At 39.3% G+C, this 139,285-nt stretch overlaps 1 protein-coding gene, 1 long non-coding RNA gene, 1 other non-coding gene and 1 pseudogene across 8 annotated transcripts; 1 reads left to right on the top strand and 3 right to left on the bottom strand.

The window, feature by feature from the left end:
* Window positions 1-20,239: 20,239 nt before the first annotated feature.
* Window positions 20,240-70,260, top strand: LOC105499828 (uncharacterized). 2 transcript variants are annotated; one of them, XR_011607485.1, is made up of 5 exons: window positions 20,240-20,351; window positions 21,926-22,025; window positions 23,983-24,127; window positions 38,107-38,223; window positions 45,541-46,994. It is a non-coding gene; the product is annotated as an uncharacterized lncRNA (long non-coding RNA). The 2 variants fall into 2 exon arrangements; XR_011607486.1 differs by lacking the exons at window positions 38,107-38,223; window positions 45,541-46,994 and adding an exon at window positions 70,089-70,260.
* Window positions 51,680-52,774, bottom strand: LOC105499829 (enolase-phosphatase E1 pseudogene; annotated as a pseudogene). Its single transcript, XR_011608042.1, has one exon. The product of XR_011608042.1 is annotated as an enolase-phosphatase E1 pseudogene (transcript).
* Window positions 70,261-80,646: 10,386 nt separating the features above from the next.
* LOC105499826 (ankyrin repeat domain 30B like) lies at window positions 80,647-95,844 on the bottom strand. 4 transcript variants are annotated; one of them, XM_011772630.3, is made up of 7 exons: window positions 95,433-95,844; window positions 91,216-91,330; window positions 90,880-91,053; window positions 87,150-87,256; window positions 86,041-86,178; window positions 83,405-83,469; window positions 80,647-80,782 (listed from the first exon to the last, which is right to left on the bottom strand). In XM_011772630.3, the coding sequence occupies exons 1-7, from the start codon at window positions 95,648-95,650 to the stop codon at window positions 80,685-80,687; spliced, it is 915 nt and encodes a 304-aa protein (XP_011770932.2). In that variant the 5' UTR covers window positions 95,651-95,844; the 3' UTR covers window positions 80,647-80,684. The 4 variants fall into 4 exon arrangements, with proteins under 4 accessions (XP_011770932.2, XP_011770931.2, XP_011770935.2 ...); XM_011772629.3 differs by having other exon boundaries at window positions 80,649-80,785; window positions 95,433-95,843; XM_071070126.1 differs by having other exon boundaries at window positions 80,685-80,796; window positions 95,433-95,842.
* On the bottom strand, window positions 84,739-84,845 carry LOC112423330 (U6 spliceosomal RNA). Its single transcript, XR_003013781.1, has one exon. It is a non-coding gene; the product is annotated as a U6 spliceosomal RNA (small nuclear RNA).
* Window positions 95,845-139,285: the final 43,441 nt, after the last annotated feature.

Raw genomic sequence — 139,285 nt, 5'->3', positions numbered from 1 at the left:
GCTTTCCATAGTGGTTGTACTAAATTATGTTCTCACCAGCAGTGTAAAGTGTTTCCTTTTTATCACATCCATGCCAATATTTATTATTTTTTTAACTTTTTAATTATGGCCATTCATGCAGGAGTAAGGTGGTATCTTACTGTGATTCTAATTTGCATTTCCCTGATAACTAGTGATGTTCAGCATTTTTTCTTATGTTCGTTGGCTGTTTGTATATCTTCTTTTAAAAATTGTCTGTTCATGTCCTTTCCCTACATTTGATGGGATTATTTGTTTTTGTCTGGCCAATTTGTCTGAGTTTCTTGTAGTTTTTGGATATTAGTCTTCTCATATGCATAGTTCTATCCATGGTTGTCCCTTTAATTATTATTATTATTGTTATTATTATTGTTATTGATTTTCTATCTGTGGGTTGTCCCTTTACTCTGATTATTATTATTGTTGTTGTTGTTGTTTGCTGTGAAACTTTTAAATTAGGTTCCATTTATTTATTTTTTATTTGCTTATGAGATCTAAGTCATAAATTCTTTTTCTAAGCCAACGTCTGGAAGAGGTTTTCTGATGTTATCTTCTAGAATTTATATGGTTTCTGGTCTTAGATTTCAGACTTTGATCCATCAGAAGTTGATTTTTGTATGAGGTGAGAGATGAAGATTTAGCTTCATTCTTCTATGTGTGGTTTGCTGGTTTTCAAGCACTATTTGTTGAATATGGTGTCCTTTTTTCAATTTATGTTCTTATATGCTGTGTCAAAGACCAGTTGGTTGTATTTGTCTTTATTTTAGGATTCTCTATTCTGTTCTATGGGTCTGCATGCCTATTTTTATACCAGTACCATGCTGCTTTGGTAACTATAGCCTTGTATTATAATTTGAAATCAGGTAATGTGATGACCCCGGATTTGTTCTTTTTGCTTAGTATGGCTTTGGCTCCGCAGGTTCTTAATGAGTTCCACATGAATTTTAGAATACTTTTTTTTTCCAGTTCTGAGAAGAAGAGTTATGGTATTTTGATAAAAATTACATTGAATCTATAGATTGCTTTGCACAGTATGGTCATTTTCTCAATAATTTTTTTTATATCTGTATTAGCCTGTTTTCATATTGCTATAAAGAAGTGCCCATGACTGGGTAATTTATCATGGAAAGAGGTTTAATTGACTCACAGATCAACAGGACTTGGGAGGCCTCAAGAAACTTACAATTACAGTGGAAGTTAAACGGGAAGCAAAACAAACAAGGCGCCTTCTTCACTTGGCAGAAGGAGGGAGAATGAACACAAAAGGAGCTACCAAGCACTTATAAAACCATCAGATTCATGAGAATTTACTATCACAAAAACAGCATGGGGGACATCACCCCCATGATCTAATTACCTCCACCTGGTCTCTTTCTTGACAAATGGGGATTATGGGAATTATAATTAAAAATGAGATTTGGGTGAGGACACAAACCTAACCATGTCACCATCTATGTACATGACATGTGTTTCCATTTGTTAGTGTCATTTATTATTTCGTTCAACAGTGTTTTGTAATTTTCCTTGTAGAGTTCTTTTATTTTAATTTTTTAAAGATGGAGTCTCACTGTGTCGCCCAGGCTGGAGTGTAGTGGCACGATCTCTACTCACTGCAAGCTCCACCTCCCGGGTTCACACCATTCTCCTGCCTCAGCCTCCCGAGTAGCTGGGACTACAGGTACCCACCACCACACTCAGCTAATTTTTTGTATTTTAAGTAGAGACAGAGTTTCACCATGTTAGCCAGGATGGTTTCGATCTCCTGACATCTTGATCTGCCCACATCGGCCTCCCAAAGTGCTGGGATTACAGGCATGAGCCACCATGCCAGGCCTCTAAGTATTTTATTTTTAAAATTATTTTTGCAGCTATTGTAAAACAGATTGAGTTCTTAATTCTTAATTTGATTCTCAGCTTCATTGTTTTTGGTGTATAGCAATGCTACTAATTTGTGTACATGGATTTTGTATCCTGAGACTTTCCTGAATTTGCTTATAAAATCTGGAAGCTTTTTAGATGAGTCTTTCAAGTTTTCTAGGTATAAGATCATACCATCAGTGAACAGAAACAGTTTGACTTCCTCTTTTCTAAGTTGGATGCCCTTTATGTATTTCTTTTGTATGATTGCTCTGGCCAGGACTTCCAGTACTATGCTGAATAGAAGTGATGAAAGTGGGCATCCTTGTCTTGTTTCAGTTCTCAGTGGGAATGCTTTCAAATTTTCTTATTTAGTATGATGTGGGTTGTGAGTTTGTCATAAATGGCTTTTATTTGTTTGAAGTATATCATAAAATAATCCTGAATTTCATCACATGCTTTTTCTGAATTTTTTGAGATGATCATACTTTAAAAAAAAATTCTGTTTATGTGATGTATCACATCTATTGACTTGCATATTTTGTTTGTTTCTTTTTTTTTTTTTTTTTTTTTTTTGAGACAAAGTTTTGCTTTTGTTACCCAGGCTGGAGTGCAATGGCACGATCTTGGCTCACTGCAACCTCCACCTCCCAGGTTCAAGTGATTCTCCTGCCTCAGCCTCCCAAGTAGCTGGGACTACAGGCACTCACCAACACACCCAGCTTAGTTTTGTATTTTTAGTGGATATGGGGTTTCACCACGTTGCCCGGGATGGTCTCAATCTCTTGACTTCGTGATCTACCCACTTCGGCCTCCCAAAGTACTGAGATTACAGGCATGAAACACCGTGCCTGGCAGACTTACATATGTTAAACCATCCCTGCATCCCTAGGATAAAACCTACTTTGTCATGATGTATTATCTTTTTGAGGTGTGTTGAATTCAGTTAGCTGTATATTGCTGAGAAGTTTTGCATCTGTGTTCATTAGGGACATTGTTCTGTAGTTGTCTGTTTTTGTTATAGCCTTTCCTGATTTTACTATTAGGATGATACTGGCTACACAGAATAATTTAGGGAGGATTTCCTCTTTCTCTGTCTTTTGGAATAGTTTTAGTAGAAATAGTAGCGATTCCTCTTTGGATGTCTAATCAAATTCGGCTGTGAATCCCTTCGGTTTTATCCTTTTTCATTATTGGCAACTTTCTTTTTATTACTGATTCCATCTCGCTGCTTGTTATTGGGCTTTTCAGGGTTCCTATTTCTTACTGATTTAAAAGAGTTGTATATTTCCAGGATTCTGTCAATTTTCTGTAGATTTTCTAGTTTGTACATGTAAAGGTGTTCATGGTAGCCTTAAATAATTTTTTAAAATTTTTGTGATATTGGTTGTAATATCTCCAGTTTTATTTCTAACTGAGCTTATTTAGATTTTCTCTTTTCTTTTCATGACAAATCTTGCAAATGGTCTATCAATTTTGTTTATCTTTTCAAAAAACAGCTTTTTGTTTCATTTATCTTTTGTATTTTTTTGTTTCTATTTAATTCACTTCTGTTCTTATTTCTTGTTTTCTGCTTTGTTTGGGTTTAGTTCTTGTTTCTCTAGTTTCTTGAACTGTGATCTTAGTTGTCTATTTGTGCTCTTTCAGACTTTTTGATGTAGGGATTTAATGCTATAAAGTTTCCTCTTAGCACCACTTTTGCTGTATTCCAGATGTTTAGACAAGTTGTGTCACTATTATCATTCATTTTAAAGAACTGTTAAATTTCCATCTTGATTTCATTTTTAACTCAAACATCACTCAGGAGAAGATTATTTAATTTCCATTTATTTTTATAATTTTGAGGGTTCCTTTTTGAAGTTAATTTCCAGTTTTATTTCATTGTGATTTTTCTACTTTTTTTTTCTTTTTTTTTTTTTTTGAGATGGAGTCTCACCCTGTTGCCCAGGCTGGAGTGCAGTGGCATGATCTAGGCTCACTGCAACCTCTGCCACACAGGTTCAAGCAATTCTCCTGCCTCAGCCTCCCAAGCAGCTGGGATTACAGGTGCCTGCCACTGCGCCTGGCTAATATTTGTAGTTTTAGTACAGATGGGGTTTCACCTTGCTGGCTGTGCTGTTCTCGAACTCCTGACCTTGTGATCTGCCCACCTTGGCTGAGCCACCGCACCTGGCTGACTTTTCTAAATTTATTCAGACTTGTTTTTTTTGTGGCCTATTACATGGTATATCTTAAAGAATTCTCCATGTCCTGATGAGATTAATGTATATTCTGCAGTTTTGAGGAAGAATGTTTTGTAAATGTCTGTTAAGTTTATTTGTTTTAGAGTGTAATTTAAGTTCATTGCTTCTTCTTTACTTTCTGTCTTGATGACTTGTCTAGCACTGTCAGTAAAGTATTGAAGTCCCCCATTGTTACTGTGTTGCTGTTTATCTCAGTTCTTAGGTATAGTAGGAATTGTTTTATAAATCAGGGAACTCCAGTGTTAGATGCCTATAAATTAGGATTGTAATCTCTTCTTGTTGGACTAATCCTTTTATCATTGTATAGTATCCTTCTTTGTCTTTTTTTAAAACAAAAAAAGATACTGAACCTCCTGTTGGATTAATCCTTTTATTATTATATAGTATTCTTCTTTGTCTTTTTTTTAAATATAAAAAAGAATACAGACCTTAAAGCAGCAGACTTTTGTTCCTTTAAGGTTTGTTTTGTTTGATATAAGAATAGCTACCTCTGCTTGCTTTTGGTTTTTGTTTTTGTGGAAAATCTTTTTCCACCTTTTTACCTTAAGTTTCATGAGTCCTTATGTGTTAGGTGACTCTCTTGAAGACAGCAGATATGTGGTTGATGGGTTTTTATATATTCTGTCATTCTATATTTATTTTAGATGGAGCATTTAGGCCATTTACATTCAATGTTAATGTTAAGATGTGAGGTACTGTTCAATTAATCCTGTTAGTGTTACCTAGACACTTTGTTTTTTTCATTGTGTTATTGTTTTATAGGCCCTGTTGTTGCAGGAAATCAGGGACCCTGAACGGAGGGACTGGCTGAAGCCATGGCAGAAGAACATAAATTGTGAAGATTTCATGGACATTTATTAGTTCCCCAAATTAATACTTTTATAATTTCTTACACCTGTCTTTATTGCAGTCTCTGAACATAAATTGTGAAGATGTCATGGACATTTATCACTTCCCCAATCAATACTCTTGTGATTTCCTATACCTGTCTTTAATCTCTTAATCCTGTCATCTTCATAAGTGGATGTATGTCACCTCAGGACCTTGTGATGATTGCGTTAACTGCACTAATTGTTTAAACAATATGAAATCTGGGCACCTTGAAAAAAGAACAGGATAACAGTGATGTTCAGGGAACAAGGGAGACAGCCATTAGGTCTGGCTGCCTGAGAGCCAGGAGGAACAGAGCCATATTTCTCTTCTTTCAAAAGCCAATGGGAGAAATATTGCTGAATTCTTTCTCTCAGCAAGGAACAGCCCTGAGAAAGAGAATGCGTTCCTAGGGGGAGGTCACTGAAATGGCCGCTGTGTGAATATCTGTCTTTTATGGTTGTAGAGAAGGGATGAAATAAGCCCTGGTCTCCCGTAGTGCTCCCAGGCTTATTAGGATGAGGAAATTCCCGCCTAATAAATTTTGGTCAGACTGGTTGTCTGCTCTCAAACTCTTTGTCTCCTGATAACATGTTATCAATGACAATGCATGCCTGAAACTTCATTAGCAATTTTAATTTTGCTCCAGTCCTGTGATCTCGCCCTGCCTCCATTTGCCTTGTGATATTTTATTACCTTTTGAAGCATGTGATCTCTGTGACCCACACCCTATTCGTACACTCCCTCCCCTTTGAAAATCACCAATAAATACTTACTGGTTTTGCAGCTTGGGGGGCATCATGGAACCTGCTGACATGTGATGTCTTCCCTGGACACCCAGCTTTAAAATTTCTCTCTTTTGTACTCTTTTCCTTTATTTCTCAGACCGGCTGACACTAAGGGAAGTAGAAAAGAACCTATGTGAAATAACGTTGAATTATTGGGGGCGAGTTCCCCCAGTACCCTGTGAGATTTATGCTTTAAGGAAGTTGTATTCTGGTGTATATCAAGCTTTTGTTTTAAAATTTAGAACTCCCTTTAGAATTTCTTGTAGTGCTGGTTCGTTAGTGGCAAATTACCTCAGCACTTGTTTGTCTGAAAAAAGTCAATGTGAAGGAAAGAATTTTAAGAGCTGTGAGACAGAGTATCAGGTAGCCTATAAAAGAAATCTGTCAGACTAATAGCAGATTTCTCAGCAAAAACCTTACAAACCAGAGGGACTGGGGTCCTCCTGCTTTTAGCCTGAAACAAAATAAATCTCAGCCAATAATTCTTTTTTTTTTTTTTTTTTTTTTTTTGAGACAGAATCTCACTCTGTCACCCAGGCTGGAGTGCAGTGGTGTGATCTCAGCTCACTGCAAGCTCTACCTCCTGGGTTCATGCTATTCTTCTGCCTCAGCCTCCTGAGTAGCTGGGACTACAGGCACCTGCCACCATGCCAGGCTAATTTTTTGTATTTTTAGTAGAGATAGTGTTTCACTGTGTTAGCCAGGGTGGTCTCAATCTCCTGACCTCATGATCCACCCGCCTTGGCCTCCCAAAGTGCTGGGATTACTGGCATGAACCACTGCACCTGGCCAACCAAGAATTCTATATCTATCAAAACTAAACTTCATAAATGAAAAAGAGATAAAGTGTTTTTTAAGCCTTTTAGTGCCTAGTTTCTGGTTTTGTTTTCCTCTATATAATTGCCTATACCAATTATAGAATTTTCAATTCTTTTTATTTTTAACATGCACATTTTTCTATTTGATTATAAAATTATTTTAAATATCTTAACATCATTTAATTGACTGCATCAGTAAAATTTTTCATAATTAACTTTATTTTACAGTATTCTATCACATGTGCCTTTTATGCCTAGGTAAAATAATAGATGCAAAAATATTCCAAAATCTAAATAGATGTCACCCGGGTGTGGTGGTTCACACCTGTAATCCCACGACTTTGGGAGGCTGAGGCAGGCAGATTGGAGATCAAGACCATCCTGACTAACATGGTGAAACCCCATCTCTACTAAATATACAAAAAATTAGCCATTCACGGTGGTGGGCACTTGTAGTCCCGGCTACTTGGGAGGCTGAGTCAGGAGAATGGCATGAACCCAGGAAGCGGAGCTTGCAGTGAGCCAAGATCATGCCACTGCACTCCAGCCTGGGGGAAAGAGCGAGACTCATCTCAGAAAAAAAAAAAAAAAAAAAAAAAAAAAAAAAAAACTAAATAGATGTTATTCTTGCATTTATGAAACTTAAAGTGAAGGAAATAGAGATCAAATAATCATACACATATTAATATTATGATGAAAAGTAAAATGTGCTTTGACAGAATTTTAAAATGTACCACTGAGATTAACAGTCTAGAGCAGGCATCTCTGAAAAAGTAACACATCAACTAATAAGTAATCCTTAGAAACAATTTCTGTTGTTTTCACTTACTCAGAATTCCTTTCATGTCTTTCCTAAATAGCAATTTTTTTCTATCAGTGAATTGTACCTCCAACATTTCATACCCTCTTGTCCCATGGGTGAACATGTGACCCATGCCAAGACACTAATAGTTTCTTTTAGTTGTTTCAATCTTAAACGTGTACTCAAAAGAGCAGAAAATGGTCATATCTATGTTAGTCCAATGGTAGTAAAATGAAGGCTATTGGCTAATTCTTGTTCATCTAACTCTTAAAACCAGGCTTATTTCTGTCTTTCCAGAATTATGAGACAGACTTTTTTTTTCTCAACAATAAACATAAATAGGCAATAAATTCCCCCTTTTTGGTTAAATTGCACAGAATTCATTTCTGTGACTTATGTAACAATAAACTCTAGCTGACACAGTCATTATGGTATAGTAAGAAAAGAAATAAGATGCTCACAGATGAAGTTAGGAGTCAACTGGTGTAGGCTTTCAGGCCATAAAGGACTTTTAAATTTCATTCTAATGGAAAGCCATTTAAAACATTTAAAGACAGAACTGCATAATCAGAAGTATGCTTTCATAATAAAACAGCTTCATTGTCTGGAGTAACACTGGAGGTTCATTGTCTCACAGCTATGGAAAACTAGGACATGGACATAGAACAAAGAGTGAGGGTGAGAGCAGAAGTTTAATAGGCAAAAGAAAGAAAATAGCTCTCTGCTTCAGAGGTCCAGAGGACTCTGCATTTCACCACAGACTGCTGGTCCAGTGTCCAGAAGGAAGTCCAGCCTCCCTCCTTCAAGTTCCAGTATCACCAGGGCTCCTGAGCAATAATGGCAGTTTTAGCCACTGGAGCTGGGGGTCTGAGCCCTGGGACCCATCAGTCCTGTTGGACTTTTGATGAAACCAGTTTTAGACCTGGTGAACTCCATCTCTGGGGGCAGTTAGATTTCCAGTGGCTGCTGCCACAGGCTGGACAGGGTCAAGGTGGCTTCTTCTTGCTGCCTGGGCAATTCTTCTTAAAATGCCCCTGACTTGCCACATTGGTATCAACTAGCAGATGCACCTTGGGGATCCTGGATTTTGCAAGCCTGTAAAGCAGCTACTACAGCCTTTGTCCTTCTCTGTGTTTTTCCTCTTTCTCCTGGGCCTCCTCCTGGTCCCTATTATAAAATACCAAGGTGGCCATCCTCAAGAGGTTTTCCAAGGTGGTATCTGGTCCTATACCTGCTTCTACAGTTTCTTTCTAATATCAGAAGCTTCCTGTGTAATAAATTTGTCCTTTAAAATTAGCTGCCCCTCGACTGATTCAGGAAATAAGGAGGTGAGTTTTATTAGTGCCTCTTTCAGCCTTGCCATAAAGGTTGTGGGATTCTCATCTGGGTTTTTGTCTATCATGGACATTTTAGAGTAACTAAGAGGTTTGGCACTAATTTTTTCATAGGCCCTCCAATATGCACATTAAAGAGTGTTTTCTTTTCCATTCATCTGTGGAGTTACTGGGGTTCTAATCAAGGTTGTCAAGAGGTACTTCCTCTCTTTCTATTGGGAATGGTGTTTCTTTCTTTCTTTCTTTCTTTCTTTTTTTTTTTGAGACAGAGTCTCACTCTGTCTCCAGACTGGAGTGCAATGGCACAATCTTGGCTCACTACAATCTCCTCCAACTCCCAGGCTCAAGTGATTCTCCTGCCTCAGCCTCCTGAGTAGCTGGGACTACAGGCACCCACTACCATACCTGGCTAACTTTTTGTATTTTTAGTAGAGACAGGGTTTCACCAGTTGGCCAGGATGGTCTCAATCTCTTGACCTCATCATCCACCCTCCTTGGCCTCCCAAAATGCTGGGATTACAGGTGTGAGCCACCATGCCTAGCCTTAGCGTTTCCCTTTTTTTTTTTTTTTTTTTTGGTCTTACCTATTTTCTCTTCTGCTTTTTGGCCTACTGTAGGAGACATAGTGCTCATCTTTGAATTTCTCTGGTGCCTGCAGAGCTGCCTGTTTTTCAGCAGCAGTTAGAGCTTGGCTTAGGAGCAGCATAACATCCCTCCATGAGAAGTCAAACACCTGAATTAAAATTTGGAAGGCTTCTATATACCTATTAGGGTCATCAGAAAATTGGCCTAAGTCTCCCTTTATTTGCCTACGGTCCTGAAATGAGGAGGGAACTTGAACCCTAGTGATATCACCTTCATTGGCCATTTCCTATATGAGCAAGAGCAAAGCTGGAGGAGTGGGGAGTTTTGAAGATGGTGGAAGTGGAGGAGCCTATGATGTGGTTGGAGGGGGTCCTGAGTAAGGGGGACAGGAAGGGCTGGGACACTCGATAGCTTTCTCAGGTGGTTCTCCTAGTAGTTGCATTTCTAGTTTTGGAGAGTTATTCCCTTTGGGCCTGCCTGATATGATTGCTAAACCAGCTGGGTCAATTGTCCAATAATTGCAAAAATCTGGGTTGTCTCATGGAGCAAAGAAAACCTGTGAATAGAAAACCTGGAACCATTTGCTCTCTCATCTGCCGAAATGATATAATTTTTGGATAGTATTAAAATTGAGGCTTCCCTTCAAAGCCAAGTAGTTCAAGATGGTAAGAAGGCCACACCCTTGTGCAATAGAAAATGAGCCACTTTTTCTTCAAAGTCTTGGGGTCATACGAATCCCAGTGCTTCAGAATGAACTCCAGAGGAATGCAGGCTGAAGATAGTCTGGTACCCATCTAGAAAGATAAGTGAGAAAAAGGCATTCCATTTTAGTCTCCTTCCTTTCTTTTGGAATGACCCAAGCTGAAGGGGACAACAATGGGGGCATCCCTTCAACTGTTTCCTTCCTTGGTTCCCTGAGCCCCAGCGTCCATGAAAGGTGAATGCCACCATCACCCTCAGCCATGGATCCGGAGGAGTTAAGCAATGGGATTAGTCACACTCACCAATAAAACTTTAGTCCTCTCTTGGTGATTTCCCTTTGACTTTCTAGACTTCTGTGATCTGCATGACTTCCCAATAGATGGCTCTCAGGACAGATTATGTAACAGTTTTATGTGGGCAAGGCCTCTTAATGGAAGGAGATTACTGGGTTGCATTCTATATTTTGTTATTATACACCAGATTAAAGTATTTATTCTTATGCATTGGTTCTGGTTAACATCCATGCTACATAAAATTCCCTTATTAGTTAAGTATCTTTCTAATTGGAGGTAGAATAGGTGCCTTAAAAACCACAGGAACTGAATGTCAGTGCAGTTTTTCTGCTGGTGGGAAATTATTGACACAAAATTTGGTTTTGGGAGAGATCTTCCTTCTCATTATTGAGTTTTCCCAGTCACAGATGGGGCCCAATACTTGGTTTATAGTTGAGGGGTGCATAACGGGAGTAGAATTGGGAAAGTACAGTATTTCAGCAAAGGCCTGACAAGGTACCTCTTGGAGAAGATTCCTATTACACTAGGTGATGCTGTAGTAGGTCTTGAAATACCATGTGCTTTCCAGACAAAAGGCATAGAGAAAAAGATGTTCACTGGTTGGGGGAGGGAAGACCCTCTGTTCCTAGAAAAATCACAAAAATGGCAATCCCTTAAGCTATATTCCCAGTTACTATGGCATTTGCTGATCTTGCCTAACAGGATTATTTCCCTTAACTGTAAAAATTATTGCAGCATTACATATAGAGAGTGAACAGGAGACATGGTGGTCATGGAGAGGAAAGAAAAAATATTTGATGCAAAAAATTGGAGATTCTGTTGCTGATGCCCAGTGGGCAGTAAGATGCAGGAAGAGTAACAGTCCAGAAGCCTTCAGGTAACCTTGGGATGTAGCCGTGGCCAGAAACTGTCAATTACCTCTGGATCTCTTTCAGCCCCACATGACAGCTAGGCTCTTTGTGAAAGTCACCCAGTTCAAAACAGAGCCAACATTCCCAGCACCCTTGAAGGCACTGGGGGATTTGCTCAGTAGTCCCCAGCAAGTCTGTCACCTGAGTCTTGAGAGTGGTGACAATCATAATGGTCTCTTAACTGGCCATCAAATGCCCCAGTTTTAAGTCTGATTTTACAATTTAAAATTGAGGACAGAAGGCCTCAAAATACAAGAAGAGAGTTGGGTCCACTCCTATACTTAACTCTTCTGATGAATCTACCTTGGATTCTGGATGAGCCCCACAATGAAACAGCCACATCTGGAGTAACACCCAAGATTCCTTGTCTTATGGCCATGGAAAACTAGGATGCAGACACACAAAGAGGGAGGGTAAGAGTGGAAGTTTAATAGGCAAATAAAGAGAATAGCTCTCTGCTGCAGAGAGTTGTCCTGGAAAAATGGGTTGCCTGTCCATGGCAAAATACACAGGGTTTTAAAGATCAGCTGGTGAGAAGGCAGTGTCTGATTTACATGGATGGAGCCTCCATGCTGAACATGCATGTCCCCCAGGTAGCCCTTTTCTCTTGGCATAGCTGCCACAATTCCCACATGCAAGCTTCCAGCTTGCTTATCTATGTCTGCAGCTCAATTTCTCAGGCTGCTCTTTGTTAGAAAAGAAAATAATTTTCTGGGCTGCTTTCTGTTAGAAGGGAAGTTCTGTCAAGGACTCTTTAACCCTCATTATTTGCCTTTATAATTTCTTTCTACCTCATGTATCCATAAGATCACTTTGGGCCAGGCATGGTGGTTCATGTCTGTAATCCCAGCACTTTGGGAGGCTGAGGCAGGTGGATCACCTGAGATCAGGAGTTCAAGACCAACCTGGCCAACATGGTGAAATGCTGTATCTACTGAAAATACAAAAATTAGCTGGAAATGGTGTTGGGCACCTGTAATCTCAGCTACTCAGGAGGCTGAGGCAGGAAAATCACTTGAACCCCAGAGGTGGAAGTTGCAGTGAACTGAGATTGTGCTACTATACTCCAGTCTGGGTTACAAGAGTGAAACTCTGCTTCAAAAAATAATCACTTTGTCTGCAGTGTGGACAGTGCCTTGAAAGACAACAGAGGAGCAGAGTCAGGGAGATCACTTCAGTAGCTATTGTCATATTGGATACAAAATAATAATCAAAAAGTAATCACTTTGACTGCAGCGTGGACAATGCCTTTAAAGACAACAGAAGAGTAGAGTCAGGGAGATCACTTCAGTAGTTATTGTCATATTGGATACCAAATATTTTAAATACTGAAATCTGGTAAAAATTGTGGATTGAGAAAGGCAAATGCTCAAGGAATTTTTATACAATTTAAGATACAATAAAGCTATGGGAAAACTAAAAATTGTCAGAATATTAAGACCATGGAATACTATGCAGACATAAAGAAGAATGAAATTATGTCCTTTGCAGAAACAGGAATGGAGCTGGAGATTGTATTACTTAGCAAACAAATGCAGAAACAGAAAGCCAAATACCACATCTTCTCAAATATAAGCGGGAGCTAAATGTTAACAGAGAGACACATAAAGGGGAACAAGAAGCACTTGGACTTATCAGAGGGTGGAGAGTGGGATGAGAGGGAGGATCAGGAAAAAAGAGGGTACTAGGCTTAATACATGAGGTGATACAATAATCTGTGCAACAAATCACCATGACACTAGTTTACCTATATAACAGACCTGCACATGTAGTCCTGAAAAAATAAAAGTTAAATAAAGGAAGAAAGAATAGGACAGCCAAACTAAGCACACTGTTACAAAATTTAAAAAAATTAAAATATTAGAATATGTTTCCAACCAGAATGTCTCAATGAAAACAATTTTGATGAAATGTTGCCTAAGATGAAGACAAAATATTTACTGTCTTGGCAATGTGAAAGTCATTCCTGACTTGAGTGGAGTTGTAGTTGTAGAGGTCACTAAGAAGTTGTTTGAAAAATAAATCACTGAAAGAATTTCTGTTTCCAGCAATAAGGCAAACTAGACAACCTAAAAACTATCCTAATTAAAATTACCTAAAATGAATACCTGAGTCCACAAGACAGTGAGGAAAATCTTTAGGAGTCAGAAATATAATGGAAACCTTAAAACGTAAAGCTCAAACAGGCTGCCTTGGAGAAGTTAGCCTGTCTCAATAATGCATGAACTTTGGTTTTAATGTTCAAAATAAAAAGACTTCATGCTTCTAATGAATGGAAGGTTGAAACTGATCAGACAGTGTTCATATGACTGAGACTTTCAAAGGGGTACACTTTTAGTGGAAGGGTAGAACATTTAATAACAACAACAAAAACACAAACGCACATGCACACAAATCACAAAACCCAAAACCACAGCATTGGGAGACAATAATAAAGTGTGTCCAATTTGTTCTATACTATGGAAAGGAGGGAAAAAGTATACTATTAAAATGTATAGCCAAACAGACTTGCATTCAAATAGATTGAGGGTTTGAATTTACACTATGTGCCTGGTTTGATAAATTCCAAACATTAAATTAACGTAAGGAGTCAATAAATCAACATAGGTGGTAGAGTAAACACAAAACCTCTCTTAAAGGGACATATCCTCAACCCAGGCTGAAACATAAATTTACAATCCAAAATAAGAAAACATGAAAGGAACCAATCCCTATGATGACAAATTAACAGATAAAAACATTTAGACAGCCCTACAAGGGTCTTAGAAAACAGAAATGCAAACAAAGAGTATGAGATAAGTATTTTCAATGATTAAGGACCTAAAAGGAGGAATTTTAAAATATGAGAAAGAAACAACACTCTATATAAAAGAGAGGAACCCAGAATATCTTCTTGTAGTAGGCAGAATTCTCAAGAAACCCCCAGTTCCCTATCCCCAGGTAATTCAATGAAACACGAATGTAGGTTCTGCTGTGAAGGGACTTTGCAGATTGAATTAAGGTTACTTGTCAGCTGACTTTAAAATAAGTAAATTATCCTGCATTATCTGATTATCTGGGCAGATCCAATGTAATCACATGAGCCTTCAAAAGCAGAAGGGGAAGATAGAAAGCCAGTGGAAGATGTGGCAAAAGAGAAAATAAGAGACATGCATCAGAAGGGGAAGTCAGATAAATTCTAAGTATGAGATGGATTAAACTCATCTTTGGTAGCTTGAAGATGTAGGGATACATGCAAAGTCCTTATAAAAGCCTCTAGGAACTAAAAGTGTCCCCTGTCCTACAGCTGAGAGCTAGTAAGGAATGGTTACCTCAGTTCTATAAATGCAAGAAAGGCAATGGATTCTGCTAACAGCATAAATGTACTTGGAAGACGTTACTTTCCAGAGTCTTCTGATAAGAACCCAGCTGACCAACACCTGATTTCAGACTTATGTAATGTTTTCTTGTAGAATGTTTTCAAGGAGTTTTAGAACTTTGCTCTGAAATTCTCATTTTACTTAGAAATTACTTATGCTTGCTCAGCAAACATTGTGTATACTTGAGAACTCTTGAGATAAAAGAAAGCCTATAAGTTGTTTCTAAATATGATAAACTTATCGTGCTTCCTAAGCTTAACAGTTATTACAAATGATACTCATTTTACAATGTTTTAAGTATTTCTTTATTTCATTATGCAGAGGTTTCCTGCTGCCCAATTTTTGGAGCCTATAAATATATTTTCTTCAGGTCTCAAATAATGTTGTAGGCCCTTAAAACTCTAGTAGGTTCTGAGCCCGGTGCTTAAACCATGTGAAAGATAGAACATTCCTGTGGCTGCCTTAGTCACATATAGTGGTTGTATATACACCTGCAGTAAAATCAGCCTGCTATCCCCACATATTCACAATTTTAAGCTTATTGTATACAGTGCTTTTTGTGTTGTTGACTGATGATATTTTAGTGGCTAGCATAGGGGCTATAAAATGAATGCTTAATAAACCTACTTACTTAAAATAATCAAAAACCCACAACTTCAACTATATGTCATAGTCTTCTTCCTAAACTATCCATTGAAATTATATTTGTAAAGCCTCTCAAAATTTTTGGATTCTCTTTAACAACAAAAAAATTGCTTTATCTTTATTGTGTTAAAAGATGGTACAAATAAACAAAATATAAAACCATACACAAGGTGATAATCTCTATAAGTGTTTGACTTCTACATATTTGTTTCATTAGAAGTTAGTTACGAATTTCTTTCTAAGCCTTTATAGAATCATACTCAGAATATTCTAGACGTTCCATATCCTTAATACAGTAATGGCTTTCTAGTACTCTGAAAATTGCTCTCAGGCCCAGGGAAATTTTCTGTGGTGGTATAGAGATTTTAACAAAGTGCACTCTAACAGCATCTTAACATATGTGATGAAACAAAAACTATGCACAAGTTTAGCTGTTATATGCAGGAAAGGGCAGGCAGACTGATGTTCATGAGCAATTAGCAACGTAAGCAGCAATATTTGTTCCAAAAGTTCACACGATCCTTCTCAACCCCAGCAGAAAATATTAATTAATTAAAAGCAACCCCTAGATATGCTCAAGTGGGATTAAGAAGATTTAAATGAATAATAACATGAATTATTTCACATGCAAACCTTCATGTGAGATACTCATTCTTGGGAACAATAATTGGATCTGAAATCCAAAGGCCTAGCTTTAACTCCTCTGTGGAATCCTGCTAAACCTGGACCTTTCCACCTTAAGATAATAATGCTATGACATTGATTTTGTGCACATGGGTAGTTTTGCTCACTTCTAAACCCAATAAAACCCACAGTCTTACCCAGGGACAGACCCAGTGACCCAGAAAAATCAGATTTCATGCGGCCACTGAAAGAGTGCAACTTAAATCTGACAATAACCAAAATGCTTAAAACTCAGCATGTTGTGCTCCCATCGAAAAGCAAGATGGGGGAAAAATGTATAAATAGAAAGAAAAACAGGGAAAGGGACAAGGAGAATTTGTGTTCTGTAAGTATCGGGATGAAGCTCCCTACCTCTTTCCATTGCTGTTCCACAGCACTGCTTTTGCCAGGACTGGAGACTTGATTTCCAGCTCTTGAACCTCCTCCAGCAATGCCGTTTTGCAGATGTGCTTGGCCTTGTATTATGAGGAAAAAACAAAAAGAACATGACATAAGAACTTGACACAGCTGAAAAGAGAGTTTACTCCCATCTCAGGCCATACCGAAATGCCCTTTGATAGAGGTCGAGGCTTCAGAAGTGGTGTAGCATGTACAGTCTCCATGCATGACTTGTAATCCATCTCCAGAGGCTGGAGGCATCCCAAGTGCTGCAGACCAGACCCAGACAATAAACATCAAGAGTCACCACCACCCCAAAAAGAACTAGAAGTCTGTAGATCTACTGAAGTCTGTAGATATACTGAGGAACCCAGTCATTCAAAGACAGGTTGGGGTTCACAAAGACCCAGCGTCTTCCTCTAAAGCTTTTCTTTGCAGAATCTGAAAACCCAGAAGATGCTTTAAATCTTCACCCTAGGGAAGAGACACTGGTTCCCTGGTCCCTGGTCTGATGGCAGTAAGAGAGTCTAGGAGTTAGCCAGTTTTCTCCCTCCCTTTTTCGTGTGAAAAGAGCCATTGCCACAGCAGCCATGGACTTAGGATGCTAGAGTGCATGGTCTGGATGCAAAGCCTTTGACCTGAAATGTGGTGTCAACACAAATACAGAACACAGATTTTTCATCTTCCTCTGGTGATGACTCATCATTCGGGATCACACATATAGGCTCTGATGGCATACTACAACTTATGAAATAACCCTCAGCCTGGGAAGTTCACTGTTCTGGAACCGTAGGAAGTGTTCCTGTACCTTTTCTTTTCTGATTAAACTGATCAATACCTTACAATATTCAAATAATTGGCTAATCTCATGGTTTTTCCAAAATTGAGAATGAACAACGCTAAAATTGATCTACTATTGAAAACAATCTAGGAGAAGAAGAGACATTTAACAAGATATAGATTATATAGGAGGAAAAAACTATAAAGAGAATAGGTTCATGATTTAGTAACACCTCAAGGTAAAAGCCTTTGCATTGGTTTAATTTCAACATAAACACATGTGAGAATCCTGCTGGGTAACAGAACTCAAAGATAGAATGAGAACAAAAACTGAGCACCTTTGCCTCAAAATAAAAAGTGTCAGGAGGACGGGGCGCCAGTGGCTTATGCCTGTAATCCCAGCACTTTGGGGAGGCCAAGGTGGGCAGATTGCGAGGTCAAGAGATCAAGACCATCCTGGCCAACACTGTGAAATCCCATCTCTACTAAAAATATAAAACTTAGCTGGGTGTGGTGGTGCACGCCTATAGTCCCAGCTACTTGGGAGGCCGAGGCATGAGAATCACTTGAACCTGGGAGGCGGAGGTTGTAGTCAGCCGAGATTGTGCCACTGCACTCCAGCATGGGTGACAGTGGGAGACTCTATCTCAAAAAAAAAAAAAAAAAAAAAAAGTGTCAGGAGAACATTCTGAAGACACGGGCCACTTCTGCAGAATCTCATCCTACCCCTACCCACCCTCCACTTTCAATAAAAGAAAGCATGTTAAGATAATATGAGTCATCTCCCGACATTGTGAGTTAATCCATCATGGAGTATTAGCACTGAGACACTGTATATGTGCCTGGAATCCTTTCCCCCAAAGTAAACAAGAGAAGGCCACACAGGCTTTAACACATAATACCTTAATTCCATCAAATAGTATTCTGTGACTCAGGATAGATTAAATACTGCAGGTCAAAGCAGAGCCTGTGGAATTTTAATTTAAACAATAAATGAGAAAATGTCTTTTGTTGGAAAAGAGACAGCCAAAAAGGATGTTCAAATATACCCTGTTTATTACGAAATATTTGGGAACTCAAACACTGCCTTTTATCTTATGGACTTCTGGAGCTAAACTGACAAGGCTACTGAGTGCGTTCCCCACCTGCTATGAGCCACCAGCTTGCACAGGTACCAGGAGAACATTCTGGCTACTCCTTAATAACTAGCATTTGTCTTTCTTCCAGGATACCTCTTCCTACCATCATCCTTCCTCTCCTTACCTCTGTACCCTTTCCCCTGCACAGGGGAAGAAAAGCACCCATTGTTGTCTCCTAATCTGGGAAAAGAGGAGGTTTCTGAGGAAGCTGAAATAGGAAGTCTGGGCCCTGAAAATCTACAGCGTGGCTACAGACCAAGAAAAAAAGAGAACCCGACCCACCATAGAAGCTGCCAGTTTCCACTTATTCAATACAAGGCCTCAGAGGGCAATGGTCTGAGCATCTCTATGCTCCCAGGCATTGTGCATGGTCTCAGTGGATGAAACTGCATTCATATCTTAGAGTTACTCAGCAATTTATTAATATTTCCACTAGGCTAGCCCCTGTGAGCTAGCCTGGAGACTTTGCTGCTATTAGGGATCACTGCATTGCAATGCTGGGGATGATTCACCTTCTTTCTGCATGTAGCACTTGAGTAGAAGAGGTGCTGATGATTTAAAACAGTGTTCTCAAGCATTTTTTATCTCATAAGACCTGAATTAGGAAAAAAAAAATGATTCTAAAATCTTTCTTGTTTAAAGTCTACATGAGAGTGGCCTAAAATTAATATTAATATTTATAGGTTATAAAGTGAGTTGTTAAGGATTAGCCACTGCCATGTCACTTAAGTCTCACCAGGAGTCAGGATTTTGTGTGTTCTGCATCACAACTTTGTAAGCCCCATTATCTGTAACTGGCTTATCCCCCAGTGGTCCAGGGCTTGCTTCCTCTAACCCCCACGTCAAGAGGACAGATGATCACAGAATGGACAAAGTGGGCTTGTTGGCTACTGACACATGAGTATGAGACTTGTGACTTTTCAGATATACCTAAGAGGGTCTCCAGGTTGTTAGGGACTTTTAAAAGAAATAGATTGATTTGGGATTTTTACCTTCCATCTTTTTGTTTCGGAAACTTTTTTCCTGGACTCTTTTTGCATGCAAATATAGCCAGTCAAAGTGTTTAATTCTAAATGTGGATGAAAATGTGAATGTACTTCAAAATAAATTAGTTTAGTTAGAAAGTTAAAAAAAATCAAGGCCTATGTATATATAGAAATAGCTCATTACCTCTTATTTCCATTTAACTGCCTATCTGGGATTATAAGAAGAAAATAAAGGCCAGGTGCAGTGGCTCACGCCTGTAATCCCTCCCCCCTCCCCCCGCCCCCAAGTACTCTGGGAGGCAGGAGTTCGAGACCAGCCTGGCCAATGTGGTGAAACCTCTTCTCTACTAAAGAATACAAAAATTAGCCAGATGTGGTGTCACATGCCCATAATCCCAGCTGCTCAAAAGGCTGAGGCAGGAGAATCACTGGAACCTGGGAGGCGGAGGTTGCAATGAACTGAGATTGTGCCACTATATTCAAGCCTGGGTGACAGAGTGAGACTCCATCAAAAAAATAAAATAAAATAAAATAAAAAAAGGAAGGAAGGAAAAGAAAGTCATTCTAGAATTGGGGACTGTATTGTTTGAAGCATGGTAAAATACAGGAGATACAGTTGGATAAATGAAAATAGGGTTCTCTGTATTCAGTGGTCTGGAGTTTATATTATTTTTATAAAGGAATACTAACAAATTTCTCCTAAATGAGAACTGGTACATGGTAGCTTACCTAAGAATGCTGTCATAGACAAACATTTTCTGTGAACATAAAGTAAAGGATTTTAAAACAGTCCTGAGTAATTTAAACTTCATACTTCTAAGACAAATATTCATTAGCTAGGTATCACATATAATCAATCAATTATTTTCATAAAAGATAGGTTAGTTTGGTTCCTCATGAAAATTCTGGTTAAAAGGATAATAGTGTAGGCATTTTATGGAGTTCCAAATCTGGACTTAATTAGTGTAATAATAATGGATCTGCATCCAGAAAGTTGACTTGATGAAAAAAGTGACTGAATTACCTCATTCTGGTTCTCTTTCTTTCAGGATTCCAGGTCCTGAAATGCAAGTGAGAAACTGGGCAAAAAAAATAGAGAAGGTGCAGAAAGATGGAGCAGCTCAGTTTCTTAAGTGCTCACAAAAATATATATGAAAAGGTAGGCCTGCCTTGCACTGGAATTTAAAGCTCTTTCAAAAGAGTGATGGCCATGAAAATTTAAAACAAAACAAAATATCCGTAAGATTGACCAAAGGTGGCTGGGTGTGGTGGCTCACACCTGTAAAACCAGCAGTTTGGGAGGCTGAGGTGGGCGGATCACAAGGTCAGGAATTTGAGACCAATCTAGTCAACATAGTGAAACCCATCTCTACTAAAAATACAAAAAATTAGCAAGGTATGGTGATGTGTGCCTGGAATCCCAGCTACTCCAGAGATTGAGGCAGGAGAATTGCATGAACCCAAGAGGTGGAAGTGGCAGTGAACTGAGTTCGTGCCATTGTACTCCAGCCTTGATGACAGTGAGAGACTCTATCTCAAAAAAAAAAAAAAAAAAAAAAAGGAAAGAAAGACTGGCAGAAGGCAAGATGAAAGAATAGCAGCATCACCTTGGAAGCTCCCTAATATCACCGTGTGTTGCCATCACAAAATAAGACCTTCAGCTGCTCCTCAAATGAAAGCCTGCTCCTCAAAATGAAGCTGCTCCCCAGTTCCCTCTCACTACTGTAAACCTATTCTGGGAACTTTAAGGTGCATATCATAGCATACTGCACCTCAGCAGATATTTGACAACTTATATCCAATGATGGGTGGTTGGGGACAGTCAGGATTAATATTTTTCTTCAGTGTATGGGAAGAAAAAATCAACATGTTTTCTAAAGCTGCAATTCAGAAAGATAAATCACAGTGAAGCACCGTAGCCTTCTCAGAGGAAAACAATTTACAACATGCCTTTTCTCCTTGGGAGAAGCATTTTAATTTACTTGCCTCAACAAATATTTTTGGCTTGGAGTATAATATGAGACATAATATGGGCCTCATGATCAAAGAAAAAATGCCCAAATAAACTCACCAAATTCTTGTTTTTGAGCAGAGGGGTGAGTGTAGTTTAAATATTAAATAGATATTACATATTGAGCATATATGTACTTTAGGCAAATATTGCAGGTGACAGTCAATATAAACTCTCTTCCCCTCTCCCCTCAATGAAACAAGACAAAAATGCCTTTCAGAATGTGCCTCTGGACTTCAGTAGGTGTCTTTCTGACTGAGTCCAGAGATGAGATGCTGTGGACTCCTGGAAATAGCTGAGTTTGGGGGCTGTGATGCCAGGCGGTGGGCAGAAGCTTGTTTCTGTGGGCAAGACTAATCCATGTTTATTTAAAACTAATTTATCTCTGCAAAACTGAACAAATTCAGGAAGGGAATATGTTGTGTCACAATTGGGCATATCAGCTGAAAGAGAAAATAACAGAACTAATATTTCATACAGTATATCCATTAGATTAAGAAAATAGTTTTTCTGTCTATAACTTTTTTATTTCCAAAGGATTCTGACTCTGCTATTTTCAGAACATGGTTTTACCAAAGAGAATGGAAGTAGTGGTCAATCAAAACATTTAAGAAATTAAAATGATTTAATTTTTATGAGCAGTTAAAAAACTTAGTGAATGGGTGAAAAAAAACAAGAAAATGTGGCTGTAATATTCTTTCTCCCCTCTCTCTTTACATTAGATATCATTGGCTGTCAAAATAATGCCAAAATGAAGACTTTCACAAAAGACATCCTTGACTGTCAGACAAGAAAAATTCTTAATGAGTGTAGGAAAAAATGGTGAGATAAAAATGAAATCTGATGTCTTTTCCTGGAATGATTGAATTAAAGTCTCAATTATCAACCTTGGGAACCCAAAATAATTGTGTTTGCCCAAAGTAAGGCTAAGCTCAGAGTCTCAAATTTTTTTTTTGTTTGTTTGAGATGGAGTCTTGCTCAGCCGCCCAGGCTGGAGTGCAGTGGTATGATCTCAGCTCACTACAACCACCATCTCCTGGGTTCAAGCAATTCTCCCTTCTCAGCCTCCAGAGTAGCTGGGATTACAGGGACCAGACATTACACCTGGCTAAATTTTGTATTTTACTAGAGACAGGGTTTCACCATGTTGGCCTGGCTGGTCTTGAACTCCTGACCTCAGGTGATCCACCCACCTGAGCCTCCCAAAGTGCTAGGATTACAGATGCCACCGTGCCCAGCCCAGAGTCTCAATTTTCAAGGAAGTTGCCACCTATTTGCAGGAGAAATTGGGACCACCCAAAACAACAATCATTATTATGTTTTTCAAGCAGCCCCTCCTTTTGCTCATGGATAAAATTAAAATTTACATGATCTTGGAAATTAGCCACTGCATTTACTTTGTACACGAAATATCTTGGAAATAACATGTTTTAGAACATAAAAGCAAAAATTGAGTAGTATTTTCTATTTTACCTACATAAATAATGCCATCTTTGTGACTGATTTGCTCATAGATATGTGAGCTACCTCTCTAGAAGAATTTATTGTAAGTATTTCTATTTTGGGATATTTGGAAAAATGAAGAATACTTCACTCTTCTAATTTGAAATGCCTTAACCTATACACAGTTTTTCTCAAGCATGGGATGTGAAGCCAGGCCATATTTGTGACCTGTTATTAAGAATAAGGCTGCTATGAACAAGCTTCTACAAGTCTTTTTTTGTGGACATGTTTCCAATTTTTTTAAATGTAAACAACTGGAAGTGGGATTGCCCTGTTATTTGGAAAGACTATGATTAGCTTTATAAGAAACAGCCAAAGAGTTCTCCCAAGTGGCTGAGGACAAAGTAAATGCACATGCATTCCAGTTGCTTCAGGTCCTGGCCAGCATTTGGTATGGCATCTTTCTGATGTGAGCCACTCTAGTGGCTCACGAGGAAATGGGTTTTTGCATGAGATGGAACTACTCTGATGAACTTTCCCACCACCTATGAGCTATTTAAGACTAAACCTACATGACAGGGGTTGCTCTCTAATGACTCGCAGGACAGCCCAAGGTTACAAGCTTCAAAAAGAAGGCTGATCTGGAGGCAGTGAATTATCTCAACTGATTGTTCACAGTCAATTACAGATTCAACTCCTCCTTCTATTCTTTCCTTACTTCTCAATACTGCACCTGAGTAGTCTTTAAACACAATGTTTTTACTTAAAAAAAGAAGTTCCAGAAAGGAAATTTTGGAGCAAAAAAAGGTCTCCCTCTCCCTCCAGAACACAAATAATGAGGTGTGTTTTGTTTGAGTTGGTGGCAACATTTAAACTCTTATTTTTCCCCCAGGAGGTAAGGAGAAGACATTTTCCAATTTTCCCAAACAGGGTATTTGGAAGTAAAGTTCTGTGAGAGAAAGGCAAGACCCTTAAACCTGTCAAATGATTAACTAATTTTTCTTCTACAGATAGTGATTATTTGAATTTTCTATCTTTCTCTTTAGCATCCAAATTTAGAGACCAAATGGTTGGTCTAACCAAATAGTTATTCGGGGTCATCCAGAATGACCCCTTGCATTTCACTCTTCAGTAACTTCCTGAAGCTCTTATCTGGATGTAAAAACAGGGCATTTTCTACACCATTCTCCACAGGATGTGATGTAAGAAATTGAGGCAGGGAAACAGCATATTGCTGCTGAAACATGTGACTCTATTTCAAGGTGAGAATAAAACAGGTTAAAATTGGTACTGTGTGGTTTAAAGATAAGCAGCTTGTACTGTCTTTTATTTTTAGAAACAACATAATTAAATACTGAAGACAATGTGAAGTCTCTATCTTCTCTGTTTTGGGGACAATTGTCTGGCAGGAGCCAGAGGAAGGGTTGCAAAGGCACCCAGATGCCACCCAGAGTTCCCATCGTGACTCTCCTCTGGCAGAGGTAAGACCACAGCTTCCAGAAACTATGCTCGGGGCCTGTGTGTCTGTGGCATATTGTTTATATTGTGTGTTTATAGGCAATTTTTACAATCACTATTTCTGGATTGCAATCCTCCAGATTTCTAGATTGCAACCCTCCTGAAACACTGTGCTGACACAGAAGTTATTCCTCTTCCCGAAAAGAAAAATTAGAGGTCTAACCACCACAAAACCCCTGATAATTCAGAATATTAGCATCAATGTCAGAGCACAGTATTTAGGACAGATACTGATAAAGATAGGACAGATGACTACCTTGCCTTGTCACCACCTGAGTGAGGAGCCCATAAAAGATGAATTCCCTCCCCATGGTTATGGCCTGTTGGCCTCTGCATTTGGAAGGTGCAAGGACCCAGGACTGGGTTGAGGCACAGATAGAGCTGTTTTCTTGGCCCTGCAGAGCAAAGCCCTGGAATGGATAAATACCATTTCATTTCATTCATTCGCTGTTGGCTGTAGTACCTGAACACATGCCCTGTGGCATCATCTGTGAGTTACCCACACTTCCCATGACAGATGCATAGGGAGGAGGTACTTTACTTACCCCTCCTGTGACAGAAAAGGATGAAGTCAAGGGTCTGGTGGAGGCACCACTAAGAAAGGGCATCTGAAAGGACCAGAGTGACCAGCAAGTATTTTTTTGCAAGGCTGAGGAGCTGAGAGCTTCCATAAAAGGCTGGACCACACAGTGGTGAAAAGCATCATTTGGGTTACCATATGGGCTGCCATAAAACATACCAGAGACTTGGTGACTTAAACCACAGATAGTCATATTTTCACAGTCCTGGAGGCTGGAAGTCTGCAATTAGGGTGCCAGCATGGTCAGGTTCTGGTGAGGGCCTCTTTCCATCTCACTGTGTGCTCTTTCTTGTGCATGGAGAGAGAGAGCATGTGTGAGCCCTCTACTATCCTTTCTTAGAAGGGCACTAATCCCATAATAAGGGCTCCACCCTCCTGAACTCAGCATTCAATCCAAATCAAGCATGTTTACACTGTTGGGACTCCAATCCCACCTTTGCCATTGAGTCATTTCTTAACCACTGTGCCTCAGTTTTGTCCTCTGTAAAAAGGAAAATAAACCTTATAGGGATACTGTGAGACTTAAATTAATTACTAAATGTAACAAACTATACAAGTTCTTGGTACATGGTAAATGCCATACGTATTACCTATAACTAACTGACTTTTTACACTATGAACCATAACCACAATTCTTATTTAAACATCTTGGGTGAGGCCAACGTGTGAAATGTGATGATTTCTGAATGAGTTTTGAGAAGAAACTGACTCTCAAAGAGTGCAAATTTCTCTTGCTGTCAGAAGGCCTACACACCACTCTTCTCAGAGAGGTAGAAGGGTTGAGCTGTGCTATGGAACTCTAAGATTACACTGGGAACAGATTGCTGATCGGTGACAGACAGCAAGTGTTAATAGTGATGTTGGTGCTAAGAGAAAGCTGACATCTCTTCATCATGCTCCAATACAACCATCATTCCCTTGTGCCCAATGCCCATTGACTGCCTTCTATTTTAATTAATTGATGCAGATAAACTTTCTCTTACAATGAGGTGGCAAGCCATGCTTCTTATCTCCACAGAACATCACTCAGGACACACTCAGATATTGCTCTTTGATCATGAAGGATGTTCACCAGCAATTTAGTGCCCAAATAGACAAGAGAAAAGGGGTGATGATCGCTCATGAAAAGTGTTGTTCACATAGCTGCATATCAAACTGCTGAACTGGGTGCCTGCCTGAGTCAGGGCCCCAGGAAGAAGCGGGTGATTCTCAGCCTAAGTTGTGCTTCAGAGCCTCAGCTCTTTCTGCAGGGCTGGGGAGGGAATGAGGCCACCTCTATCACACAGAGTGGAACTGTCCAGGCCATTTGCTTATCTTATCCTTATCACTGAGAAAAGAAATTTCAGAGCTGGCAGTCCTGAGAACATCTTGGCACTCAGGCTTTTCTGTAGCCTCCCAGATGGCGGGAATCATAAACTGGAGACATCCAGTCATTGTTGCTGCTGCTGATAAAGACTCCTCCCACCCCAATGGTGAGCCCTACAGGTGCTAAAGACAAGTGGTCACCCACAGGGCCTAACGGCAGTGACTCTGGGAGGGACAGGGTCCCCAGCCTCTACTTTTCTACATGGAATTAATGAAAATGTACAGAATAGAAGTCACAGAATGTGTATACACACGAACATATCCTGAATATGAGCTATTTTATCTCACTGAAAAGTTCCTATCTAGCACTTATTGGGGCATTCAGAATACTTTTAAAAATGGTAGTATGACCTGAAGATTCATGGATCCTAAATTAGAGTACTACCTTTGGGTAGTTGCTTTAAGCCAAATGATCAAGAAGATCAAGATACATCTTCCTGGATCTTCAATCTCACCCAAAGATTTGGAGAACATATTTTATATTAAAACCAATAACATTTTCAGAATACATTTGAATAATTTATTTTACCTAAAAGCAGAGTCTTTAAATAAATATCATTGTTGAGATGTAATGCCATAGGATACATACTGGGGCGTCTTCTCTTTCTCTTACCCTATTAGAGGCATTTCAGGGCAAGTTTGTGGAGCATGGAATTAACAGTCATCAGTGCACTGCTGGGTTTAAAAATGATTTACATCAATCAGCGGAGGACCTCCACTGGTGATGTCAGCAGGAGCTGAGGATGTTCAGGTAGACATGGAAGGCTTTGAATCACCAACCTTGAATAACATTATGACTGTGCTTATAGCCAGGCTTCCCTTGCTTGTGGTCATTGCTGTGGATCAAGGTTGTTTTGCCTTCCATGCAGTGGATTTGCTGAGGTGCTTTTCAAGCTGTATCTCAGAATTGAGATGTATGAGAATGGCTCACAGGAGGGAAGAGATGTCCTCTTGGGGACATGGCCATTGGCTTTCTTGGCCTCACTGAATAGCAGTGCAAATAGACTGGGGGAGGAGAGTGGCAGGACTCACAGGGATGGTCTCAGCAGTGGAGCATGGTGGCAAAGAGGGAGGACTTAAGATTCAGATGGACCTTGCTTGGAACTGTGCTTCTGTGCCTTAGACTGCAACACTTAAAAGGTTAATTAACCCCTCTGTGCCTCGCTTTCCCCCTCTGTAAAACCAAGACAGCAGTAGAACCTGCCTCACAGGGCTGCCCTGCCTAGCATAGTTAGCTGTGCTCCTACTTCCACACGTTCCATTTCACCAGAAACCCAAGAAGCCATGGAACGAAACCTTCAAAACTGAGCATTTGCTTCTTCCTTCCTCAAATTCTACTTCTCCACCCATAAATATCTGTACAGTGCCTTGCACTGATCTTAAAACAGTTCTGGCTGTAAAATCACTTAGCTGGAGCCAATAAGATAAGAGGCTAGAACACTGTACCAGGAATCTGACCCCTGCAGGCTGGCCATGATCCATCCCTCAGGCAGCCTTCCCAGGGCAGAAAAATCCAGGGAGCTGCTTAATGAGACATTTCCCCTAATGTTTTCTTCAACTCTGACAACTGCAACTAAAATTTAGCAGCAGCTTGTAGCCCCCCAAAATTCATTCTCTTTCTCCTTCTCTCCTTCCGTCCCTCCCTCCCTCTTGCTGTTACTCTTTTTACTGCCTTTACACACCAAACATCAGTTTTTTTTTTTTTTAATAGAATGATGTTCTTGGGGGAGAAAAGATTTAATAAATATATCATTGTAATCCCAATGAAAACCGTAATGAAAATGGAAAAAATGTCCACATTTAAAAGTTAAAATAATTCTATCTACTTTTAACATTGATTGATTTCTTTTTTTTTTATTATTATACTTTAAGTTCTAGGGTACATGTGCATAACATGCAGGTTTGTTACATATGTATACCTGTGCCATGTTGGCATGCTGCACCCATCAACTCGTCAGCACCCATCAACTCGTCAGCACCCATCAACTCGTCATTTACATCAGGTAAAACACCCAATGCAATCCCTCCCCCCTACCCCCTCCCCATGATAGGCCCCGGTGTGTGATGTTCCCCTTCCCGAGTCCAAGTGATCTCATTGTTCAGTTCCCACCTATGAGTGAGAACATGCGGTGTTTGGTTTTCTGTTCTTGCGATAGTTTGCTGAGAATGATGGTTTCCAGCTGCATCCATGTCCCTACAAAGGACACGAACTCATCCTTTTTTGTGGCTGCATAGTATTTCATGGTGTATATGTGCCACATTTTCTTAATCCAGTCTGTCACTGATGGACATTTGGGTTGATTCCAAGTCTTTGCTATTGTGAATATGCCGCAATAAACACACGTGTGCATGTGTCTTTATAGCAACATGATTTATAATCCTTTGGGTATATACCCAGCAATGGGATGGCTGGGTCATATGGTACTTCTAGTTCTAGATCCTTGAGGAATCGCCACACTGTTTTCCACAATGGTTGAACTAGTTTACAGTCCCACCAACAGTGTAAAAGTGTTCCTATTTCTCCACATCCTCTCCAGCACCTGTTGTTTCCTGACTTTTTAATGATTGCCATTCTAACTGGTGTGAGATGGTATCTCATTGTGGTTTTTATTTGCATTTCTCTGATAGCCAGTGATGATGAGCATTTTTTCATGTGTCTGTTGGCTGTATGAATGTCTTCTTTAGAGAAATGTCTATTCATATCCTTTGCCCACTTTTCAATGGGGTTGTTTGTTTTTTTCTTGTAAATTTGTTTGAGTTCTTTGTAGGTTCTGGATATTAGCCCTTTGTCAGATGAGTAGATTGCAAAGATTTTCTCCCATTCTGTAGGTTACCTGTTCACTCTGATGGTAGTTTCTTTTGCTGTGCAGAAGCTCTTTAGTTTAATTAGGTCCCATTTGTCAATTTTGGCTTTTGTTGCTGTTGCTTTTGGTGTTTTAGACATGAAGTCCTTGCCCATGCCTATGTCCTGAATGGTATTACCTAGCTTTTCTTCTAGGGTTTTTATGGTATTAGGTCTAACATTTAAGTCTCTAATCTATCTTGAATTAATTTTCGTATAAGGAGTAAGGAAAGGATCCAGTTTCAGCTTTCTACTTGTGGCTAGCCAATTTTCCCAGCACCATTTATTAAATAGGGAATCCTTTCCCCATTTCTTGTTTTTCTGAGGTTTGTCAAAGATCAGATGGCTGTAGATGTGTGGTATTATTTCTGAGGACTCTGTTCTGTTCCATTGGTCTATATCTCTGTTTTGGTACCAGTACCATGCTGTTTTGGTTATTGTAGCCTTGTAGTATAGTTTGAAGTCAGGTAGCGTGATGCCTCCAGCTTTGTTCTTTTGACTTAGGATTGTCTTGGCAATGCAGGCTCTTTTTTGGTTCCATATGAACTTTAAAGCAGTTTTTTCCAATTCTGTGAAGAAACTCATTGGTAGCTTGATGGGGATGGCATTGAATCTGTAAATTACCTTGGGCAGTATGGCCATTTTCACGATATTGATTCTTCCTATCCATGAGCATGGTATGTTCTTCCATTTGTTTGTGTCCTCTTTTATTTCACTGAGCAGTGGTTTGTAGTTCTCCTTGAAGAGGTCCTTTACATTCCCTAGTAAGTTGGATTCCTAGGTATTTCATTCTCTTTGAAGCAATTGTGAATGGAAGTTCATTCATGATTTGGTTCTGTTTGTCTGTTACTGGTGTATAAGAATGCTTGTGATTTTTGCACATTAATTTTGTATCCTGAGACTTTGCTGAAGTTTCTTATCAGTGATTTATTTCTTTTATAAAATGAATAATGTTACAACCACTACTACCATGCCTTCCTTCCACCAGCAGTCTTTGAACAGTTTTTGCACATCAACCTCTTGGTTATTTCTCAGAGACACAAATATGAAGAAAGCACATTCCCCAAAGCTTGCTGATAGGCACAGGTTCTACATGTTTGCCAGAATGGGATGTGTATCCTAGGGTAGTGATTCATTTATACACACACACTTCTGAGTGCACAAGAGGATTCACCAGCACACCCTGCAATCACTCCAAACTTCCAAAAAAAGTTTTCCAAATCATAAACACATACAAATTTAGTCTAAAATCAAACCTCACTTTCTCCTCCTTTTCCCTAGTACTTCCTACTTTCATCAATGACGCACTGCCCCCAGGCGTAAGTGAGACGTGGGTCTTTGTTTCAGTTTCTACTCTCTTCTATCCACACCTCTTCCTGGGTACTCCCACATAGATTATTTCAAAACCCTTCTGATAGAGATACTAATTATTCCCATTTCACAGATGAAGAAAATAAGGCTCAGGGGTTCAACCCTATGTCATATAGTAAAGGGCCCAGGCAAGATTTGAATCCAGGTCTCTCCAATGCTAGAGTCAGTGACTGTTTCATGGATATCGTATTTTTATTTTTAAATACAATTTTTATGAAAGACAGAGTCTGGCTATATTGCCCAAGCTGGAGGGAAGTGGCTATTCACAGGTGTGATTCAACTACCAATCAGCATGGGAGTTTTGATCGGATCTGTTTCTGACCTGAGCTTGTTCACCCCTCCTTAAGCAACCTGGTGGTTCCCTGTTCCCAGGAGTTCATCATATTGATGTCGAGCTTAGTGGAGATACCCTTTCAGTGTGACATTCTACAGCCCAGAACTGGGCTCAAACAATCCTCCTGCAGACATATATGCTTAGCAGACAATGGCTTTACTTTCTACTTCATAATTTGCTAATATTATGATTTGCTCTCATTTTAATAATTTTTATTTTAATGAATTGCAAGCCCTACATTTTGTATAAAATGGCTTCAATTTTTAGCCCAGCAATCCTAGTCTGGCTTTACCTCATATACATTAATTATTTTACCATATTCCTGACCATTTTTCTATTTTGCTTAAAATGTAACAGTTTAAAATGATAAATGTAATAATTGGACTGTTTGCAAAGAATGTTGTTGCTATTCCTCCAGCACACTGCAGCTGTGCTATGTGAGCAACCAGTCATGTATCCTTACTCAATAAAGCAAAAGCTGCTGTATCCTGGTGCTCAGTTAATAAGCAACACAGAGCTCATTCATAAATAGAAGATTGGGAATCTAAACTGTCCATCACATTTTATTGGATTTCATGGGCCCTCGCTATTCCTTAGTAGGACAAGTCCTTTTAAGGTTGCTACCTTGAAGTAAAGATAAAATTAGTCTTCAAATCATGCCAGAGGGGATAAACAGTTTACAAAATACACAGGCATATCACTTAACAGTGGAGATGCATTTTGAGAAAAAGCATCCTTAGGGGATTTTATTCTTGTGGGAACATCCTGGAGTGTACTTACACAAACTTATCCAGGTGCTTCGCCTCTTCCACCTGTTTCCCTTCAGCCCTTCCTTCCTCACTGGAGCAATGAAGCCACCCCACAGTTCAGCACTAATTTCAGCACTAATTATACCAACCAACCCCTGGTATAATTTCAGCAATAATTATACCACCCCCTGGCTTCTGAGATGAGGCATGCCTTAGACATTCTCTTATACTAAACACATAGTCTTTTTACCCATCATGATCCAAACTCCATGAAGACACTCATGGGTGCTCTGTTGTTTCTCTGTGTCACCTACATTAGCAACTGATATGGCTGGAATGGAGGTGTGGTTTCCCTACAAACCCCCTCCTTTCTAAGTGATTTCCATCTTGGCCAACAGCTCTACTACCTCCCCAACTTCCTGCTTAGGCAAAACTCTAGCAGGTGGCTTTGATTCTTCTTTTTCCCTAATCTTTGAGAAATACAAATAAAATCTTAAGCCCCTAGTCAACTGAAAAGACCCCTCTCTTGGCCAAGAGGATTCCAGATAAACCTTAAAAGCTCAGTTATCGGCCATGTCAGATCGGAGGTCAAGCATGCCTCAGTATGCCCCTTCTTTATCAACCTTTAGCCAAAACTCTTTCCTAAGGAGTAAACAGAGACCAGCTCTGGAAAACAAGAAATAGATGACTCATTTCTTTTTCATCTTTAGGTAATCATCTGAGGCTGCTAGCAGACTCCCCTTCCTCTTCACTGCTTACAAGTGACAGCTCACCAGTCACACAATGCATTTCTTTCTAAACAGTGACCAATATCACTGGGTGTGTTTTGGCGGACTCTCAAAGGATGCAGTGGGGGTTTTGGTGTCCTTCACTTTACCTTTTGACGTCAGAGGGTTGAAAACTCCACCTCAGATTACACTAACGCTGCCATTTTTAAAAACATGCAATCCATGAAGAGGCATTAAGAATTGTTCATGAACAGATTTCCCCTCTCAGAAATATTTGTAACTCCTCCTATAGCTCATTATAGCTCATTAAATATGTATATTTGGCCACCCCACTCAGCGTGAATTTCTGACTTGCCTTCCATTCCCTCCAAGTGTTTCCTCTCAGCTATGCCTCCCAGCCAGCAGGATGGCCAACCTTCAGTTTGTAACCCTTTATGGGAAATCAAGCTCTTCCCAAATTTTGAACCTCGTGATTCTTCAGTTGACGGCTTCTACTCCAATCCCTGCACAGGTGCTATCATCCTAAAGACAGCCGTGTTCCTTGTGTCCATCTGACCCTCAACTGCAAGTCATCACTGAACTGGCCTCCCTGCCTCCACTCCTTCCCCTGTACCATCTATTTCCTAGACAGTCAGGGTCAGCTTTTAAAGTGAACATTGAACATCAGAGGATGTCATTTTCCTGCTAAAGCTCCCCATAGGCTCTCCATCCCATCTCCAGGAAAAGTCAAGTCTCTTGCTCTTTTACAAAGATCCCCATGGTCCAGCTGCTGTGCACCCCTCTTCTCTCCTTTCTGCCACTCTCCCTGCCACCTGCTTTTTCCTGCCTGCCTGGCTGGCTGTGACCTTGTCCTCAAAACATACCACATTCTGTGTCCTTGGCTCAGCTTGGCGTCTCCTGGCATGGGCAGCACCAGGTCTGCTCCTCACTCAGATCTCTGCCAAGATGGTGCCTCCTGTGGGAGGCTTCCATTACCATGTGATCTACAGGAAGTACCCAGTCCCTCACTATGGTAATTCTCAACATAACCATAGTATATATTCAGGGGAGTATACAAGACACCTTTATGTGTTCAACCTGGCAAAACTCTAAACAAATTAGGCCCTATATCCTCAATTTGTCAGACATACCCAGGCTCAGGGCGTTACATGTGTTGTGGTATGTCACAACACAAGGAGCAGAAAGAACAGCTCCTGTATTACAGAATTGCCAGGACACACTGACAGGACGTCTTAAGCTGTCCTGACTCTATGGAGCTCCAGCATTCAGACTGGGAACCAATGCATGCATGCAGCCATAGTTGTCAGTAATAAACTCCTCCAGATTTATGCTAAAACCAAATTTTATTGATAAGTCCAATATGTTTTATGAAAACAGTCCCAAACTTGGGTTTATCTAATATTACCATCCCCTTAACACTTGTGCTAACTTTTTATGCTTTCAGCCCTGGATATTCTTTGAAGAATATTTTCTATCAGTAGTTCTAAAATCATTCGGTCCTCATATTGATGCAAAAAATAAACATATGAACAGAATCTCTGTGCTTCACACAAAGGTAAGATCCAACCTGTGACCCCAGACAGTCACCAATGTCATCAACTAGGCCACTACAGAGGAGGGGGATACAGGGGGCAGCTCCAAGGCATGGATGAGAGAGCATTGCACTCTGTATGCACAGTGTCCTAGAATACCTGTGTGACACAGGCAGAAGAAAAAAAGATGACTAACCTGTGTGTGTGTGTGTGTGTGTGTGTGTGTGTGTGTGTGTGTGTGGTGACAGAGAGAGAGAATGGGAGAGTGAGAGAGAAAGAGAGTGGTAAAAGTTTCCACTTGTTGTTGCCATTGTCTTTTAACTTATTTTTCATAGGCATCAAGAAAATTCCACCCCAAAGCCAAATTAAATGTCTCATAATCAAAGAGATTAGTAGGTGGTATGCAAGATAGGCTCTGCATGGAAAGTACTCAAGCTGAAAACACTACTAATAAAAATGAGAAAAAGGCTCTGAAGGTCACACACCTCCATCTTTTTAAAAGACTATGAAGTCTCAAAATCAGGCAAACTATACACACACAAAAAAACAATTCAGTACAACAAATCTGTTAAATATATTACGTTGGAATTTTTAAAATTATCAGACAAAAGAAAACCTTGTTTGGCCTGTTTTCTCTTCTTTTCTCAGAGTGGGACACATTGGCCATCCCTGTAAAACACTTATACACTTAAATGCAGAGGCAGGAACTGTAGCATAAACCTTCCAACATCAGTCCAAACCCACCTCACAGAGTCTCCTAATGATATTTATATACTGTAAGTTAATAGGGATGAAAGCAGGAATCAAATGGCTCAGATCTAAGAAGCAACTTGATTTCTACCACATTCAGAATATAATGAACTTTCAACCCTATCATTTTTGACTGACAGAACATCGCCCTAAAGAAACATCAAATACCTGTTGAGGAAAACCACAGATCACTCTAAAAATGAGTGAAACGAATGAACAACATGTATTAAAACACGCTTCTATTAAACAAAGTAAACCTCAGGGACCATCTTTGGCTTTGCTAAATCCACTCAGGAAGAGACACAGCATGTTTCTAGGGCAATGTGAGGTTTATTTCCTCATCCACAGCTCGATAGAGCACTTATGGCCCATCACAGAACATGACACTCTTTTATCATCATAGTCTCTCAATTCAGAGCTTTGCTGATTTGTAAAAGTGTATTTTAGCTTGTAACTTGGCACACATAACTTAACCTGGGAGTAATGCTCTAAAACAAATTTCATGACATCTGCCATGTCATTTTAAACCAATATCTTCTATTGCCACAGAACTTAAATGCAGCTCTGTTTTTAAATGCTAAAAACATAGATCTTTCCTAAGCTCTATGGAATATTCACTTTTAGCAATAAAAGGCTCCAACTAAGAAAAAGAAAGTTTCCAAATATTTTCTCATTTCTACTCCACAGACTTATGCTCAAAATCAGTATGTCCCACAAGAATAAAGAAAACAATTATTGTGTAATATGACATCTAAATTCCTAACATGCATTTCTGTCTCTTAGACGCTTGAGTTAAAAGTGAATCAATTGTGAGGGTAGTCTGTTGGTCATTAGGACGTAAGTACAAATACACATCTGGGGAAAAATATCTACAGCATTCATTTTTTTTTCCAGTGAATCACTGGAAAAATATTTCATTACAATACAATCCTAAAGTTGATATAGAAATTATTTTAAAAATTTAATTGATGTACAGTTTTTTTCTACCTAGTATTTGTGTGCCAAGTATTCTATTAGGTATTTAAAGAAATACAAAATATAAAAGAGATGTATCTCCACTTTCAAAGTAAATTGAGTTGTAGGCAACTATAAAGTGTTGTGCTAGTGACATATATTTGGAAGTTATTAGCTTTTTGCATTCTCCACGAATACTTAAATTTTATTTGCATGCTACCTTCAGACAGTAATTTGTTTTACTATTTTTGTTGTTGTTGCTTCAGCCCTGATCTTTTTCTCCACATCCTAATACAGATTAATGTCTTTTAGTTGCTGTTAAATTTGTTTGCTCATCCTTTGTCATATGTATAATTTAAATGATTTATTAAAATTAATGAAAAACTAAATCTTTATATTGAAAGGATGAAAAATCCTCTAGATGAAAGCTTGCGTGGAAAATCCCCTAGTGTTTTTCTAAATCACTTAATTTTCTCTATTTTGTGGCTATAGCAATCTTTAAGCAATAATTGCCCTGTTCTTTATTTTTTCCTTTTTTTTGTTTTTATTTATTTATTTATTATTATTATTATTATTATTATACTTTAAGTTCTAGGGTACATGTGCATAACGTGCAGGTTTGTTACATATGTATACTTTTGCCATGTTGGTGTGCTGCACCCATCAACTCGTCAGCACCCATCAACTCATCATTTACATGCCTTGTTCTTAGAAAAAAATTTTGAGATGTGCTTTCATCGTAACCCTGTTCACACTTGCTTGAGGTCAACTGGTGGATTGGTGCTTTTCTTTAAAAGGACAATTATCTGAGCCTTGGTGTAGGTTTTTGTGCACCTTAGCTCTTTTCTTGCAGCATGTTGTCATTGTCACTTTGGCATCCTCCTTCCCAAATGCGTGACTTCTCCTTAACCTTCACATTGGTCACTCTCCTGGCAGCACTTACTTCTGCCCATTCATTTCTTCTAGAAATTCTTTGTCTTTTGCTCCAGAAGCATAATTCTTTTCTAGATTTCCTTACTGATATTTCATTAGTTTTTCTCCTCTATCACTCATCACTTAAACTGGTCTGAAGAATTTTGTCCTTAATTTTTTTATTTAAAAAAATTTTAAAATATCACCCAAATGGCAGTAATATCCAAGTCAGTATGTTGAAATAAATTTCTAGATTATTTATTGCATAAGCAGCCCACTGAAAAATGTATTCAACAGTATTCCATTGAGAGTCAAAAACATATTGATTTAATTATTATTGATCTGTTAAAGAAAACAATCTAAAAAAACCAAACTGGGAATTTTCAATAAACAAATCAAAACTTAGATGTGATTATAACCTAAAGGACTCACAGGGTGAATGTGAAATAAGCTGCTGTCTCAGGGCCTTCATATGGAAGACATGTAATACTTAGATTTGTTGTCTTGCCTTCCTCCTGTCTGAACTTAGTATTAATAAAAGTTAGGCTGAGAAATTTTTTTTTTTACAATCTTATGGGTTATTTTTAGTGAAAACCTTTTAGAAGTAGAATACCCATAAAGTGCACAGATCAAATGTGTGCATCTCAAGTGGTGTTCCATTTTCAAAAAATGAATACATGTGGACAGCACTTCTATTTTTAAAAAGTCAGAAACTGCCTCCTCATGCCCTTTCCATTTCTTATTCATTATTCCTCAACCCAGGCATAACCACTCTCCTGACCTCCAACACTATAAATTAGCTATGCAAGCTTTGGAACTTAACCAAATGAGTCATACAGGATGGATGTTCACAGAGCCTACTTAGATATTATGGATCCTTGCCAGGAATATAAAAAAGTGTTGCAGATAAGGCCAACAAATACTTGGGCTGGTGGTGCAGGGGCAAAAGAATTTACCAAGTCAGTTGTAGATAAAGAAAGGCAGATTTATTAGAGAAAGTATGAAAATATATTGTAAGAAAGCAATGATCACATCAGCATGAGAGAAAGAAACTGCAATAAAGCAAGGGCTTGCTGGAGATTTTATAGGATAGTGTTTCTGCTGTGTGCTGAAGAGGGCTTTGTGCGGTACTGATAATACCAAGGTTGCAAGTGAGCTAACTTGCAAGTACCTGGTGATAAGTTGGGTGCACGAGGGTTACATGTTCTGGACCATGACGTAAAGCAGACTTACAGCTTATTTGCTTTCTTTTTTTGCTTTTCCTTGGTCCCCCAGCCTGACTCCTTTTTCCAAATAGGACTCCATAAAAAGTGCTCTGGGTCAGCTAGCTGGTCAGCTGTTGTCAATGTACCTGAGCTGGCTACCCTTTTCTTTGTAAATTTGACCCTACAATGACCAACCAGCAAAGCCATGTAAAGCCTATGGAAAAACCTGGTTGACTAGTGTTGGGCCACAGATCCAGACCCCAGAGGTGGCATAGAGGTGGAACCAGCACCATTTGAATGTATGTTCAAAAAAGGGCAAGGGATCACATCCTTAAGGGATTAAGGATGTGCCCAGAAGAAAGGGAAATGAATGCAGAGCAAGCAGAAGATGACAAGATGCCACTGCACCCTGCACAAGAGATGTCTTCACTACTGCTGAGCAAAGTGATAGGGTTTATCATCTGAGGACACTGAAAAATATTTGCACGTTTAAATATGACCTTGTTTCAGTTTCCATCTTTCAATGAAATCAGGCCACAATCATTACAGAAGTATTGTGACTCTAAGAACACATAGGAGCACAGACAAAAGCAACCTAGATTTCTCTTTTTTGCCTTTAGCCAAAGAAATGCCAAACACTTATGACGGCTGGTAACTCAAAGTTCAAATATGGGCTGGCAAGATGGCCGAATAGAAACATCTTAGGTCTGCAGCTCCCAGCAAGATCAACTCAGAAGGTGGGTGATTTCTGCATTTCCAACTGAGGTACCCTGTTATCTCATTGTAACTGGTTAGGCAGTAGGTGCAGCCTACAGAGGGTGAGCAGGAGCAGGTTGGGGTATCACCTCACCCAGGAAGTACAAGAAGTGGGTGGAGGGGTGCGCCCTTTCCCAGCCAAGGGAAGCCATGATGGACTGTGCTGTCTGGCCCAGACACTACATTTTTCCCACAATTTTTGCAATTTGCAGACCAGGAGATTCCCTAGTGTGCCTACACCACCAGGACCCTGGGTTTCAAGCACAACACTGGGCAGCTGTTCAGGCAGACACTGAGCTAACTGCAGGAGTTTTTTTTTTTTTTTTTTTTTTTTTTTTCTTACCCCAGTGGCGCCTGGAATCTCACTGAGACAGAACCGTTCACTCCCCTGGAAAGGGGGCTGACGCCAGAGAGAAAAGTGGTCTCCCTCAGCAGGTCCCACTCCCACAGAACCCAGCAAGCTAAGAACTACTGGCCTGAAATTCTGGCTGCTAGCACAGCAGTCTGAAGTTGACCTAGGATGTTCCAGTTTGGTTGGGGGAGGGGCATCCACCATTACTGAGGTACATCCACCATTACTGAGCTGTCCCCTGACAGTACTAAAAAGGCCTAGAGGTTCAGACCGGGCAGAACTCAACACAGTGCAGCAAAGCAGCTGTGGCAGACTGCCTCTCTAGATTCCTCTTCACCTGGAAGGGCATCTCTGAAAGAAAGGCAGCAGCCCGAGTCAGGAGCTTATAGATAAAACTCCCCTCTTACTGGGACAGAGCATCTTGGGGAAGGGGGTTGCTGTGGGCACACCTTCAGCAGTCTTAAACATTCCTGCTGGCCGGCTCTGAGGAGAGCAGCAGATTTTTACAAGTAGAGTTCTACCAGTACAACACTTGAGCTCTGCTAAGGGACAGACTGACTCCTCAAGTGGATCACTGACCCCCGTGCCTCCTGACTGGGAGAGACCTCCCAACAGGGGTTGACAGACACCTCATACAGGAGAGCTTCCACTGGCATCAGGCTGGTGTCCCTCTGGGATGAAGCTTCTAGAGGAAGAGGTGGGCAGCCATCTTTGCTGTTCTGCAGCCTCTGCTGGTGATACCTAGGCAGATAGAATCTAGAGTGGAACTCCAGCAAACTGCACTCCAGGAGAAGAGGGATCTGACTGTTAGAAGAAAAACTAGCAAACAGAAAGCAATAACATCAACATCAACAAAAGAAACCCCCACACAGAAACTCCATCCAAAGGTCATCAGCCTCCAACATCAAAGGTAGATAAATTCATGAAGATGAGGAAAAACCAGCACAAAAATGCTGAAAATTCCAAAACCAGAATGCCTCTTCTCCTTCAAATGATCACAACTCCTCTCTAGCAAGGGCACAAAACTGGACAGAGAATGAGTTTGATGAACTGACAGAAGAAAGCTTCAGAAGATGAGTGATAACAAACTCCTCTGAGTTAAAGGAGCATGTTCTACCCCAATGCAAGGAAGCCAAGAACTTTGACAAAAAGTTACAGGAACTGCTAACTACAATAACCAGTTTAGAAAAGAACATAAATGACCTAATGGAGTTGAAAAACACAGCACAAGAACATTGTGAGGCATACACAAATATCAATAACTGAGTCGATGAAGCAGAAGAAAGGATATCAGGGATTGAAGATCAATTTACTGAAATAAGATGTGAAGACAAGATTAGAGAAACAAGATTGAAAAGGAACAAAAAATCTGTAATAAATGTGGGACTAGACCAAACTTACAATTGATTGGGGTCGCAATGGGAAGAATGGAACCAAGTTGGAAAACACACTTCAGGATACTATCCAGGAGAACTTCCCCACCTAGCAAGACAGGCCAACATCCAAATTCAGGAAATACAGAGAACGCCACTAAGATACTCCTTGAGAATAGCAACCTCAAGACACATAATTGTCAGAATCTTCAAGGTTGAAACAAAGGAAAAAATGTTAATGGCAACGAGAGAGAAAGGTTGGTGACCTACAAAGAAAAGCCCATCAGACTAACACCAGATCTCTCTTCAGAAACCCTACAAGCCAGAAGAAAATGCGAGCCAATATTCAACTTTCTTAAGGAAAAGAATTTTCAACCCAGAATTTCATATCCAGCCAAATTACATTTCATAAGTCAAGGAGAAATAAAATCCTTTTTAGACAAGCAAATGCTGAGGGATTTTATTACCACCAGGCCTGCCGTACAAGAGCTCCTGAAGGAAGCACTAAATATGGAAAGGAAAAACCAGTACCAGCCGCTGCAAAAACACACCAAAATATAAAGACCAATGACATTATGAAGAAACTGCATCAACCAATGTGCAAAATAACCAGTTAGCATCATGATGACAGGATCAAATTCATACATACCCACTTTAACCTTAAATGTAAATGGGCTAAATGTCCCAATTAAAAGACACAGACTGGCAAATTGGATAGAGTAAGACCCATCTGTGTGCTGCATTCAGGAGACACATCTCATATGCAAAGACGCATATAAGCTAAAAATAAAAGGTTGGAGGAATATGTACCAAGCAAATGGAAAGCAAAAAAAGGAGGGGTTGCAATGCTAGTCTCTTATAAAATAGACTTTAAACCTTTAAACCAACAAAGATCAAAGAAGACAAAGAAGGTCATTACGTAATGGTAAAGTGATCAATGCAATAAGAAGAGCTAACTATTCTAAATATATATGCACCCAATACAGGAGCACCCAGATTCATAAAGCAAGTTCGTAGAGACCTACAAAGAGACTTAGACTCCCACACAATAACAGTGGGAGACTTTAATACTCCACTGTCAATATTAGACAGATCAATGAGACAGAAAATTAACAAGGATATTCAGGACTTGAACTCAGCTCTGGACCAAGCAGACTTAATAGACATCTACAGAACCCTCCACCCCAAATCAACAAAATATACATTCTTCTTAGCACCACATAGCACATATTTTAAAATTGACCACGTAATTGGAAGCAAAACACTCTTCAGCACATGCAAAAGAATGGAAATCATAAGAAACAGCCTCTCAGACTGCAGTGCAATCAAATTAGGACTCAGGATTAAGAAACTCACTCAAAATCGCAAAACTACATGGAAACTGAACATCCTGCCCCTGAATACTGGGTAAATGAAATTAAGGCAGAAATAACAATGTTCTTTGAAAACAATGAGAACAAAGAGACAATGTACCAGAATCTCTGGGGCACAGCTAATGCACTGTTTTGAGGGAAATTTGTAGCACTAAATGCCCACATCAGAAAGTGTAAATGATCTAAAATCAACACCCTAACATCACAGTTAAAAGAACTAGAGAAGCAAGAGCAAACAAATTCAAAAGCTAGCAGAAGACAAGAAATAACTAAGATCAAAGCAGAACTGAAAGATTTATAGACTTGAAAATCCCTTCAAAAATCAATAAATCCAGGATCTGTTTTTTAAAAGATTAACAAAATAAATAGACCACTAGCCAGCCTAATAAAGAAGAGAGAAGAAACAAAAAGACACAATAAAAAATGATAAAGGGGATATCACCACTGATGCCACAGAAATACAAACTACCATCAGAAAATGCTGCAACAGCTCTATGCAAATCAACTAGAAAATCTAGAAGAAATGGACAAATTCCAGTACTCATACACCCTCCCAAGATGAAACCAAGGAGAAGTTGAATCACTGAATAGACCAATAACGAGTTCTGAAATTGAGGCTGTAATTAATAGCCTATCAACCAAAAAAAGCTCAGGACCAGATGGATTCACAGCTGAATTCTACCAGAGGTACGAAGAGGAGCTGGTACCATTCCTTCTGAAACTATTCCAAACAGTAGAAAAAGAGGGATTCCTCTCTAACTCATTTTATGAGGCCAGCATCATCCCAATTCCAAAACCTGACAGAGACACAACAGAAAAAGAAAAATTCAGGCCAATATCCCTGATTAACATTTACATGAAAATCCTCAATAAAATACAGACAAACTGAATCCAGTAGCACATCAAAAAGCCTATCTATCCCGTTCAAGTCAGCTTCATCCCTGGGATGCAAGGTTGTCTCAACATAGGCAAATCAATAAATATAATCCATCATATAAACAGAACCAATGACAAAAACCACATGATTATCTCAATAGATCCAGAAAAGGCCTTTGATAAAATTTAGCACCCTTGGTGCTAAAAACTCTCAATAAACTAGGTATTGGTGGAACATATATCAAAATAATAAGAGCTATTTATTATAAGCACATAGCCAATATCATACTGAATGGGTAAAAGCTGGAAGCATTCTCTTTGAAAACCAGCACAAGACAAGAATCCCTCTCTCATTGCTACTATTCAACACAGTATTGGACGTTCTGGCCAGAGCAATCAGGCAAGAGAAAGAAATAAACTGTACTCAAATAGGAAGAGAGGAAACCAAATTGTCTCTGTTTGCAGACGACATGATTGTATATTTAGAAAACCCCATTATCTCAGCCCCAAAACTTCTTAAGCTTATAAGCAACTTCAGCAAAGTCTCAGGATGTAAAATCAATGTGCTAAAATCACAAGCATTCCTAAGTAACAACAATAGACAAGCAGAGATCTAAATCATGAATGAACTCCCATTCACAATTGCTACATAGAAAATAAAATACCTAGGAATACAATTTACAAGGGATATGAAGGAACTCTTCAAGGAGAATACAAATCACTGCTCAAGGAAATAAGAGAGGATGCAAACAAATGGAAAAATATTCCATGCTCATGGATAGGAAGAATCAATAAAAATGGCCACACAGTCCAAAGTAATTTATAGATTCAATGCTATTCCCATCAAGCTACCATTGACTTTCTCCACAGAGTTAGAAAAAACTACTTTAAATTTCATGTGGAAACAAAAAAGACCCCTTATAGCCAAGGCAATCCTAAGAAAAAAGAACAAATCTGATGGCATCACACTACCTGACTTCAAACTATACTACAAATCTGCAGTAACCAAAATAGCATAGTACTGGTACCAAAACAGATGTATAGACCAATGGAACAGAACAGAGGTCTCAGAGATAACACCACCCATCTATAAACATCTGATATTCGAGAAACCTGAGAAAAGCAAGCAATAGGGAAAGGATTCCCTATTTAATAAATGGTGCTGGGAAAACTGGCTGGCCATATGCAGAAAACTGAAACTGGACACCTTCATCGCACATTATAAAAAAATTAACTCAAGATGTATTAAAGACTTAAATATAAAACCTAAATCTATAAAAACCCTAGAAGAAAACCTAGCCAATACCATTCAGGAAATAGGCATGGGCAAATACTTCATGACTAAAACACCAAAAGCAATTGTAACAAAAGCCAAAATTGACAAATGGGATTTAATTAAACTAAGGAGTTTCTACACAGCAAAAGAAACTAAAATCAGAGTGAACAGGCAACCTACAGAATGGGAGAAAATTTTTGCAATCTACCCATCTGACAAAGGTCTAATATCCAGAATCTACAAGGAGCCTAAACAAATTTACAAGAAAAAAATCAAACAATTCCACCAAAAAGTGGACAAAGGATACAGACACTTCTTAAAAGAAGACATTTATGCAGGCAAGAAACATGAAAAAAAAAAAAGCTCATCGCCGGGCGCGGTGGCTCACGCCTGTAATCCCAGCACTTTGGGAGGCCGAGGCGGGCGGATCACAAGGTCAGGAGATCGAGACCACGGTGAAACCCCGTCTCTACTAAAAATACAAAAAATTAGCCGGGCGCGGTGGCGGGCGCCTGTAGTCCCAGCTACTCAGGAGGCTGAGGCAGGAGAATGGCGTAAACCCAGGAGGCGGAGCTTGCAGTGAGCCGAGATCGCGCCACTGCACTCCAGCCTGGGCGACAGAGCGAGACTCCGTCTCAAAAAACAAACAAACAAACAAACAAACAAACAAAAAGCTCATCATCACTGGTCATTAGAGAAATGTAAATCAAAACCACGATGAGATACCATCTCACACTAGTTAGAATGGTGATCATTAAAAAGTCTGGAAACAACAGGTGCTGGAGAGGCTGTGCAGAAATAAGAACGTTTTTACACTGTTGGTGGGAGTGTAAATTAGTTCAACCATTGTAGAAGACAGTGTGGCAATTCCTCAAGGATCTAGAACCAGAAATACCATTTGACTTTTCATAATGTACATAAAAATTAAACACTGCTGTTTGAAACCTGCTTTACCATAGGAAAGATTGGGCTTGTGGACAAAAGATTGCAGCTCAAACACAAAGTCTGCTTATTCCTTATAACTCTACATTTGTATTTTTAAAATTAGATTGCATTGGAGGGTAAGTCACTTCAGATTAAATTTATTAAGTGCAAAATGTTAAAAAGAGTTAACCGTTTCTCAGATGCCTGGTTCATTAACACTGTAGGTGCTATCCAGAGTCACAAAGTGAGGAAACTCACAGCTTGGAGTCTGACTGACTGCAGGGGAAATCCCAGCTACTCTGCTCCCTCCCTGGTTAAGGACCTGATTCTTCCTCTTTAAGCCTCAGTTTCCTGAGGTTCCAGATTACTGAATAAGCTGATGATAAACTTATGCATGTAATTGCATATAGTAAAAACATATTTTCATAAATATATTGTCTGACACATAGTAATTGTTCAATAAACAATAAACTCCTATTTACATGACTTATTTTCTTTAATTTCCATATAAAATCCAAAGATAGATATTATCTCCTTCATACACCTGAAAAGCTGAGGCTCAGAAATAACACAAGTATACCTATTATGAACAATAGACTTAACTTCATAAATAATTTAGGCATTAGGTTAATTTAGTTCAAATCCTACTTTCACAGTTATAATTTTAACTGAATAGGAAAAACTGGATTTGGGTCACTTTAATCCAAAGGATTCAAGAGAATCCAGAAGCAATTATGATAAAGGGGGGTGCCGTGCCCATCACTGCCTATAAAAAGAATCTGAAACCACTTCCAACTTTATATATACATATATACACACACACACACACACCCCTATACAAATATATATATACACATATATATATATACACGTACCTTCTTTTTATTTGTTAATTAGAAAAGAAAAACAAAAACCAGTTGGCATTACATATGACAATGACAAAAGTAATTCTGTGACAGAATTGTTGTCGATGGATGCCTGAGTTTTCTGATTATAGAACCCAAATATTTACAGGCTGTGAGAACGCACCTCTCTAGCACTGGTCAAGTTAATGTTTCTGACTTTTTTATTATCAGTGAAGATGGCTTTTTGTTATAGTTTTTTTGTTGTTGTTGTTGTTCTAGAAATTGCTTCAGACAGGGATTGATATCAGGAGCCTTCAAGGAGAGAAATACACGTGAATGGGGGACCGCAGGGTGCAGGTACAAGAGTCACAGGTATGGGAGAAACCAGGAAGTCTGTGCCAGGTTAACTTTGCTCATCTCATCGTGCTTTGTATTCAGATGAGAATATCATCCAGAAAAACAGCATATCACTTGTTGTTAGTGAGTCTTACTATTCCACAAAATGTACAAGTTTAAAAGGCAGAATGGAAATTGCACTTCAACAAATAATTCAGCCAACTTCAATATTCAAGAAAACTATACAAAAATATGCCACAATGTCATTTCAAACAGAACGGCAAGCCTCTGCTGATGGGACTTCCTCCTTGATGAGGCTGACTGCTCCTCACCAGACAGGGCTCAGGTTTCTGAAATATGATACTTGAGGAAAACTGGACTGAGTCTATGAAATACTGTGTTAGATATTAATTCAAATAAGCTTAAGATATGATTATTAGGCATTTTCTGGGATGTTATTACCTAAAAACCTGATAATTGCAACACTAAATAATTCTTTACAAGGTTCGTAAACCAATCTGTAACTTCAGGTGTAGTAAAACAGCTAAACATGCTATACTAAAGATTTTGTTCTTAAAAAGCATTTACTTCCTTGGCTGACCAGGAGCTTATGAAGCTAAGGAAACATCTTGACAGCCTCACTTGGGTGAAGAGAAGCTTCCTTGACAAGAGCTGCCCACAATGCCAGGCCACACACAGGAGACACTGAGTGCCCCATTTGGGTTGGGCTTTGAAGCTGGCTTTATATAGGGTCTAACAATCATGCAGAGACTTTGGGGTTTTATTTACTTGTCAAATAATAAAGCAGTAAGAAAGACACTTTTGGTTTTGTTTGCCTTTTTGTCTGCAAGCAGTAGGATTCTGAGGGTGGTTTTCCTCCTTTGGCCAAACCATTCCCAGCATCACAGCAGCAACGACAGCATTCGGATGAGAAAGCTGTCTCTCTGATGGATTCTTTTAGGAGCACACTTGCTGCTATCCCAGAAGCCCCTGACAAGTGTCTCCCCATGTCTCTTGGCTTCATGAACCAATCACTACAGAAGAGGGGATGGGATTAAGTTTTCCCCAGGAGTAAGGGGGAAAGTCACAGCACGTACAGGAACAATTAGGAAAGGGTGAAGAAGAATGGATGGTTGGGCAACCAAACATGGCCCCAGACCACAAACCTTAACGTGAAAACAAGTCCTCTCCTGACCCTAGGCCTATTCCCACTCTTAATCTCTCCTCCTCCAGAGACATTCTCAGCTGTGACTATCTTCAGTGTACCATAGAGCTAAAACATTCCAGTGGAGCCATCATATTTTAGGTGTTTTGGGGCAGTGGTTCTCAAAGTTTAAAGGAAACAATCACCTGGAGATTTATTAAAATTTAGGTGCTGGCGTGCCACACCCAGAGGTTCCTATTCATTGCATGTGTGTGTGTGTGTGTGTGTGTGTGTGTGTGTGTGTGTGTGTGTGAGAGAGAGAGAGAGAGAGAGAGAGAGAGAGAGAGAGAGAAACAGAGACAGAGAGAGAGGGAGAGATTGCCTGCAGGTGGAGGGGTTGTCATTTTAACAAGCAACCCAGATGATCTGGATGCAGGTGGTCAATGGACCTTGCTGAGAAACATCCAATTTAGAACCTATAAAATGTTAAAATTATGTGGCAAAAAGAATTTGGAGTTTAAATCACAGCAATCTTTCTATTCATGAAGGTTTACAAATAATTAATCACTCCAGGAAAAAGAAGAGCATGCCTGTTTTAGATTTTCCACAGGTTGTTATATCATTTCCACAATCCTCTAAGGTAATTAGGGTGAGTGGTATTCTAACTTTACTGATTGGGATATTAATGCAGGTAAAGTGATTTGCCAAAGGTTATATAACTGCCTGTGCATAAACCCTGCTAGGTCTCCTGACTTTCATACAGCGGTCAAGTAACATGGCATTCCCTCTACCAGTACTAAAGTCAAAACTATTGGGAAAAGCATGAAGAAAATATAAACACATTTCCAAATCTAATTTTGGATCAAGTTTTCCTCATCTCTCCAAATCTCCATCAGCAGGCAACTTTGGGAAAGACAGTGAGCTAAAAATATTTAGTCATATTCTACCTTTAAGTATTTGCCTTGATGATCTTTTATGGGGAAACTTTAATCTCACAGATATGTTACTGGGGGAAAAAACACATAGTCCCCTAAACAAAAACATTGTCGCATATTTTCCATAGCTGAAGACTTAGCTGGCATTAATCAGGATAGACAGAATCTGAGATTTTAACTTAGATCTAAGCTTAAGAAGAGAGAAATGGAAAAACAGGGTTCCTTTTAAGATCCCACAAATGTGGAATATTTTCAAGACAGGAAGGATGCACATGGCTTCTTTGATTTCAAAAACTTCGACTGGAACTTTCTAATATGTTGTCTGGTTGGGTTTCACATACCATATCATGAGGTTCTTTACAGAAGATAAAGACTCTTTTTTTTTTTTTTCATTTTTTCCCTTGCCATTTAATTGTGAAAACAGAGTAGCAAAATATACAAATTAAACCTTATTTAGAAAAAGCATCACAATTTCATCATCCAAACACAACTATTTTAATGATTTATATATCCAGTCTTTCTATATATTTGTATAATGTCAAGTAACCTGTGTTCTTAGTTTGAAGAGTATCATGGAGGAATTTCAGCAGAATTGTCAGAAGCTCAAACTCCTTCTTGTTCTTGGCAGAGTATCCTGTGAGGTATTTGGCTTCTGTATTCCCTTTCATGGCCTTTAAGTTGCTCTTGCTGTCACCTCATGGCCTCTGTTGCTGTTGGCTGTGTTTATTGCCAAAGGTTGGGATGGCTTTATGTGGTTTGAAGGTTTGTTACAGCTGAGTTCATTTGAAGATTTTTTTGTGTATCAAGATAGCAGAGTTTCAGCTTGAATCTGGGCCTGTCCAAGCATGTCTGGGGAATTTGTGAAGCCAGCCTGTTTTCCTGGAACCTGAAGAGCCTATAGGAAAGAGCTTGAGCTTTGTCTCCTGCTTGGGCCACTAGGCATTTTGAATAAATTGTGAGATACCCTGACAGCAGTCTAATTGAAGGAGGGCTATAGAGTCCTCTGGGAGAGAACTCATCCTAAGGATGGAAGGTGGGAGTCATAAGGAGCCCCCCAGTTTCTTTCCAGAGGAGAATATGGATTCTGAGTATAACTTTGCGACTGTGACTCATATCTGTTCCCAGCCAAATTCCATAGATGCGTGTGTGGGTCCTAGGCAAAGTGAGAGCCACAGGTAAAAACTGAAAAAACATTCAGTGAACACTATAAATATTAAGGCACACACACACATAGTGCACTGTTTTTAACACCTCAGATTAAAAGTTACAAGGGAGAGAGAGGTAACCACAGCAGAGAGTTTGCCATAGACCACCGAGCTTTATTGCTGTGAAATTTTCAGAAATGCTCTAGAGTGTGGTAAAGTCCTTTGTGGTCAGTGAAGCAGCAGTGGGGGTTTGCTGAAGAATGTTATGAATGGAGGAACAGGACCTAGGAGAGTAAGTGATCCTTGGAGGATAAATGTGGTGTCTACAAGGCAGTGAGAGAATTAATAAAGTTAGATTTTTTCTTAATCACAAGTGAGACACTCCCTGGGGACTCTCAGAAATGCTGAAGGGGACATCTTAAGGACTGAGGACAAGCATTATGCAAATAAAGGAAATAAGTCCTGAAATCAGGCAGTCTTCATGTAACCCTGAATGTACCTACAGGTGGGTGAAACCTTTTGGCAAACTTGCATTTCACTTGCATTTGCCTAGTCCCTCAGAGCAGGCTCTGAACACACATATGGAGGATACTGCTATAGTTAACTACACTATCTGGTCAAAAGTGTCTGGCCTGGATTTTTTAGAGTGTTCCTGGATTTATAACTCTTGACTTATTATTCTTCTTTCACTTTTATTCAGCACATATTTATTAAGTATGTCTCCTGTGTGTGGAGATACAGTAATGAGCAAAACAGACCTTGATCCAGTCCTTTCAGACCTCATAGCCTGGTGCACAAGACAGACCAATTCATTGGTTCAACAATTTTTATTAACTACCTTCAATATGTACCTCACAAGAAACAGCAGCTGGACACGGTCTAGACTTGGGTGAACCTGGGGGATTTTGTTTACTTCTGCACAGTGAGGCAGAGATAGCAGACAGCTGTGCCATGCACAGGCCTGCCCCTAAAAGATGTATTCCTGGGTCAGAAACACCAATTAAAGTCTGACCCACTGTTCTTCCCTTCCCACCTGGGTTCCATGACCCAGCATGAACATCCTCTTCTAACGTGTGTGGAAACACCAGTGCAAACATCAATCTACTCAGTGCACGTCCCTTGTAAACAGCTGCCCCTAGGGCCCAGGATTGTGCAAACTGGCCTGGATCTGGCAGGAGGCCCAGGCAGGCCTGGGCAGTGGGCATTTCCTGTTTGAGAAAGAGACTCGGGTTCCTGGGAGACCAGAGAACAGATTAAAAGTGGGAAGACTGGCTGTGTGCATCACAACTTTTCACTCTGTGCAGAGGAACACACCCAGCTAGGGAGGGCCATTGCAGAGGTCTCTAAAGCACAGGGTCCCACAGCCTGTTTTGGGGATCTAAGGACAGGAGCGCTGTGGGTTCCTGGGATGAACCTGGAGACCTGAGCTTGCACAGCTTCCTTGGTAAATTGAGGTGTTGTGGACCACAAGATTGCCAAGCTCCTTTATATCCAAACTTGATACTGTGAAATTCCATGATCCAGTTTGTCACTGTTGATGGCTCAATCTCATGCACTAGACAAAGGTAATATAAAAGAAAAGAATAGAGAGACATTCAAATGAGTATAAAGGTCTTTAATCTCAGCCTCTCTAGTTCAAAGAGATGAACAATGAGAGATGCTGGTTCATAGAGCTGTTACATTTAACTTCCATAGGTGACTCAGCAGAGGATAACTACTAATTAGAGTACAACATCAAAACTGTAACCAATATAATCACTGGATTATGAAAAACTCAAAATAACTCCAGTTTCCAAAGGGCCACAAACTGTACATGTCAGTACTATGTGCAATTAACACATAATTTATTATGAAAATGTGGACATGCCAGGTAACTAAGAGGATTTTAGTTGACTTTTTATAATACACTAAATTTAAAATGCCATTTCTGTGGACTGAGTGACATCTTCCAGGTGCTAAAATTTGGTTTACCTCCTGATAGATCTGGTAGAAACAGGTAGGGGACCAGCCTCTACTGAACCTCATTGCAGTTGTAAAACACAGAAGGCCCGTTTACCCACACATAGAGAAACATTGTTGTCACAAGACACAGAAGGCAAACTCCAAATTAGACATACTTATCTGTATTCTTATATTTGGGGCAATGAGAATGGCGGGCCAGATGGTTGAGTAGATGCCAAAAAACACCAGCCAGGTCAGCATACTCCCCCAGACAGCCAGATGACTGAACTGAAGAGGAAGACAGTCACTCAGACAGGGCTTCTCAGCTGGCCTGGCAGATTCATCCAAACTCCACCTGCTACAGAATCCCTGCTTCCAAGTTACCTCTCCTTATGGAAAGATTCTTATGACTCATAGCTTACTGGGGAGTTCGATCTTCCTAACTCCCTTGTCTCAGAATTTTTAACAATGACTTCCAGTAATGAGTGTCCCCAAAGTACTCTGAAGATGAACATGCTTTTGCTGTCATGGCTGGCCTTCCTCTAAGATTTATCCCATAGTGACAGAAGGCCCCTCTCAGTTCATGGCAAGTGTTTGCTTCAACCTAAGGCCATATACAACATGGATTCATTAATCTGTTAAGAGAGTAGCTGAACGGACAAAATCAGTAAGTTGTTTTTATTGATCATTTTGGGACTTCAATTGTTCTGTACATTTTGTAAAAAGTTTTTTTTTAATATGAAATGGATATTGCCTCTTAACAATGTTCCTTTAAGCATCTACCGAGTTGTTCATTTTTCCTCCTTTGTCCTCTTAAAAAGATGAATCTTCTTTCACTTGTGTACCTGTGGAAGTTAATTTGAGCATACACATATATACATACTTGCATACATATGTGTACATGTATGTTTTTTAAGTAAGTTACTTTTACCATTAGAATAAACCTAGACACTACAGGGACAACTCTGGGAACAGTGCGGTCTGCCTTAGCAACCCTTCTCTAGGTTGAGGAAGGCAGGTATAGTTCGCTGAAGGATGTGATGAGGCTGTAGTAAGTCTTCTCGTCGTCTGTTAATCCTGCGTTGCCTGGTCTCACCACCACAGCTACGTGCACATCTGCTTCCTCAGCAGCACTGGCCTCTCGAGTAACATCTGTCAGAAACAAAATGCTGTTGGTTGAGCACCCAATGCTGTCTGCAATCTTTCGGTAACTTTCACTCTCCACTTTGCGTCCAATCTTGGTATCAAAGTGACCATCGACAAGCTCAAGAATATCTCCCTCCGTAGAGTGCCCAAATAACAGTTTCTGTGCCTCCACACTCCCTGAGGAATAGATGTACACCTTCATTCCGGCCTCTCTCCATTTCCTGACTGCTGGAACTACATCTGCAAAGAACTCTGCTTTCATGCGCCCAGCTGTGAATGCCGCCCTCCACATGTGGCCCTGAAGCTGTTTGAGTGCAGTGGTCTTTCGATCCAGGGACATCTGCCAGCACACATTATCTACCACGGCCTGGATCATCTGCTGCAGATCATCCACTCCATTCCCAGATGCTGCAGGGATAGGAACAGCCCCATCCAGGTGGGCGTCCTCTTCAGCCTGTTTCCTCAAAAGACTGACATCCTGCTGGCACTCCTCTTCTTCCCAATGTGTCTGCAGATACTCTTTAACATTTTCTTCGATGTAAGGAAATAAAATGTCCTTCACGAAAGCAATCGGGGTTGTGGTACCTTCGATATCTAACAGGATCACGGTGACTTCGGCGGGGACCGAAAGCACGACCATTTCCCTACCGGATGCTACGGGACTCGGCCTGCAGTCGGGGAGGGTGGAGGGCGGCGCCGGCTGCGGCTGCTGCCCCCGGTACCGTCCTGGGCTTCCGACGGCCCCGCGCGCTCTTGGAGCCAGCGACCAAGTGCAGCCCGCCGCGCGTAGGGAAGAGAACACCTCTGCACACCTGGCACTGGAAAAGGCGGCCGCCCAGGAGCCCCTGAACTCGTGGACAGCAGTATTTATCCTGGTTTAATTCTAATAGGATATCTGTTGATTTCATGTTGTGATTAATAAAAGCATTTTCTTCAAAAAAAAAAAAAAAGATGAATCTTGACTTATTTCTTTCTTCCATAACTCACAATCTAATCCATGTGCAAGTTCTGTTAGATTTTAAAAAGGTAAAATAAATTCAGACTCTGACAACATCTCACTGCCTTCTCCTCTAACATCCCAGGCTAAGACATCATCACATCCAACCTGGATTAATCACCACTGTCTCTTAGGGCAGGGGGCCCCAACCCACAACACAGGCCATGAGCTGGTACCAGACCATGGCCTGTTAGGAACCATGCCCCACAGCAGGAGGTGAGCAACAGGTTGGCAAGCAAAGCTTCATCTGTATTTACAGCCATTCCCTATCACTGGCATTCCCACCTGAAGCTCTGCCTCCTGTCAGATCAGCAGCAGCATTAGATTCTCACAGGAGCATGAATGCTATTGAGAACTGTGCACAAAAATGATCTAGGTTGAGTGCTCTTTCTGAAAATCTAATCCCTGATGATCTCTCACTGTCTCCCATCACCCCCAGATGGGACTGTTCAGTTGCAGGAAAGCAAGCTCAGGACTCCCACTGATTCTGCATTATGATGAATTGTATAATTATTTTCTTATATATTATGATGTAATATATAATATAAATAAACTGCAAAATAAATGTAATGTTTTTGGATCATCCTGAAACCAGCTCCTAGGGGACTCATGGAAGTCCCCTTGTCCATGGAGTAACTGTCTTCCATGAAACTGGTCCCTGGTGCCAAAAAGGTTGGGGACTGCTATCATAGGAGATTACTGATTCCACATAGACTGATCACCTCATACTCATGTTTTTTTTTTAGTAGAGTATTTAAACATTAGCCAGGTTATGACAGTTCATGACAGGCAAACATAACAATTTAGTTATAATCTTTAAATGCTGGAAATAACCAAAATGTCTAAAATAGGAGACTGCTGAAATAAGTGATGGAACATCTGTAAAACTTAATACTCTTTAATCATAAACAATAATTTTGTTGAATTACATTTTAAGGCATAGAACATGTGTCTAATTTTTTTTAAATAACAAAGCCTTTTGTTGTATAATGCATCATCTTATTTAAAAATACACATACACACACACACACACACACACACACACACGGACATAGAACAACGTTTCGAAGGATTCCCAGCAAAGCATTAGTAGTGACTGTCTCTTTGGTGATAAAATTACAAAAATCAAATTTTTTTAGTCTTTATTTTCTATACATTTGGGTATGTATATGGTTTTTGTTTTTACAGTGAGGCTTTACATTTGAAATGAGATGACTATTGTGAACTTAGAGCTGTATTAGGTGCCAAACAAATAAATCACCTAAAGACTTTCCATTGCAAATTTGCTCCAATAAAAATCAATCCACAATTTTTACATATCAAATTTGAAATAAGATAGCCAGACATTGCTTATTGTTTCCCCTAGGCTTAAAAATAAATCATAGCATGAAAATGTCTATACTGAATAAAGAAACAATTCTAGACAAAACTTTAGTCCAAGCTGTAGTCTCAAAACCAGATTCTGACAATCAGCGACAAGAATATACTGTGAAAAGACAGAAGAGTATGAAAAAACCTTATTCTTAGTGAGTTATTTTCACTTTCCATGAGAAATCCCATGTCTCCACTCCAGAACTGCTTTCACCAAGGCAGCTAAGTTTGAAAATATAGCCATCTCAGTAGCTAATTCTCTAGGGGTTGTTTGTAGGGAACATACAGTCAGATTCACTTCCAGAAGAGCTCTCAATCTATGATGGACCTTCTCATTAATAGTAGAGAAAGACTTTCTCTTAGCTTGGATGATTTGGGAGACATCACCTTTCTGAGTGTTGTTCTCCTTTGCAGGTAAATGTGAAATGGTCATTTGAAGAATGGGGTAATCAGCTAACCACCTGTCAAAAAATTCTGATTTTATGTAATCTTCAAAAACAACAATGTAAACATTTCATAACCATTCAGGCCTTTAAAGGATCTATCAAATACATTGTGAAGATTTAAAATAAGGAATAGTAACAAGGAGAGTTCTTATATAAAGGGTTCAGAGAAGTACAAGCCACACATGAGCTAAGAATGGCTCAATAAACAGAGGCAAATTTACTGTGTAAACAATATTTTCAACAAATAAATAGGCAGTGGCATCACCACTGGTCAACACAGTATCTGAAAAAGAAAGAAGTTACTATTAACTTCCAAGGTCCTGAGCATAGCCACCTATTTTATTCAGAATATTAAACATGGAACTTTAGGAACGTCTATAAACTCACAGGGGCATTTCAAAATCCCATTCTCTGTGATTCTAGTGCTTAATTCTCTTACTAGTGCTAAACTTTTTCATCTTATAGTCTCTCTAAATGAAGCAAACAAAGTCACGCTTTCAACAAACAAAACAACCAAATATTTGATCTACATTGGAATTTACATTTTTATGAAGATTAAAATTTCTCTTCATCCAGTTTTTTTATGAGAAAGGAATAAGAACATATTAAACTATTTTTATTAAATGCCAACATTGAACCTTTTTCCAAGTGTTCATTTATGATTTATCTTTAATTTATTGCTAAATTTGAATTATGGATCAATAAAAAGATAACTATATGAATAAAAATCAATTTATAATTGCTGAGTTCTAAAATAATTTGGGGGTATATTTACTACTCATGTTTTCATTTGCAACTATGTGAGCTTCTGGAATCTATCAGTTGGAGGAATGCAAGCAATACAATGAGAGATATTTAGAAAATACAGGAAGGATTTTGAAGCTTCAGTTTTCCTGTCTTGTTTTTTTCTTTTCAAGGATGGCTATAACAACGTATATGACAACCACTAAGGCAGAACTCTAGTAGAGTTGTCTAATAATGTCAACTAGATCTGCACGAAGAAGTCTGATTTTTTTCCTCATGGGTCAGAGACTAATTTTAAGATAAGTCATAGTATTTTTGTATGACACAGCCAATCACCTTTTATTCTTTTTATTTTTTCAACTTTTATTTTAAATTTGGGGGTACAAGTGCAGGTTTGTTACAAAAATATATTGTGTAATGTTGAGGTCTGGAATACAAATAAATCCATCATCGGATTAGAGACTTAAATGTTAGACCTAATACCATAAAAATCCTAGAGGAAAACCTAGGTAGTACCATTCAGGACATAGGCATGGGCAAAGACTTCACATCTAAAACACCAAAAGCAATGGCAACAAAAGCCAAAATTGACAAATGGGATCTAATTAAACTAAAGAGCTTCTGCACAGCAAAAGAAACTACCATCAGAGTGAACAGGCAACCTACAGAATGGGAGAAAATTTTTGCAATCTACTCATCTGACAAAGGGCTAATATCCAGAACCTACAAAGAACTCAAACAAATTTACAAGAAAAAAACAAACAATCCCATCAAAAAGTGGGCAAAGGATATGAACAGACATTTCTCAAAAGAAGACATTCATACAGCCAACAGACACATGAAAAAATGCTCATCATCACTGGCCATCAGAGAAATGCAAATCAAAACCACAATGAGATACCATCTCACACCAGTTAGAATGGCAATCATTAAAAAGTCAGGAAACAACAGGTGCTGGAGAGGATGTGGAGAAATAGGAACACTTTTACACTGTTGGTGGGATTGTAAACTAGTTCAACCATTATGGAAAACAGTATGGCGATTCCTCAAGGATCTAGAACTAGATGTACCATATGACCCAGCCATCCCATTACTGGGTATATACCCAAAGGATTATAAATCATGCTGCTATAAAGACACATGCACACGTATGTTTATTGCGGCACTATTCACAATAGCAAAGACTTGGAATCAACCCAAATGTCCATCAGTGACAGACTGGATTAAGAAAATGTGGCACATATACACCATGGAATACTATGCAGCCATAAAAAAGGATGAGTTTGTGTCCTTTGTAGGGACATGGATGCAGCTGGAAACCATCATTCTTAGCAAACTATCACAAGAACAGAAAACCAAACACCGCATGTTCTCACTCATAGGTGGGAACTGAACAATGAGATCACTTGGACTGGGGAAGGGGAACATCACACACCGGGGCCTATCATGGGGAGGGAGGAGGGGGGAGGGATTGCATTGGGAGTTATACCTGATGTAAATGACGAGTTGATGGGTGCTGATGAGTTGATGGCTGCAGCACACCAACATGGCACAAGTATACATATGTAACAAACCTGCACATTATGCACATGTACCCTAGAACTCAAAGTATAATAATAATAATAATAAAAAAACCAAAAAAACAAAAAACAAATAAATCCATCATCCAGGTAGTGAGCATAGCACACAATTCATAGTTTTTCAACCCTTTACTGCCTCCCTCCCTTCTCATGTTCCCCAGTATCTATTGTTCACATCTTTATGTTTATGTGTACTCAATATTTAGTTCCCACTAATAAGTGAGAACATGTGGTATTTGGTTTTATTCTTTTTTATACTCAGTCCAGATTTGTGGCCCACAGACTGGGGTAGATAAAGATTTTTGTGTTCAAATTTCCAACTAGTAGCTGCTATGCACGCATATTTGGGCCTGCTGATTTTCCCATTTGCTTGCTGAGTAATCCCGCTCTTATGAAAGAATCAAGATCTGTTTATTTTCCTAAAATAGTGTAATGATGGAGTCATAAGTGGAATTAAGTAATCATGGATCTCTGAATCCAGCTCCAGGGCACACACTTTCTCCTGATTCTAGACAGGTAAGTTTATGGATAAGGGAAGATTAATCAGAAAAGCAACATCATGGGCTGCCCCAAACAGAGGGCCTGCTGCTGGGTAATGTAAGTGTTACACTAAGAGAACAGGGAGAGACATGATCACTGACTTAAAAAGGAACAATCTCAAATCTTAAGGGAGATGTGGTAAATAGAGTCTGGGGCTTAGGCAGGACTTTATTTAAAGGGAAGGAATGGAGCAAGTTAAAAAATGAATGGACTTTTATTACAGGGAAGGAAGGGAGCAAGTTAAAAAAGGAAGCTAAGCTAACCCCAAGAAGGCAGCAAATCAATGTATTAGCAAATAGCTATTCAAAATTGTAGGGGTTTACTTTTTAGTAACTGGCCTTAAGATTATTTTTACTAACGAGTGCAACACTTTTTTTGTTTGTTTTCTCTCTTTTTTTTTTTTTGTCCCTTTTATAATGGAAAATTTTAAACGTACACAAAATGGAAAGAATATTACACAAACCCCCAGGTTTCCATAACCCAACAGTAACAATTGTAAGCATTTGGTCACTCATGTTTCTTTAGTGCCCCCACACCTCCTCCCTATCCTCCCAGCTTCCCATTGAATTATGTATCATTTTATTCATAAATAATTCCGTATGTTTAGTTACAGTTCAATGAATTTCCACAAAGTTAGCATGCTCATGTAAACCCCACCTGGATTGGGAAATAGAAATTACAAACACTCAGAGCCCCCTCTGTAGTATTCTCTTAGTCCTTTCCTCACTCCTTCCCAAAGGAGTAGCCACTATCACCTATTGTGAACTTTGCATATATGGATTCATAGAATATGTGCAATTTCTGGTTTGGCTTCATTTGTCTAGCATTGTTGGTAAGATTTATCCATCTTGTTGCATATAGCCATAGTTTATTTATTTTCATTGCGCTATAGTATTTCATTGTAAGAATACACTACAATCACTACAATTTATGCGTTCATTCTACCATTGATGTACAATTGGGTTGTTTCCAGCTCTTGGCTATTACAAATAATGCTTCTATGAACATTGTTATACATGTCGTTTGGTACACTTGTATGCATTTCTGTTGGGTATATAACAAGAATGGAATTATTGGGTCTTAGGAAATGTATATATTAACTTTATTAAATGCTGCCTAAGAATTTTTCAAGGTGGTTGTGCTATTTTACCTTCACCAGTTCTAGTTGCTCCATACCTTTGCTATCACTTGGCATTGTCTGTATTTTTCATTTTGACCAATCTGGTCTGTGTGTCATGGTATCCCATTGTCACTTTAAGTTGCATGTGCTTGATGAACACATTTTCTGATGCTTAATTGGCTCTTTGAATATATTCTGTAACTGATTCGTAGGAGATTATTAATTTATTTATTTTATTATACTTTAAGTTCTAGGGTACATGTGCACAACGTGCAGGTTTGTTACATATGTATACATGTGCCATGTTGGTGTGCTGCACCAATTAACTCATCGTTTGCATTAGGTATATCTCCTAATGCTATCTCTCCCCCCACCCCCTATCCCACGACAGGCCTCGGTGTGTGATGTTCCCCAATCTGTGTCCAAGTGTTCTCATTGTTCAATTCCCACCTATGAGTGAGAATATGTGGTGTTTGGTTTTCAGTCCTTGCAATAGTTTGCTCGGAATGATGGTTTCCACCTTCATCCATGTCCCTACATGGACATGAACTCATCCTTTTTTATGGCTGCATACTATTCCATGGTGTATATCACATTTTCTTAATCCAGTCTATCATTGATGGACATTTGGGTTGATTCCAAGACTTTGCGATGGTGAATAGTGCTGCAATAAACATACGTATGCACGTATCTTTATAGCAGCATGATTTATAATCCTTTGGGTATATACCCAGTAATGGGATGGCTGAGTCAAATGGTGTTTCTAGTTCTAAATCCTTGAGGAATCACCACACTGTCTTCCACAATGATTGAACCAGTTTACAGTCCCACCAACAGTGTAAAAGTGTTCCTATTAATCCACATCCTCTCCAGCACCTGTTGTTTCCTGACTTTTTAATGATTGCCATTCTAACTGATGTGAGATGGTATCCCATTGTGGTTTTGATTTGTATTTCTCTGATGGCCAGTGATGATGAGCATTTTTTCATGTGTCTGGTGGCTGCATAAGTCTCTTTTGAGAAGTGTCTGTTCATATCCTTCACCCACTTTTTGATGGGGTTGTTTGATTTTTTCTTGTAAATTTAAGTTCTTTATAGATTCTGGATATTAGCCCTTTGTCAGATGAGTAGATTGCAAAAATTTCTCCTGTTCTGTAGGTTGCCTATTCACTCTGATGGTAGTTTCTTTTGCTGTGCAGAAGCTCTTTAGTTTAATTAGATCCCATTTGTCAATTTTGGCTTTCGTTGCCATTGCTTTTGGTGTTTTAGACATGAAGTCCTTGCCCATGCCTATGTCCTGAATGGTATTACCTAGGTTTTCTTCTAGGGTTTTTATGGTTTTAGATCTAACATTTAAGTCTTTAATCCAACTTGAATGAATTTTTGTGTAAGATGTAAGGAAGGGATCAAGTTTCAGCTTTCTACATATGGCTAGCCAGTTTTCCCAGCACCATTTATTAAATAGGGAATCCTTTCCCCATTTCTTGTTTTTGTCAGGTTTGTCAAAGATCAGATGGTTGTATATATGTTGTATTATTTCTGAGGGCTCTGTTCTGTTCCATTGGTCTATATCTCTGTCGTGGTACCAGTACCATGCTGTTTTGGTTACCGTAGCCTTGTAGTGTAGTTTGAAGTCAGGTAGCGTGATGCCTCCAGCTTTGTTCTTTTGGCTTAGGATTGTCTTGGCAATGTGGGCTCTTTTTTGGTTCCACATGAACTTTAAAGTAGTTTTTTCCCAATTCCGTGAAGAAAGTCATGGGTAGCTTAATGGGGATGGCATTGGATCTATAAATTACCTTGGGCATTATGGCCATTTTCACAATATTGATTCTTCCTATCCATGAGCATGGAGTGTTTTTTCATTTGTTTGTGTCCTCTTTTATTTCATTGAGCAGTGGTTTGTAGCTGTCCTTGAAGAGGTCCTTCACATCCCTTGTAAGTTGCATTCCTAGGTATTCTCTTTGAAGCAATTGTAAATGGGAGGTCACTCAGGATTTGGCTCTCTGTTTTTCTGTTATTGGTGCATAGGAATGCTTGTGATTTTTGCACATTGATTTTGTATCCTGAGACTTTGTTGAAGTTGCTAATCAGCTTAAGGAGATTTTAGGCTGAGACAAAGGGGTTTTCTAAATATACAATCATGTCGTCTGCAAACAGGGACATTTGACTTCTTCTTTTCCTAACTGAATATCCTTGATTTCTTTCTCTTGCCTGATTGCCCTAGCCAGAACTTCCAACACTATGTTGAATACGTGTGGTGAGAGAGGACATCCCTGTGTTGTGCCAGTTTTCAAAGGGAATTTTTCCAGTTTTTGCCCATTCAGTATGATATTGGCTGTGGGTTTGTCATAAATAGCTCTTATTATTTTGTGATACATTCCATCAATATCGAATTTATTGAGAGTTTTTAGCATGAAGGGCTGTTGAACTTTGTCAAAGGCCTTTTCTGCATCTATTGAGATAATCATGTGGTTTTTGTCTTTGGTTCTGTTTATATGCTGGATTACGTTTATTGACTTCCGTATGTTGAACCAGCCTTGCATCCCAGGGATGAAGCCCACTTGATCATGGTGGATAAGCTTTTTGATGTGCTGCTGGATCCGGTTTGCCAGTATTTTATTGAGGATTTTTGCATCGATGTTCATCAGGGATATTGGTCTAAAATTCTCTTTTTTTGTTGTGTCTCTGCCAGGCTTTGGTATCAGGATGATGTTGGCCTCATCAAATGAGTTAGGGAGGATTCCCTCTTTTTCTATTGATTGGAATAGTTTCAGAATGAATGGTACCAGCTCCTCCTTGTACCTCTGGTAGAATTCAGCTGTGAATCCATCTGGTCCTGGACTTTTTTTGGTTGGTAGGCTATTAATTGTTGCCTCAATTTCAGAGCCTGCTATTGGTCTATTCAAGAATTCAGTTTCTTCCTGGTTTAGTCTTGGGAGAGTGTAAGTGTCCAGGAAATTATCCATTTCTTCTAGATTTTCTAGTTTATTTGCATAGAGGTGTTTATAGTATTCTCTGATGGTAGTTTGTATTTCTGTGGGGTCGGTGGTGATATCCCCTTTATCATTTTTTATTGCATCTATTTGATTCTTCTCTCTTTTCTTCTTTATTAGTCTTGCTAGCGGTCTATCAATTTTGTTGATCTTTTCAAAAAACCAACTCCTGGATTCATTGATTTTTGGAGGGTTTTTTGTGTCCCTATCTCCTTCAGTTCTGCTCTGATCTTAGTTATTTCTTGCCTTCTGCTAGCTTTTGAATGTGTTTGCTCTTGCTTCTCTAGTTCTTTCAATTGTGATGTTAGAGTGTCAGTTTTAGATCTTTCCAGCTTTCTCTTGTGGGCATTTAGTGCTCTAAATTTCCCCCTACACACTGCTTTAAATGTGTCCCAGAGATTCTGGTATGTTGTATCTTTGTTCTCATTGGTTTCAAAGAAATCTTTATTTCTGCCTTCATTTTGTTATGTACCCAGTAGTCATTCAGGAGCAGGTTATTCAGTTTCCATGTAGTTGAGCGGTTTTTTTGATTGCGTTTCTTAGTCCTGAGTTCTAGTTTGATTGCACTGTGGTCTGAGAGACAGTGCGTTATAATTTCTGTTCTTGTACATTTGCTGAGGAGTGCTTTACTTCCAATTATGTGGTCAATTTTGGAATAAGTGTGATGTGGTGCTGAGAAGAATGTATATTTTGTTGATTTGGGGTGGATAGTTCTGTAGATGTCTATTAGGTCTGCTTGCTGCAGAGATGAGTTCAATTCCTGGATATCCTTGTTAACTTTCTGTCTCATTGATCTGTCTAATGTTGACAGTGGGCTGTTGAGGTCTCCCATTATTATTGTATGGGAGTGTAAGTCTCTTTGTAAGTCTGTAAGGACTTGCTTTATGAATCTGGGTGCTCCTGTATTGGGTGCATATATATTTAGGATAGTTAGCTCTTCCTGTTGAATTGATCCCTTTACCATTATGTAATGGCCTTCTTTGTCTCTTTTGATCTTTGATGGTTTAAAGTCTGTTTTATCAGAGACTAGTATTGCAACCCCTGCTTTTTTTGTTCTCCATTTGCTTGGTAGATCTTCCTCCATCCCTTTATTTTGAGTCTATGTATGTCTCTGCATGTGAGATGGGTCTCCTAAATACAGCAAACTGATGGGTCTTGAGTCTTTATCCAGTTTGCCAGTCTGTGTCTTTTAATTGGAATATTTAGTCCATTTACATTTAAGGTTAATATTGTTATGTGTGAACTTAATCCTGCCATTATGATATTAACTGGTTATTTTGCTCGTTAGTTGATGCAGTTTCTTCCTAGCCTCGATGGTCTTTACATTTTGGCATGTTTTTGCAATGGCTGGTACTGGTTGTTCCTTTCCATGTTTAGTGCTTCCTTCAGGGTCTCTTGTAAGGCAGGCCTGGTGGTGACAAAATAAGCATTTGCTTATCTGTAAAGGATTTTATTTCTCCTTCACTTGTGAAATTTAGTTTGACTGGATATGAAATTCTGTGTTTAAAATTCTTTTCTTTAAGAATGCTGAATATTGGCCCCCACTCTCTTCTGGCTTGGAGAGTTTCTGCTGAGAGATCTGCTGTTAGTCTGATGGGCTTCCCTTTGTGGGTAACGTGACCTTTCTCTCTGGCTGCCCTTAAGATTTTTTCCTTCATTTCAACTTTGGTGAATCTGGCAATTATGTGTCTTGGAATTGCTCTTCTCAAGGAGTATCTTTGTGGCGTTCTCTGTATTTCCTGAATTTGAATGTTGGCCTGCCCTACTAGGTTGGGGAAGTTCTCCTGGATGATATCCTGCAGAGTGTTTTCCAACTTGGTTCCATTTTCCCCCTCACTTTCAGGTGCCCCAATCAGATGTAGATTTGGTCTTTTTACATAATCCCATACTTCTTGTTCATTTCTTTTTCTTCTTTTTTCTTTAGATTTCTCTTCTCACTTCATTTCATTCATTTGATCCTCAATCACTGATACTCTTTCTTCCAGTTGATCGAGTCGGTTACTGAAGCTTGTGCATTTGTCACGTATTTCTTGTGTTATGATTTTCATCTCTGTCAGTTCGTTTATGGCCTTCTCTGCATTAATTATTCTAGTTATCAATTCTTCCACTCTTTTTTTAAGATTTTTAGTTTCTTTGCGCTGGGTACGTAATTCCTCCTTTAGTTCTGAGAAGTTTGATGGACTGGAGCCTCCTTCTCTCATCTCGTCAAAGTCATTCTCTGTCCAGCTTTGATCCGTTGCTGGCGATGAGCTGCGTTCCTTTGCAGGGGGAGATGTGCTCTTATTTTTTGAATTTCCAGCTTTTCTGCCCTGCTTTTTCCCCATCTTTGTGGTTTTATCTGCCTCTGGTCTTTGATGATGGTGACGTACTGATGGGGTTTTGGTGTGGGTGTCCTTCCTGTTTGTTAGTTTTCCTTCTAACAGTCAGGACTCTCAGCTGTAGGTCTGTTGGAGATTGCTTGAGGTCCACTCCAGATCCTGTTTGCCTGGGTATCAGCAGCAGAGACTGTAGAAGATAGAATATTGCTGAACAGCGAGTGTACCTGTCTGATTCTTGCTTTGGAAGCTTCCTCTCAGGGGTGTACTCCACCGTGTGAGGTGTGGGGTGTTGGTCTGCCCCTCGTGGGGGATGTCTCCCAGTTAGGCTACTCAGGGGTCAGGGACCCACTTGAGCAGGCAGTCTGTCCGTTCTCAGATCTCAACCTCCATGTTGGGAGATCCACTGCTCTCTTCAAAGCTGTCAGACAGAGTCATTTGTGTCTGCAGAGGTTTCAGCTGCCTTTTTTTGTTGCTGTTGTTGTTGTTGTTTAGCTGTGCCCTGTCCCCAGAGGTAGAGTCTACAAAGACAGGCAGGACTCCTTGAGCTGCTGTGAGCTCCACCCAGTTCAAGCTTCCCAGAGGCTTTGTTTACCTTCTTAAGCCTCAGCAATGGCGGGCACCCCTCCCCCAGCCTTGCTGCTGCCTTGCTGGTAGATCACAGACTGCTGTGCTAGCAATGAGGGAGGCTCCATGGGCCTGGGACGCTCCCTGCCAGGTGTGGGATATAATCTGCTGATGTGCCTATTTGCTAAGATCCTTGGTAAAGCACAGTATTGGGGTGGGAGTTACCCAATTTTCTAGGTGTTGTGTGTCTCAGTTCCCCGGCTAGGAAAAGCAATTCCCTTCCCCCTTGCACTTTCCAGGTGAGGCGATACCTCTCCCTGCTTCAGCTCTCGCTCAACGGGCTGCAGCAGCTGACCAGCACCGATTGTCCCGCACTCCCTAGTGAGATGAACCCAGTACCTCAGTTGAAAATCCAGAAATCACCAGTCTTCTATGTTGCTGGCACTGGGAGTTGGAGACTGGAGCTATTCGGCCATCTTGCTCCGCCCCCGGTTTAGTGATTATTGAGTTTAAAAAGCTAGGGGACAGATACCCTCTCAGGTCATTCATAAATTTTCAGATTGTGCACAAGCATTTACAACGCTCATGGGGAAGGAGTAGGAAATTGTCAGGTTACCAGAGAAGAGCAAACAGTCATGGGACAGCCCAACAGTTTTCTTTACATATTGAGTTCAATGAAACATTCATGTGGGATATTTTCAGTAGGTAATGGGATTATAGGCATTTCTTTTTTTTTTTTTTTTTTTTTTTGAGACGGAGTCTCGCTCTGTCGCCCAGGCTGGAGTGCAGTGGCCCGATCTCAGCTCACTGCAAGCTCCGCCTCCCGGGTTCGGGCCATTCTCCTGTCTCAGCCTCCTGAGTAGCTGGGACTACAGGCGCCCGCCACCTCGCCCGGCTAGTTTTTTGTATTTTTTAGTAGAGACGGGGTTTCACCGTGTTAGCCAGGATGGTCTCGATCTCCTGACCTAGTGATCCGCCCGTCTTGGCCTCCCAAAGTGCTGGGATTACAGGCTTGAGCCACCGCGCCCGGCCGGGATTATAGGCATTTCTAGCTGGAGATAGAACTCTGGTTGAAGATGCAGGTTTAGAATAATTTTATTATAATTATTAGGCAAAGCCATAGATCTCAATGAGCTTTTCCATGATGTAGTAGATGTAGAATAAAAAGAAAGTCATTGACAAAACTCTGGGAATATCAAAATTTCACAAGAGTCAAAGGACTTGGTAAAGGAGACTGAGCAGTGGCTAAAGAAACGTAGAAGAGGAGTCAGAGAAAGTGATGTTGCAAATATCTTTTAAGTGTGAGAATTTCAAGCAGTAAAATTACTGAAAGGTCTACTGGATTTAACTTACAAGTTCTTTACTGGTAATCTGTTCAAAAGAATTATTTTAGAGTTATTAGGTATACTGTTGATGTGGTTGATATTTCTGGTATCCAAGAAGAAATCTCCCAAGAGCCTACCTAACTTTTTGTAACTAAAGCAGCATACAAACACAGGGGTGGGAAAATGTCTAGACTGGTGAGTACACATGCCAACATTTTTCCAGAATTTTCTGCCTCATTATACCACTTGAGTAAGGGGTTTAGAAATTTTAGACTATACTTGGGAATTCGTCCATTTCTTTTGCAGTTCTATCAATTTTTGTATCATGTATTTTGAAGCATTTATGTTATTATGTACATCAATATTTAGGACTGTTACGTTTTCTTGATTAATTGAACCATTTGTCACTATAAAATAACCTTGTTCATTGCTGGTAATATTTTTGCTATGAAATGTACTTTGGTATTAATACTCTTCCTCAGCCTTCTTTTATCCAAGTGTTAGTGTGGTGTATCTTGTTTCATCTTTTAACCAATTTTTGTCTTTATATTTAAAGTTTATTTCTTTTAGGCATTATACATGTAAGTCTTGCTTTTTTATCCATTCTGAAAATCCGCCTTTGAGCAGAGGTCTTTAGACCACTTTAATTTATAATGTAATTATTGATATGATTAGAGTTGTCTGTCATCACGCTGTTTGATTTCTATTAGTCCCAGATCTTATTTGCTTTGCTTTTTTCCTTTTTCTGCTTCCTTCAGACTAGTTTAGTAATTTTTATGATTTAGTTACATATCTATACATGTATAACATTTTTAGTTATTAATCTAGTTTTACATTTCTTTATAATTTTGTCATATCTTTTTTGGTATAAGTTTATTTGGTATTAGGTATAACTCTTTGCTGTCTTAGTAGTTGCTTTAGGATTTATAGTGTATGAATTTACCTCATCACAACCCACCTTCAAGTAATATTATATAGTAACATAGATGGCATAAGAAATTACAATCATATATTTTCATTTCTATCAGCCAGATCCCAGCCTAGATCTGTGGGATTATGACTTTCATTAAGTTTAGAATATATTTAGCCAATTTTTCCCAAATTTTTTTTCTGCCTCTCCTCCTACCTCTTTGGGGACTTATATATTATCTGCTGGAAGTTTGCTCATAGTTCACTAGTGTCTCAAATTTGTGAATCTTTTCTTTCGTGATGGTGAATTAATCTATGCTCATATCTACTCAGTGCAGCTTTCATCTCCGGCATTGTAACTTGTATCTCTACAAGTGCAATTTGGTTTTTAAAAGTATCTTCTATGCTTTACTTATCTTCTTGATTTTTATAGTAGAATAGAGTTACTTATAAACAGCTTGACCCTTTTCATTTTTGCTTTTTATGGTATGAGCTAACTCCCCACACCTGAGGCAAGGCCTTTCTGACTATTCATTTTCCCATGAAGTCTGGGTTTTCCCAGGCAAATCTATAAAAATAGACACACTTCTTGGCACTGTGCAAGCACCAGGTGTGATTTCCTCTAATTTTATAAGCCACCCCCCACCCCCTTAGGTAGTTTTCTAGCTCACAGGCAATGTTCAAAATTTTGCTGAATACTGACAGGGGGTTTACAGGGATTTCTTGCTGTTGCCTCTGTACCTCTAGCTCCTCCTCAGTGTTTATTCTATAATGTCTGTCTGTTTTGGTTTTACCAGACACTAAGCTTCATCAGTGTAACCAAGAGAGTCTGATAGATCCCACCTCAGTTTTTTCTTCCTGTGTCATGTCTCGGAATCTCTGTCAAGGTAGGAAGCTGAAACTTCATAAAACCTTTTTTTTTTTTTTCTGTTTTTCAGGGATTATTATCTTCTTTGCCTAATGTCCAGTGTCTAAAAAATTGTTTAATGTATTTTGTGGGTTTTGATTTTATTTATTTTAGCTACAAAGAAAAATCAGTACCTGCTGTTCTCTCTTGGCTAGAGGCAGACTACACTAGAGCTTCAGCACATGCCACACACTGGCTAAAATGCTTTCCTTCCCTGTTTGCTCAACTGCTTCCTTTTCAGTCTTCATTCCTCAGTGTAGCTATACATTCCTCGGGGGAATTTTCCATGAGCCTAGTATAGATCTAATTCTTAGCAATCTGTTTTCTTGTAGTATCTATCTGAATTTATAATTGTCACTTTTCTGGGGCTTTGTCTTTCAGCACATTTTAAGTTAAGGAAGGGCAGAGTTTTTTTTTTTCTTTTCTTTTTTTTCTGTTTAATCTGCAGAGCTTAGTATAATGCCTTCCACATGGTAGGCAATCAATATATATTTGTTCAGTGTATGAATTAGTGATTGTTGAAATATGCGGTTCTTTATGTCCCAAAAGTACTAATATATTTTATTTCTATCTCCTCCTTGAGACAGATTCAACTAGTCTATCAAAAATCTTGGATGCAGTTCTTTCTTGTGAAAAAGCAAGGGAACTTAAAAAATATCCCTGTGGGCCGGGCGCCTTGGCTCACACCTGTAATCCCATCACTTTGGGAGGCTGAGGCGGGAGGATCATGAGGTCAGGAGATCAAGACCATCTTGGCTAACACAGTGAAACCCCGTCTCTACTAAAAATGTAAAAACAAAATTAGTCAGGCGTGGTGGCGGGTGCCTGTAGTCCCAGCTACTCGGGAGGCTGAGGCAGGAGAATGGCGTGAACCCAGAAGGCGGAGCTTGCAGTTAGAGGAAATTGCACCACTGCACTCCAGCCTGGGCGACAGAGCGAGACTCTGTCCAAAAAAAAAAAGTCCCTGTGAACAACTTACAGCAAAAATGAAACAAATGAAAAAGAAGCTTTGTGTACTACAAAAGGAACGATCAGAAGCAAAAGAAATAAAATCACAGAGAATCAAAAAATTAAATGGAAACAAGAGCTCTGTAGGGTGAGGTATAACATACTAGTATATAGGATACTTTTTGTACTAGCTGACTTACCTTCTGAGGTTTAACTGGAGAAAAATATATCTGTCTTATAGAGTGCCAAATTCTTTTAAATAATGCAAGTTTTTAACTGTGAATACTTCTCCTGATAATTAAATGCATATTTATTTAAATCACAATTTTAATGGCTATATAGAAGGCCATTATTTGGAAACCCCATTATTTACTTAACAAGTTAAATTTTCTTATTTTTATTTTTTTGTGTGTTATAATAAGTGTTGCAAGGCATAACTGTATGTAAGTCTTTTTCTACCATTCTAATTATTGACTTGGAATAAATTCTTCAATATAAAAATATTTGGTTAAGTTATAGGAAGTTTTTAAGAAGTTCTTTGTTCATTACTTCTTAATTGTTCTCACGAAAATTTATATTCATTCATAGTTCAACAAAGAGAGTGTGAAATGGCCATTCCTCTACCCCCGATAATCATTTTCTTTTAATTATACACTTGTAATCTTAATATGCATGGAGTATAAAGAAAAATGTAGAGTAATTTATGATTAGCATATTCAATATCTCTCTCTCCTACATAAATAAAATTAATTCAGAGTTCATGTTAAAAATACATATTATTTTTGTTGTTTAATTAAATATTATATTCTGTCTTATTCTAAAAGAGATTTAAAATTTGTTGATAAAATATATAATAATCAGCAAGATACATTTAAATTATTACTAAAAAAAGAAACAAAAGATACATGGGATAATAGATGTTAGATTATTTAGCCTAGTCTCAGATTTTAATATTATAATTATTTTTAGGGATACTTGCCTTATTTTATAAAGATGAATATTTATATCTAATAATTCTGCAAACTTGTTTACAAAAGTAATGTCATTTTAATTGGTTAACTCTAAATGATCTGTCCACATTGAGGAGTAATTTTACAGTTATATTTTTAAAATAATACTTTTCAGCTTATAAATTTACTGGATAGCTTCCTGTATTCTTTTCCATAACAGTTGTTGAAGTTACTAGTAACAGAACATTTTTAACTAGAAGATGTTCTTTTCTCACTATTTTTCAGGTATGTGTGTCATTTGGAAGAGAGTCTAGTAATAAAGTAAATACCTCAGAACTAGAAAAGAAAAAAATATTCAAGAATATAGGAATTTTTTTGGAATAATAAACCAATATAGGAAGAAGTAGATCTCAAAGTGAATTCTATTTTCTAACAAAATGAATTTTAATATAAGTATATTTAATGGCAGATTGACTTTAAACCAAGAAGAAGAGAAGAAATGCCAATATATTAAATGAAAAAATTAGGCAAGAATTAGGAAGAATCGAAGAGCAACGTAAGAAAAAGTTACAAGTGAAGCAACTTGAACTGGCTCTCCGAATATACAAAATATGAAATTGAAGACTGTAAGAAGTAATTTGAATCAGGTAAATCAGTCTCTGGTAAAAATTTTATATTTTTAACTTTATTTCTACAATATTACTTTTAATATCCCTTCGATTTAGTGTGTATTATTCAGAATTATGATAATACTGCTATAATATTTAGAAACAAGCTTTCGTACGTTTCATTCATAAGTTTTCATTTATCTTGGGTATGTACGTAGGAATGGAATTGCTGGGTCATAAAGTACCTATGCATAACCTTTTCAGCAATCACCTCACAGTTTTTCAAAGTGTGTGCTATTTTACTTTCCTACCGGCAATGTATGAAAGATCTAATTTCTCTACGGCCTCACCAGGCTGGAGTCCAGTGGCGTGATCTCAGTTCACTGCAAGCTCCGCCTCTCGGGTTCACGCCATCCTCTAGCATCAACCTCCCAAGTAGCTGAGACTACAGGCACCCGCCACCACGTCCGGTTAATTTTTTGTATTTTTTAGTAGAGACGGGGTTTCACCATGTTACCCAGGATGGTCTCAATCTCCTGACCTCGTGATCTGCCCGCCTCAGCCTCCCAAAGTGCTGGATTACAGGCGTGAGCCACCGCGTCCAGCTGTTTGTCATTTTTTATTGTGGGTACACTAGTGGGTGTTAAGTGGTATCTCCTTGTGGTTTTGATTTTGTATTTTCTTGATGGCTTGTGATGTTACGCTTTTCTTCATGCACTTATTGGACACTCATATCTTCTTCACAAAAAATGCCTATTTAAATATTTTGCCTATTTTTATGTATTTTTTCTGTTTACTGTTGAGTTGTAAAAGTTTTTTGTGCATTTTGGATACAGATTTCTAATCAAATATATATGTTGCAAACATTTTCTCCACTTTTCTGGCTGTCCTTTTATTTTCTTTGTTATGTCCTTTGAAACACAAATGTTTCTCATTTTGATGAAGCCCAGTACATTTTCTTTTATCACTGTGCTTTTGGTGCCATATCTAAGAAACTATTGCCAAATCCAAGGCCATGAAGATTTATTGCTATTTTTTATTCCAAGAGTTTTATAGTTTTGCAATTCAGAAACATAAAATCAAATACTGCATGTTCTAACTTAAAAATGGGAAATATATAATGTGTACACATGAACAAAGAGTGTAAAATGATAAGACACTGTAGACTCAGAAGGGTGAGAGGGTGGGAGGGGAAAGGATGATGAGAAATTACTTAGTGGATTCAGTGTACATTGTTCCAGTGATAAACACACTAAAAGCCCAGACTTCACTCCTACCCAATATACCCACATAACAAAATTGCACTTGGACTCCTTAAATTTATACAATTTTTAAGAATGGTTTTAGAGTTTTGGTTCTGTGATTAATTTTATAATGTTTTATTGTGGTAAAGCATACGTAATAAGCTTTGCCATTTTAAACATAAAATTCAGATGCATTAATTACATTCAGAATGTTGTGCAATCATCAAAACTATGTATTTCCAAAAAATTTTTCACCCCAAACTGAAACTCTGTACTCATTAAGCAATAACTCCTCATTCTCCCTTTCCTCCCAAGCCCCCGGTAGGGATAAATTTTATGGTATTTTAATTAATTTAAATGTAAACAACTAAATGCAGCTGGTGGCTGTCATACTGGACCTCACAGTTCTAACACCACCAGTATCAACCCCTGGACAGATATAATCATTTCTAACTTGCTTTTTCATTTATTATTATTCTATTTATGGCAATCCGTAATCTGTTCTCCCATAAAGCTGGACTATTCCTGTAAGAACATATCTTACACCATTTCATTCCCAGCTCTGAATCCTCCAGTGGTTACCTATCACAATTAACAAAGAAATCCAAGCTGTTTATTACGGTCTGTGTTTATCTGCTCCTCGGATTTTGTGCATTCTCCTTTCCTCCTCCCAGTGCCTGTAGCCTGACTGGTCTTTGTAGTGGTCTTTGAGCTCATCAAGTGCTGTCTGCATTCAGACTTTGCACAGTGTTTCTTCTCTCTGCCCTCTAGACATTTGCTTAACTCACTCCATCATAGCTGACCTGCTCAAGTGTCATCTCCTCAAAAAGATTGTTCCAGAGCTCCCTATCTAAAGTAGCAGCCCCTGACCCCTGAATGTGATTACCCTACCTTATTTTCTTTGTATTATTATACTTTTTATTTAGAAAGTGTCTCACTCTGTCACCAAGGGTGGGGTGCAGTAGCACAATCATGGATCACTGAAGCCTCAAACTCTGGGGCTCAAGCAGTCCTCCTGTCTCAGCCTCGCAAGTAGCTGGGACCACAGGTGAGCACCACCACACTTGGCTAATATATTTCTTCATAGCACTTAGTACATCCATCACTTTAATGTGGAACTGTTTATGCATTTATGTTCTACCTCTGTCACTATACTGCAAACTCCATAAAGACAGACCTTCTCTCTCCAGTTCCCATAATACTACCCAGCATAAAATAGGCTGTAAGTAAACATCTGTTGAGTACATAAAAGAAGAATCTTATTCATTTCAAGGCTATAATCTATGTTAGATTTAAAGAGATAGTCTCCTGACTAAATGGAAGTGTTTATTGAAGCATGACTCTTAAAAAAAAGTGTTGCACTTAGTGGATAAGCTTTTGTATGTGCTGCTGGATTCATTTTGCCAGTCTTCTATTGAGGATTTTCACATCAATGTTCATAAGGGATATTGGCCTTAAATTTTCTTTTTTTGTTGTGTCTCTGCCAGGTTTTGGTATCAGGATGATGCCAGCCTCATAAAATGAGTTAGGGAGGAGTCCCTCTTTTTCCATTGTTTGGAATAGTTTCAGAAGGAATGGTACCAGCTTCTCTTTATATCTCCAGTATAATTCAGCAATGAATCCATCTGGTCCTGGGTTTTTTTTGGTTGGTAGGCTATTAATTACTGCCTCAATTTCAGAACTTGTTATGGGTCTATTCAGGGATTCGACTTCTTCCTGATTTTGTGGTGGGAGGGTGTATGTGCCAGGAATGTATCCATATCTTCTAGATTTTCAAGTTTATTTGCAGAGAGGTGTTTCTAGTATTCTCTGAGGGTAGTTTGTATTTCTGTGGGATCAACAAGGATACCCCCTTTATCTTTTTTTTTTTTTTTTTTTTTTGAGATGGAGTCTCACTCTGTCACCCAAGCTGGAATGCAGTGGTGCAATCTCGGCTCACTGAAACCTCCACCTCTGGGGTTCAAGCAATTCTTCTGCCTCAGCCTCCCCAGTAGCTGGGACTACAGGCACGCACCACCACACCCAGTTAATTTTTGTATTTTTAGTACAGATGGGATTCACCATATTGGCCAGGCTGGTCTTGAACTCCTGACCTTGTGATCCACCCACTTTGGCCTCCCAAAGTGCTGGGATTACAGACATGAGCCACCATACCAAGTCCCCTTTATCATTTGTTATTATGTCTACTTGATTCTTCTCTTTTTTCTCTTCCTGTGCTCCCCTTCCTGTGTCCAAGTGATCTCATTGTTCAGTTCTCATCTATGAGTGAGAACATGCGGTATTTGGTTTCTTGTTCTTGCAATAATTTGCTGAGAATGATGGTTTCCAGCTGCATCCATGTCCCGAAAAAGGACACAAACTCATCCTTTTTTGTGGCTGCATAGTATTTCATGGTGTATATGTGCCACATTTTCTTAATCCAGTCTGTCACTGATGGACATTTGGGTTGATTCCAAATCTTTGCTATTGTGAATAGTGCCGCAATAAACATACATGTCATGTGTCTTTACAGCAGCATGATTGATAATCCTTTGGGTATATCCCCAGTAATGGGATGGCTGGGTCATATGGTATTTCTAGTTCTAGATCCTTGAAGAATCGCCACACTGTTTTCCACAATGGTTGAACTAGTTTACAGTCCCACCAACAGTGTAAAAGTGTTTCTATTTCTCCACATCCTCTCTAGCACCTGTTGTTTCCTGATTTTTTAATGATTGCCATTTTAACTGGTGTGAGATGGTATCTCTTGTGGTTTTGATTTGTATTTCTCTGATGGTGAGTGACGATGAGCATTTTTTCATGTTGAACACATTTTTTTTCATGATGAGCACATTTTCATGTTGGCTGTATGAATGTCTTCTTTTGAGAAGTGTCTGTTCATATCCTTTGCCCACTTTTTGATGGGGTTGTTTGTTTTTTTCTTGTAAATTTGATTGAGTTCTTTATAGGTTCTGGATATTGGCCCTTTGTCAGATGAGTAGATTGTAAAAATTTTCTCCCATTCTGTAGGTTGCCTGTTCACTGTGATGGTAGTTTCTTTTGCTGTGCAGAAGCTCTTTAGTTTAATTAGATCCCATTTGTCAATTTTGGCTTTCGTTGCCATTGCTTTTGGTGTTTTAGACATGATGTCCTTGCCCATGCTTATGTCCTGAATGGTATTACCTAGGTTTTCTTCTCGGTTTTTTTATGGTTTTAGGTCTAACATTTAAGTCTCTAATCCATCTTGAATCAAATTCGTATAAGGAGTAAGGAAAGGATCCAGTTTCAGCTTTCTACATATGGCTAGCCAATTTTCCCAGCACCATTTATTAAATAGGGAATCCTTTCCCCATTTCTTGTTTCTCTCAGGTTTGTCAAAGATCAGACAGCTGTAGATGTGTGGTATTATTTCTGAGGGCTCTGTTCTGTTCCATTGGTCTATATCTCCATTTTGGTACCAGTACCATGCTGTTTTGGTTATTGTAGCCTTGTAGTATAGTTTGAAGTCAGGTAGCGTGATGCCTCCAGCTTTGTTCTTTTGACTTAGGATTGTCTTGGCAATGCAGGGTATTTTGGTTCCATATGAACTTTAAAGCAGTTTTTCCCAATTCTGTCATTGGTAGCTTAATGGGGATAGCATTGAATCTATGAATTACCTTGAGTATTATGGCCATTTTCACAATATTGATTCTTCCTATCCGTGAGGATGGTATGTTCTTCCTTTTGTTTGTGTCCTCTTTTATTTCACTGAGCAGTGGTTTGTAGTTCTCCTTGAAGGGGTCCTTTACATCCCTTGTGAGTTGGATTCCTAGGTATTTTATTCTCTTTGAAGCAATTGTGAATGGGAGTTCATTCATGATTTGGCTCTCGGTTTGTCTGTTACTGGTGTATAAGAATGCTTGTGATTTTTGCACATTGATTTTGTATCCTGAGACTTTGTTGAAGTTGCTTATCAGCTTAAGGAGATTTTGGGCTGAGACAATGGGCTTTTCCAAATATACAATCATGTCATCTGCAAACAGGGACATTTGACTTCTTCTTTTCCTAACTGAATACCCTTGATTTCTTTCTCTTGCCTGATTGTCCTAGCCAGAACTTCCAACACTATGTTGAATATGTGTGGTGAGAGAGGGCATCCCTGTCTTGTGCCAGTTTTCAAAGGGAATTTTTCCAGTTTTTGCCCATTCAGTATGATATTGGCTGTGGGTTTGTCATAAATAGCTCTTATTATTTTGTGATATATTCTATCAATACCGAATTTATTGAGAGTTTTTAGCATGAAGGGCTGTTGAATTTTGTCAAAGGCCTTTTCTGCATCTATTGAGATAATCATGTGGTTTTTGTCTTTGGTTCTGTTTATATGCTGGATTATGTTTATTGATTTGCATGCGTTGAACCAGCCTTGCATCCCAGGGATGAAGCCCACTTGTTCATGGTGGATAAGCTTTTTGATGTGTTGCTGGATTCGGTTTGCGTGTTCTTAAGTGAGCACTCCTAAAGCTACCCCATTATCCACGTTGACGAAAAAGTAGAATGGCTTTTCTAGGGAAGGTAAGGCTAAGACAGGGGTGGTTATAAGCCTTTTTTTCAGCTTTTCAACCTGATCGACTTCCTCAGAAGTCCACAGGAGACCGTCAGTCTTCCCCTGGGCAAGTGTTGGATGTAGAAGTTTACTGTTTAGTGCCTGTGAGTTAATCCATAAGCAGCAGTATCCTACTAACCCTAAAAAATTCCTGAGTTCTTGTTTAGTTTGAAGCAAGTGTAGGGACACGATTTCCTCAACTCGTTCAAGCCCTATTCTTCATTTGCCTACACTTATCAAGTGGTCTAAATATTTAATTTCAGGTTCTACATACTGAAGCTTTCTTTCCCTTTGAGACTCATAACCCCTCAAACTGCAGATGATTAAGAATATGTGTAGAGAAGCCAGCTACCTTCTCTATATCTTCACCAGATATAAGAATATCGTCAACATATTGGAGCAGGCATATTTGTTTGGGATGACTTTTTCTAATACTTGTTCTAAAATTTGACGGAAAAGGTTAGGGGAGTCTGTGAACCCTTGGGGTAAGCCTGTCCCTCAATACTGTTGTTTCCACCCTGAATGGGGATCCTCCCACTCAAAAGCAAATATATCTTGGTTATCTTCAGCCAGGAGACATACCCAAAAAGCATCCTTCAAATCTATAATAGTAAACCATTGATGATTATATGGAATCTTGCTGAGAATGGTGTAAGGATTGAGGATAATGGAGTGGGTAGTTTAGACTATTTGGTTAATAGCTCTAAGGTCCTGTATCAGCCGGTATGACCCTTCTGATTTCTTGACTGGCAATATTGGGGTGTTATAAGGGGACATACAGGGCTCAAGAAGCCCATCTTTAATAAGACCTTCAAGTATAGGTTTCAATCCTATCCTGCCCTCTAGGAGAATGGAGTATTGTTTCTTCCTTACTACTTCCCTGGGAGTTTTAGATTGATGTGGATTGGAGGGACTCAGAGTTTCCCTTGGATTCCTTCTTTGGATCAGACATCAGGATTAATATATTTTTCATCTGCAGTGGTGAGTAGCTTTAATGAGGTGAGAAATCCTCTTGGGCTGAGTTGCATGCCTATGCCTAACTTCAACATTAAATCCCTCCCTAGTAAATTAGTCCCTGCCTTAGAGATTAACAAAAACTGAATATGGGCTGATTGAGCCTGGTATCTGACTTCTGTGCTTTCTAAAATGTTTGCTTTAAATCCTTCTTCCTTTACCCCAGAGACCAAAAGTTCCTCTGAAGAACAGGCAATATTAGATTGGGGGGAAAACAAACAGAGGACCGAGTCACTCCTGAATTGATTAAAAAGGTTATAATCTCATGCTTAGGTCCCACTTCTAGACTTATCAAAGGCTCCTGGTAGGACTCAAGATAAAAGAGACAGAGCCCCTGACTCCCTTATTCTTCTTCAAAAGCCATGAGTGGAAGGGCTTCTTTTTCCTTTTCTAATTTTGGACATTATCTCTTGAAGTGGCCTGTTCTTCCACATTTGTAGTGCCTACCTTGCCCTTCCCCTGCCTCTCAGCTCTGGGATCCTTTGATTTTACTCCCCCATACTATTTAGAGGGCCTGGTAGACAACAGCCTTGATCCTCTGGATGGAGGCTTGTGTCCTTTAAAGGAAGGTTTGGAACCTTTATAGTTTCTGGCCCACTGGAAGCTCTGTTTAGGGGTACATAGGTTTGGAGCCATCTGCTGGAAGGTGAATAACATAAGCTTTGTCCTTTGTTTTTGCTTTTCTTCATCTCTCCTCACATATACTTTTTGAGTCTCTCTGAGAAGTTCACTTGAAATCAGTTTTCCCAATCTTCTAATTTTTGTAACTTTTTTGAAATATCTGGACAACTTTGGCCAAGCGCGGTGGCTCACGCCTATAGTCCCAGTACTTTGGGAGTCCAGGGTGGGTGGGTCACAATGTCAGGAGATCGAGACTATCCTGGTTAACATGGTGAAATCTCGTCTCTACTAAAAATACAAAAAAATTAGCTGGGCATGGTGGTGGGCACCTGTAGTCCCAGCTACTCCGGAGGCTAAGTCAGGAGCATGGAGCTAACCCGGGAGGTGAAGCTTGCAGTGAGCCAAGATCGCACCATTGCGCTCCAACTTGGGTGATAGAGCGAGACTCCATCTCAAAAAAATAAAAATATATGGACAACTTTTAGTGACAAAATGGAGCTTTAACATTCCCTGTCCCAGGGGATTTTCCAAATTTAGGCCTGCATATTATCTCATTTGCTCCTTTAGTCTAAGAATTTCATAGTCCCCTCATCTCTCTCCTGTTGTATATCAAATGCTTTAGAGAGATTTTGAGTTTGGGGTGCTGATTCCCTAGTTTCTTTCATTATCATTTCCCTTATGTCTTGCATGTTTTCTTGGTGAGCTGTGTTATTGTCCTACTGGGGATCTTGGGTGGGGAATTTTTGGTCCATGGTAGGAATGTTTTGACAAAGAGGGTGTTCACATTCCCAAATTGCCATAGCAGCCCTATGGATCAGATCCTGCTTCTTTCCTCCTCTGAAAAGGGAACGCCTAGGATGGACATAAACTCAAACCAAGTGTGTAACTGAGGTCCCAAGAACTGATCAATCTGTTCTGCCACCTCATAAGGGTCGTCTAACAATGGCTTAAATTCCTTTTTCAAACTTCAGACTTCTGAACTGGTCAAGGGAGCATTCACAAATACAATAGCTCCTCCTCCTTGTGGCATGTCTTTTAAGGGGAAGAGAGTTGCGGCTGACTCCTTAGGTGTGGAGGGAAAAGGGAAGTTCTGAATGTCCTTTTTACATTGCTGTACCTCATGCTGGAGTCCCTTTAGGGAGAGGTATTTAGGCTGACAGGGGACAGGCTCATGGGATGATAACTCCCAAGAATTAGAGTTGTAAGGAGAAGGAACAACATGAGCAGGAGAAGGATCTGGGGTGGCAGCAACACCCTGAGGGGAAGGATCAGAGGCACTGAGTGGGGGAAAATGGTATAGGGGATCCCACGTGCTGGCTTTAGGTGTTGGAGTCAGCTTGTCTGACTTTTCAATTTGAGATGCTGGATTGTGTTCTTCCCTAGTTGCCTTTAAGGGAATAAGGACAGGTCCCTGTCTCCAACAAAGAGCATAGTCTAGTTCTTCTTGAGAAACCAGATTTTTATCATTAACATATTGAATTAGAAGTTGACACATTACATGCTCATTCAACCCAAACTTTGACCAGAAGATTGAGGGTTTTGAGGGTGGGACCTTGGTTCCAAGTGAAACAGCAGTATTTCTACTGTTCATCTAATGCTTTTTCTTATGTTTAGTCCTCTCATTATCCTTCCAATATTTTAACATGAGACCCAGGGGCCTATCAGCGGGAATATCTTTTTTACTATCCTCTTCCTTTTTGCTCCCTGTCTTACTTGGGGCATTTCTCATGTTAGGTCCTGGTTAGGCTTAATCCTTCATGCTAGAGAATATCTTGCCTTTCCTTCCCTGGAGGCTTTGCTATGGCTCAATCCCGCGTGCTAGAGATTTCTTTCCTATCCTTTAGCCCCACCTGCTGGAGGCTCCTTGCACCCTTCTTTCGCTTCATCACTCTGACTACTTCCCTCCCAGGAATTTTAGGTCCCTCTTAGCATTAGCATCATGGTATAAACCCCACAGCAGGATCGACCTTAAGCCATATGAGGATACAGTTAATTCCTCTTCAAAGGTTTTTTATTCAAATAAAAAACCGCAGATAGGACCCACTCACTGCTTATAGCAGTAATGCCTAGTATCATCCATGCAAACAGCACCACAAGCAGTAGTACTTGTGATCATTCACACACAATTTTAACCTCCAGAATATTGTGACCACCAAGGAAACACTTTGTCACCCCTGCGACGTTTCTTACCTCAGTCTGTGCACAGTTACCTGGTTGCCACGGTATGTGAAGATCCTGTCCCCCAAGTTGCTGGCCTGTTTCTTTCCACGTTGCTGAGAGCCCAGGTTTATTAATTGCACCAGGTGAGTCTCAATTCCTTACCTTTATGGCCACTGCAACGAGGCAGCGGGGTGCGCCTCCTCATGGGAGAGAACTGGATCCTTCCCCAGAGGAGAATGGGAATGCTGGGTGGGCCCCCAAATTCGTGAAAAATAAATTGTTGGTGCCGCAAAGAAGAGTCAGCACTCTGACAACAAGTTTTGTCAGCAAGGCAAATTTACTTCTATAGAAGAGTGGTCTTTCAGATGGAGCAATGGGCAAGATCACACTGGACAAGGGAGGGGAAAGGGTTCTTATTCCTAATGCAGCTAGTCCCTACTGTTGTGTCTTTCCCGTACTGGATAGGGTTGGACTGCACACTCTAAGCTAATTCAGATTGGCTGTTTCAAAGAGGGCAGGGGTATGAGCTGGGGTGGCCAGGTGAGTAGTTTCAGAGGGAAAGACAGTTATAGAGCAGGTATCTAAGGATGACTAAGGACAGTGCAGGTGACTAAGAATGACTAAAGACAGAGCAGGTGTTAGAGGCTAGAAGGGGGTTGTTTAATGAAACTAGGGGCAAGGAGGCATAAAGAACAAGGAAGTTAAACTTTAAAATGGAGAATAAAGAACAGAGAAGCTGAACATACTGACATATTTGTTCTTTGAAGGGGAACTCAGAACTCGTACTTAATCTTCCTTCTCTTGAATTTTAAAGGATGTTTACAGGCTAAAATCTTTGAAGAGGAATTTACTGTATCCTATTCATCAGGTGTTCTTTCCACCGAGCATTTAGCCTTGTCAGGTATTCTTTCCGCCAAGGATGCAGCCTCCTCAGGTGTTCCTTCAGAAGTTCCTTCTGCTAAAAACAGTCTGGATAAATTTTCCTTCTGCTAAATATCATCCTTCTGACTCTTTACCTGGCAAACTTGTACTCATTCAGTTTGCCTTCCTTAAATACTACCAAACTTTTGTTAATTCTTTTTTTTTTTTTTTTTTTTTTTTTTTGAGACGGCGTCTCATTCTGTCATCCAAGCTGGAGTGCAGTGGCACTATCTCAGCAGATCACTGCAACATCCACCTCCTGGGTTCACGAGATTCTCCTACCTCAGCCTTCCATGTAGCTGGGATTACATATGCACGCTACCCAGGCCCAGATAATTTTTTGAATTTAGTAGAGATGGGATTTCACCATGTTAGTCAGGGTGGTCCCAAACTCCTGAGCTCAAGCAATCCGTCCGACTTGGCCTCCCAAAGTTCTAGGATTACAGGAGTGAGCCACCGCTCCTGGACACTACCAGACTTTTTAAAGCTTTAATTCTTCACGTTGGATATAAAATGTCTGACACATACTGAATATGGTAACAACATAATAAGTGACAATTATAAGCTCCCAAAGGGGTTCTGGCACAGAGTAAGCACTAAATAAAGTAGTAAATAATAAAAAAGATGATAATAACAAGAAAAATGCTTAATATCTTAATAAAGTAGTAAATAATAAAAAATGACAATGATAATAACAAGAAAGATGCTTAGTACCTTAAAGATACCTGACAGTTATTTGTTAAGTGGACAAGTAGATAAATGAATAAAGAACATATTTAGGAAATTCTGTTGGAAAAATGCAGAAATTCAATAGAGACGGCTCTACTGTTTTATGAGCACCTTAAAGACCCAGACTATGTGTATTCCATCTTGGTCTCCTGCAGCTTGCAAAATCTAACTTATAGAAGTCCTTTGATAAATATATAATAATTTAATTTATTATATATTTATAATATATATAATGTGCTCATATAGTTCATATTGTACAATGTATTGTGTTACATTTAGGTATCACAGTAGCACTTTTGTTATTGTGTAAATTTTTTCCACTTTTATTATAATTTGTTGAGCCTAGAGTTGAGCTATTTGAATATTTATAATGATAATAATTTGGCTAGTAGGAACAGAGTATCTTGTTGTAACAAAATTACTATTAACACACTAATTATCCAGCAGATAGAACAACACATCTTGTTCTAATGAAGTAAATATATCTTATTTGGTTTCAACTTAGAGGGAATGAAGTTGATAATTGTGAGACCTTGTTGGTACAAGACTATGTAACATAACCTGCGCTTCTCAACAAAGAATTGCTTTTCTGACTTCTGCACTCAGTAGGTATCTTTGAAAAACAATCTCCTATTGGTACTGACGCACCCTGGCTAAGTTATGTTAATTCTTATTGACATTCATTTATGGTGCAAGAAAAGTATTATTGAGTTCCAAATTCTAAAGATAGTTACTTTTTTAGTGACACAAGTCACTATGTCACACAGTTGATCCTTGAATAAGGGTTTTCAGTCTAGGAGCCCACTAATAGACAGATTTTTATTTTCCTTTGCCACTGCAAGGTAGCAAGACAAATCTCTCCTCTGCCTCCTCCATATCAGCCTACTCAACGTGAAGGCAATGAGAATGAAGTCCTTTACATATAATAATTCACTTCCATCTAATAAATAGTGAACATATTTATTCCTCTTTATAACAGTTTCTTTTCTCCAGCTCACTTTATTCTAAGAATACAGTATATAGTACATATAAAATAGAAGCTATGTGTTAATTGACTGCTTATGCTTTCACCTTTTCTCAGGCTCCAGGTCAACAGTAGAATATTAGTAGAGTTTTGGAGGAGTCAAAAGAAACAGATTTTCATATAAAGCAGATTTTCAGCTGCATGGGGGGATCAGCACCCTAACTCTCATGTTACTCAAGACTCAACTGTAATTAATTCTAATTTTCTAAATGCAAATCATTTATTGTAAAAATTAAATAAAGCCCAGAAGTTCAAGACCAGCCTGGGCAACATAAGGAGACCATGTCTCTCCAATAAAGAAACAAACAAACAAATAAATACACTGTGTTTCCTTATAGGTTATAATATTCAAATGTTGCAGTTTTCTATTATTAATTCCTACTTTTCATCATTAGATGTTCTATTATTTGTGGCTTGTAATTCAAGGCATCTAAGCTATTTTATAATTTGTAACAATATTTATAAATATATTAATTCATTAAATTGGATAAACTGATAATTCCCTATTGCTGAGCTCATCAATCACACCACGGATTATACATTTTATAACAAACCTAAGTTGTTATGACAGTTGAGGAAACATACAATATGCAAACTTAAAAATTGTTTTACTTATTTATACAAAAGTATTATATAGGATATTAGGGACTGCAATTAAATATTTTTCAGATAATATTTTTGAGATTATAAACTACCTACAACTAAATTCTTAACTAATTCTGAATTATAAACTAAAAAATTAAATCAAAGCTATGTCTATATATGCAAACACTTACATATAGGTATATATATATGTAAACACATGTTATTTACAGATTGCTTTTTTAATAGCTATTTTGTGATCAACACCCCTATAATCTTATGGTAACACCACCAAGAGTAGTTTACTATCAGAGGTCTTACCTGGATTGCTATTTTGAGAATTTTTAGATATCTTTTGTTTATATTCCAAAAGTTGTTGATGAATGCTATGTATAAAAATGAAATAAATGAAGTTACTATTTTAACATTGCTATAAAAAAATTTACCAAATTCATTAAGTTCTTAGAGTATTTCAGACAATATTAGCGCTAACATCAGAACATTACTTTTTCCATAGACTTTAAGTTTGTAAGCTCTATGAACTTATTAAGCTTCTAATTAAAGAAGAAAGATAAAACACTCATGAATTGAGGGCAGTATAACTCAGTAAATTAACTAGAGTTAGCTTGACATATGGAAAATGTCCTTAACTCAGAATAAGTCCTAGCATGGCTACCAACAGATATTTTTTCTTGAACAAGTTGCTTCTCTTAGACTCAATGTCTTCTAAAAATGAGGATTTTAGGGCCTTATTTCACTAGGTTATTATAAAGATTTAACAAGATAACATTTTTTAAATGCTCAAAGAAATAGTAGAGCAAAAAAATAATTTGTTCTTGAACCTTATTGCTGAAACTATTTTAAAAATCCCAATAAAACCCAATATATTGGCCTGCTGCAGTGGCTCATGCTTGTGATGCAAACACTTTGGGATGTTGAGACAGGAGGATTGCTTGAGTCCAGAAGTTCAAGAACAGCTGGGCAACATAGGGAGACCCTGTCTCTACAAAACATAAATAAATTACAAAAAAAAAAAAAAACCACACACACAAACGTGTTTTTTCATAGATTATAATATTCAAATGTTGCAGTTTTCTAATTCCTACTTTTGGATATTAGATGTTCTATTATTTGTGGCTTGTAATTCAGAGCATCTAAGCTATTTTATATTCTGTAATGAAACTTATTTATAAATATGTTAAATCATTAAATCAGATAACCTAATTATCCTCTATTACTGAGCTCATTAGTCACACCAAGGGCAGAAAACTAATAGATGTCAGCATCTGGCTTGGACTACGACTGCTCTTTATCCACCTCCTTAAACTCTGAATCAACAAATCTTTATTAGAATGATGCTTAGTCACTATGTTCATTTCCAGCTGCTGTGGAAGAAAAAATCCCACCTTTACTTTTTGTAAGTTCCACAAAGAAGATGCAAGTTGGTATTTTCTCATTTCTGAGATCCCTACTAACAAAATATTGCACATAAGACCCTATGTGTTACCACCATCTCATTTCATAGATCACCTTACATAAATAATTTTTTGTATGAAAATCACAATTGCAACATTGGTGTCACCCATTTTGCTTTGACTCACACCATTTCCTTGGAGCTAGTTAAAAAGTAGTAAAATGTCTTTTTGGGGACTGCAAGAAATACACAACACTTCACAGATTTGTATGTCATCCTTGTGCAGGGACCATGCTGACCTTCTCAACATTGTTTCAATTTTACCATTTGTACCACTGAAGCCAGCACAAATCCTTACTTTTGTATGTGAAGACTGATCAGTCACAGATGAGGCTTAGCTCTGTTAAATCTAACCAACTTACTTGAGATTTAGTGAAGTCTATTGAATGGCTTCATGGTGATGCAGAATTTGAAAATATTTTAAAAACTTGAGGTAGAGATGCAAGTAGCATGGAAGATTTTTACTTTTAGGAAAAAAGAATAACTCGAGGGGACAACCACAAGTTGGAACACACTACAACATGGGAAAGATGACATGGGATCTTACAGAATAAGATGAGACCTTCCACTACCTACAAAATGGTGCTACACAGGATATAAAGGGCCAGGGACATAGATCTGGTAACAAAGACAAAATGGATCTCCAATTTCTTCCTGTAACATTATTTCAACCAGACTTATGGTTTCAAACTACTACTAATATTGGCTAGAGAATATAGAAAAAGCCACTCGAAGGATAACTTACAATGAAGGTCTAGGCATGTCCAGGCTAAGATGTGGGTGTCACATCAGGTTTTGAGCGTGAGGGGAAGGGTCAATTTGCTCACTATGTGTGTTGCTAAAGCTAAAAGTTCTAGCTACCAGAGCGGGGTGCTGGTACTTTGGAAACAATGGCTGAGAATATGTATGTGAATTTTTACAAAAGTGTAATAACTTTGAAGTCTACACCATGAAGACTGAGGGATCTGTATTACTAAGGGCATCCTGGTCACAAAGGTCAATCATTACCAGATTGCAGGAGCAGTTTCAATGGCACCGATGCAGCAATAGAATCAATGGAAACAACAAAATGAAGAGAATGGCCATTTCCCCCCACATCCTTCTGACTTGTACAAAACGAATGTCTTCCTTGGACTTAGGTTCAGATTCTTTTAAAAAATTCAAGAATTAAAGACAGCCCCAGGGGACACTATCAGGTTGTCTGCTTAAAGTGAATATTTCAAGACCCAAATAACTAATTAGAAAAATCAAAATTGTGACATTATGTTTATCCCTTGCATAGGGATTATACTTCAAATCAAGTAGCCAACATCAGCATCCTTAAAGCCCTAAAATAAAGAATCCTGGAGTCATTACTCCTTCTAATTAGTCTAGCTTGTTTTGCCTAGTTTCTGGCTGATGAAGTGAACTAACTCACTGTCATTCAAAAACTACCTGAAACAAACTATAAAATCTCACCTAGCCTTTAAATGTAAACACTTACAGATTAAATCCACAAGCAACAGCATAACGTTCTGCAGTCATTCCACATGTATCTTCAGCACAGATGTCAACATTTTGCTGAAGAACCATGCCGACTATCTCTGATGATCCATGACATACGGCAAGCATTAGGGCTGTGCTAAAATAACAAAGAGATAACTTCATTATTAGGAACAGAACCAGTTTAATATGTGCCTGTCAGTGTAGAATTAACCATCTACATGCATTAACAAACGTTAAATATCTTGAGTGCTCAAGTGTTTATCCCTGTAAATCACCACCAAGGTTAAAAGGAAGGGGCAAAAAGACTCGTGTCCCACTGGGATATGGCATAGTAGAATTGGCTAAAATGAAATCCACTGAGGGGCAGGAAAATATGCTCTGTTCACTAATCTAAAAGAGGCAAAGTTTTAAGTGAAGAATTATCTATTTCTTCCTTAGTCTGATAAAATATTTTGTACTTCAAAATTACCTAGAAGTCAGACAAGTGAGAGCAATCTGAAGGCTTAAAACAATATTAGGAATAATATTGTCCTAAGTAGCTGGGACTACAGGTATGTGCCACCATGCCTGGCTAATTTTTATATTTTTTGTAGAGATGGGATTTTACCATGTTGGCTAGGCTGGTCTTGAACACCTGGCCTCAAGTGATTCACCCACCTTGGCCTCCCAAAGTGCTGGGATAACAGGCGACAGCTACCATGCCCAGCAAATATTGCATTTTTTAAAAAGTGTATGAAAAACAGAAGTTAGAAAAATACTATAAAGGTGCTAATAATTCAATATTGAATTATAAAGTTAACTAAAAATTCATACTTCTTAACACTAATACAGAACCACTTTAGCTAGTAGAAGATAATGCAACCAAAAACATCAGATTACAAATAAGAATCAGTCAATATAATAAAAGAAGATAAATCCTACTATATACTGTTCTTTATATTGATCAGTCCAAATAATTGCTTTTCTTCCTAACTGATAATTTGTGTTAGTATTTTTCTCTATAATCTAGTAATTTTAAGTAAATGTTATTAATTTAATATTTCTGACTCGAGTGTTATTACTCTAGCACACTACTCAAGTGTTTTTTAATTTAAAAAACTACTATACCATTTAAACTTATCAACTGCATTTGCATTTGCATTTTTTGTCAGTAAAAATTCCACAATTTGCTCACTTCTTTTCCTTATGGCCAGTAAAAGTGGTGTGTGGCCAGCCTGTAAAACAGCAAAAACAATTTACAATTCATGAAATTACATATTTCTCAGCTGAACTGAATACTTTATGTAATACCCTATGAACTTAAACAATAGAAAGTAAATCAATAGCAATCCCTTCTTTGTCACTTTTCTGTGCTTGCCCATGCACTGCACCTTCACTTGTAAACATTCAGCCTCTGCATCACCACATTAACTCTGGTTATCTCCAAAAATCATTATTTTGTAATGATTTTATTGTTTCCTATGTAAATCAAGAGCTTCTTGAGGGCAGGGGCTGTATCTTTTTTTTTTTTTTTTTCTTTTTTTTTTTTCTTTTTTTTGAGACGGAGTCTCGCTCTGTCGCCCAGACTGGAGTGCAGTGGCGCGATCTCGGCTCACTGCAAGCTCCGCCTCCCGGGTTCACGGCATTCTCCTGCCTCAGCCTCCGGAGTAGCTGGGACTACAGGCGCCCGCCACCACGCCCGGCTAATTTCTTTTTGTATTTTTAGTAGAGACGGGGTTTCACCGTGTTAGCCAGGATGGTCTGGATCTCCTGACCTCGTGATCCGCCCGCCTCGGCCTCCCAAAGTGCTGGGATTACAGGCTTGAGCCACCGCGCCCGGCCTGTATCTTTTATCTCTATATCTTTAAACCCTAAGACATGGTAGTAAATACTTTGTTTTTCACAAAATTAGTAATCTAAATTATTATCTCTAGAGCAGTGTTTCTTCAACCTTATTCCAAAGAATACTTACCTTACCAGAAGCACTGTACCCCAACAGATTCCACCATTATCTATGTTCAAGAAATGTTATAAAACTGTGAATTAAATGTTCATTATTCAAGAAATGAATTGAACTTTGCCTAATCCTTATTTGACAATGTATTTTTGTGGCAAACATTAATATTTGACAAATTAGAATTTCAGGGATGCAGTTCTGAAAGCTTCCCCCAAAAAACGGAGGTTTCCTCTGGGTGATACAAACTCACTTGATTCTCTTCTATCAATGATCCCAAGATCCCAGATGTCAATGTCAGGCACTCCTGCTCTAAATGGGTCACTAAGGAAGTGGCTCTAAATTGAAAGAGATTAGCTTCAAATGAACTTTGATTGCTTATTATTAAATGGTCCATTTTTTTTTATTATACTTTAAGTTCTAGGGTACCTGTGCACAACGTGCAGGTTTATTACATATGTATACTTGTGCCATGTTGGTGTGCTGCACCTATTAACTCGTCAGCACCCATCAACTCGTCATTTACATCAGGTATAACTGCCAATGCCATCCCTCCCCCCTCCCCCCTCCCCATAATAGGCCCTGGCGTGTGATGTTCCCCTTCCAGAGTCCAAGTGATCTCATTGTTCAATTCCCACCTATGAGTGAGAACATGCGGTGTTTGGTTTTTTGTTCTTGCAATAGTTGGCTGAGAATGATGGTTTCCAGCTGCATCCATGTCCCTACAAAGGACATGAACTCATCCTTTTTTGTTGCTGCATAGTATTCCATGGTATATATGTGCCACATTTTCTTAATCCAGTCTGTCATTGATGGACATTTGGGTTGATTCCAAGACTTTGCTATTGTGAATAGTGCCGCAATAAACACACGTGTGCATGTATCTTTACAGCAGCATGATTTATAATCCTTTGGGTATATCCCCAGTAATGGGATGCCTGGGTCATATGGTATTTCTAGTTCTAGATCCTTGAGGTATCGCCATACTGTTTTCCACAATGATTGAACCAGTTTACAAGCCCACCAACAGTGTAAAAGTGTTCCTATTTCTCCACATCCTCTCCAGCACCTGTTGTTTCCTGACTTTTTAATGATTGCCATTCTAACTGGTGTGAGATGGTATCTCATTGTGGTTTTGATTTGCATTTCTCTCATGGCCAGTGATGACAAGCATTTTTTCATGTGCCTGTTGGCTGTATGCATGTCTTCTTTTGAGAAATATCTATTCATATCCTTTGCCCACTTACCATTCAGGACATAGGCATGGACAAGGACTTCATGTCTAAAACACCAAAAGCAACGGCAACAAAAGCCATAATTGACAAATGGGATTTAATTAAACTAAAGAGCTTCTGCACAGCAAAAGAAACTACCATCAGAGTGAACAGGCAGCCTACAGAATGGGAGAAAATCTTTGCAATCTACTCATCTGACAAAGGGCTAATATTCAGAACCTACAAAGAACTCAAACAAATGTATGGTCCATGGGTTTTATCCTATTACCAGACAATAGGATTTTATCTCAGCTATTAGAAATTCAGTATAAAAGGCCAGGCGAGGTGGTTCACACCTGTAATCTCAGCACTTTGAGAGGCCAAGGTGGGCAGATCACAAGGTCAAGAGATGGAACCATCCTGGTCAACATGGTGAAACCTCATCTCTACTAAAAATACAAAAAATTTAGCTGGGTGTGGTGGCACATGCCTGCTGTCACCGCTACTCGGGAGGCTGAAGCAGGAGAATCGCTTGAACCAGGGAGGCAGAGGTTGCAGTGAGCCGAGATCACACAACTACACTTCAGCCTGGTGACAGAGCGAGGCTCTGCCTCAAAAAAAAAAAAAAAAGAAAGAAAGAAAAAAAAGAAATTCAGTATAAAAGTTTATTCTCAATTATAATGATACTCCTAGGATCTTAATGCATATCTACTTCTTAAAATGCAATAATCCATTTTTATTCTGGTTTCTATTGTAATTGCTACTTAGTTTTTGGCAAAATATCAGAAATATGAATAAAATGACTTATTAATGAAAGTTCTAACTCATGTATATGGATTAGCAAAATAGAAGCCACTAAATCACTTGAATTTTAAGGGACAATTCTGTGGAGAAAGATATATTTTCTGCAATATGCATAACCTATTCAAATATAACCATGATTAATCTGAAAAGGCTTAAAGGCATTCTAATGAAAGATGATTATTTATGGTTTATATGAAGAAAAATCATTGTTTAAAAAATCTTCTAAATTCTAGAAGACAACCCCGTTATTAATGAATTAATGTAAAATATAAACTATATATTATAAACACCTATAAACTGTCATCAATAACTTGAAATCTTTACCAAAATATACTATAAGAGAGGAATTGATAACTGAAATATTTACATAGGCAAAAGAGGTAAGTTGAGTAAGTGATGTAACGAGGTGGGCACAGTAACAAACTGGAAACATATGATTCGTATAAAGCTAGAACATCTTCATAGCATACCAAACAGTCATATGGGCTCAAGAGACACCAGATTCAATCCTTTAAGAGGAAATCCAGATTTCTGCATGTCTCCTAAATTTTACATGTTGACTGAATTTATGCAGACAAATTTTACTTTCCTGTAGTTTTACACTAACTGGAAAGAAAAAAAGAAAACTTGAGTAGGAAAGAATATTTGAAAAAGTTTTACCTTTAACAAATTCAAATATTTATCATAAATGCACAGAAAAGCCATACTCTTTAATAGTTCTTATAAAATATTAATATTTAAAGTAAAACCCTAGACAAGTTCTGTCAAACTATTTTCATAGAAAAATGGGAATATTTGAGCTTCCAAATATAAAATAATTTACATACGTTAATGTTAAAACAAATGGATTTCAAATATTTTGAAAATGACATTGGTTAATGTCTACCTTGTTCTTCACTTCGATGTCTGCACCACAGGACAGCAATTTTACCACCACTGACAAATTCTCACTGTAAACAGCATAATGGACAGCCGTGTTGCCATACACATCTACAATATTTGGATCAGCACCAGAATCTATGAGAATATTTGCACAAGCCTCCCTCTGGCATTGCAGAGCCTGTTAGTATTAAAGCAAGAAGTAAATTATAAATTATAAGAAATATAAATAAATATTCCACAGTTTTCACAAACTAGTTATATTTCAATGAGATAAATTCATTTGTATTCTATGTATTTAAATCAAATCGATCTCCTGCTGAAAGAACTGGCTACTATTTACCTTCATCAGAGGTGTCCTGTTTTCGCCATCAAGGACATCAAGCTGGCACTTTCTATCTACCAGAAGTGTTACTACTTCCGCATGGCCATTGGCACAGGCCCAGTGTAGAGCAGTCCTATGAGAGTGAGAGGACTTTTTAGGAAAGTTTAGTCCACTGTCTCAAAACATATAATGATTTATGTAATTGTCAACATTAAATACCATGCTCTTTCTCTGCCTTCAAAACAAATATTTAATATTCTCCTGAAGAAAGTACAACACTCATTCGCTCTTATTACTCACTACATTAATGAAAGAGTGGCCTACTTGAATAGAAAAAGCTTGGCCTTTGGATTCAGTTCAACTTGGGCTTGAATATTACTTTAAAGTCTTTCACCTTCTAGCTATCGCTTATCCTTTCTGTGCCTCAATTTTCTTGTCAAAGTGAAGATGAATACAGCGGTTATCTCGCCGGACATCACTGTGATGCCTCATGAGAATCTATGCAAAGTATTTTGAAGAATTCCTAGCACATGTAACAGCTCAGTAATTGTTAGATATTGTAATTATTTCTACTACTTAACAAGGACAACATTTTAAGTAAAATGGTACAATTATGCCTACTTTGTGGTATGCTTTAAAGGTTAGAGATAACATTGTATTTTAATGATTCTAAGATACTCTATGTCTCATATTTTAACATCTCTGACATTGAAATGCCACTTATAATTCATTATTTATTACAAGTATATTTTGCAGAAATTTAACAATCTTTCATTGGTACATAAATAAGGAGGCATCACACAATTCATGGTGCCTTCCATGAAGTGGAATATGATGTACACAACAGGATGATGGCAGTCCTAGTCACAGGATCAACCCTTAAAGAAATTTTAGCTTTTAAGAGTATACACAAAAGGAGAGTTGAAATAAAAACAACAAACTGTTAAAACAAAGTACTTCTTTAATATTTTTAAAACTTCAAGCCAAAGAAAATGGGATTCAAGTAGGTATGGCTCATTTTATTCCGTATTTAGATTTACAGAATGTATGTAAATTCATATTTAGATTTATAGAATGCATGTAAATTAGGTATTTTCAATGATTAATATTACTATTTAAAGCTGTTATAAATTTCAAAAATAGTGGTTGATAGTTATCTTTTACTAGTTTCTCACTTCAGAAGTGTTTTTGTTTGAAAGATGAGAGGAAAAGCTTCAACTGAGATTCAGTCCTAGTAACCCAACTTTAAATCTCTCACTTTGCTCAGGCTGAGTAGGTAAATGTGAAACTTTTAAGGATTAAAGGGTCTTGAAAGTTAATGTACCTTCTACATAGTAGGCATTCAGCTTACATGTGATAGATTGATTAAAAGGATAAATACAGTTGAGAAGTTCAATACCTTAAAAAAACTGCTATAAACAAAGCACTTATATTTACTATTTTATTTTCTTAATAATAAAACTATACTAATTAATCTATAATTATTGACATATATGTAATAAATCTATATATAATAAAATATGTGCCTAATAAAATATGTAAATCAACAAGCACAGGTAAGATTGTCTTTTGAAGATGTTAAAAGTTCATAGAATATACTAATCCACAAAAAATAATTAAAATATGGAAAATGAGAAATTATTTTTATTGGTGCAAAATTCATATTCCTGCTCTTCCCAAAAATTATTTCATTAATAATAAACTTTTTCTAATAGCATTGTACATGCTCAATGTGGAAATCAAAGATAATAAAAAGGAAAAACATTTTCTATTAAAACAAATGCCCTCAAATAACAAATTTTATCATATTTCATACATAATTTCAAATAACACAAGACTTTAGTCTGTGTGTATGTATAATCAAACTGAACTTTACCCTCACTTGATGCACCAAAATACATTTTCAAATGTCACCTACTTCTGTATATATTTCTACCTTCAGTGGTCACATATTATCCCATACTGTAAATTCAATGAAATGTATTTATAAAAGTCATTATATGTATTATTCTTAATAATATGGTATTTACCACCAAATTGCCTATTTGAAAAGTCATCTGCAATTTAAACTTTAAACAGCAGTATAAATATTACTGCTCTTTATCCTCACAAACTTTGTAGATAGAAAACAGTATTTGATTCCTCTTTTAACTTAAATGCCTTCTCTAACCAGAAACACTAAATATTGTTTTCTGTGTGCATAGGTCACTTACAGATCTTAAGAAAGTACTTTGCCCAATTTTAAATTAGAGGCAAAGTACTTTTTTTAGATCTGCAATTTAGAGCTCTAATTAAAATTGCCCAATTTTAAATTAGAGAGTTTTATGTTGATTTAAGTGAAAAATTATCTACAAAATGACAGTTTTAAAATCTAATATGTAGACACACACGCACATACATATGTAGTAAGTATGCTGCCTTTTTTATTTTTTCTCATTACAGGTTAATTTAATTTTGTTTTGCTTAATTATTCTTCAGACTTCTTGCTTCTGAGCTTCTTAGAAAGGTGTTGTCAACATAAAAATGTACCTGAGTAAATAGGCATTTATGTTTTCTTCTGGTGCTTTTATCATTTTTATATTAAAATTTTTTAATCTATATTTCATCGGAAAGTTAATTTGTGGCATAAAAATCTAGTTTTCTCCAAAAAAGCAGGCATTTCCGTTATGAAACTAATTCTCTTCCTACTAGTATAAAGTGTGAGCATTATCAAGTTCTAAATTTTTAGATATTTAGGTGTTTCTGGATTTTCTATTCTGCTGTATTCATTTACCTGTCTTTTCAGCTGTTATCAAACAATTTGTGATTTATTTATTTATTTATTTATTTATTTATTTATTTATTTTTGAGACAGTCTCACTCTATTGCCCAGGCTGGAGTGCAGTGGTAGGATCTCGGCTCACTGCAACCTCCACCTCCCAGTTTCAAGCAATTCTCTCGCCTCCGCCTCAGCCTCCCGAGTAGCTGGGATTACAGGCACCTGACATTGTGCCTTGCTAATTTTTATATTTTTGTAGAGTTGGGGATTCACCATATTGGCCAGGCTAGTCTTGAACTCCTGACCTCACTCGCCTCGGCCGCCCAAAGTGTTGGGATTCTGGGACTACAGGCGTTAGCCACTGCGCCCGGCTCTATTTTTTTTTTTAATTTTATTTATTTATTTATTTTATTTTATTTTTTGAGACGGAGTCTCGCTCTGTCCCCCAGGCTGGAGTGCAGTGGTGCCATCTCAGCTCACTGCAAGCTCCGCCTCCCGGGTTCATGCCATTCTCCCGCCTCAGCCTCCCGAGTAGCTGGGACTACAGGCGCCCACCATCACACCCGGCTACCTTTTTGTATTTTCGGTAGGATGGTCTCAATCTCCTGACCTCGTGATCCGCCCACCTCGGTCTCTGGATCTCCTGACCTCATGATCCGCCCACCTCGGTCTCCCAAAGTGCTGGGATTATAGGCGTGAGCCACTGCGCCCTGCCATGGCCCATTTTGTGCAAATTAATAGCACATTTTGATATCTAGAAGGGCAAGACTTTTCTACTCCGTTACAAAATTTTAAAAATGTCATCACAATAGTAAAAGACAGCATGTGTGATTTTAAAAATGTTAAAACGTTGATAACTTTATTTCGTTTATGTAAAACTGATAAAGAGCTTGCATCTTGAGAAAAATGAGTCGTCTTAAATTCGAAAACATAAACCATCTTCCCCCCTCAAAGTTTCCTTCTAAGGCCCCTCAGCAAAGAATATATTTATATAGACATTTATTGATATCAAAATGGACACTGGACTTTATCCACAAAATTTTTAGCCAAAAAGTTAATGTATTATGGGAATTGTTTCATTATGCACCATTTCATAATGTATCTAACATTATCTTTTAAAACCTGTATATTAAAATTAAAACCCTGTATGCACTTAATTTTGTGAGTTAAATCTCTTTAAAATCCTCTAAACAGTGCTCTGTGAGAGGAAGTGGAGTGAAGGAGAAAGCAGAGAGTGTTTGGGGTTGATTTTAAGGTGCCCTGGGCCCTCCGCCCTGCAGGGCGCCCCAATCCCAGACCTGGGGGTCCTGCCTGGAAAGAAGGCCTAGACCCTGGGGCCCAGGACGGCCGCCCCGCCGCCCGCCACTCCTCCACCTGCTCCCCTTGTCTCCAGGCCCCCCAGCCCCCACTCTGAAGGGGCGATCCTCCCACAGCCGCCACCTTCTCCTGCAGCCCGGGCTCAGGTAGGGCCTGGTACCTCTTCTTCGCATCTCTTATGTTCAAGTCCATTGTCGTCTTCTTCATCATCCTCTCCAGTTTCCAGGCTTGGCCCTGGGAGGCAGCTTTGTGGATCTTCCTGAGATCCCCATGGTGAATCACGTAAGAGTCGTTGTTGGTGTAGACCAGCTGACTGAAGGGGCTCGGGCGCTCCGGGCCCGTCTCGCCCTTGACAGCGGCAGCAGAGAGTCTCTTCATGACTGCGGCCACCTGTTAGAGAGAGCCCGCGCCTCCTGCTGCTGGCCCTTCCCCAGTCCTCGCCGCTCGCCCTCGCCCTTCTTCTGTCCCCGCACCCGCCCCGACACCAGGAGAAATGGCAGTTGGGCCAAGCTTTTGGACACTCCAGCCTCTCCCGGGAGAAACTGGCTGAGCAAAACCGTTAGGTAGCTGAGCAGAACCGTTAGGCAGCTGAGCAGAACCGTTAGGCAGCTGAGCAGCGCCTTTAGGCAGCAGCGCATGCGCAGCTCAGCAGGCCTAGGAGACAAGAGAGGCGGGAAACCGCCCTGGCGGCGCTTCGCCGGGCACCGCGTGCAGGTGGCACCTGCCATGAGGCGCTGCCTTACTGGCGGGGCTCCCTGGAGTGGAACGTGGGGAGCGCCCTGCCACACGGCCGGCTTGACAGAGTCGCCCCAGCCCCTCCTCAACCCGAAATCCAGGAGCTGGGCCCTGGCGTTGGGCATCGTGCAGCCTCCAGGGTGGCACTGAGCGTCGGTTCCCGCCCTCCTGCTGCCAGGGACCCACCTCCGACTTAGGCGCCCTGGAGGCTTCCGGCCCAAGTATCCGCGCTGCTGGTGGCGCTGGCAGGGTCAGGGTTGAAGCCTCTGCTACCACGTGCCATGTTCAGGTGGCAGCTGCAGCTGACTCCACGGTGGAGGCTACAGGGCTGGGCCCAGACTGCTGAGCATCGCCAAGTACACCGCCCTTCCACCCTGGGCTCTGCTCTTCCTTGGCTGGCGCTGGCAGTGCAGGCTCGCGACCTCTGGGCCCTATACAGCTGCGGCAATGAGGCTTTGCAGCAGGTTCCCACCCTCCTGCCGCTGAGGTCCCACTGCCTGACTTAGGCGCAGTGGCGGTGTCCGACCCTGGGGTTCGCCTGTTGGTGGCACGGACAGGTTCTGGGGTTGCCACCGCTGCTGCCACCTTCAAATGCCAGCTGCATCTGAGTCCACTGTAGAGGCTGCAGGGCTTGGCCCGACTGTCTGAGGGTCGCCGTGTGGCACACGACCTCCCACTCTAGGCCCTGCTCTTCCTTGGCTCGCGCCCAGAGCGCTGGTTTGCAGGCTCTGGGCACTGTGCAGTCGCCAGGATGGGGCTGAGCGGCAGGTTACTGCCCTGGTGCAGATAAAGGGTGGACCGACTGACTTCAGCGCAGCAGTGGCATCTGTCTCTGGTCAGCGCTGCCTGGGCCCAGAGGGGAATAGGGGAGTTTGGGGTTGCTTGGCCTTATTTGCCTGTGCTCCAAGTGCAGGTAGCGGCTACAGTTCTGACAGGCACTGATGGTGGGTCCCGTTTAGAGGGCTTCAAGGTTGTTGAGAGCGCCCGCAGCCAGGCATCAGGGTCCCTTCCTCCTTGACCAGCATCTGGAGTATGGCGGTGGTGCTGGGTAATCTGCAGCCATCCTGGATGGGTCTGAGCTGCGGTTCTCTCCCTTGGACTGAGAGGGAAACTTAGCTGAGTAGAGCAGAGGGAGAAACAGATAAATTGAACTCATCTATAACGACTTCCAGGCTGGGTGCAGGACCTCATGCCTGTACTTACAGCACTTTGGGAGACCGAGATAGGAGGATCACTTGATCCCAGGAGTTTGAGACCAACTTAGACAACAAAGGGAAACTTCACCTCTACAAAAATAAAACAAATCAGCCAGGCATGGTAGTGCATGCCTGTGGCCCCAGCTACTTGGGAGATTGATTGTGGGAGGATCACTTGGGCCCGGGAGTTCGTGGGTACAGTAAACTGTGCCACAAACAAGGAACGAGAGGGCCTGTTGCTCCACATCCTTGACAGCATTTCACTTTTTCAGTCTTCTGGATTTTGGTTATTGTTTGATTGTTTGTGCCCCTGCGCTCCAAGCCTGGGCAACAGAGAATAAATAAATAAATAAATAAATAAATAAATAAATAAATAAAAGACTTCTAGTCACTATATCATATCTATGTTGAATCCTTTACACATCAAACTTGCAGAGTTAAAATCCACAGCGCCCTCTGATTATGTGATAGGGACCATGTGATTAAAGTGGGTGACCATGTTCTTGCCTCCAGGAGGCCCAGGTCAGGGGATGGGTCCCCAGCTGCAGGAGGATGAGAATGGAGGGTCAACACCACCCAGGAGGCTACACAATGCCTAGCTCCAGGGCTCAGCTCCTGGATCCCAGGTTGTGGACAAAAACCCAAGAACTGAAGACTTGAGTGTTAGATATGCTCATTTCTGCTGGGATATAATTGGTTCTAGACCGTCTTAGCTTACAGAGCAAAGAAATAAGTGTGTGTATACAAAGCTGTATATATACACATAACTATAAATATTTATATATGTAAAGTGTGTAAGTGTTAGTTCATACTGATGTCTATGACTCAGTTCTTTTATCACATGATCATTCTGGCCTTCTCCCCTTGCTTATATGTAACCTCCTACTTTAATAGTGAGAAACCTGGCTCCTGTCATTTGTCATCCATTTGCTTAACTGTCTAGTTCCAATATACATTTATTCTCTATCAATATCAGAATCGCTATCCCATTTCCTGTAGGAAACAGCTATAGCAACCAGATCACATGGGTTGTTTGCAGCTTCTCTTCCTGTCAGTCTTCATGCATTTTCTTTCCTTTCTTTCTTTCTTTTTTTCTTTTTTTTTTTTTTTTTTTTTTTTTTTTTTTTTTTTTAAGATGGAGTTTTGCTCTTCTTGCCCAGGCTGGAGTGCAGTGGCATGATCTCAGCTCACTGCAACCTCTGCCTCCCAGGTTCAAGCGATTCTCCTGCCTCAGCCTCCTGAGTAGCTGGGATTACAGGCACCCGCCACCATGTCCAGCTAATTTTTGTGTTTTTAGTAGAGATGGGGTTTCACCATTTTGGCCAGGCTGGTCTCAAACTCCCAGCCTCAGGTGATCCGCCCTCCTTGGACTCCCAAAGTGCTGGGATTACAGGTGTGAGCCACCAAGGAAGGCCCATTCATTTTCTAAGATGCTGATGTCAGCACATATTTCCCTATAAAGAGTGAAGCGGCTTTATACATTTGTAGTACTTTAGATTTTTTATCACATTCTGCATTCCATCCCAGGATCCCCAGAACAAATCCTACATTTGTGTTGTTGTTGTTGTTTTAAAATTTGCATATATTAAGTGACACTCTTTGTGCTGTGAGATTCTTTGTTTTTTAACAAATGCAGGTTGGGCGCGGTGGCTCACGCCTGTAATCCCAGCACTTCGGGAGGCTGAGGCAGGCAGATCACGAGGTCAGGAGATTGAGACCATCCTGGCTACATGGTGAAACCCCGTCTCTACTAAAAATACAAAAACAAAATTAGCCGGGCATGGTGGCAGGTGCCTGTAGTCTCAGCTACTCAGGAGGTTGAGGCAGGAGAATGGTGTGAACCCGGGAGGCAGAGCTTGCAGTGAGCCAAAATCGTGCTACTGCACTCCAGCCTGGGCGACAGAGCAGACTCCGTCTCAAAAACAAACAAACAAACAAATGCATAGTATCATGTTTCCACAGTTATGGTATCATACAGAATACTTTGGCCCAAATAATGCCCACATGCTTCACCTATTAAACCTCCTCATTGAATCTTTTGCCAGATCATTTACTTTTTTAGGAAGTAATATTCCCTTATATGATGTATCACGGTGTTTTTGTTTTTTGTTTTTTTCCATTCATCAATTATGAGACCTCTTGGTTTCTTCCAGTTTCGGGAATTATAAACAAAGCTGCTATATATATTGATGTGCCAGTTTTGGTGTGGACAGAGTTTTCAAATAAGGTGGATAAACACCTAAAAACACATTTGCAGCCAGGTGCGGTGGCTCACACCTGTAATCCTAGCACTTTGGGAGGCTGAGGCGGTCGGATTGCCTGAGCTCTGGAGTTGGACACCAGTCTGTGCCACATAGTAAAATTTCCCAAATCAACAGGTGTCTCTAGTAAAATACAAAAAAAAAAAAAATACAAAAAAATACACACAAAAAAATAGCAGGCATGGTGGCGGGTGCCTGTAGTCCCAGCTACTCTGGAGGCTGAGTCAGGAGAATTGTTTGAACTCAGGAGGTGGAGGTTGCAGTATCTTTCTATTGCGCGACTGCACTCCAGCCTGGGCGACAGAGCAAGACTCCATCTCAAAACAAACAAAAAAACCACAATTGCTATATTATATGTAAGACTTTTCTTTAAAAAATATAGTATAGCAACTGTGGGCATAAGAAATTGCCCATCTGTCTTCCAAAGTGGTGGTTTCAATTTGCAAGTGGTGAAAGAAAAAAAAAAAAAAACTTTTCTTGTTCCTACTTTTTTGGGAAAAAGCATCCCATTTCTCGTCATTAAGTATGATAGTTTTAGGGGTTTTGTAGATGTTCTTTGTCAAGTTAAGAAAATTTACCTCAATTCCTAGTTTTCTGAGAGTTTCTCAAATTATGGATGGGTGATAGATTTTGCCATAAGCTTTTTCTACATCAGTTGATACAGTCACATGATTTTTCTTCCTTAACCTGCTGATTTGGGAAATTCTGCAGATAATTTTCTAATATTGAACCAGTCTTGCATACTGGCATACCTAGAATAAATACATAGTTAGATTCAATTGTCTAGTATTTTGTGAAGGATTATTGAATCTTTGTTCATTAGAGATATTGATATATTGTTTTTATTTCATGTTATGTCTACCGGAGTGTTCTCTCTACTTCCATTTTCTTGAAAAGTCTGTGGAAAATTGGTATAATTTTTCCTTTAAATGCTTGGTAGAATTCACCACTAAACCCATTTGGGCCTGGAACCATTGTGGGGGTGGGTTATTAACTCTTTATTCAATTCCTTTTATAGATATAAGAGTACTCATGTAATCTGTTTTATTCTTTTGTGAGTTTTGGCATATTGTGTCTTTCAAGGTATTTGTCCATTTTATATAGGTTATTGAATTTGTGAATATAGAGTTTTTAATATAGTAAATATATTATCCTTTTAATGTCCACAAAATCAGTAGTGATAACCCATATCCCTCTTTCACTTCCAATATTTGTAAGTTGTGCATTCTCTCTTTTTTTCTTTATTAGTTTGACTAAATGTTAGCAAGTTTATGGATCTTTTCAAAGAAACAGCTTTCTGTTTCATTGATTTTCTCTACCGTTTTCCTGTTTTCTATTTTACTGGTATCTGCTGTACTTTATATAATTTTTCTCTTGTTACTTACTTTGGATTTTCTTTTTCTAGTTTCTTAAGGCAGAAGCTTAGGTTACTGATTTTATATCTTTTTTCCTAATATATGCATTTAATGCTATAAATTTATGTACTAGTTCTACTGTATCTCATATATTTTAATAAGTTGTGATTCCATTTTCATTTAATTCCAAATATTTTAATTACTCTTTAGTCTTCTTTTGGGATGCATTCAGATGTTTTGTTAAGTCTTCAAATATTTGAAAATTTTTTCAGTTCTTTCTGTTATTTATATCTACTTTAATTTTTATTGTGGTCTGAGTGTGTACTTTGTATGAACTTTATTCTTTGAAAAATTTTAAGACATTTATGGCCCATAATGCAGTGTGTCTCATACAAACTAGAAAACAATGTGTATTCTACTTTTGTTAAGTAGAATATAAACATTAACTATATTAATTTATTTTTATTTTATTTTGAGATGGGGCCTCACTCTGTCACCCAGACTGGAGTGCAGTGATCGTCTTGGCACACTGCAACCTCCACATCCCAGGTTAAAGTGATCCTCCCACCTCAGCCCAGAGTAGCTGGGATTACAGGTGTGTGCCACAACACCCTGCTAATTTTTGTATTTTTAATAGAGACGGGGTTTCGTCATGTTGGTCAGGCTGGTCTTGAACTCCTGGCCTTAGGAGGTCCACCCACCTTGGCATCCCAAAGTGCTGGGATTACTGGTATGAGCTACCGTGCCTGGCCTGCCTCCTCTTAACTGAGCATCTTCTATGATTGCATTTTTGTCTCAGGTCTTGGTATATCTCATCACCTCATGAGATGTGATCTCATCACTTCTTTTGAAAACTTATGGTAGTTTTCTTAGAATTGATTACATGCATTTTAAGTCTATCTTTAAATAAATTAGAATTGATTGTATACATTTTAGGTCTATCTTCAAATAAAATTGTTACTTCACATGTAATGTAGGCATCTCATAAAAATACTGCCGAATTGTACCTCCTGTACCTCATGACATTGCTATTGTTCATTTCATCTATCCACATTCTATAATTACCCATTTTTTGTTACTAAACAGTTATCTTATGGATCAATAAGAATAAAAAAGTTTTTAACTTTAATTTATTCTTTTTTATTTATTGCTTCTTTATTGTGTATCTGAATTTCTCACTTGCATCATTTTCCCTCCCCTTGAAGAACTTCCTTTAGTATTTCTTGCAAGACAGGTCAGCTGACAATGTATCACTTAAATTCTGTTTTTCTGAGAAAGTTTTCTATTTGCTTTCTTAGTTAAAGGAAATTTCAATATATAGAATTGCTTTATCCCCCTAAAGTCATATGTTGTTGAATATATTTTCAAATACTTATTTGCCATTTTTATATTTCTGTTGGTGACTTATCCATTTATATTGTTTCCCCATTTTTAATTGAATTGTTTGCTTTCTTGTGAAATTTGAAGGGTTTCTTGTGGATTTTGAATAATAGCCTTTATTACAGATAAGTGGATTAAAAAATGTGGCATATACATACAATGAAATATTATTCATCCTTAAAAAAGAAAGAAGTTCTAAAATTTGTGATAGCATTGATGGACTGAGAGAACGTAATGCTAAGTAAAATAAGCCAGACACAGAAAGACAAATATACTGCATAATCTCACTTATCTGTGAAATCGAAAAAATTTAAACTCATTAGATGCTAGGAATTAGGAGGTAGGAAAAATGGGGAGATGCTTTTAATTAAAAGATGAACAAATTCTGGAGACCTAACATATATAGCATAGTAGCTGCAGCTGATTAGAATGTACTGTATACTTGAATTTTGCTAACAGGGAAGGTCTTACATATTTCCATATAAGCACACATAGACACATACAGAGAAAGTGTAACTTTGTAAGTTGATGAAAATGTTAATTGACTGTGGCTATTACTTCACAACGTATACATACATCACATATTATATACCTTAAATATGTACAATTTTTATCAATCATACTTCAATGAAGCTAGAAAAAAATAAGAAAAATACATATTTGTATAGCATAAGTAATTAATTATGAAAGGGATACATTTTCTAACAATTATGATATCTTTTTCTATGTTAGAATATTGTATTGTCATTGGGATTATTCCACCATTTTCTTCTCTGCACCTGTATTCCTATCTTTATCATAGTGACCAAATCTCCTCTGATAACACTTGATTTTTGCCCATCTGAAATTATATCTTAAATTCCAAAAAGTAAATATTTTCTGATTTTTAGGGAAAAAGAAGTATTTTTTAGATTTCCTAGGTGACCTCTAGAAAAATCGTGACAAATTGCCTTATAAAATGAGTGAGGCTAAAATAAATGGGACTTTTTTGGTGTGTCCCATATTTCTTCATTAGTTCCACACATCTGTGTGAGTTGCATGAGGTCAAATCTAAAGGGCTCAGCCTTCTGAGTTCATTTTACATAATCTTACATATTAAGATGAATGGTGGCTGGGTGTGGTGGCCCACGCCTGTAATCCCAGCACTTTGGGAGGCTGAGGTGGGCAGATGAAGAGGTCAAGAGATGGAGACCATCATGGCCAACATGGTGAAACCCCATCTCTACTAAAAATACAAAAACTATCTGGACTTCGTGGTACATGCCTGTAGTCTCATCTATTCGGGAGGCCGAAGTAGGAGAATCACTTGAACCCAGGAGGCAGAGGTTGCAGTGAGCCAAGATTGCATCACTGCACTCCAGCCTGGTGACACAGGGAAACTCTGTCTCAAAAAAAAAAAAAAAAAAAGAGAGAGAGATGAATGGTTTAGGAACTGTAGACATTTAACTCATAGAGATTGTAATAGGAAATTGGAGAGTTATATGCCTTCAGGTGAAACATTGGTCAAGTCTTTATGAGATAGTATTGAACCTAATGTAGAATTTTATTCTTCTCCATTTTTATATTATTGTTTACTGTATAAATTAAACACAGTCATTTAGCTGCATCACTAGGTGGTTTTTGTTTTCCTCTAACACTTACTCGAATGTTCTCCTATAAAGTACTGAGCACAACAACTTACTTCTAAATCTCATTGTTTTAGGGATTTATCTTTTTGCCTCATTGGTAGATAATTTTACCAAAGCAAAAAACTGACTCATCATGCAGTAGACTGAGTATTAATTACACAGTTTCTTTTTCTGTCTCTGATCCTCAGTTTTATATACTCCACCTTGTAAATGAAATACATCATTCAAACACTGTCTAATTTCTATTTTTCTCTGAGAATTCAGAACAATATACTTGTATTGACTCTCCATGCTTGTAGGACAACATATTATTATTGTAGGACTTTCTCCTTAGTTCAGCTAAAAGCTGCATTCTTGTCACACGGCCATGAAATATTAGGCTCACAGACACTTTGAAGGGTGAGAAAAATGATTTCCATTTTTCGTCCAATAATTTCTATTGGGCGAAAGGGAAAAAAGGGGAAATAGAGACTATCGAGTAAAGTGAGTCCTGCTGCCCAGCTTCCTGCCTCATAGATTGAATCCCAGCTTCCACCCTAGAACAGAAGAGGCCAGGTTCCTTCACGCTGCAAACTTCCTGAGGCTCCACCTCAGTGTGAACTCCTCCCAGTGTGCAAGCTGTTCGGAGGTTCTGCTGGGGACCTTTTTACTTGCTGTCTCATTATTTGCATAACTTCATCAAGAATCTGTCCTTTTTCCTTGGGATTTAATTGGACATCCAAGGCCCTACATCTGTTTATAAAGTATGAAAATACCTATTAAGGAACAAGATTGTACTTTAAATGTTGAGCCAATACCTACTAAGTCCTCCATGAAGAAGCACCTGTTCTATGGTTCCAGCCTCACACTGGTAAGGGAGTCTTTTCAGAAGGCCATGAATCTTACCATATTTAGAACCTGGTGGAGGGAAGACTTCACCTATGTGTTTAACTCCTCTTTCTGAAGCTACATGAATAATCAGGGTCAAATATAGTATGACAAACTTTTTCTTTTTTTGATTAAGAATAACACTTGGAGGCTGGGCCAGTGGCTCACACCTGTAATCCCAGCACTTTGGGAGGCTGAGGCATGCGGATCACGAGGTCAGGAGATCAAGACCATCCTGGCTAACACGGTGAAACCCCATCTCTACTGAAACTACAAAAAATTAGCTGGGCATGGTGGCGGACGTGAACTCAGGAGGCGGAGCTTGCAGTGAGCCAAGATCGCGCCACTGCACTCTAGCCTGGGAGAGAGAGCTAGGCTCAGTCTCAAAAAAAAAAAAAAAAAAAGAATAAGAGTTGGAGATTATTGACATGAAAATAAGGAACTAAGTTAGTTATGGATTGCCACTAACCGAGGACATTTTTGTGATAGGGGACTGCTAAGGAAAAGTATCTAAAACTCTGACATAAGACATGCATTTTTAGTGTAATATTACATTATTAAAAGCTAACATCTAAAAGGCCAACCCAAAGATTACTTCATTTTCTTTTGACTTGGCTATGTGTTAGTTGATTTGATCCTAGACACTATGCGATTATGTGATAACTTGTAGGTTTCTCTCTAGTAGAAAAAGACAATGCCAGACCTTATGGATCTGTTTCTGTGAAGGATATTAATCAGTTTTAATTCACAACTGATAGGAGTTCATCAAGCATCAGAAAAACTGCTCTTGAGTGCATTTACTGTACACATTTTTGTGAGTTACTGCATTATATCACATTTCCAAATCCCTTTTTCTAATAAGTTTAATAAAGTTTAAAATTTATACTTAATAACCAAAAATACAGTGCAATTGGGAATACATTTTTCTTTTAATTTTCTTTTTTAAATTGTGGTGAAATATACATACTGTAAAATTTATCACTTTAATGAATTTTAAATGAAAAGTTCAGAGGGCATTACATTCACCATATTGCACAACGTTTACCACCGTCCATCTCCAGAACTCTTTAATCATCCCATATAGAAACTCTGTACCCATTAAATAATAAGTGATTCTTTTTCCTCAGCCTCCCAAGTAGCTGTGATAACAGGTGCACACCACCATGCCCAGCTAATTTTTGTATTTTTAGTAGAGATGGGGTTTCACCATATTGGCCAGGGTGATCTCGAACTCCTGACCTTACCCGCCTCAGCCTCCCAAAGTTCTGGGATTATAGGTGTGAGCCACCATGCCCAGCCAATGGTGACTTTTAATGCACAGAACTTTTACTTTTGATGAAAACAATTTCTTTGTTATTTTTTTCATTTTCTGTACCTTTGATGTCATATCTAAGAAATCATTGCTAAATCTAACATAAAGTATATTTTCTCCTATTTTTTTTTCTAAGAGTTTAAGGGTTGTAGGTGTTACTTTTAAGTTTTTGATCTATTTTAGTTTATTTTTGTATATTATGTAAGTCAAGGGCCCAAACTTTGTATTTTGCCTGTGGAGATCCAGTTTTCCCAGTACTATTCATTATTATTAATCAATTTTGCATCTTCTTTTTTTTTTTTTCTGAGATGAAGTTTCTCTCTGTTGCCCAAGATGGAGTGCAGTGGCGCGATCTTGGATCACTGCAAGCTCTGCCTCCCAGGTTCACTCCATTCTTCTGCCTCAGTGTCCTCAGTAGCTGGGACTGCAGGCGCCTGCCACCAGGCCCAGCTAATTTTGTTTTTGTATTTTTAGTAGAGACGGGGTTTCACCGTGTTAGCCAGGATTGTCTCGATCTCCTGACCTTATGATCCGCCCGCCTTGGCCCCCCAAAGTGCTGGGATTGCAGGTGTGAGCCACCGCGCCTGGCCCAGTTTTGCTTCTAACATAGTTATCTTATTCTAACATTTCTTGTTTTGGGAAAAAAAAAATCCGTAATTTTTTTTTTTTTTTTACTTGCTCTTGGAACCAGCTTTCCCACCTACTGATTTCCTCAGGAATAAGTGAAATAAATTTTGACAGAGGTTTATTTTGTATTTGTATGTGAGTTTTATTATTATTAAGCTTATTATTAAGTTTTATTGTTAAGCAGAGAAAATTATACTCTGGCCATGTAAATATCCACAGTGTATTACTTCAGAATGTCCTGATTTTTTCTCTTGCTGTAAAGACGACTCAGGGAATTTACAATAACACACCTGAATGTTAGAGTCAGGCAGCCATTGTCAATTGGTGGGTCAGAACTGTACATAGATTTTGAAACAAACAGCTACAATGACAATTTCTTATAGACAGAGAATGTAAACCCATGCTTTATTTACTCCTCTCCCAAGGAACATAACTAGGCCCAGTTTTTATTCTGAGACTTCTCTAAAGGGGTCTTTCATTTGTTCTATAACAGATAACTTGATGGATCTCAAGTGGGTTAAAACTATAATAATAGTGTGAAACACCCAGTTATGTCCTTGTAAGCATTATATGCTGACATTTGCAGTAGGCTTTCATGTAATTATTTAAGGCTTTGAGACCCTGGAACAAACTTAGAACCACTGTATTAATAGTGGCTACAAACTACTATTAGCCAGAGGGGTTTTGGAAGATTATATTGATTTCTTAGATATATTTGTGTCAGAGAGGCAACTGCAAGTTAATCTCTACTCTCAGTGAAAGGCTTAATGTGGACACCTATAAAATCCCCAGTAGTCATAACTTGCAAGAATCTCTCCAGAGGGACAGCATCATACCCAAAAGGGCAACATTAATTTCCTCAGGACAGATCAGCAATTAAAAAAAATACAGAACTAGGCATGAGTCAACTTCTCCCTTAAAATTGTATTTCTCAACTAAATGAAAGCACATTTTGAGAAAGAAAGATGTGTAAGATATAGAAATATTAAAGTAAGGGCTACAGTACATATAATACAAAGCAAATGAAGAGAGGAGGCTAAATATCAAATTTGTGGGTAGTGAGTTATACTCAGCTACTTCATTTGACAGTTTAAGAAGTCAGATCTAAGTCAAAAGGAGTAACTTCTATTTCTTTGGAAAAGTGAATTGATAATATGCCATTGTCAATGACTGAAGATGGTATCAGTGTTCTCTAGATGTTTAAAATATTGTAAGACATTGGTTCATATAAAAATTGTTAATCATCTTGCTTGCTATGGGCTTTTTAAAAAGAATTAAGGGCTACTCCTTTTAGTAAACATGTAACTCTCTATATTGAAAAAATCAGATTGTAAATTCACTTGCTATCCTTTCCTTCAACACAAACATTAGCCTCAAATGCAAAAGTGGCATGGATTCAGAGTAAATTAAGTGAAAATAGAAATGATTGTTAGCAACAGAAGAAAACTAATACAAATAACTTATCTTTTAAAAGTAACATATTGGCTGGGCATAGTGGCTCATGCCTGTAATCCCAGCATTTTGGCAGGTGGAGGAGGGCAGATCACTTGAGGTCAGGAGTTCGAGATCAGCCTGGCCACCATGGTGAAACCTCATCTCTATTAAAAACACAAAAAATGGGCTGGGCATAGTGGCTCATGCTTATAATTCCAGCACTTTGGGAGGCTAAGGCAGGTGGTTCAAGAGGTCAGGAGTTCAAGACCAGCCTGGCCAACATGGTGAAACCCTGTCTCTACTAAAAATAAAAAAATTAGCCAGGCATGGTGGCACGTGCCTGTAATCTATATGGTAAACTATATGGTAAACTGAGATATTTTTAAAATAGGCTAAACTAAGGCCTAAACTAGAAAAATATTTTTTCTAAGAGAAATAATGTGTTGGTACTATTAAACATGATAGGGGGAAATTGATAGGAATCAGTCACTAATTAAACATGAGATGTAAGGAAATAAAATAATTTGATAGAATTCTGAGGTTTTAAGCCTCAGTATTGGGAGAATGGTGATGCCTTTTGCAGAGGTAGGAAATGTTGAAGATATAGCTGATTTTTTATGGCTAGTAATTTTACAGTCATGAACCATGTAAATACATTTCAGTAAACGGCAGACCACATATTGGTCCTGTAGGATTGTAATGGAGCTGAGAAATTCCTGCTTCCTAGTGATGTCATTGTCAGTGTAACATCATGGCACAATGCATTACTCACATGTCTGTGCTGATGCTGGTGTAAACAGACCTATTGTGCTGCCAGGCCTCTAGCACGTACAATTACTTACAGAACATAATACCTGATAAAGATAGTAAGTGAAAATATTACTGGTTTATACATTTACTACTCTATTCTTTTTATCTTTTTTGGGGGGGGGGATGGAGTCTTGCTCTGTTGCCCAGGCTGGAGTTGCAATGGTGCAATTTCAGCTTACTGCAACCTCCACCTCCCAGTTTCAAGCGATTCTGCTGCCTCAGCCTCCCAAGTAGCTGGGACTACAGGTGCTCACCACCGCACCTGCCTAATTTTTGTATTTTTAGTAGAAACAGAGTTTCACCACGTTGGCCAGGCTGCTCTCGAACTCCTGCCCTCAAGTGATCCTCCCACCTCGGCCTCCCAAAGTGCTGGGATTACAGGCATGAGTCACCATGCCTGGCCCTTTTTATCACGTTTTGAGAATGTACTATTTATTAAAAAAGAAAAAGAAAACTGAACAGTAGAGCAACTTCAGGCAGGTCCTTCAAGAGGTATCCAGAAGGAGAGATTGTTATCATAGGAGATGGCAGCTTCATGCATGTTATTGCCCCAAAGAACTTCCATTGAGACAGGATATGAAGGTGGGAGACAATGATGTTGATGATCCTGACACTGTATAGGCCTAAACTAATGTGTGTGTTTGTGTTTGTTTTTATAAAAGAATTAAAAAGTAACACAAAAATAAAAAATAGAAAAAAGCTTATAGACTGGGATATAAAGAAAATAATATTTTTAGAGCTGTACAATATGTTTATCTTTTAAGCTAAGAGTTGTGACAAAAGAGCCAAAAAGGTTTAAAAAAAAGTATATAAGATTAAAAAATTACAGTAAGCTAAAGCTAATTTATTATTGATAGAAGAAAACAATTTAAAAAACAAATTTGGCATAGCCTAAGTGTACATCCAGTATTGCTAAAGTCTACAATAGTGCCCATAATGTCGTAGGCCTTCATATTCACTTACCACTCACTCACTTACCCAGAGCAACTTCCAGTTGTGCAAGCTCCATTCATGGTAAGTGCCCTCTTCAAGTGTACCTTTTTTTTTTTTAACTGCACATTTTCTATAATTAGATGCAAAAATACCTACCACTGTGTTACAATTGCCTGCAGTACTTAGTACAGTAACAGGCTGTATTGATTTGTAACCTAGGAGCAACAAATCATACCATATGCTCTAGGAGTGTAGTAGGCTATCCCATCTATGTTTGTGTAAGTACACTCTAAGATACTTGCACAATGACAAAACTGCCTAATGACACATTTCTCCAAATTTATTCCATCATCAAGTGATGCATGCCTATATGCACACATATGCAGGGGCATGCAAAGTGGGCAATTCCTGTGTCCCACACACTGCTTTATGCTTGATAAACCTGTTATGCACCCTCAGTACAATCTTACCCAGAGACAGGCACCATTATTTTCCCCATTTCACAAATAAATAAACTGAACACAGGTACTAAGATCACATAACTAGGAAAGAGAGAAAAGAAATTTAAGCTGATTATAGAGCTCTTTCTATTAATGATTATGATATACTTTGTAATGTTCTTTCTAGCTTTGAAGAAAAACAAAATAGATTGACAAAATTCAAAAATTTTTAACATAAAATTTAAAAACAACTTGATTCAAGTTATACAGTGAGGGATAGTCCAGGCATGGTGGCTCACGCCTGTAATCCCAGCACTTTGGGAGGCTGAGGTGAGCGGATCACAAGGTCAGGAGATCGAGACGATCCTGCCTTATATGGTGAAACTCCATTTCTACTAAAAATACAAAAAATTAGCCGGGCGTGGTGGCGGGCGCCTGTAGTCCCAGATACTTGGGAGGCTGAGGCAGGAGAATTGCTTGAACCTGGGAGGCTGAAGCTGCAGTGAGCCAAGATTCTGCCACCGCACTCCAGCCTGGGCGACAGAGCGAGACTCTGTCTCAGAAAAAGAAAAAATAATAAAATTTAAAAAAAATATTAAAGTGAGGGATAAATGGGGCTGGGCGTGGTGGCTCATGCCTATAATCTCAGCACTTTGGGAGGCTGAGGTGGGCAGATTGCCTGAGCTCAGGAGTTTGAGACCAGCCTGGGCAACATGGCGAAGCTCCATCTCTATTGAGGATACAAACAATTAGCTGGGCGTTGTGGTGGGTGCCTGTAATCCCAGCTACTTGGGAGACTAAGGGATGAGAATCACTTGAACCCAGGAGGCAGGGGTTGTAGTAAGATGAGATCATACCACTGCACTGACAAAGGGAGACTCTGTCTCAAAAACAAAAAAAAAGAAAGAAAGTGAGGGATAAATGGAGAGAAAGAAACAATCATAGAGATTCCCCTTAAGTTCTACCACTAAAAGCAGACACACACACACACACACACACACACACACACTCACTATTTAAGACAAGGTCAAAAAGAAAATATCTTTACATATGAAGCCTTCCATTTATGGCTTAACTATCTCTGGAGGCCACATCTAAGAACAACCCTTTTAAAAAGCCATGGTGTGTAAATGAATATGTATTTTGTGTATATTCAGTATATTCAAGGTAAATGGTTGTTTTTATTAAAATAACAAGAGAAAAATAGCGGACCTTCATCTCTCATGAAGAACATGACAGGATGAATTGTTTAGGTCAAATTTTAGGAAGACCAGGCTGGAGGCGGTGGCTCATGCCTGTAATTCCAGCACTTTAAGAGGCCTAGGCGGGCAGACCACCTGAGGTCAGGAGTTCGAGACCAGCCTGACCAACATGGAGAAACCCCGTCTCTACTAAAAATACAAAATTAGCCAGGCATGGTGGTACATGCCTGTAATCCCAGCTACTCTGGAGGTTAAAGCAGGAGAATGGCTTGAACTCGAGAGGCGGAGGAGGTTGCTGTGAGCTGAGATTGCGACATTGCACTCCAGCCTGGGAGTGCAATGAAGAAAAGAAAGTTGTACATATAGGTACAAAGAAACATAATGTTTAAACAATATCCAATGTGAGCCCTGTACTCACTGACACAATAGCTTGTTGTGTGCATGACATGAGGGGTGCTGGCAGTCCATGCCCAAATGTGCAGAAATGTGCAGTGCTCTATTTTCATTCTTCCTATGGACTGTCTTTCTTTCTGATCACATGACTTTTGAGGATAACAGATATCAAGCACACAGAATTACTATTTGTGATCTCTGATTACCAAAGCACATACAAACAAACCTCCCACCACCAGATTGTATAGCGAGGATATGGTCAACATCTGGATGTGTGGGTGACCTTCCGCAATTTGAGCCAAACCAGTTACAAAATAAACGTCCTCATTTAGTAAACAAAGGGAACATTGAAGATTTTTTTTTTTAACTCAAAATTTGTAAACATGAATGTGTCTGTTCATCACAATTTTGGAATGCCTTGAAATGCCAGGGTAAATAAGGAATAGAAATGTCTGCTTTCAGTAATTACAGTTCTACAACTCAAAGAGGAAAAGCAATACCAATGTCTTTCATACGTCCTGAATGCATGCAGCACAGATACAGAAATTAAGAATCATAAATTGTGTAGAGTGCAGAAATTGCACTGTGTAGTGAGAAACTGTCTTTACAAAAATTGTGATGATCCAGTTGCACAAGATGGCTCAAAATGGTGGGAAGTTTCTCAAATAACCATTTGAAATCTGGAATGGTGCTGAATCACTATTTCTGTTTCACACACATCCATTTTTAATCTCTTAATTTAGACTACAAGTAGTGCCTCTAAATGATTATCCTTAATACTTAATATACATATTGAACATAATTTCAAAATATGTTCAGATTGTTACATTCTAGAGTTTCAAAAAGTAAAACAAAATGTCTTCATTTGAATTGAGATTGACATAATCTAAACTGTATCCCTTTATTTTCCTCTTAATTGAAAATAAGAATACTTTGAAAATCAACTTCCTGAAAGAATGTTTGAAGAACACTAGGCTTTTAAAATATTTATGAACCTGAATAGAAATATAGTTTTATTAATTTTGAAATAGTGTTCTTCATATTACTTTTCTCCTCTTTTCAATTTTTATTTTCTACCTAAATTTACACTTTGTTTCCTTTTATTTACATAGATTACCTTTCAGTTAACAGACCCTTAATAGGTGATCAAACAAAATCTTATTTTTTGGAAAGTTTAAGGAAGATAAAACAGAACAAAACCTCTATTCTAGAGCATATCATATATTGAGAAAAACAGACAATTCTTGGACAAATTCTAAAATAAAAAATGAGATATAATTTCTAAGTCTTTATTCTTATAAACAACTGAAATAATGCTTTTAAAAAAACAGAAAATGTGCAGAGGTAAGCAATATGGAAAATTGCTTTCATCTCTTCTAACCACGTTTTCACTTACACTCACACACACACACATACACATACACACACACAAAACCTGAAGACTATAATTTTGTAAAAGCACTGCAAAAGAAAAGTAATGTAGACGGAAAATGGAAATGAGACCCTGGCAAGTAATTGCATTTCTGTTTTATCAGTGATAAAAGTTAAGGTCTTTCCAATAGTCTTTCAGATGTTTCTCTTGTGAGCATTTGAATATAACTCCAATGTGTGGAACAAAACATCCGCCTACTTGGATTAAAGTTCATCCTGTAGAAAGAGCTAAGGTCACAACTGCAGATGTGCCTTTGCACCATACACACTTCAGAGGTCTTAGTGTCATAGAAGCTAGAAGTCAGTCAAAAGAGTTGGTTTTGACATCACAATTCTCAACCAAAATAAAATTCCATAAAGAGACTGGAAAATATTCTACCAGTAATTTAAATATAAGCTGTCCGTGTTTTCATTCTACACCCAATCACTTCACAGCAAAAAGACATTCTTTATTGCGCAGACAGAAATAATACATCTTGAAAGCTAAAATCCTGATCTCAGTTTAAGGTTTATAAAATACATTTATAAGATATTGCTTGAGTATGACAAAATTTTACTTACATATGCCTATCTTTAAATCTTTTCTCATAATAACTGAATCTTTCTATATCAACATTCATTCTTTCCCATTCTAAAGTTAGCAAAAGTCTATCTTTGCTCTAAAATATACGTTTCAAATTTAATTTCATATATTCTAATTCTCATTTTTTCCTAGCAAGCAAGTATCCCAACCTCATAATTTTTTGCCAAGCCTTGGTCAAGAAATGTTATATTTAAAAAGCAAGCAATGTTTGTGCCTGCAAATCCAGGAAAGCCTTTTTTGAAAACCAATGAACTTTTGGGGGCTGTTGAAAAATGACCAGAGAGGCCAATTAGCTGTTGCACAACTGGTATCTTCATGATGCTTTGTCAATAATTTATAAAATGGAGAGGGCAGAAGGGGTCACTGTCACTAAAGGGAAATTAAAACTAAAATGTACTTCTTACATATTGTGCTCCAGAAAGCAAGAGCATAATTTTTTCTCCAGAAGAAATTCATTTTGATGTAAAGCAGACAATAAACTGTACTTTATCAAAGGCTAAAGTTGTGCAGTAGTTATAATTTGTTTTTATATACTCTCTTTCTTACCTGCCTTGTATTTCAAATTGTTGGTTGATGCAAATACATTGTTTTAATTTTTTCCCCTATTGCTATTTCTATCCATTCCCATAATTCTACTTATTCCCATTGCTTCATTTCCTTAAAGAGAAGAATAATTAATCTTTATTTTTTTCTTTTTTTAATCAGTAAATGAAGAAGCACAGTAGACAAAAATATTTCTCATTTCCCTTTTGGTCTTAGGCATCAAGTTTTATATTATTCACAAAGAAATGAATGTGAATTTCTCATTCTATTTCCCTTTTAGCGTACTCTGAAACTAGGAGTCCTATCAAGAGGTGACAATGTGCTAGCAGCCCTCACATTCGGCGCCTCCTCGGCCTCCGCATCCACTCTGGCGGCGCTTGAGGAGCCCTTCAGCCCGCGACTGCACTGTGGGAGCCCCTCTCTGGGCTGCCCTAGGCAGGAGGTGTGGAGGGAGAGGCGCTGGCGGGAACTGGGGCTGCGCACGGTGCTTACAGGCCAGCATGAGTTCTGGTGGGTGCGGGTTTAGCAGGCCCCACACTCCGAATGGCTGGCCGAGCTGTGGGCCCAGGGCAGTGAGGAGCTAGGAGCTTAGCACCTGGGCCAGCTGCGGAGTTTACGAAGGGTCCCCCAGCACTGCCAGCCCATGTGCACCACAGCTGGAATTCTCGCTGGGCCTCAGCCACCTCCCCATGGAGCAGGGCTCGGGACCTGCAGCCTGCCATATCTGAGCCTCCCCGCTCCCTGCTCCCTCTCCCGCATCCTCCCTCCCAAAAGGGCTGAGATTACAGGGGTGAGCCACCACTCCCAGACCATAAAATTCTTTAAGTGAAAATAAATTTACTGCATTAGCATCTAGAGGAGTCTTAAAACCTTGTTTTCTTTTAGCTTTTGAACAGAATTAACATGAATGATTTCTTTCCAGCCTCTGTCTTAAGTTTAATTTAAATCATTTCCCTATGCCATGGCATGAAAGATAGACCAAATTCTGATGGAGGAAAGGGGAGATAAAAAATAGTAGCTTAGGCCGGGCACGGTGGCTCAAGCCTGTAATCCCAGCACTTTGGGAGGCCGAGACGGGCGGATCACGAGGTCAGAAAATCGAGACCATCCTGGCTAACACGGTGAAACCCCGTCTCTACTAAAAAATACAAAAAACTAGCTGGGCGCGGTGGCGGGCGCCTGTAGTCCCAGCTACTTGGGAGGCTGAGGCAGGAGAATGGCGTGAACCCGGGAGGCGGAGCTTGCAGTGAGCTGAGATCCGGCCACTGCACTCCAGCCTGGGCGGCAGAGTGAGACTCCGTCTCAAAAAAAAAAAAAAAAAAAAAAATAGTAGCTTATATTAAGTAATCAAAATTTATTCAGGGACAATTAAAGGATGCAGATCAACATACGTAGCCACTCAGAAAAGTAATTTAACCCACAAACTTTACCAAGTAGATTCATCTTAAGTGCCCCTGAACTGTTCCAGAGTCATCTCAGCACCCAATATTCTTGGCACTAAGGCCTGTGCTCCTGGGTCTTTTATGTGTTGAGAAAGTAGCCCCTCCATTCAGTCCATGATGCTACCACCTTTCCTTTGAGCATATGTAACCATGGTTCCACCTCCTAACTTTTTTTTGCTTTTGTCTTCTACTTTGGGCAGTCCCATGCAACTTCCTTGCCTTCAATTACAACTTAACATAGAGGACTCCAAAACCTTGATTTGATCTCAATTCAGACCCATCAAGACTGACTCACTTGGTCAACTCTTTCTGTATCAGACTGTGTTTGAGTACATCCTTCTCAGTCATATCCAAATCACTTGGACCTCTGTGAAATACTTCTGTAGATACTGCTTCAGTGATTCCTATATTCCTCCTTGTTCCTTTTTTACCCTCAGCATAGACCTCTCTCATGGTTATCCAATAACTTCTTCCCTGAATGCTCACTTTCAGAGTAGCAAACTCTTTTGCAACATAGAGGACTCTGAAACCTTGATCTGATCTCAATTCAGACCCATCAAGACTGACTCACGTAGTCAACTCTTTCTGTATCAGACTGTGTTTGAGTACATCCTTCTCAGTCATGTCCAAATCACTTGGACCTCTGTGAAATATTTCTGTAGATACTGCTTCAGTGATTCCTATATTCCTCCTTGTTCCTTTTTTACCCTCGGCATAGACCTCTCTCATGGTTATCCACCAACTTCTTCACTGAATGCTCACCTTCAGAGTAACAAACTCTTTTGCAAGTCTACCTGGCCGGGCGCAGTGGCTCATGCCTGTAATCCCAACTTTTTTTTTTTTTTTTTAAACAGAGTGTCGCACTGGAATGCAGTGGAGTGATCTCAGGTTCAAGCAATCCTCCTGCCTTAGCCTTCCAAGTAGGTGGGATTACAGTCACCTGTCACCATGCCAAGCTATTTTTTTGCATTTTTAGTAGAATATATACACTACTATATTTTGTATTTAGTACATATATGTACATATAAATACACACACACACATCTATATACATATATATATAGATCATCAGATCATATATATATCAGATATATATATCATATATATATCAGATCATATATATATACATATATATGTGTATATATATGTATAAAATCCATACCTCTATATATATATCTCATCAGGGGTCTGATATATATATATTATATATATATGTGACTATTTTACACAGGAACATTTTACATAGGAACATATATTTTTTTATATATATATATAAAATCAAACTCCATTTTACATAGGAACACAATCTTGTTCTTTTTAAACAGAAATCATTTCTGTTTATCTTCTATTACAATTATTCAGAAAGTTCTCCACTATATATTTTTATAAGATCCTTTAATACTGATATTTTATTCCACTTGAGAATAAAACAATATATCTTATTGTTCTGAAAGAAAGCTTTTTTAAAAAAGAGAATTCATACATATGCAAATTCAGATCATTCAAAAGTTGAAAATAACTAGAAATTAATAATACAAAAATGTGTTAAAATATTGGAAGCTCAAAGCAAATATAAATTTTAGTTTTTCTTTTAGGTGGATCTGAACTGGTCTTGTAAAAACATTCTACGTTTGGAGAAATACTTTAAAAAAATTAAGAAAGAAGTAATGCAAATAAAAATATCAGTTAAAGCAAATTTCAAAGAAAAGCAGGGAAAAGATTTCAAGAGCATGAAGTATTTGGAAAGAATCCAAAGTTCTTATATAAATACAGAAATAGTATGTGAATGTGCTAACATATTGTGAAGAGAAGTTCTCTAAAGAGGAATTTGGAGGAAAGAGATTTTATTCCAGTGAACAGTTTGCAAACTGAGGAGACATAGCCTTCTGTGTTCCAGAGAACAAACAAGGAGTCTAGCTTTTATAGGGAATGTTCTTGCCCAGGTTCCCAGTCAGGTCCTCCTATGTAAATAAAGGATTCACATTTGCTTAGTTCTGATAGATGGATGCAAGCCACAGCCTATCGGTTAGTTTAGATGTTATGAACGTGTACAGTCAGCTATGAAATTCTTGAAGTTAAGCAGATATGTGTATTTTCCAGAAACTCAGAGGAAGATGTGACCTCCAATCAGCAAATGGTCATTTTGGCTCCTTTTTACATTTAAACCCAGTTAGCCACTTGAACTTTATCTTGAGAGACTGGCTCTTTCAGGTTCATAACATTCAGGGACTCTCCATGCCTTCAACATGATTTTCTTTTCTTTGTTTCTTCTATTCTCAGAAACCTTCCATTGATGGCAATGCTTCATCCCTTAGGAAGAATGCCACATCACCATGCACAGAAATTGCAGACAGGAAGTAATCTGAGACTTTAAGCCATCAACAAGATGACTCACACAACAGGAGAATGAAATAATTAAGAGTCTAGCACTACAAGGGCTTCTGTTTTTACAATTGATAAAAATGGTCACACCTTTCTATTACATTTTTTTCTTTTTCCTTATTTTCTATTATTTTATTATTTTATTTATTTATTTATTTATTTTTTTTTTTTGAGACAGAGTCTTGCTCTTTTGCCAGGCTGGAGTGCAGGGGCACGATCTCCGCTCACTGCAAACTCCATCTCCCAGGTTCAAGCGATTCTCCTGCCTCAGCCACCTGAGTAGCTGGGACTACAGGCGTGTGCCACCATGCCCAGCTAATTTTTGTATTTTTAGTAGAGACAGGATTTCACCATGTTAGCCAGGATGGTCTCGATCTCTTGACCCCGTGATCTGCCCACCTCAGCTTCCCAAAGTGTTGGGATTACAGGCATGAGCCACTGCACCTGGCCTGCACCTCTCTATTTCTTGTTTTGACCTAGAAGTGCTAAAAGAAACTAAAGAAAAACTACTTTGCTTATGAAGTTAATCTAACTGAAAGTAATACATCTCTTTTATGGATTCTTAAAAATTTTTATTTCTAGATGATATAATTTTATGCTGGATAAATAAAACACACCCAATGTCATACACAACACACAAGTGGCTTGTACTGATCTGGGGCAGAGACCCACTACTGCACTTGGCTGGTTTTAAAACAATACTTAAAGAAGATGTCTGGCATTTAATATGAAGAAGGAGAGAACACCATCAAATTCTTTGAATTGATCAAGAACCATACGAAATAAAACACATACATATGACATCTTAGAATATCTGAAAAACCAAGCATCTCTTTTCCTACAAAATTACATTACTATTACCCAGGTATAGCATAGTATATTAAAATATATTAGGTCATAAATTTACGTTAGTGCATAAATACTCCATAGAACATTATCAAAGAGATTAGTGACCAAAGCCTAAATATCCCTGGTTGACTTCATCCAGTGAATTAAAAAATTGCAAAAGATAAATTTTCTGTTTCAAGACAACCGTGGTACTACAAACGATGAGATATGAAAACACAAGGCAAGATAATACTGAGATTTCAGTCAAATAAATAAAATAGAGAAACTCAAATTAACTTGTTAACAACTCCCTCCCTGACTTAGGTATTACACCCCCAATGTATTTGCACACAAACACAAACACACACACACACACACACACACACCAGGCACAGTGAAGATCACTGATGGGATGGGCAAGGGGCATGACTAGGGGAAGAACTAGGGTGATTAGATTAGTTATCCAAGAAATCATTGTAGTGCCAAGGAAGTAGTGAGTAGATTTTCATTTCCCCTTTCTAATGGAGTTACATTGGGTGTGTTAGGGGTTGTTAATTAGTCTTTTAGCTGTAAGTTGCTAGACCATGAGAAACCACATCCAGACCTGTCTCAAAAGATGCTTATTACCCAATACGTTGGCTTGGAAAAAATGTGAGATAGAGATTTGTTTGGGGTTATATTCCTTTGGTGAGAGAAAGATTGCATTTCTTATTGTACATAAATAATTTCTGGTATTAGGTAGGAATACTTCTGGAAAAGTATATATAGAGAAATAATAATGCAGCCAGGCACAGTGGCACATACCTGTAATTCCAGCTACTTGAGAAGCTGAGAAAGGAAGATGGCTTGAGCCCATGTGTTCCAGGTTGCCGTGAGCTATGGAAAACAGAGCAAGACCTTGTCTCTAAAAAAAAAAAAAAATAAAATGCAAAGTAAAAGAAGGAGAAACAGTTGAAAAAAAAAGAAGAAGAAATTATAGTGCACACCAAAGTATCTTTCTTGAAAAGAAAGACCTACCATTACCTTTCCAAAAATCCTTAGTGGCCATAGGGCCAGATACATAATCTATGCTGGATCATTCAGAGAATCTTGTTATTCTATCAACAATTGGTTCAAAAAAGATTCCGTAATATAAGTACATATAAACTGATATTTTTTCTGGAACTCTATACTAGGATCAAGAGGAAGAAAAAGAGATTGGGAAGACAAAGTTAGAGTGAGAGAAACAAAAAGATACACAACGAGAGAAAGAGATCTTACATCTATGTGTCAAACTTTGTAACTAGAAGTATGTCAGTCAGAGGCTGCCAAAAGCTATATATATGCATATAAAAGTAAGCCCTAGACAATCAGGCAAGAGAAAGAAATAAAGGGTATTCAGTTAGGAAAAGAAGTCAAATTGTCCGTGTTTGCAGATGACATGATTGTATATTTAGAAAACTCCATTGTCTCAGCCCAAAATCTCCTTAAGCTGATAAGCAACTTCAGCAAAGTGTCAGGATGCAAAATCAATGTGCAAAAATCACAAGCATTCTTATACACCAGCAACAAAGAGAGAGCCAAATCATGAGTGAACTCCCATTTACAATAGCTTCAAAGAGAATAAAATACATAGGAATCCAACTCACAATGGATGTAAAGGACCTCGTCAAGGAGAACTACAAACCACTGCTCAGTGAAATAAAGGAGAACTAAAAACAAATGGGAGAACATACCATGCTCATGGATAGGAAGAATCAATATTGTGAAAATGACCATACTGCCCAAGGTAATTTATAGATTCAATTCCATCCCCATTAAGTTACCAATGACTTTATTCACAGAATTGGAAAAAAACTGCTTTAAAGTTCATATGGAACCAAAAAAGACCCCGCATTGCCAAGACAATCCTAAGTCAAAAGAACAAAGCTGGAGGCATCACACTACCTGGCTTCAAACTATACTACAAGGCTACAGTAACCAAAACAGCATGGTACTGGTACCAAAACAGAGATATAGACCAATGGAACAGAACGGAGCCCTCAGAAATAATACCACACATCTACAGCCATCTGATCTTTGACAAACCTGACAAAAACAAGAAATGGGGAAAGGATTCCCTATTTAATAAATGGTGCTGGGAAAATTGGCTAGCTATAGGTAGAAAGCTGAAACTGGGTCCTTTCCTTACTCCTTATACAAAAATTAATTCAAGATGGATTAGAGACTTAAATGTTAGACCTAAAACCATAAAAACCCTAGAAGAAAACCTAGGTAATACCATTCAGGACATAGGCATGAGCAAAGACTTCATGTCTAAAACACCAAAAGCAACAGCAACAAAAGCCAAAATTGACAAATGGGATCTAATTAAACCTAAGAGCTTCTGCACAGCAAAAGAAACTACCATCAGAGTGAACAGGCAACCTACAGAATGGGAGAAAATTTTTGCAATCTACTCATCTGACAAAGGGCTAATATCCAGAACCTACAAAGAACTCAAACAAATTTACAAGAAGAAAAAAAACAACCCCATCAAAAAGGGGGCAAAGGATATGAACAGACACTTCTCAAAAGAAGACATTCATATAGCCAACAGACACATGAAAAAATGCTCATCATCACTGGCCATCAGAGAAATGCAAATCAAAACCACAATGAGATACCATCTCACACCAGTTAGAATGGCAATCATTAAAAAATCAGGAAACAACAGGTGCTGGAGAGGATGTGGAGAAATAGGAACACTTTTACACTGTTGGTGGGACTGTAAACTAGTTCAACCATTGTGGAAAACAGTGTGGCGATTCCTCAAGGATCTAGAACTAGAAATAACATTTGACCCAGCCATCCCATCACTGGGGATATACCCAAAGGAGTATAAGTCATACTGCTATAAAGACACATGCACACATATGTTTATTGTGACACTATTCACAATAGCAAAGATTTGGAATCAACCCAAATGTCCATCAGTGACAGACTGGATTAAGAAAATGTGGCACATATACACCATGGAATACTATGCAGCCATAAAAAAGGATGAGTTTGTGTCCTTTGTAGGGACATGGGTGCAGCTGGAAACCATCTTTCTCAGCAAACTATCGCAAGAACAGAAAACCAAACACCACATGGTCTCACTCATAGGTGGGAACTGAACAATGAGATCACTTGGACACAGGAAGTGGAGCATCACACACCGAGTCCTATTGTGGGGATGGGGAAGGGGGGAGGGATAGCATTAGGAGATATACCTAATGTAAATGACGAGTTAATGGGTGCAGCACACCAACATGTCACATGTATACATATGTAACAAACCTGTATGTTGTGCACATGTACTCTAGAACTTAAAGCATAATAAAAATAGATAAATAAATAAAGTAAGCCCTAGAGAAAAAGTAGAGTAGAGAGATTGGGGGAAAGGGACACAGAGTCCTGGCTGACAATATTGGTTTTTTTTTAGATGGAGTCTCGCTCTGTCGCCCAGGCTGGAGTGCAGTGGCAAGATCCTGGCTCACTGTAAGCTCTGCCTCCTGGGTTCACACCTTTCTCCTGCCTCGGCCTCTGGAGTAGCTGGGACTACAGGTGCCTGCCACCATGCCTGGATAATTTTATTTATTTTGTGTGTGTGTGTTTTTAGTAGGGACAGAGTTTCACCATGTTAGTAAGGATGGTCTCCATCTCCTGACCTCGTGATCTGCCTGCCTCAGCCTCCCAAAGTGCTGGGATTACAGGCGTGAGCTACTGTGCCTGGCCTGGCAACATTGTTTTAGTATCTGGATTTCACTGGGCCTGATGATTCTCCTTGAGAACTCCCAGTAGGGTAAACCAGAAAATTCTTAAGCTAGTTTGAATTGACTTTCTGATACTTGAATGTAGGAATTTTTAATATGATCATGTAAATCAAGTAAGACACAAATAACAAGCACCAGAAAATAACATAGTCCTACAGAAAATTTGGGAATTTAGAAGTCAATATTAGGAAGTGTTGGGCAAATTATTTCTGCACTAATACATGAGCAAAAACTTGCAATTATGCCCCAGGGTTTTAGCTACATATGATGGAGGGAAAAGAGCATTCATTTAAAATTAAGAATTTACATATTAAGGAATTGAAGAGTAAAATCATCTGCTATAAGTCGGTCCAGTAATTATAATTTGTGATATCCTGTCATAAAGACAAAATAACAGAAAATGACAAAACTTACTCATTCAAAGTTTGACCTACAAACACATGTGTACACGGGCTGTATATAGATATACAACAAACACAGGAGAAAGGTTGAAAAACATATACATATTTATTTAAAAATAAATCCTTTTTGAATTTGCCAGAAGAGCTTAATTCAAAATTAGGTATGATTATTAGAATCTATATTATAACTCTTACATGTGTTATTTTAATTTAGGAGAGCTAAATAATTAAACATGAAGCCAAAGTACATAAGAAAGCAGCAGCCTTTTATTGGAAATATGCAGACACTCTCGGGCGAGGTTCTCCAGTCCTCAGGTATGGGGCCAGGGAAGTCGCGGTGGCACTCTCGGGTGAGGTTCTCCGGTCCACAAGTAAGAGGGGCTGAGGAAGTCACACCGGCTCCTGCCGGCAGCGGACTTTTATGTATTGGTACTGGAAGGGGTAATGGGTGCAGGCAGTGGGTGGGACAAGGGCGTGATAGGGGTGTCTCTGTAGGCATGGCCAAGTAAGTTTCAATCTCTTTGGATTGATTCACCTGGCTCATGCTCGGTTGTCCTGCACTTTCCTGGGCATGGGAAAGTTGGTGATGAAGAACCCAGAAGCAATCGGGACTGTGCCATCTTGTTCACCTTCCTCCATTTTGTCCCTTCTCCCTCACCCAAACAGTCTAACCTCTTATTGATTATAAGAGTTTGGGGCGCTGTTGTCTGTCTGGCTGCTTCCTGCTGTTAAGGGGCATAGTTAGGGTCTGAGGTTGGCAGTTGGACGTAGGGATGCAGGAGCATTTGGTTGAAGGTGATTCGGGTGATTTCTTGGACCCTGGCTCGGAGAAATTTTATTAAAATGGGAGCAAGACATAACATAAGACAGAGGATTAGTATGGGAATTAGGAATGGAAGCATCCGTTGTACTACAGGCAGCAGCCATACTGGTGGCCTGGGGGTTAAGGGGTCATTAAATTGTTGAAGCTCTTTTTTGATTTTGCTTAAAGTTTGGACTTTGGTGTCAACTAGGCCTGATTCGTTTATGTAGTAGCAACATTCCTCTCCTAGGAAGAGGCATGTTCCTCATTTTTCAGCAGTAAGAAGATCTAATGCCCACCTATTCTGTGCTGCTACCTGAGCTACTGAGGTGATTTGACGTTGTGAAGAGGCTAGGCTTTCAGCTGAAGCTTCTATGGCTGCCTGGACCTGAGTGGAGAGGGTCTGTGTGGATTGGATTGAGTGGGTGAGGGCCCCTGTTCCAAGTCCTGAGGCTACTAGGGATGATGCTAGGGAAACCCCGATAACTAAGGGAAGAAAAACAGCCAGCTTTTGGATTTTATTGCTGGGAGTGGTAAGCTGGGAAGCTAATTTGGACAATTCTCCTTCGCTATATAGGGTTAAGATAGGCACTAAAGACACTGGAACGCAAAGGGATTGGGTGATGGAGGTATGTTTAAGAGTTTTAGAGTTTGGTTACACCAAAAGTAGCCTCCAACGGGGGCCATCTGGGTCCTGCCAGGAGCTTGAGTGTATTTACACCATGAAGGGTTTGGAGTAGAATAGCAAAAAGGAAGAGTTTGACTTTGGGGATTATGGTATGATGGGACTTGGGGCAAGGATGTTGCTTGAGAGGGGTTGGTAGAGTTGGTGGTGATATTGAAAGTGGTTTGTAGAGGAACTGCCACTAAGGAAGCTTTCCCGAGTGCAGCACAAAGGAAGCACTGGGAGAGGTTTTTTACTCCTGCAGCCTGGGTTAAGTTAAGTCTTTGGTGAATAAGCGTTAGCCATGAGAATGGGTCCTCATTGTTAGGGGGGCTTGGGGGGCTTAACAGCTTCTGTATCTTTTGTTCATGAGATTTTACAGCTGAGGTTAAATTTTGTAGGGTCTGTACACTCTTAGGGAGATGTACTTGATTATTTTTAGGGTGATGTACTTGTCGTACATATATTCTCTTTATTTGGAGTGTTGCGGTAGGATATGAGGAAAGAGATGTTGCACATAGTCCACCTTTAACTCCCTGGGCCCATCGGGGGTCCCAGGGATCCTTTATATGAAGGATATATCCTCCTGATGTTAAATTTCTTGTAAAAGGTCGATCTTTGGGAGTACAATATCCATTTTCACACATTAAGCCTATCTCATGCATGTTGCAATAGTTGTATGGACACCCTAGGTTGATCTCTTGCCAGTAATTTTTACAATTATATTCAGTCTGGTCATACAAGAAACATATGACTGGGCAGTCATAGTTGCCGACAGAACTTAGGTGAAAGTTAAGGAGGAGGGCAGTTTGACAGCCCTGGGGGGAGCAATCTGCAGTACCTTGCATTGCTGAATGTTCCTGATTATTAGCAGACCAGGTTTCCATTATAAAGAATCTCCATATGAACTTAGGATTAGTAAGGCTAGCAGGAATAATTAGAGTGAACCATAATAGTGGTAACAAAGGTGTAGAGGGTAAGTTCAACATTGCTGAAATCACAAAGGGCACCTTGCCAAGCTAGGTCTTCTATGAGAGTAAAAAGTTGGGAGACCTACTGGTTGGGTGAAGGGTCAGGAAGGAAGGTTTCTAGAGGGTCTATAAGAGGAAATTCAGTTAAATTGAGATGGAGAATAGTGAGAAAGTGGGAGAATTTCAGAAGGGTGTAGTTCATTTAGTGTATATTTAGTCTGGTTAGTCTCAGACGAGTGGGTGACAGTTCAGTGGACTGCCACTGAGCCTGAGGGGGTGGGGCTCTCTTCAGTTGAGTAAGGTGTAAGGCATACAGGTCCTTGAGTAGAACCTGGTCACCTGGTACAAGGGCTGAGGGGGCTTCTCAATTTCCTTGTGTAGGGTGGGGAAGTGACCTCTCAGCGTGTTCTCTAAGTAATTGTCTTAAAAGAGAAAGATATGGGAGGTAGGGTGCTAACGGCATAGGGAGGGTAGGGAGTTCTTGTAGTGCGAGGGGGCACCCGTATACTAGTTCAAAAGGACTGAGACCTTTGGGGGCTCTAGGTGTAGGTCGTAACTGGGTAACGGCAAGGGGAAGTAATGTTACCCATGATTGGCGTGTTTCAATGGAAAGTTTGGTTAGTTGTTGCTTGATGAGTCCATTGGCCCGTTCAACCTTTCCAGATGACTGGGGATGGTATGGAATATGTAACTTCCAGGTAATGTTGAGAGAATCTGCCACTAGCTGGATCACTCTGGAAATAAAAGCCGGGCCGTTATCAGATTGGATTGACCAGGGAAGCCCAAAACGAGGAATAATTTGTTCTATGAGAATGGAGGCTACAATGGATGCACTTTCTCCTGTGGTGGGGTAGGCTTCTATCCATCCTGAAAAGGTATCTACCAGGGTGAGTAGGTAACGAAGCTTTTTGTGCCTAGGCATGTGGGTGAAATCAATTTGCCAGTCCTCTCCGGGTTGGTGTCTCTAAGTTGATGGCTTGGGTGTATGTTGCATATTGCTCCTTGAGCTTTTGCCTTTAGGCAGATTAGGCACTGTTGGCTAATTCTCTTTAGGTGAGAGAGAAAGGATAGACACTCAATAATAGGACATAAAAAATTATATAGAGCTTGGTGTCCAATGTGTAGGGAGTTGTGGGAGTTGTGGATGTCTGTTAAGATTTTCTGCGTTTGAGCTTCAGGGAGGACAACATGGTTTTGGATAAATATCCATTGGTCAGGCATTATGGTCACCTGTGGGTTTTGTAAAAGTTTACTTTTTTCTTCTGAGGAATAGGAGGGGGAGTATTGGGAGTTTAGGAAACAGATAGATTGGGGATTTTTTGTGGAGAGTGCTACCGATTTTGCTGTAGCATCGGCAAAGTTGTTACCTTGGGCAATTAGGTTGGTAGGCCTTTGATGTCCTTTGCAATGAATGATAGCCACCTCCTTAGGGGAGGTTAGAGCTTGTAGTAGCAGTTGGATTTGCCTGCCATTTATAACGGGAGTTCCTTTGGTGGTTAAGAATCCCCACTCTTGCCAGAGCACAGAATGTGTATGTGCTATCACGTATGCATACTTAGAGTCAGTATATATATTAACAGTTTTTCCTTCAGCTAGATGGAGTGCTCTGGTTAAGGCAGTGAGTTCTACCTTTTGTGAGGTTGTGCCTAGTGGTAGAGGCTTGGCTTCTATTACTCGGGTGTTAGTGACTACTGCATATCCTGCGTGTTTGTTTCCATGGGGATCAGTAAAGGAGCTTCCATCTACAAAGAGTGTTAATTGTGGATTTGGGAGGGTTGGTCCTGTAAGTGGAGATGAGTTGGGGGAATTGACTGAATGACCTCAGGACAGGAATGTTCTGAGGCGTGAGGGGTATTTGGGGTCGGCAGGAGAGTGGCCAGGTTAAGGGGAGAACAGGTGGCTAATTTAATGTCAGGGCTTTCTAAAAATAGAACATGGAATAATTGTATGCGGGAAGGAGTGAGATGACTGATGCACTTATGGGAAATTAGATCTTGGAGACGATGTGTGGAATGGACCATGAGAAGACCTCCTAAGGTAAATTTTAAAGCTTCTTTGGTTAATTCTGCTGCCACGGCTAGAGCTCGTAGGCAGGGTTGCCACCCTTGTACTGTGGTGTCTAGCTGCTTGGAGAGGTAAGCAACTGGCCTAAAGGTTGCTCCTATTGGTTGAGTCAGGAGGCCTGTGGCCACCTTTTGGAGCTCATCAGTGAAGAGATGGAACGGGTATTGGGGATTAGGTAGTGAGAGAGTGGGGGCTGACAGTAGACACGACTTAAGGCGTGTAAAATGAGTGGTGATTAATTTTGGATTAGACAGGGGTCCTGTTGGAGTCTCCTTAGCAGGCTGGTAGAGGGGCTTGGCCAGGACTCCAAAATGTGGGATCCAATGTCAGAAGAAACCTACCAACCCTAAAAAGGATAAGATTTCATCCCCGCTAGTTAGGGGGTTGAGGTCTTGGATAAGACTTAACCTATCCATGGTAAGAGACTTGGACACAGGGTTGAGTTCTATACCTAGGTATATAATTACAGGGAGGCAAAGTTGGGCCTTTTGTTTAGTGACTCTGTAGCCTAGCACCCCTAGATAATTAAGGAGGAGGGTGGTGTCCTGTAGGGAGGTATTATGTGAAGGACTACACAGAAGTAGGTCATCAACATACTGAATAATTGTGCTCGAACTGATTGGGCACTGGGCCAGATCTTTGGCCAATGCTTGTCCAAAAAAATGGGGGCTGTCTCGGAAGCCCTGGGGGAGAACTGTCCAGGTTAACTGAGTAGACATATGGGCTTCGGGGTCTTCCCAAGTAAAGCCAAACAGAAAATAGCAGTCAGGGTGTAATGGAATGGAAAAGAATGCATCTTTTAAATCAATGACTGTGAAGTGAGAGGTTCTGGGGGGTATACGGGATAAAAGGGTATATGGGTTTGGGACCACTGGGTGTGTTGGGATTACTGCCTCATTAATGATACATAAGTCCTGAACTAATCAGTATGCCCCTGAAGGTTTTTTGACAGGGAGGATGGGGGTGTTACAAGGAGAATGGGTGGGAATTAAAATGTGTTGTTGGAGTAGACGATCTATGATGGGTTTGATTCCTTGTCAGTGATGCAATGAGAGAGAGAACTGGGGGAGAGATGGAAAGTGGTTGGGGTCTTTTAAGCGAATGAGGACTGGCTTATGGTGTTGGGCGACTACTGGAGTAGAGGTGTTCCATACCTGTGGGTCGACCACCACCGGAAACATTGGTGAGGGGGGTTTAGGACCTTGGTTATGGGGGCACAAAGGTGCTATGAGGGTGATGTTAGAGTCAGGGTGAGGGCGAAAGGGAAGGGAAATAGATGCTTTGAGTTTGGTTAAGATGTCTCATCCTAAGAGAGGGGTGGGACAAGAGGGCATGATGAGGAAAGAGTGAGCAAAGCACGCATAGTCCAGGCAGCAATTTAACATTGGGATCTGGCAAGGGTTAGATGGCTTACCGTCTACCCCAACTACTGAGATAGTGGATGGCTGTCTAGGACCTCCATAAGTTGGCAAAACAGAATAGGTAGCCCCCGTATCGATGAGAAAAGAAATTGGCTTACCCGCTACCTGTAGAGTTACCCTAGGCTCGGCGAGGGTGACTGGGGTCTCCGAGTGTGCGCACCGTCAGTCGTCGTCCAGGTGTAGGAGCTGGAAGGAGCCTTCCGACCTTTGAGGAGAGGCACTACCTTGAGGCGCAATGCCTGCCCTGCTGGCGGGGCAATCAGACTTCCAATGTCCCTCCTGCTGGCAGGCTGGGCATGGCATGGTAGGCAGGTGAGGATTTGGGCACTTATTTGCCCAATGCCCAGTCGCACCACACTTAAAGCATGGATTGGACGGAGTGGCCATTTTGATTTGGGGACACTTGTTTGCCCAGTGTCCTGGGTTCCCGCATTTATAGCAGAAGCCCTTAGGAGACTTGCCCTGTGTCTTCCCTGCCGGCAGAGTGGGCAACACTGGTTGGAGGGCAGCCACTAAAGCTTGCGCCTGAAGCGCAGCCCTTCTTTTCTCCTTGTCTAGCTCTGCGGCCTCAGCTGCTTCGTCTCTGGAGTTAAAAACTTTGAAGGCCAATTTTACTAAGTCTTGTATGGGAGTCTGAGGCCCATCTTCAACCTTTTTTAGCTTTTTTTGAATATCTGAGGCTGACTGGGAAATAAAATAGGAGGCTAGGACAGCTGCCCCAGCTGGGGAGGTGGGGTCTAGCCAGGTAAATTGGACCAGTGCCTCTGTAAGGCGATTTAGGAAGGAAGCTGGGTTCTCATCTGGGTGTTGGATAATTTCCTTTAATTTATCAAAATTGACCACTTTGTTAGAGGCTGCCTGCATACTGGCCAAGAGACACTGAATCATAATATCCCTCCTACGGTGGCCAGGCTGCTGTGGTTGGTAGTCCCAATCTGGTTCTATGGACAGGACAGCCATCTCTCCTAATGGGACAGTGGCATCAGTTAAATGCCATTGATCTGCATGTTGCCTGGCAGCTGCAAGAATGTGCTCCCTTTCCTCTTGTTTAAGGGAGGAGGACAAAATGACCTGTAAGTCATGCCAGGTTAGATCATATGGCTGGCAAAGGTACCTAAATTCTTTGGAATATTGCATGGAGTTGGCTGAGAAATCGCCAAGTCGTTTTTCAATTTTGGAGAGATCAGCCAAGGAAAAAGGCACATGGACTCTAACTAGCCCTTTGACTCCGGCGACCTCTCGGAGGGGGGCCAGTAGATTGGTAGGGGAGGTAGGGTTAGGTTGGTTAGTGGAAAGTTGATTTGTAAGGTTTGGTATAGTGGTCTTTGAACAGGTATGGGCTGCAATGGGAGAGGTGAGAGGAGTGCCTGCTGAGGGAGGAGCATTGGGAGGGGCAGTGGGAGGTGCATATGGAGAGGTAAGGGGAGTGGCTGAGGGAGGAGCATGGGGAGGGGTGGTGGGAGGCCCATAGGGAGGGGGGTTGGAAGGTCGAGAGGGAGGTGCCCTACCATCGGCCCCATCTGAAATGGAGGTGGAGTCCTCCTCTGTTGTTGAGGTGGGGGCCGAGGGCCGGGTTTTAGCTAACAAGACCTGGGCCATTGAACATTGGGCGCACAGGTCTGGGTGAGAGTGCAAGTCCCAGAAGCATTGGACATAATTGATTTCTGACCACTTTCTTAGCCTTTGGCAGAAATTAGACAAATCAAGTAAAATATTATAGTCAAGGGATCCCTCTGGTGGCCATTGAGATTGATTATCTAACTTGTATTGTGGCCATACCACCATGGAGAGGAAAATTAGTCTTTTTCATTTTAGATCCTGAGCCAAATGTAAGGTTTGTAAATTTTGGAGGAGACAACTCAGGGGGTGTTCCTAGGGATTTTTGACTGTGAGGTTCCCATTGCCTTAGCTATGGAAATGGAAGCTGGCCTTGCGCAGTGGCAAAGCATCCTTTGCCACTGTCAAAGACCAGGGGCTCTTGGAGCCACTTACAGAAAAGAGGAACTCCAAGATGGACGTCTGCAGGTTGGAGCTCTCTCAACAGCCACCTGGTGGCCTAAGCCTCAGGCAGGTACCCAACTTCTGGCCAAGGGGGCTTTTGGCAAATAGCTAGGGAAGGGGAACACTCATCAAAGATGGCGACTTCAGACCGGTGGTGAAAAGGAGCCGGAACACTCGATGTACCCAGGAAGGTCTCTGGAGCTGGAGTAGTAGGTTCGTGAGGGAGGAGGGTCCTAGGATCCCCCTGGGAGATACCAAGGAAGGGTCTCCTCCCAGGTTTCAGCACCAACTGTGTTATTTTAATTTAGGAGAGCTAAATAATTAAACATGAAGCCAAAGTACATAAGAAAGCAGCAGCCTTTTATTGCAAATATGCACACACTCTCAGGTGAGGTTCTCCGGTCCTCAGGTATGGGGCCAGGGAAGTCGCGTCGGCGCTCTCGGGTGAGGTTCTCCAGTCCACAAGTAAGAGGGGCCGAGGAAGTCACACCGGCTCCTGCCGGAGGCGGACTTTTATGAATTGGTACTGGAAGGGGGAGGGCAGTGGGCAGGATAAGGGCGTGATAGGGGCGTCTCCATAGGCGTGGCTGGGTAAGTTTCGATCTCTTCAGATTGACATCACCTGGCACGTGCTTGGTTGTCCTGCACTTTCCCGGGTATGGGAAAGTTGGTGATGAAGAACCCGGAAGCAATCGGGACTGTGCCATCTTGTTCGCCTTCTTCCATTTTGTCCCTTCTCCCTCACCCAAACATTAAGAATTTTCTAAGCCAGCCAGGCCCATGCCTGTAATCCCAGCACTTTGGGAGGCTGAGGCAGGCAGATCACAAGGTCAGGAGATCGAAACCATCCTGGCTAACATGGTGAAGCCCTGTCTCTACCAAAAATACAAAAAAATTAGCCTGGCTTGGTGGCGGGCGCCTGTAGTCCCAGCTACTAGGGAGGCTGAGGCAGGAGAACGGCATGAACCTAGGAGGCAGAGCTTGCAGTGAGCCGAGATCATGCCCCTGCACTCCAGCCTGGGCAACAGAGCAAGACTCCATCTCAAAAAAAAAAAAAAAATTCTAATCCATGACCCAGAGAAAGAGAAACAGTCAGCCATCTCCACATTGACACCATCAAGTAGGGGAGGTGTAAGGCATTCTGTCATGCTTTGAGGGACTCTGAGATTAAGGGAGGTGTGGTGAGCAGAATAGATCCATATTTGGGAATAATTTTTCCCATCTTCATCACTGCCTGCCAATCTAAACACACACATGTGCACACACACAGACCACCACTGCCACCACCACCACCACACATGTTTCATTCTATGGTTTCTCCCCTAGCATTTCTAAAAAAGACCACAATATCTGATTCCAAAAATTAATAAAAGTGTTTTTGCTGCCTGACTTCTTGTACTCCAAGTGTCAATCCCTGTATCCCTAATCAAGCTTGTAATCCAGAAGCTTAAAACTCTTGTAATTATCAAACATTTCTTCTAACTAATAGAATTCTCATTACGATATTATGCTTTAAGCACCAGGAAGCTGAAAGTCAGATTTGCAGCAGCTCATTAGACAGCCCTGTGTGCTTCTCTGCATACACTTAGGGGCTGAATCACACTCCCCATCCCCCAAATTATCATGTTGAAGGCCTAACTCCCAGTACCTCAGAATGTGACTGAATTTGGAAATAAGACCTTTGCAATGAAGTAAAAAGAAGTCATATGGGTGGGCCCTCATTTTGTTCACTGTGTCTGGTTCCCACCCAATTCTCACTTTGAATTGTAATAATCCCCACTTATCAAGGGTGGGGCCAGGTGGAGACAATTAAATCATGGGAGCAGTTTCCGCCATACTATTCTTGTGGTAGTGAATAAGTCTCACAAGATCTTATAATTTTATATTAAAAAAAAAAAGTGAGTGGTCAGTGTTGCTAAGAAGTCATAAGCTACCTAAGAAATGATCCTTCTGGTGGGGCACGGTGGCTCATGCCTGTAATCCCAGCACTTTGGGAGGCCAAGGTGAGTGGATCACGAGGCCTGGAGTTCGAGATCATCTTGGCCATCAAGGTGAAACCTCCCCTGTAGTCCCAGCTACTCGGAGGCTGAGACAGGAGAATTGCTTGGGTTGTGGAGGCTAACTCACTGTTGTTGCAGTGAGCCGAGATTGCACCACTGCACTCCAGCCTGGCAACAGAGCGAGACTCCATCTCAAAAAAAAAAAGAAAAGAAAAAAAAAGAAAAAGAAAAAAGAAATGATTCTTCCAAGTCTTTGGGGCAAACATTTTAAGATAAATGAATAAATGCATCATCAATCATCAGGGATAACCTGAAAACAGTTAACCAAAGTAGTTTCTTTTTTTTTAATGACAACTGGGAAATCTAAATCCCCCATGCAGATTAATTCTGCTATCCACTTCAAGGAAATGACTCACATTCCAAGTCACCAAATTATTCATTTTCAGTGTTATCAAAGGTACCTGGACAGAGATTGGGATGAAAACTAGAGAAACACATTCTCTGTTTTTCACCTGCAATTGTTGATTCATATGTATTTCCTAGATACCTAACAAATTATTCTTTTTCTTATATTTTTGAAGTACACTGAAATGAGAAGTTAGAGAAGGAAGGCTGGGAGTGAGAGAAAAGAAAGGAGGGAGATGAAGAAATGAAGGAAGGAGGTGAGAAGGGATGAAGAAAAGAAGGAAGAAAGGGAGGAAGGAGGATAGTAGGGAAGTCACGACAGAAGGAAGGAAGAAAAAAAGAAGAGAAAGAATTAAGTAAAAATAGAAGAAAACCAAAAAGAAAGGAAGGAGCAGGAAAAGAAAATAATGAAAAAAAATTAAAATACACATGTCATTAGGCCAAAAATATAGTAGAATGCCTTCAGTCATTCAGCCTTAATTGGTGTGTTCCATCCACCCAAAATATGATAAAATATATTCAATATGAATTATTCTGTACTGGTTTATAATATGAAATATTCAAGAGGTACTTTTATCTCCTTGGTGATACTAAGCCTACTGCTCTGAAATGTAACAAGCTACAATTTGTTATGACTCTACAGCTGTGAGGATTCCTGAGGAAGTGACAAGAAATACCTTCTTGTCTGTGTGGATAGGCTTTATGCTAATTGGGATTTATTTTTTGGTTTAAATATGTAAACCGCAAACTGCTTATTACCCTTCAAAGCCATTAACTCGACACCTGTCAGAAAAAGAAATGAAATTCATATAAATCTGTGCACAGCAGTTGGAATTGAACCATGCTTCCAACCCTCCTGCTGTCCGCATAAACACCGTGTAGATATGGGCTTGGCATGGACCTCCTCCCAGCCTCCCTGTGTCTGATAATGAACCATAATACAAAGATGTTCCTGGCTAGGCGTGGTGGCTCACTCCTGTAATTCCAGAACTTTGGGAGGCCAAGGCAGGCAGATCACCTCAGGCCAGGAGTTCGAGACTAGCCTGGCAAATATGGTGAAACCCTGTCTCTACTAAAAATACAAAAATTAGCCAGGTGTGGTGGTGGACGCCTATAATCCCACGTACTAGGGAGGCTGAGGCAGGAGAATCACTTGAACCCTGGAGGCAGAGGTTGCAGTGAGCCGGGATCACACTACTGCCTGGGAATCAGAGAGAGACTGTGTCAAAAAATAAAAAGATGCTTCTGCACATTGACCTGTATCCTACAGAGATGGAAAAAGTGTTGTTGACTGTTGACTGTTTTCAAACAAAACCCCACTCCTATGCTTCTGATATGGGTAAATCTTTGTAAGACTATTATGAACAAAAAGTAAATAAACGAGCCCCACCCCTACCCTCAGGGCTCTAACCCTGTAGAGAATTAATGAGGTGAGAAAGAGATGCAAATATATTGAGAATTTCCTATAAACCAAGCACTGTGTTAACTGCTAGGGTCAGATGTAATTTCTGAGTTCGTCGATACTGAATCTTCTAAAGAAAGAAATTAAATTTTCATGTAAGTGTGACAAATGTATGAATTGAATGGGAAATGCACAATTTTATAAGCTTCTATACTTGGGGTCAGGAAACTATAGCTCAAGGGCTAAATCCTGCCCACTACCTGTTTGCATGACCTACAAGCTCAAAGTGGTTTTAAAAATTTTAAGCGATTGCATTTTAAATGCTTATATAGCTACCTACATAGTAACTTTGATTTTGCCTGTCAGCCTACAAAGGCTAAAATATGTTCTATCTGGCCCTTTACAAGAAGAGCTTATAGATCTAGTCTATAGAGATTTGACCCAGTTGGGACAGTGAATATTACATATCAACTAAAAATTGCAAAAACTATGAATAAAAACATTTTCATAGTATACATTGTATTAATAATTTAATAGAAAAACATGAACATAGATTACATAAAGTTACATGGCATATGTAACAGCGTAGAGGATCACAGGGTATGTTGGGTTCTTGTTTCAGGTGACATGGGGTTTGGATATTAGGCTTTTCCATGTATATCTATTGTAGGGACAATTTTCTTAAAAAAGTGTTTTCCGTAAAAAGTGTCTCTGTACAATGGGATACATTTTGATTTGGAAAAGGGATTGAAATTATTGTAGATGGAAAAAAATAATTTACTTACTTTCTTGTTAGAGAATCAGGAAAGTAAACAATGTACTTCAAGGTTGGAATTGGAGATGAGATTTTTTGGTAGTCCCGGCTGAAACATGATATATGAAAACAACAGGAGTGATGCAGAGCAAAAACGGGGGTTTGCAGTGAAGAAGCTGTTTTGCTGTCTTTTCTCAGTATGAATGGAATGAGATTACTGGGACCACAAATCACTAAAATGAGAAAGCACGAAAGCAACTATGGTGATACCACTGGGGACTTTCGGAGCATGCGTAAGCTTTTCAAACCAGACCTGAACAAGCAAAGATTGTTATTTTTGAAGTCCTGAACTGTTCAGTGACATTGATTCTAGTTTCTTGAGGTTTAAGAGATCCATTTCAACATTTTGATCGCTCCAAAGATAAAATCTGACACAACCTGAATGGGTAGGAAGCAACCTGTGAGTCTACACCACTGCTAGAATGTAACGTAATGGTAGGCAAGAGCTTTACCCTAATATCTCTGCCTCTCCTATGCAAGTGTTAATAGTTCCATAAATATCCCTCAATAAATTCTGGTATTATTGAACAAAATAAATAACTGGATGAATTAATCAAATATATAGCTAAGTTCCACCTAGCAATTAGAAACGTATGGCCCAACTTGTCATTCTAATCTTTTCCCATGACTTTACCTTAACTTTTTTTCTGTCTTGTTTATTTGGAAATTTTAACTTCCTCGAGTATTTTCAAACTATTTTTGTCAGCCATTTACAATTCTTGTTTCACAAAGAAAGATGAATTAACAAACAAGCAGAGAGATTGTGGCACATCTTGGGCACTTAGCATTTAGAATGCAGTGAGGCAAAGAGGAAAAGGAGAGTCATATAGCAATACTTACCATGGAGTTTTCCTTCTCATGCACTTCACACGGATGTTACTACATCAGAAATAGTTATACATATTCTCACAGTGGAAATGTCCAAGTTCAACTTGGGAATCCATAAGCATCCGTCTCTGGTCTGACATACCTCTTATTTCCTGTTTCAGATATTGTGATACCCAATAAGACTAAGAAGGCAGCCCAAGTAAATAACACCCAGGTGTTCTGGTGGAGTTTAAAATCATTATATTATGTAGATTGGGCTGCAGATAGATTGCAGATATCAACTGAAGTTTTTATCAGTAAACAGGTCAAGACTTTGGGACTGACTGGCTCACTGGGATAGACATTGTCAAGTTTAAACAATGTTTGCTATAGTGCAGATAATAATGAAAATAATTTTTAAAAGCCTACCAAATATTCTTACTTCACCTGATATAAGATCTAAAAATAGGAAACACAGCAATTACTCTTTCTGAAACCTTTTCTTCTTCACTGAAAATAACCTCATTTTCCTAGCTGTGCAGATATTTAGATAATCCTTCTCACCATCACCTCTAAATAAAAACTAAAACATGATGCTATCTGTTTATTAAAAAGAAAAGTGCCAGAATTTTATATGCCTGATCCCAGCAGCAGGCTCATGGGATGAGAAAGTCTAGAGAAAGCAATGGTGGCAAGTACATGTCTGTGTTTGGAGACCTTAAATTTTGCACTGATATAATTGTAAGAGAACATTCCACATTGTGTACTGGTTGATCAAACAAGAATTTAAAGTGAAAGTGAGGCTGCTTTAGTTTTTGTTGTTTGTTCATTTGACTGAATATTTTCCTTGCAAAATAGTCTGGCACTCCCAGTGAGGTTTTTTGGTTGTTGCTGCTGCTGTTGTTTTGTTTTTGTTTTTGTTTTTGTTTTTGGTGGTGATGAGGTTAGAACATTAGAGGTTTCTGTTGAGTGTCTGAGCAAAAATCCCTTAAGTGGAGAATATGTGCCATTGTCTGATAGAAATGGTACATAAATTGAATCCTGGGGAGCTATTTCTCTATTTCTTGAAGAATAAAGATGATTTCTGTGGCGAGTCATGCAGGGCATGATTGCAAATTTTGTTTTCTACAGTTTTTTGTTGTAGCTATTTGGTTTCCTAGCTTTTATGATTTGAAAAAGATGCTGAGAGACCAAGCTGGAATACCCCAAGTCGGGAAAAAATCTTGTAGGCATTTAAAAAATTCCATGGATATATTAATCTGCCATTGTTTTGCTTGGGGTTCTAGAGAACTTCATTCTTTTCTCTCTCTCTGTCTCTCTCTCTCTCTTTCTTTCTCTTTTTCTCCCTCTCTCTCTTCCTTTCTTTCTTTTTTTTTAGACAGAATCTCTGTTGCCCAGGCTGGAGTGCAGTGGCATGATCTCGGCTCACTGCAACCTCCGCCTCCTGGGTTCAAGCCATTCTCCTGCCCGAGTCTGCCTAGTAGCTGGGATTACAGGTGCCTGCCGCCACATCTGGTTAATTTTTTGTATTTTTTTATTATTATACTTTAAGTTCTAGAGTACATGTGCACAACGTGAAGGTTTGTTACATATATATACATGTGCCATGTTTTAGAGATGGGGTTTCACTATGTTGGCCCAGCTTGCCTTGAACTCCTGATCTCATGATCCGCCTGCCTTGGCCTCCCAAAGGGCTGGAATTACAGGTGTAAGCCACCATGCCCAGCTAAGAACCTCATTCTTTTCTGCTGTATTTGCCCTCACTTCTGTAGAACATCTAATTTTTTTAAAAAAATTGATTCATTCAGAAGTTGGTAAGTAATGAAGAGGATTTCAGTGTATTAGACAAATAGCATTTATAGATAGAATTGTTCTTTCTCTCCCTTAATACTGAACCACAGAATTGCCACACGCTGAACTTTTCAACTTTCAACAACAAATGATCAAAACACATGGATCACTCACTCGAGGGGGTCTTAGAGGGGGAAAAACAAAGGTGGAAGGAGTGAGGAGAGGCTAAATATGCCATGGCATCAAAAGATCAGACTTTCCGGCAAACTCTGGTTTTACACTGAGCTTTTTAATTCTTTTCAAATGTTGATATTTCTTGGCTGATGATTATTTGGTAAGATGAAACAGATATAATAACACTTCTCATTTTTCAAGCGTGATTAAATTCAACAAAACCAATATTCAAAACAGAGAAGATTAATACACAATGGATAATTATGTGCACTGAATTCTGTCTCCCAGCATAAAGAACCTAATGAAACCTTAAGGAATAGTGCATCTCTGCTGACCATTTGTGCCAATTACAGCCCATGTGCCCTGAGGAACTTCTAGCACTATGTAAGCTGCTGAATAATATTCAGCTGTTGCCTTCATTACAATTTTTCCATACTTATATTTTCATTTGAAATATTCACTCATATTAATAAGATAACAGCAGCATTTAGTTTCATTACATGCAAATTATTTTAATTATTCTTCTAGAATAATATACACACATACACAGAGAAACCTTAGTTGGAAGTTTAAATTGTTTGCCATTAGAATGAAACAAAGGTTGTTTCAACATGATTCAACCACGAATTTTATTAGTTCATTATCAACATACACTCAATTTACTAGAATTAACTTACTATTTGTTCAAATTAAAGGTTTCATTTTGTCCACAACTGAAAAGTCATTGGCTTTATTTTT

The sequence above is a fragment of the Macaca nemestrina genome, chromosome 9 (assembly GCF_043159975.1).
Source record: "Macaca nemestrina isolate mMacNem1 chromosome 9, mMacNem.hap1, whole genome shotgun sequence".
NCBI classification, from domain to species: Eukaryota; Metazoa; Chordata; class Mammalia; order Primates; family Cercopithecidae; genus Macaca; species Macaca nemestrina.
Note: the sequence above shows the minus strand (reverse complement) of the source record. Positions and strands in the feature narration are given on the sequence as shown.

Coding starts and splice junctions, on each gene's coding strand:
- LOC105499826 (XM_011772629.3), bottom strand. CDS start 95,650: ATGAAGAGACTCTCTGCTGCCGCTGTCAAGGGCGAGACGGGCCCGGAG. Junction 91,331..95,432: donor ATAAGAGATGCGAAGAAGAG/GTACCAGGCCCT, acceptor TCACTCTCATAG/GACTGCTCTACACTGGGCCT. Junction 86,179..87,149: donor GCAGTTGATAAGTTTAAATG/GTATAGTAGTTT, acceptor TTGTTATTTTAG/CACAGCCCTAATGCTTGCCG.